Here is a 144,179-nt window from a genome sequence, read left to right as displayed (position 1 = left end):
GAGCCACCACACCCCACTTATTTTTGTATTTTTAGTAGAGATCAGGTTTCACCATGTTGGCCAGGCTGGTCTTGAACTCCTAACTTCAGGTGATCCGCCGGCCTTGGCCTCCCAAAGTGCTGGGATTACAGGTGTGAGCCACCCCGCCCAGCCGCTTTCCTTTTCTGAGCCTCCATTGTCTTCAGATGTAAACTCAGGAGAACTGAGTTGTGAGGATGAATCAAAATAAGGTGTATATTCAGCATCTGGCACACAGCGAGAGATAGTTGTCCATTCAGGACATAACCTGTGAGGTGCATATTGTAATTTCTTTACATTTAAACTTTACAAATAGGTTTCCCACTAACCCTTTCTTCCCGCCCCCCCCCCCCCCCCCCCCCCGCCTTTGTCAGAGTCTTGCTCTTTCGCCAGGGCTGGAATCCAGTGCCAGGGCTGGAGTCCAGTGATGCAATCTTAGCTCATTGCAATCTCTGCCTCCCATGTTTAAGTGACTCACCTGCCTCAACCTCTGGAGACTGCAGGTGTGCACCACCACACCCAGCTAATTTTTGGCTTGGCTAATTTTTGTATTTTTAGTAGAAATAAGGTTTTGCTATGTTGGTCAAGCTGGTCTTGACCTCCTGGGCTCAAGCAATCTGCCAGCCTTGGCCTCCCAAAATGCTGAGATTAGAGGTGTGAACCACTGCGCCCACCTGACCATCTCTTTAAATTCATGTACCATTTTATGCCAGAGGAACTGGGACTCCAAAATGTGAAGTTACTTCCCCAAAGTAATAGGCAGTGACAGAAACATACTTTCTCAAACATTTGTTATTGAATTATATGCAGAAAGCTGCACAAATCATCACTATGGAGATGGCTGAATCTTTACACAGTGAATATACTTGTGTAAGATCCATCAAGGTTAAGAAATGGTGCACCACAGAAACACCTCATGTCCTCACCCAGTCACCATCCTTTTCCTTTTTTTGGTTTCAGATGTCATCAGTGGCCAGATGCCAGTAATAATACCAGGACTTTGGGAGGCTGAGGAGGGCGCTTCAGCTATAGAGGTCAAGGCTGCAGTGAGCCCTGATCACACCACATCACTCCCCCGGGCAATGCAGCAAGACCCTTTCCCAAAAAAAAAAAAAAAAAAAAAAAAAGTCGTCAGTTAGGTTTATCCATTTCAATTAGGTTTTTTTTTTTTTTTTTTTGAGACGGAGTCTTGCTGTCGCACAAGCTGGAGTGCAGTGGCGCAATCTCGGCTCACTGCAACCTCCGCCTCCCAGGTTCATGCCATTCTCCTGCCTCAGCCTCCTGAGTAGCTGGTACTGTAGGCACCTGCCACCACGCCCGGCTAATTTTTTGTATTTTTTAGTAGAGACAGGTTTCACCATGATAGCCAGGATGGTCTCCATCTCCTGACCTCATGATCCGCCTGCCTTAGCCTCCCAAAGTGCTGGGATTACAGCCGTGAGCCACCGCACCTGGCCCTAATTTACTTCTTTCACTCAAGTTATGTCAGTGAGATACATGTTATTGTGAAACCGAGAACTAACCTGAATAAACTCACAAAACTTAACCTGCCTTGCTTGCTTTACATTGCTTGCTTCTGGTTGTTCTTAAAACGAGGTGGGCAGATCACTTGAGGTCAGGAGTTCAAGATCAGACTGGCCAACATGGTGAAACCCCGTCTCTACTAAAAATACAAAAATTAGTCGGCGTGGTAGTGGGCACCTGTAATCCAAGCTACTCGGAAGGCCAAGGTGGGAGAACTGCTTAAACCCAGGAGGCAGAAGTTGCAGTGAGCCAAGATCATGCCACTGCACTCCAGCCTGAGAGACAGAGCAAGACTCTGTCTCAAAAAAGAACAACAACCACCAAAAAAAAGAAAAACAAAAAAAAAACTAATGCTAGCTATGACCTGAGTCCATGGATGAGAAAGAAAGAAAAAAAAAATCCCACTATTAAGTCATGTAGCCAAACAATACATAACTAAACTCCTACAAGCTTCCTTATAGATAACATCTCTGGATGTTGGTCGCTATAGTAACAGGTGCTTAAAGGTTGTTTTTCAGGAACTGGAAGGTAGCTCTTGGTCATTTCCAGTAGGTTAAGACCACCAGCCCTTCAACTGGGCCTGCATGGATGCCCGAAGAATGACCTTTTGAAGTCAGAGGCCCAAAAACCTCACCCTCAGATCATGCCAATGCAGCCATTTTCTGCACACGTGTGAAGAATGATGTAGCTTGATTACACTCTCGCAGAAACCCCAATTACCTAACCTTTCCTCCCTACCAATCATCTTTCCCCACACTTTAAACCACCCTGCTTTCTATTCCTTAAATACCCTCAAGCCCTGTATTTGGGGAGGTGGATTTCAGGTTTGTTCTCCTGTCTTCTCACACAGTAGCCTTGCAAATGAAATCTTTTCTCCCTTGCAAAACCCATCATCACCTCAGTGATTGGCTTGCTGCCTGAGGGCAGAATGAACTTGGTTAGTTAACAACTGTAGAAGTTTGCATATCATTTGACTATGTCACCATTTTTTGTCCTTTCCACTTATTGATGGACATTTAGTTGTTTCCAGTTTGGTGCATTATTAGTGTGGCTAAGAAGAATCTCATACATACCTTTTGTGGAAACAGGTTATAGGCTATATATGTTAGTGTGGGGTTGCTTAGGGTGTTCATACATCCAGCTATAGGTGCTGCTGACAAAACAGGTATCCAAAATGGTTGTACCAATTTACACTCCTCCAGCCAAGTATGAGGGTTCCACTTGCTCCACTTGTTCACCCCCACTTGGCATTGTCGTCTTCATTTTAGCTATTCTCATGGATATGCGTATTAGGGTTTTCCAGAGAAGCAGAAGCAAAAGACTGTGTGTGAGAGAGAGAGAGAAACTACAAGGTACACCAGCAAACTAAGAGATCTAGGGAAGAATTGATGCTGCAGTTCCAGTCTAAAGGTCCTCTGCTGGCAGAATTCCCCCCTCTTCAAGTGAGCCCAGTCTGTTTCTTCCAGGCTGATATGGTTTGGCTGTGTCCCCACCCAGTCTCGTCTTGAATTGTTGTTCCCATGATCCCCACGTTGTGGGAGAGACCCAGTGGGAAGTAATTCAACTGTGGGGGAAGTTATCCCCATGTTGCTTTTCTCATGATAGTGAGTGAGTTCTCACAAGATTCTGATGGTTTTATCAGGTGCTCTTCCACCTTTTGCTCAGCATTTCTCTTTGCTGCTGTAATGTGAAGAAGGACATGTTTGCTTCTGCTTCCACCATGATTGTAAGTTTTCTGAGGCCTCTCCAACCGTGCCAAACGGTGAGTCAATTAAACCTCTTTCTTTTACAAATTACGCAGTCTTGGATATGTCTTTATGAGCAGTATGGGAATGGACTAATACACAGGCCTTCCAATGATTGGATGAGGCTCACACATATTATGGAGGGTAATCTGCTTTACTCCAAGTCTACTAGCTTAAATGTTAATCTCACTAAGAAAAAAGAAATACCTCACAGAAACACACATCACTGTCTCGTTAGGGTTGGTAACTGGCACTTTGCTTTGTCTGTTTGAGAAGGTCATGGTTCCCTGTTTGCTGTTGTTTGTTGTGGATGTGCATCCATGTCTTTGCATGAAAGGTTATATTTTCCAGTCTTCACATCCAGCTTGTTTTTGTCTTTCTAGGGTATGTTTGCTTAGAGATTCTTTGTAGTCCACCTGTTGAATCCCGTTTCCACTAGGACACTGCCTCCTTTTCCACACTAGATGGCCCCTTAAGCCCAGGTTTGCCTCACTTTCACAAGCATTAGTAGCGCTGCCAGACTGGGATGGAGGGTGATGGGTCCCAAATGAAACACCCCAGCCATGTGGGAAGGCTGGGAGGGGGTCGTGCCCAGGGACCTGTGGAGCATGCCTCTCACAGGGTGGTGCTGCTGGAGAGCCACTGAACTGCCATCCTCCCCTCTTAGTCTCAAGCTGCCCTCAAGGGTTTTTCTCCCTTCAGGCACTCATGACACTTCCTATGGGTTGACACAGGAACCCAGGATAATGTGAAAGCTGCCATCTACTTCACTGTCACCGGTGGAGCAAAAGTGCATGATGTGAGTGTCCACATGCTGTTCGGTTCATCTGAGTGGCAGCTGCAAATTAATCCTGCCTTCTATCTGCCATTTTCCCCCAGTAGGTGTTTTTCTATGTGTCCTATAATAATATTGACAATAACTCTGATCAACATATTCTACAAAATATTCTGAAGAAATTCTGAAAGAGAAAACAGCAAAATGATTCTCAGGGCAATTTTCTGTGTGGTGACTGGGAGCTTGGGGCACAGTCATCAAGGATAAAGAAGTCCATTTCTCTTACCCTCCAGTTGGAGGTTTTTTCACTTCTCTGTGGCCTTGGGGATCATTTCTGCTTCATATTTAAGTTCTAGGATATTGCTGGTGATAACCTTTGCACTGATATTGGTTTTAGTTTTCTGTGGGGGAGAGGGAAGCCAGATTGCTTCTACTCTGCCATTTTGGTGACTCGACTCTCAACTTTTCTTCCTTCCTATGTTTTATGTAAGCTCATATAGAGTTTTTGGTAATTTTATAGCATATTCTAAGCATCATGAGACATCAGTATTACTATTGTTGTATGCGGTCAGGCTTCATTTAGGTTTACTGATATATTTACTCTTTCCATTGCTTTTCATTCTTTTTTTCATTTCATTCATTTTAAACTGTATATGTGTGTGTGTGTGTGTGTATACATACATACACACACACACACATATATATATATATATTTCTGCTGGGTATTGAACTCGTGTTGCCAACTATTTTCTTTCAGCACTTTGAAGATATTCTATTGTCTTCTTGTTTCTAGTATTGCTTTTGAGAAGTCAGCTATTAGTCATATTACTGCCCTTTTCAAAGTAATGTGTCTTTTTTCCTCTGCATGTTTTTCAGATTTTCTTTTTTCATTGCTTTTCAACAGTTTCACCATGAAGTGACTAGGTGTGGAGTTTTTGTCTCTACTGTGTTTGGGCTTATTGGTGCTTCTTGAATATGCAACTTGATAGCACTTGTCAGCTTTGGTAAATTCTAGGCCATTTTTCTTCAGCTATTGCCTCTGTTCTATTCTTTGTCTTCTTTTCTGACACTCCACTACACATACGTTAAATATTTTTACTCTGCTTCATAGATGTCTTCTGCTCTTCTGTAGTTTCCACACTTCTTTCTCTTAATCTTCTGTCTGATTATTTTCTACTGACTTATATACCAGTTCACTAATCTTCTCTTCAGCACTATCTAATCTGCTATTAAACCCTCTATTAAGTTCTTTTGTTTTGTTATGTTTTTGAGACAGGGTCTCACTCTGTCGCCTAGGCTGGCACGATCATGGCTCACTGCAGCCTTGAACTCCTGGGCTCAAGTAACCCTCCAATCCTGCCTCCTGTATAGTGGGACCATGGGCACGTGCCACCATACCTGGCTTAATTTTTGATTTTTTGTAGAAACAGGGTTTCACGTTGTTGCCAGGTTTGAACTCCTAGGCTCAAGTGGTCTCCTGCCTTTGCCTCCCAAAGTGCTGGGATTACAGGTGTGAGCCACCACACCTAGCCTAAGTTCTTAATTTCAGTTATATGTCCCACTGCTGGAATTTCCATTTCCATTTTGCTAAGTTTCTTTTTTTTTTTTGAGACAGAGTCTCACTGTGTCGCCCAGGCTGGAGTGCAGTGGTGCGATCTCAGCTCACTGCAAGCTCCACCTCCCGGGTTCATGCCATTCTCCTGTCTCAGCCTCCCCAACAGCTGGGACTACAGGCACCCGCCACCACGCCCGGCTAATTTTTTTGTATTTTTAGTAGAGATGGGGTTTCACCGTGTTAGCCAGGATGGTCTCAATCTCCTGACCTTGTGATTTGCCTGCCTCAGCCTCCCAAAGTGCTGGGATTACAGGCATGAGCCACCGCGCCTGGCCCATTTTGCTGAGTTTCTTATTCATAATTCCTTCAGAATATTTTCTAGAATATATTGATCAGAGTTATTGTCAATACTATTATGGGACACACAGAAGAAGACCTACTGGGGAAAAAAGACAAGTAGGAGGCAGAACTAACTTGCAGCTCCCACTTAGATGAACAGAGCAGCATGTGGAGACTCACATCATGAACTTTTGCTCCAAGAACTACTGCAGGAACATACCAGGAAAACAGAATTCACAGATCCTTTGAAAGAAGCGCTAGCTGCTGCAAACTCTGTGAGACGGCTGAAAAGCTGTGAGTGCCCAACGTGTGAGAGGGGGAAAGTCCACTTCCAGACACACATCCTCACCGGGAAACCTGGAAATCCAGATCTCAGGAAAAGGATATAACCTTACCTAGAGCTGGAATGAGTTTAGGGAGCTGAGCAAAACTTAAAAGTAGAAGCAGCAGCAGAAAGAGCCCTCAAGGTACTCCTGGTTCCCCGGGAAGCCATTTCTGACTTTCTCTCATGGGGTCTTTGGGGAGGGCTGCCAGTGGAATTGGGGAAGGACCACAGGGAGAAGGAAACTTCCAGCTGAACTTTGTTATACTTTCGACCAAACATGAATCTTCCAGGGCAGAATCAAGCGGGGAGGAGGAGGGCGAATGGGAAGTGCAGATATGAGCACAGAAGCTGCAGCAAGCAGAGAGGGGTAAAGCCTCAAAGCCCTGCTTGTTTTCTTAGCAGAGAGGCTTGCAGTCTGGGGTAAGATCTCAGCCCTGCTCACTGGCCGCCTGGATATAAACTTTGTGTGTTGTTGGTGGGGCAGGCAGGGAGTGACACTGGCCTTGCTGACTGCATGGGAGCTGAGTGAGGCCTGTCATGGCCAGCTTCCCCTGACTTCCCTGGCAACCTGGATGATGCAGTGGAGGCAGCCATAATCCCCCTGGGAACATAACTCCATTGGCCTGAGACCTACACCCAATCCCCACAGCAGCCACAGCAAGCCCCTGCCCAAGAAGAGCTCAGACATGCAGGCCCTGCCCCCACCTGATCGTCTTTCTCTACTCACTCTGGTAGCTGAAGACAAAAGACCTTAACTTGTGGGATCTCTTTGACCCCGCCCATTGCCTGAGAAAGCCGAATACTTATCCAGGTGACTTGAGGGCAAGCTTGCATTCCCCTATGCCACCTCCTGGCTGGTAGTCAAGCAACTCATGCTGTTATGGCAACTCATAAAAACCCTTCCCCAAGAAGGGAGAAGACAACAGCTAATTCTACTGTCTGCAACATACTGGATAACCAGAGGTCTTGAGTCTGTCCATGTGACAACTTCACTGCTAATACAACCAGCATTCAAGAGGGCTAGCACACTAAACGAAACTACAGCTAAGGATCCTCACCAAGGACCCTCACCAGAGCAGGAGCTGGTATCCACAGCTGAGAGACCTGAAGATGGATCACATCACGGGACTCTTTGCAGACACTGAGCCTGGCAGCTCAGCTGAGTGGCTAGACCCAGAAGAGCAAAAACAATTACTGCAGTGTGGCTCTCGGAAAGCCCCATCCCTAGGGGAGAGAATACCACATTAAGGGCCCGTGGGACAAAAGAGTCTGAACAGCAGTCCTAGAACCCCATATCTTTCCTCTGACATAGTCTATCCAAGTAAGAAGGAACCAGAAAAACAATTCTGGTCATATGACAAAACAAGGTTTTTTAATGCCCCCCAAAGATCACACTAACTCACCTGCAATGGATCCAAACCAAGAAGAAATCTCTGAATTGCCAGAAAAAGAATTCAGAAGGTCAATTACTGAGCTACTCAAGGAGGCACCAAAGAAAGGTGAAAAATAACTTAAAATTTTTTTTTAATAAATAATACAGGACATGGATTTTAAAAACTCCAGAGAAATAAACAGCATAAATAAAAAACAATCACAACTTCTGGAAATGAAAGACACAGAGAAATGCAAAATCCACTGGAAAGTCTCAACATAGAATCAAACAAGTAGGAGAAAGAACTTCAGAACTTGAAGACAGGGCTTTCAAATTAACCCAATCTGACAAAGACAAAGAAAAAAGAATTTTTAAAAAATGGACAAAGCCTCCAAGAAGTTTGAGCTGATGTTAAATGACCAAATCTAAGAATAATTGGTGGTTCCAAGGAAGAAGAGTAATCTGAAAGTTTGGAAAACATGTTTGAGGGAATAATCAAGGAAAACTTCCCTGGCCTTGCCAGGGATCTAGACATCCAAATACAAGAAGCTTAAAGAACACTTGGGAAATTCATCACAAAAAGATCACATAGGCACATAATCATCAGGTTATCTAAAGTCATGATGAAGGAAACAATCTTAAGTGTTGTGAGGCAAAAAGCATCAGGTAGCCTACAAAGGGAAGCCTATCGGATTAACAGCAGATTTCTCAGCAGAAACCCTACAAGCTAGAAGGGATTGGGGTCCTTCCTATCTTTAGCCTCCTTAAACAAAACAAATATCAGCCAAGAATTTTGTATCCAGCAAAACTAAGCTTCATAAATGAAGGAAAAGTATTTCTCAGACAAACAAATGCAGGGAGAATTTGCTACTACCAAGCCAGCAGTACAAGAAATACAAAAAGGAGTTATAAATCTTGAAACAAAACCTCAAAATATGCCAAAATAGAACCTACTTAAAGCATAAATCTCACAGGGCCTATAAACAGTAACACAAAGAAAAACCAAGGTATTCAGGCAACAACTAGCATAATGAATAGAATAGTACCTCACACCCCCATATTAACATTGAATGTAAATGGCTTAAATGCTCCACTTAAAAGATACAAAATGGCAGAATGGGTAAGAATTCACCAACCAAGTATCTTCTGTCTTCAAGAGACTCACCTAATACATAAGGACTCATATAAACCTAAGGTAAAGGAGTGGAAAAAGATATTCCATGCAAATGGACACCAAAAGTCAGCAGGAGTAGCTATTCTTTTAGACAAAACAGACTTAAACAGTTAAAAAAGACAAAGAGGGAAATTATATACTAATAAAAGGACTAGTCCAAAAGGAAAATATCACAATTCTAGATATATATGCACCTAACACTGGAGCTCCCAAATTTATAAACAATTACTACTAGACCTAAGAAATGAGACAGATGGCAACACAACAATAGTGGGGGACTTGAATACTCCACTGATAGCACTAGACAGGTCATCAAGACAAAAAGTCACCAAAGAAACAACAGACTTAAACTATACCCTAGAACAAATGGACTTAACAGATATTTACAGAACATTCTTTCCAACAGCTGCAGAATATATATTATATTCATCAGCACATGGAACATTCTTCAGAATAGCCCATATGATTGCCCACAAAACGAGTCTCAATAAATTTAAGAAAGTCAAAATTATATCAAGTACTCTCTCAGACCACAGTGAAATAAAATTAGAAACTCCAAAGGGAACCCTCAAAACCATGCAAATACATGGAAATTAAATAATCTGCTCCTGAATGATCACTGAGTCAACAGTCAAATGAAGATAGAAATTAAACATTTTTTTGCACTGAATGATAATAGTGACACAACCTATGAAATTGTCTGGGACTACAGCAAAAGTGGTGCTAAGACGAAAGTTCTTAGCATTAAATGCCTACATCAAAAAGTCTGAAAGGGCACAAATAGACAATCTAAGGTCACCTCAAGGAACTATAGAAACAAGAACAAACTAAACCCAAACCCAGCAGAAGAAAAGAAATAACAAAAATCAGAGCACAACTACATGAAATTGAAACAAAAAAAATACAAAAGATAAATGAAACAAAAAGCTGGTTCTTTGAAAAGATAAACAGAATTGATAGACCATTAGTGACATTAACCAAGAAGAGAGAAGATCCAGATAAGTTCAATTACAAAAGAAGCAAATGATATTACAGCCTATACCACAGAAATACAAAAGATCATTCAAGGCTACTATGAACACCTTTACATGCACAAACTAGAAAACCTAGAGGAGATGGATAAATTCCTGGAATATACAACCCTACTGGATTAAACCAGGATTAAACCAGGAAATAAAAACTCTGAACAGGCCGGGCACACTGGCTCATGCCTGTAATCCCTGCACTTTGAGAGGCCAAGTCAGGCGGATCACTTGAGGTCAGGAGTTCAAGACCAGCCTGGCCAACATGGCTAAACCCTGTCTCTACTAAAAATACAAAAAATAGCCAGGCATGGTGGCAGGTGCATGTAATCCTAGCTACTTGGGAGGCTGAGGCAGGAGAATCACTTGAACCTGGGAGGCAGAGGTTGCAGTGAGCCAAGATGGCATCACTGCACTGCAGCCCGGGGGGCAGAGTGAGACTGTCTAAAACAAACAAACAAACAAACAAACAAAAAACTGAACAGACTAATAACAAGCAGAAAAATTGAAATGGTAATTTTAAAATGGCCAAGAACAACAACAAAAAGTCCAGGAGCAGATAGTTTCACAACTGAATTCTATCAGACATTCAAAGAAGAATTGGTACCAATGCTATTGACACTTCCAAAACATAGAGAAAGAGGGAATGCTCCCTAAATCATTCTATGAGGCCAGTATTAACCTAACACCAAGACCAGAAAAGGACATAGTAAAAAAAGAAAACTACAGACCAATATTCCTGATAAACATAGATGCAAAAATCCTCAACAAAATACTAGCTAACCAAATCCAACAACATATCAACACGATAATCCACCATGATCAAGTGGGTTTCATACCAGGGATGCAGGGATAGTTTAACATACACAAGTCAATAAATGTGATGCACCACATAAACAGAATTAAAAACAAAAATCACACCATCATCTCAATAGACACAGAAAAAGCATTTGACAAAATCCAGCATCACTTTATGATTAAAACCCTCAGCAAAACTGACATAGAAGGGACATACCTTAAGGTAATAAAAGCCATCTATGACAAACTTACAGCCAACATTATACTGAATGGGGGAAGTTGAAAGCATTCCCCCTAAGACCTGGAACAAGACAAGGATGCCCACTTTCACCACTTGTATTCAACATAGTACTAGAAGTCCTAGCCAGAGCAATCAGACAAGAGAAAGAAATAAAGGGCACACAAATTGGTAAAGAAGAAATCAAATTGTCACTGTTCGCCAATGATATGATCATATACCTAGAAAACCCTAAAGACTCATCCGACAAGAACCTAGATCTGATAAATGAATTCAGTAAAGTTTAAGGATATAAAACCAATGTACACAAATTAATAGCACCGCTATACACCAACAGCAACCAAGCTGAGAATCAGAACAAGAACTCAACCCCTTTTACAATTGCTGTAAAAAATAAGTAAAAAATACTTAGGAATACACCAAGGAGGCGAAAGACCTCTACGAGGAAAACTACAAAATGCTACTGAAAGAAATCATAGATGGCACAAACAAATGGAAACACATCACATGCTCATGGATGAGTAGAATCAATATTGTGAAAATGACCATACTGCCAAATTAAATGCAATTCCCATCAAAATACCATCATCATTCTTCACAGAACTAGAAAAAGCAATCCTAAAATTCATATGGGACCAAAAAAAAAAAAAAAATCTGGAGGCATCACATTACCCAACTTCAAGCTATACTATAAGCGTATAGTCACCAAAACAATATGGTACTGGTAAAAAAAAAAAAAGGTACATAGACCAACAGAACAGAATAGAGAACTCAGAAATAAAGTCGAATACAGCCCAGCTGATCTTTGACAAAGCAAACAAAAACATAAAGTGGGGAAAGGACACCCTATTCAACAAATGATGCTGGGATAATTGGCAAGCCACATGTAAAAGAAGGAAACTGGATGCTCATCTCTCACCTTATGCAAAAATCAACTCAAGATGGATCAAGGACTTAAATCTAAGACCTGAAACCATAAATATTCTAGAAGATAACATTGGGAAAAAACCTTGCTAGACATTAGCTTAAGCAAAGACTTCATGACCAAGAACCCTAAAACAAATGCATCAAAGATAAATAGATGGTACTTAAGTAAACTAAAAAGAAAGAAAGAATCAGCAGAGTACACAGACAACCCACAGAGTGGGAGAAAATCTTTACAATCTATACTTCAAACAAAGGACTAATATCCGGAATCTACAAGCAACTCAATTCAGCAAGAAAAAATAAACAAATAATCCCATCAAAAAGTGGACTAAGGACATGAAGAAACAGTTGTCAAAAGAAGATGCACAAATGGCCAACAAACATGAAAACATGCTCAACATCACTAGTGATCAGGGAACTGCAAATCAAAACCACAGTGCGATACCACTGTAGTCCTGCAAGAATGGCCATAATTTAAAAATAAATAATGTTGCTGTGGATGTGGTGAAAAGGAAACCGTTTTACATTGCTGATGGGAATGTGAACTAGTACAACCACTATGGAAAACAGTGTGGTGATTTCTTAAAGAACCAAAAGTAGATCTACCATTTGATCCAGCAATCCCACTACTGTATATTTTCCAAAAAGAAAAGAAGTCATTTTATTTAAAAAAAAAAAAAAGACACTTGCACATGCATGTTTATAGCCATACAATTTGCAATTGCAAAAATATGGAACCAGTCCAAATGTCCATTCAACAATGAGTGGATAAAGAAAATGTGGAATATATATATACCATGGAATGCTACTCAGCCATAAAAAGGAATAAAATAATGGCATTCACGGCAACCTGGATGGAGTTGGAGACCATTATGCTAAGTGAAGTAACTCAGGAATGGAAAACCAAACATTACATATTCTCATTTAGAAATTGGAGCTAAATTATGAGGACAGAGGCATAACGATGATACAGTGCACTTTGGTAACTCAGGGGAAAGGGTGGGAGTGAGGGTGAGGGATAAAATACTACACATTGGGTAGTCTACTACACTGCTCCAGGGGTAGCAGCAACAGTGTACACTGCTTGGGTGATGGATGCACCAAAATCTCAGAAATCACCACTAAAGCACTTATTCATGTAACCAAACACCACCTGTTCCCCCAAAAAACTATTGAAATTTAAAAAATACCCTTATGGTAACTGAAGCCGTTTGTTTCTCTTATTTTTTAGTCATTGGATTTTGAATTCTGGTGTGCTGGAAAATTCTTTAAAATCAAATACCAGATGGTGTGTAATAAAAATTGTAGAGATTATTTGAAGCTCCAGATAATGTTACCGTTCTCCAGAGAGAATTTACTTTTGTTTCTAGTGGGCAGTTGAGGTAGAGGAAGTTCATCTTAATTCCCTATCTGGGATCAAGCTGATTTACAGCTGGGTTCAGACTTTACGAAGGCTAATGTATGTCTTGTTTGGTCTGACTCTCTAGACTCTAGCTCTTAAATGCCCCAGTTTAAAGTCCAGGGTGTTTATCAGGGCCCTCTCTGGCCCTGGTCTTATTTTTGTCCCTCACACCCCATGAGGCCATGTCTTAGTCTCTAGGCTGCCACTCACAATCAGCCAATGTCTGGAGGAGAAGTCATGCTGAATATTGCATCACCCTGGTGCTTGTCTTCTGCCTAGACTTGTGCACCACCCGCCTCACGGTTTTACCACCTCAGTAGCTCTTCAGTCCTTTTGAGTATATATTTTTATAAATATAAAATATCTATTTTTTAATCTAGTGTTCTTTTTTATCTTGGTAGGAGAGACATCAAATCTGATATAACTCTTTCCCTTTAGAAGAATAGGGAAGGAGGAGATGTAGGGAACAGAGGAAACTGAGGCTACTGTGCCTTAAAACCCTGTTTTGGCCTGTCCATGTGGAACAATCACAGCTGTCTCACCGTCCCTGTCACCTGGGGCCTTCCCTGTTCTCCAGTCAGCACGCGGGGCTGCTAACATCCCAGCAGGATGACGCGAGAGCCTCATGAGCTTGGTGCACCCAGCTCACACCTTCTCACCATTCCGATCTCAGCCTAAAGGCCCCTCCTGGGAGCTGCCACCTTGGACCCGTCTCCAAAGCAGCTCTGTCCTGGCACCCTCCCTCACACATTGACTCTACCATGCTCTGAAATTCTCTCTTATTTACTGTTTACTTCTTTATTGTCACCTTCCCCCACCTCAGCCTCATATCAGCACCCACCCCCCGACCACCAGCCTCTTGGGACTCAAGTGTTCTGGTAAGAGGGGGAGAGGACCGTGGCTCATCTCAACACTTAGACATCATCTCCAGCATCTCCTTCACCTACAGCAAGGGGCCAACCCTCAGTGCCAGGTGCGCCACCTCCACTGTTTCCCCGAAGTCTGCCCACTCCCCAGGTGGGACAGCTCCTGCGGCACTGAATCCCATCCCAGAATATGCTTATTACAAATTCTAATCACCTGTGTTCAGGTCTCCCTCCCCAAGGAGACCACGGGGGCAGGCACCAGCCTTTTCTATTCTTCATTCAAGTGGTCATGCCTGTCTCCCTCACCTGAAGAGGCGAGGAGGAATGTTTCTGCTCACTAGTTCTTCCCCCCACTCCCGCCCGCGTGGGCCGCAGAGCACCTGACACCATCCAGAGGTTCCCGTGGCTCCAGGCTTCATGCTACCAGCCAACTTCTGAGCCCTGTCTCTGAGCCAGACCCGTGCTCGGTGTGTACGTGGAGTGCGTCATGCCACCCTTACGACCTAGGAGACAGGGACTGCCATTCTGTGAGCCAGGAGCCGTGAGCCTCATTTTACAGATAAGAAGGACCAGGCACAAGAGAGGTTAAGTCGCTCAGCCAAAGTCACTGCATGGAAGTCCCGGGGCAGGGACTCAAACCCAGGCTGTGTGTGGCTGCAGCATCCACACCCGGAGCCCCTGTTCGAGAGCGCGCCTATCACGGCATCCATGACGCTGTGTGTGGCTGTTTCTCTTTTTCCCTCCCCCGAGCCTCTCCTGAAATGCAGGACGGCTGATTGGAAGGAGGGAGCCTTTGTCTTGCTCAGCTGACATCGTCCAGCAGGTGGCAGTCACAGCTCCCGGATAAAGTCGTCCCCTTTCATTCCCCGCTTCCCCTTTAAGAAGCAAACCCTTTTTTTCCCCCGACGCCGCCTCCCTGAATTTTTATTATTACCAAGAAATGAAGTGAGTAGCCTCAATTCAAAACACGGCTCCCTGCCTGAGCTTTTTGAAAACAGCACTTGGAGAAGGTACGTCTCCAACCCCTTTGAGCCGCGGCGCAAGCGGAGCTTGCGGGTGCTTGGGGATGCGCAGCCCGGGAGCCCAGGATCCATGACGGGAGATGGAATTTCAGCCCACAAATGAGGTGACTGGCTCCTCCCTCGCGGCCCCTCATCAGACAGCTGCAGGAGCCCAGAGTTAACCAAACGGTGCATATTCCTAGTCATGAAATCCATTTGGCCAGCAGCAGGTCTGGGACATACGGTCGTCTGAGGACACCTCGGGGATGGCTGTCAGGAAAGGGCCTTCCCGCCTCATCTGCCTGAAATGCTGTTCCTTCACCCTCCGCTGGTTCTGCCACGGCTTCTGGCAGCTTCCAGTGTGTTCCCAAGAGTGGAAAGGGGACTGATTCCGGGGGGGTGGTGGGGAGCTGGAACACACCTTGCTCCTAAGTCCCCCAGCTTGCAAAATGCTAACCCCAGGACTGCTCTGTGAAGGAAGGAGCCCCAGGCCAATTCCATGGGTTGAGGGGAAGAGAGATTTCCTTTCTTATAATAAAGAAATTGAGGGCCGGGCGCGGTGGCTCACGCCTCTAAATCCCGGCACTCTGGGAGACCGAGGCAGGCGGATCACCTGAGGTCAAGAATTCGAGACCAGCCTGGCCAACATGGCGAAACTACGTCTCAACTAAAAATATAAAAATTAGCCAGGTGTGGTGGCACACGCCTGTAATCCCACCTGCTCAGGAGCCTGGGGCGGGAGAATCGCTTGAACCTGGGAGGCAGAGGTTGCAGTGACCCGAGATGGCGCCACTGCATTCCAACCTGGGCGACAGAACAAGGCTCCATCTCAAAACAAAAACAAAAACAAAAAAACCCAGAAATTGTGATATATTTTAAATGTGTATGTTAAACAAATAAATAAATGCTATTAAGCCTCAAAGTACAATGTAACATCATTGTGCTCTTCTTGAGGATTAGGGGAAGACCGGATTCTTGGTGGGTTACCGGAGAAGGTGTGATAATGGTACCGCGTTTAAAGGTGTTCAGGGCTCAATTCTATGACACTAGGCAGTGGAGCTCTATGGCTATTGTTTAATGCAGATAATGTCAGCTGTCTCCATTTTCAGTCCTTTGTAATGAAAAGACTCTGGGCCCAGGGGACCTGGCTCAACCCTGAAGCAATGGGAGGGCCCCACCCCTACGGGGAACTGAGATACAATTCTCTAGACCTGGTAGCCGGAAAACTGAGTGCTTCCTCCCTCCCCCTGCTGCCTCCACACCACTAAACCAACACAGACACACACCTTGGCTCCTGGGTTTTGCGCCCAGTCTCTAAATTAATTAAATTGCCTGCATCATCACTTCTATCTCATTTTCCTTCCAGAACCGCCCGCCGCCCCCGCCACATTAGAGCAATGCTTGATCAGAATTAGAGTCTGTTTCATGCAACTCAGTGTGAATACCACTCCTTACTTGTTGAAGCAGGATCTCGTACCCTTTCAGATAAGCAAAGAATTTCAATGAGACTTCAGAGGACAGGGAGGGAACTGGGGTAACAGTCTCCCTTTGTAATCGATACCTTCCTTTTGAAGGTTCTGTGTGTCTAGGCAGGATTAGAACTGGCCTTGTTTCCTTCCGACTTCATGAAGGTTTTGCCTTTGCTGAAGTGTTCCCAGGGAACGAGATGAGTAAGCGTTGTAAATCGTGTTTCCTCCCAAAATAGTAGGGCATGTGGGACTTTGCCAACTCTCAAGTCACGCGCACGTGTCTTCCTCACTGCCCACGTTCTCTCTGACAGGAAGAGCTAACTTGGCCCGGTTCTGCTGCCATCCCCCACTGACACCAGCGACACCAGCGCCACTGCTACCCCCTCCTAAGGGTTTCTCCTGCCCCACTCGGGCTCCTTTACAATCTATTCTTCCCACAGTTGTCCCAGTGATCGCAAATCAGTCCTATCCCTCCCCTTGCAGCTACTCTTCACTGACTCTCCCTCTATGTAATTAAAAATAAAATCTTAAGTCTCTACTGGGCAAACAAGGTCTTGTCTTGTGCAGCACCCCCCACCGCCACCCCCCACCCCGCCCCTGACCTCTCTGAGCTCAGCTCCTGGCGCCCCCCTGGCTCACTGTGCTGGGGCCACACTGCTCTTCCCTGCACATTTATCAAGCTCAGTCTTGCCCCCAGGACACTTGCACGTGCTACTTCCTCTGTCCAGAATACTTTCCCCTCACACTTCAGCACGGCTTGTGTTTTCTCATTATTCAGATCTGTTTAAATCTCACCTGTCAGGGAGGTCTCCTCTAATCCCCCAGTTAACATAGCCCCACTTCTTCCTAGTCTGCACTGTATTCGCTGTTTTAATTTCCTCAAGGCTTAGCACTAATATTTTCCTACTTATGTACATGTTTACTTGGTGACCATCTGATGGGTTCCCTTTCCCAGGACATAAATGCCAAGGGAACAGGGACTTTGCTGGATTTGTCCCCACAACGTCCCCAGAGCCTGGGACAGTGCAGATACTTGTTGGATGAATGACTGAATGAATAAAGAAACTCCCTGATGCAATGCTCTTTTGCAGATCAACAACTTTGGGTAACAGTTATAAAGTTGGACATTCAGATGGGTGGTTCTATGCAGAACAGTAATGCCTTATCTTTTCAAGGCATTATTTCCCGAGATCTTCCCAATAACACCCATCACATTTCACTAAGGCCCCATTGCTGAAGCTGAAGTGACTCATCAAAATCAGACACAGCAACACACACACACACACACACACATACACACACACACACATACACACACACAACACACACACATACACACACACATACACACACATACACACATACACACACACGCAACACACACACATACACACACGCAACACACACACATACACACACATACACACACATACACACACACATACACACACATACACACACACATACACACACACACACACACACACACACACACATATATATCCCAGGGCTCAAATCCAGGCCTTTGTTTCCAGGACACAAATGCCAAGAGGACAGAGCCTTTGCCTGTCTTGTCCCCACAGCATCCTCAGGGCCTAAGAATAACAAATATTGATTGAAGAAATAAATAGATGAATGAATGAGCAAACTCCTGGATGGAATTCTTTGCCTGGGACTAAGGCAAATTCTAGAAAACAGATTCCAGCCTCATCCGGCTGGTCTGCTCAGGCATAGAGAGGAGCCAGCCCTTCCTTTGCTTTTGTCTTCCCTGCCCCTAGGGCCTGGGTCAGGCAGGAGGCCACCCACAACCCACTCAGGCTCTGCTCTCCCGGCCCCTGCACTCATTCTGACCAACCATGCTACTCCAAGGTCTGAAAGTTCACGGCTTTCTCAAGAACTGACTTCTATGGAGAAGCAGTAGCATGGAGCCCACTGGACAGCTTGTCAGAGATGTAGTCTCAGGCCCCCAGCGCTACTGACTCAGAACCTGTGTTTTGACAAGATCCCCAGGTGAACTTTTTGCCTGTACTTCTCTGAGTGCTCCAAGCTACCTTTATCAGGTATTCTGATCTCCATTTTCCTTGTGAAACATCCAGCCTTGGGGCCCCATAAGCTGTGGGCCTCTACTCCTGAAGCACAAAATTGCCCTCCTCTTAATGGCAAATTTGAAAGCCGGCCTAAGAAAGAGAGCTCAGGTAGGGATCCTGTTAGTCACTCATTCAGCAAACATTTAGTAAGCGCTTACCAGGAGCAAGGCACATGATGGGCCCTGAGGACACAGGCAAGCTGGAGAATATGTGTCTCCTCCCCCAAGAAAGGCAAACAAATGATAGGCAGTGACAAGTACACGTAGTATTTAGTGCTGAGTCAGAAGGGGTGCTTCTGATAACAAATAAAAAGTGATGACCAGGAGGACTTCAGAGAGACCCAGGAAGTCCTCTCAGAGGGAGGAGGTGGTGGTAACGTGCCAGCTGACTGCAGAAGGAGAAGCGAGGAGCAAGGAAAGGGGAGGGCAGGAGCAGGCAGACACTTTCCTAGGAGGGAGGTGAGAAGACCCTGCACCAGGGAAGGGGACCTACGTTACCAGAACGGTGGCCCAGGCAGAGTGGCAACCACCCATCATCAAGAAGGCGCAATAGAAGGGCAGGTTTTGAGCCAGAGCCAGATATTGCAAAGCCTTGGGGCAGATTTTATTTCCAGGGCAATGAGACGCAGCTGGGGGTGTTTCGCAAGGCAAGGGCAGAGGCAGTCAGGTTTCTGTTCCACCCTAGCTGCAGGGGGTGGAGGCTGGAGGCCGCATCTCCATCTCTCGGAGAGGTGAGGGGACTTTCCTTAGGTGCAACAATGGTCAGGTCTGGAGCAATAATGTTTATGATACTGGGGGCCCCTAATGATTATGACTGAAGCACATTTTTCATGAATACCTTGTTGAATCCTAACTTCAAACCAGTGATGAAGATATTATTTGTCCCTTCTAATGCATGGGAAAGCCGATTCTTAGAGGTCACCTAATGTGGTCAAGGTCACTGGGTCAGTCAGCGGTAGTCCAAGGATAAAAACCCCATTGGTGTCACCCCAAAGCCAAGCCCCTAACCACAATGCTTCCTGTCTTTGGCATTTGAGCCCAGCTATGCCTAACTCCCAGACGCAAGTCAGGTCTCCTATCCCACATGGTGTCTGGGCTCCCTCCACCCACCTTTTGCAGTTTATAAGGACAAAGGGGAAATAATCGCAGAACTAAAAATTCTGTTTCCTCAAAGGCAGTATCACTGAGTTATCGCTGAAGGACACAGGGCCTAATTTCCAACTCCTCTTCCCATCTCCTGATTCTTTCCCTAAAGGGAAAGATTTGGGGCTTATCCAAAGTTTCCAGAAGACCAGTCCCAGGACACAGCCCCTCTGGAGTTTATGTCCAGTTTGGTAGCACACGTTCAACCCCCTCTGCTGCCACTCATGACTCCCGGACATGGGAAGAATCCACCAGTTCCTAAGATGGAAAGAGGGAGACAGCGAGAGCTGGGCACTGCGGTAGCAGCAGGGCCTGGAGTCACAGAGCCTTCTCGGTCACCATGGCAACTGTTGTAGGCTGGATGGGGTGGGAGCCGGAGAATCCACAGGAGGAAAGGAACGTGGGAGAGGGGCATCGGGGTTCCTACTCCCTGCACTGGGCAGTGACCCTGCCACCCACCTCTGCCCTCAACTCAGCACTGGGACTGGCACTTTGTAAGTGGATAGATAATAGTAGCAAACAACAATGATGATGAGTTAACACTTACTGAGTGCTTACTCTGTACTAAACACAGTGCTATGTGCTACCAGAATCAGATGATGGACCCTGACTTCCAACCATTATGGAGCTCCACTCTCCATGTAGAATTCAAAGGAAAGAATATGACAAAACGTGTATAAGGAAAGCCAAGAAAAAATTCCAGTTTTTCCCCATTATGGGTGATAACTGTGCTAATGTAAAATTGCCCCACCCTGGGGAGAGCGATGAGGGTGTGATCAGAAGTGTGAGGAAGGCCTTAGATCCCCAGTTATGGGCCATGTGTGTAGAGGGTGCTGTTGCCTTCTGGACACAAAATTGCATGCAGTAGTTAAATTCTGCTCCTCTCTCTTCTGGACCTCCTAATTCTCCCTACTCTCTCCCTTAAACTCCCCCTCCTCCCCCTCCGACACCCCTCACGGAGGGCTGCTGATCCTGACTTAAGTACCACACTTAGGAGACTAAATCTGATTTCCCAGGTGCATCTTCTCCAGCTTTAGAATTTCATGTTTGGTCTTTATAGGAGTTGAACTTTGGGAAGGGGCAAAGAAAAAGGAAGTTGCTGATGACTGTATTTGACCATGGTCTTAACGTCTCCTGAGAAGGGTGTTTGCTGCAAATCTAGGTTCAGAGATTCTAAGTTGATTCTTCCACGCTCTACAGCATCACATCTGCTCAAGAACAGCTGTTTAGGCTGCGGCAAGGATCAAAGCCATGCGTAATTCAAAGCTCCGGTGCGCTAAAAATGGCAGACACTGCCTCTCTTTACATATATATGCATACACACACACACACACACACACACACACACACACACACACACACATATATATAAAATTAGGAATATAAATTCTCCGTAGAAATCTATTTTGATGCTTCTGACATCCGAATCCAAAAGCAAAACGTTCAAGTGCTGTTTTGAAATTCACAAGGACACATCCCTAAGTCTCTCCCCCATTCCTTTGGATTTCAGGACTATTTTTGTGAGATTACATAGACTGTGCAGATATCAAAGGATCAGATGCATGAGAGGAGGCTTGATTTTCTATATAGAGCATGTTGGTCAATTATAGTTCTATAGAAAAAAGTAAAACCCTTTCTTCTTGGTGGGATTTTTCTTTGCATCTAAAAAATATATATCTGAGATGTATGTATATCTATATACACATAGATATGTAGATACACATATAGAGACCCTGTCTCTACAAGAAATAAAAAATTAGCTGGGTGTGGTGATGCTCGTCTGTGGTCCCAGCTACTCAGGAAGCTAAGGTGGGAGGATCACTTAAGCCCAGGAGGTCAAAGCTGCAGTGAGCCATGATGGTACCACTGCACTCCAGCCTGGGTGACAAAGTGAGACCCTGTCTCAAAAAAATATACATATATATATATATTTTAATATATATAAATATATATATTTAATATATATTTTTAAATATAAAAAATATATATATCCCTCCATCCACCTATCTATCTATCTGTTCATCCATTTAGCAAGCTGGATAGCCTTCCTCGGCACCCATGTGATTTTGGTTAGTTGGGCCACATCTTAGTCCTTTGATTATTTGGGGATGGTATAACTACAGCACAGATTAGCTGTCACATTTTTCCTTGGTGAGTTTTTAACCAATGCAGGGGGATAAATGAAATTTTAATAAAATTTCTCTTTAGGTTGGACATTTCTAAGGGCTGTGAAACAGGCAGGACCTGTGTGCCTGGATTTGAATCCTGGCTTTGCAGATGAGTTAACATTTTTGAACCTTGGTCACCTTAAAATGAGATACTGTATAATGACAGTATCTATGACATAGGATTGTGGGGAGGTAGAAAGGAGATCCCTATATCAAATGCCTCGCACTTGGAAAGCACTCCACCAGTGTTGTAGTTATTATTATTATTTTGAGATGGTGTCTTGCTCTGTCACCCAGGCTAGAGTGCAGTGGTGCGATCTCAGCTCACTGCAACCTCTGCCTCCTGGGTTCAAGAGATTCTCCTGCCTCAGCCTCCTGAGTAGCTGGGATTATAGGTGTACGCCACCACGCCCAGCTAATTTTTCATTTTTAGTAGACATGGGGTTTCACCATGTTGATCAGGCTGGTCTCGAACTCCTAACCTCGTGATCCACCCACCTTGGCCTCTCAAAGTGCTGGGATTACAGGTGTGAGCCATTGTCCCCAGCCTTATTATTATTATTATTATTATTCTCACTCCTAAAATCGTGTTTCTGGAATTCTTGGGTTTACAATACTAGAGAAAAGGGCCCTCCTTTTTCTTTGTTTCCTACCCCAAACTGATGCGTCTCTCTTGGTGGTTGGATCAAAGAGAAAGAATATGTACTAAGAAGCCTGTACTGTACTTCGTCAAAGTGAATAGAAATGTCATTTCAACTACTTTGTCCCTACTCCTAAAATGTCATACCCAGTTCTGGCCTCTGAGCCATACTCATGGGCTTAATGGAGGCCAGTAAGGCAGACAAGAACTGCAGAGGTAGGCCTGCCTGAGCCATCTGAGCTTGACAGAGCTCAAGGGCTTCCCTCTGGCCTCCTTATCCGCCTTCCTACTAACTAATTACACGACCTAGAGCAACTCTCTTAGCTGAGAGGAAATGGCCACATTTTAGGACTCCCAATCAAAACTCACATTTGTTCTTACAAAGTTTTTTATTTTTTAAATTAGAGACAGGGTCTTGCCATGCTGCCCAAACTCGTCTAGAACTCCTAGCCTCAAGGGATCCTCCCAGCTTCCAAAGTTCTGGGATTACAGGCATGAGTCATTGTTCTCAGCCATTGTACAACTTTTGAGGTTTCTTTTTTTTTTTTTTTTTTTTTTTGAGACGGAGTCTCGCTCTGTCACCCAGGCTGGAGTGCAGTGGCCAGATCTCAGCTCACTGCAAGCTCCGCCTCCCGGGTTTACGCCATTCTCCTGCCTCAGCCTCCCGAGTAGCTGAGGTTTTTTTTTTGTTTTCTTTTGTGGTGTTTTTGTTTTAGTTTTATCCCCCAAGACAGGGTCTCACTCTGTTGCTCAGGCTGGAGTGCCATGGTACGATTGTAGCTCACTGCAGCCTCAACCTGCAGCCTCAAGCGATCCTCCAGCAGCTGGAACTACAGGCACACACCACCATGCCCAGCTACGTTTTTTGTTTGTTCGTTTGTTTTTTTGTAGAGACGTGGTTTTGCCATGTTGCCCAGGTTGGTCTTGAACTCCTGGGCTCAACTGATCCTCGCACCTAGGCCTCCTGGAGTGTTGGGATGACAGGCGTGAGCCACCGTGCCCGGCCATCTTACAACTTTTGTTTTATCATCCTATCTCTATACTTTCAAATATGACACTTACATCCAGATTAGGTTTAGGAATGAAACTTCTGTTTTAAAAACAAAACCCAACTTAGATAAAAAGCCCTGATCCTGTTCATTGCTAATCCAGCGGCAAGAAGGTTTAAAGGAGAAGATTTGAGATTAGTAGATGAGAATTGGGACCTAGGCACATCCCAGCCTTGGTCAAATCACCCACCTTCTCCATGAGACAGCTCTATGATCTGTTCAATACCTCATGGAAGTGTTATCCTTGCTAATGTATGTAAGGCCTGATATGTAACAGGTGATCAGCATTTACTAGTTTCTTCTGAACCAAATCATTCCGTCATTGTAGTCAGGAGTGCTGAGAGTCACGTGATGGATGTGACTATTCCACATTCCCACCCCACCCCACCCCACCCTACCCTCACTCCACCCTACCCCACCCCACCCCACCCCACCCTACCCTCACCCCACCCTACCCTCACTCCACCCTACCCCACCCCACCCTACCCTCACCCCACCCTACCCTCACTCCACCCTACCCCACCCCACCCCACCCCACCCTCACCCCACCCCACGCAGCCTGCTGTTGGAACCAAACCTTCTATCACCAAACACGCAAGGGCCCACAGCACTTTTGCCCCAAACATGAAAGGGGAATTGTGCCTTTGAAGCGGCGTCGTTGTCTGGGGGAAATACCCGAGGTTCGTCATCTCACGCCAGGGAAATCAACAACGCGGACGTACAAGAAGTGAGTTTAACAGTGGAGGTTAAAGAGAATAGCTCGCTCTCTCACAAGCGAGAATGGCTCCCGAGTGAAATGCGTGGGTTTTATACATGAGCTTGAGGAGGCGTGTCTGATTCACGTAGGGCCAGAGAGATTGGTCGGACCAGGTGTGACACTTGCATCACGCACAAAGAAGCTGGCCATCCCACCCTAATCTTGTATTATGCAGATGGGGTCTCTGCCTGGCCAACGCCATGTTGCCTGCCTTTCTACTGCACACATAGCGACAAAGAAAAGGAAGAGGGAGCCTCCGCGTTGAACATGCCTGGTCCCCAGCTAGCCTTTTCCTGCTGGCACAGCTGCCGGCATTTACCTATGCCGGCTTCCAGCTTGCTTATTTATGTCTGCAGCTCGATTTTACAGGCTGCTCTTTGTTAGAAAAGAAACGATTTTGGGGCTGCGTTTTGTTAAAAGGGAAGCCTTACTGAGGACTCTCTTACCCTCACTCACCGCCTAAATAATTTCCTTTCAGCTCCTGTATCACCTTCATTCCTCCAAATAAGGAAGCGCCAGGTCTTTCCTGGATCCTACCTAAAACATTCTTTGCAGCCTCACATATTTATTTTACCACCACCCCTCCTGGTTCTTTTCCTGGGTAACTTATTTCACGAGTTTAAAATGCTCTATTGCCTTTGGTGGGTTCTGGGGAGTCACTCCTAGGTCTCACAGGGAGGTGAGAGAAGAGTTGAAAATAATCTCTTTAAAATGGTGACATTTGCTTGATCACATTGACATTTTTATGGTATCAAAGCCGGGCTTCCTGAAATAGAACTCCGATGAAAAGGATAAAGAAAGCTCCAGCTTAGCTGCTGGCATTTGCATGCACTGATTCACCACCTCCAGCCCAGCTACCCACAGGCAGTTTTTCCCTGACACTGAATCAAATTACACGCAATACTAAAGGCTGGAGGTTTGCTCACATTCTGATTTGGGATGCTGCTGTTCATTTTTAACTTCCCCGAGACAATGTGTACTTTTCCAACTCTGGTCACCACGCTGAATCACAATAAGACACTTTTTCCAGACAGCCAACAATGACACCCAACTTGACTAGAGAAAGATAACTCAAAATATCCGGAGAAGACTCAAGGCACGGCAAAATAAAATGAGAACGACTGAATTGGTATTGCTAGATAAGAGTTCCGAGTGAGGCGCAAATGTTCATTTTCTAAATTCTTAGAATTTATTCTAAGCCAGTGGCCCCTATTCTCAAGAGAATCGGTGGGTGAGGGGTGCTGAGGGAAGTTTGCAGAAGAAAAATTTGAAGGAGGATATAGGAATAATGAGAAAGGGAGACACAGCAGATCACAGAATGGCAGATTCAAAGCACGAGCTGCTTGTCTGAAGTGGCATTTGAGGCACTCATGAGAAACAAGGGCTGGTCTGAGCCAGGGAAAAGCATAATCAAAATAGCTTTATTGTGCAAAGTAGCTTTTATTTTTCTTTCTTCTGGGATGGGAGTAGAGGGAGGACAGAATTAGGAGGATGCACTGGAACTAGGACAGGGGTTAGAAGCTAGGCAAATACCTAGAACTCCGGTAAAGTATGTGTGGGCAATGAAAACAGCTCTGAATGTGGCTCGCAAGTGGCAGGGCCAAGCACCCTTCCAGAACACATGTATGGATGCCAAAAAACAAAATGGGGTTTCAAAGTTTCTTGAAACATACTAAAATGTTACAGTGGTATATCCCAAAGTATGTTCCAGGGGATCCTGTGTTACCCATAAACAGAATCTGTAGTCAGAGAAATTGGGGTAAGGGGGACACTTTCAACAAATAGGTTTCTGGTTGGGCACAGTGGCTCACGCCTGTAATCCCAACACTTTGGGAGGCCAAGGCAGGCGGATCACCTGAGGTCGGGAGTTTGAGACCCGCCTGACCAACATGGAGAAACCCCGTCTTTACTAAAAATACAATAATAATTAGCTGGGCATGGTGGTGTATGCCTGTAATTCCAGCCACTTGGGAGACTGAGGCAGGAGAATGGCTTGAACCCGGGAAGCAGAGGTTGCAGTGAGCCGAGATCGCACCATTGAACTCCAGCCTGGGCAACAAGAGCAAAGCTCCATCTCAAAAACAAAAACAAACAAACAAAAAAGGTTTCTTCATTGTAGAACTTCTCGAAGTCTTAATAAGCTAATGTGCAAATGTGCATTATTTTGACTTTGCAAGATACAAGGTGACCATTTTCTAAGTGTATGTAATGGTAAAACTTCTTATTTGTTGTCTTTTTCTTGTGGCAAGGACTATCCTAGTCCTCTGAAGATCACAGTATGAAATATTAGAGTTTCATCTTGTTTATTATTTGGTTATTACACATTTCAGAAAATAATTACTCCTTAAAAATTTCTAACTCACTTCATTGACACCTTCAATATTCTTCAATTTTTAAAATCAGAGATTACTTTCCCCATGACCTTTGATCAAACTGAGTATTTCCCAAACTTAAAAAAAAAAAAAAAAAAAAAAAAACCCTAGAAAAATTACTTTCTGACCTAGCTATGGACACAAACCCATTACCAAAAGGGGTTATGAAATAACTTGATTGTTAAGAATGTGGTAGAGAATTTCCATTGTTTATTCATCTGGTTAGATAGTAAAAACAAAAGGTAAAAATAAAAAGAATTTTTCTTGTTGGTAGGTTTAGGCAATCAGTGAATAAAGAAATATAGCCCAGGAAGCCTCTTACACCCTTTCCAGATGCACCATTCTGTGATTTAAAACACCCAACGCAATGCACCTATATAATTTCAAGATAGAGTTGTTATATCAAGCATCATTGATATCTCACTTACCTGAAATAAACATTTCCTAAAATAAATATGCTTGGGCTTTTTTTTTCTTAAAATAGTGAAACCATCCCAGAATGCCTAGGAATATTATAGACGTGGTAACCAAATGCCACCCATATCTCCAGTGTCCCATCCCTGGGGTTTCCTCAAGGCCCTTCATTGAATGCTCAACATAAGGTTTGGGAATTGCCGGATAAGAGAAAGAGGAAGTTGTCCAGCCTGCCCTTTCCCTCAGTAATCTCTACAGTTGGAAGAGCTGCATGTTGGGAAAGACAATTTAGAAGCAAAAGATCTCATAGTCCATTTCTCTCAGGACAAGAACCTATTCTAGTCTTGAGAATACTATACTCAAGAAAGAACAGATACCAAATTAGACAAAACAGGATATTCTCAGTGTTATATTTTGTTACAATAAATCCTTATGTTAAAAGTTTGAGAATGCAGTTTAAAATATAAACACTAACACATTACAGTACTTGGCAGTCCACATGATTAATGGGTCAAATCAAAGATAGTATTTTCAATTGACATGCCATAGAGATGATAATCCCGCACACCGTATCCTATGACACTAAGGTCTGGGGAGGAAATGGGAATTAGAAGTCAAAAGAGACGTGTTTTCAAGCCCTTTGGTAGTCTGGTCACAAATCAAGATTCATTGACAAAGACTCAAAACTGAACCTCCCGGATACGGACTTTCGTTATTAACTAAACATTGGGTTTTTCACTTTTGTTGGGCATTTGGCCTTCAACTGACGACTGAATGCTGAGATCCTGGGCTTACAGCCCGTATACATATTGAAGGCTACAAATAAAAAGAACTCTGCGGGGCAGGCAGCAGGTGCACTAACAGTACAGGCCAAAGACACAACCACCCACCGACACTTATAGGCTTACATAAGAATGCACAGTGGCCACAGTACTTATATGACTGAAGATTTTTTCATATTGGTTTGTGCTGCATTAGCTCAACAGTATAGTCCTAATATTTTAAAATGTTAATATTCCCAATCAAGAAAGCATAATCTACTTGTGTTAAAAAGAAATAAGTATATTAAAAGAAATCTGAGTTAAAAGTTTTATTCATTCAACATCTCACATTACAAATATTTAAAAATTATATGCATACTGGTATAAATAGTCATTTGCAAACTATTTAATAACATTAATTTTCCACTAGCACTTCAACAAATGAATTCTTTTAAAAAAGGAACTGTGTTATATAACTTAAGAGTAGAACATACAAAAATAGGAACTTAACGTGAAAATGACTTTAATAAAAAATGAATTACCCTTATTTAAAATGCTATAATAAATACTACAACCTCCCCATACACAGTAAAAACTATATGGAAATTCAGCCAAGTAGTACAATTAACTGACATACTTAAATAACTTTTCCTTCTGATAATATGAGCAATACACTGGAAAAAAAAATTAGGGATTAGTAAAAACTAGACAACCACTTGCTAAAAGTTTCACTTCCAAAAAATATAACAAAAATCTGATGAAAATTATAAAAACTAATTATACTTTAAATTTTAAAAATATAAAAAATAAAACAGTTGAATACAATATTGTCCCGATTCTTACAATGCTATCAATCACAGTAGCTTTAAAATAATAAAATAAAGCAAATGACCAAAACCTCTTTTATTCCATTTTTAAAAATAATCTCAAATTTACATTAGTAGAAAGATTGATTTCTGATTCTTTTCTTTAGAAACACCAGCAAGAAAGAGGATTACTCTTAACAGTAGAAAATGACATTTTTAAATGTCTGCAATTAAAAACAAAGAATTACACTGCAAAGATCTTTCAAAAGTTTGAAATAAGTATTGCACATAACTTGAAGTTAACTTGCCACAATTCATCACATTCAAGTTTTAAATCACCTTTTAACAGAAGATTCAACTCTTCAAAACAAAAGGGGTGAATTATCAAGTCTTTCCAACAGCACTCTCATAAAATGCTAAATTCATTCACTGCAAGTTTTATTTTGCATTCTGCAGAGGTCTGTGTATGGAGAAGTATATATATTATACCAAAGCGCGGGGACCAGAGGGGAAAGGAGAGGGTTCCTTTACATAGAAAATAATCAGAAACACTTTATTTTACATTGCAAAAATAACCATGTAATTACTCTGTAACTACATTGTAAGTACATGGCTGGTGCCATGCTAGTGCGCTAGAACTACATGCTTGGTGAATTGAAGTGATGCCCTAAAATCTGTAAACTAATTACATGTTAATTATGTTTGAGTTACATGGTAACTCCCAACTACAATCCCATGTAATCTGAAGAACATGTAATCAATAAAGTTCAGAGTAATAGATAATCATTGTTTATGCCCTGTAAATTGAAGTGTAACCAAATAATCTGTAAACACGCTTGTCACACAATCACAAGTAAATATTAGTAGAATAACAATTTCTTACATTAATCATGCATACTAACATTACAGACCTGTCCCAAGGCAGGCTATTTTTTTTCCTTATATATAATTTAAAAGAGCAGACATCTCTGAATCAAACACTTAACATCAATTTATTAATATTAAAAATGGCTAAACATTCACCAAAAATGTCTGCGTTTTATGAATAATTTTAAAAACTTAGTAAGAAGCTGTAGACAATTTTGTTATTTTAAATTTCTACCCTATGCTTATGCATTTAGTTTTTTTTTTTTTTTTAAGGAACTACAGTGTTATCTGTCATTTTCATGCGAATTTGTTTTCATTAATTTGTGACTTTACATAGACTATTTCTTAAATTATAGGTACACCAATAGCTGGTGCTGGGGAAGGATGTTTAAGCAACATGCTTTCTCTTCTCTGCAGACTCTAAAATAGCATTGCCAGTGCACGACATTCATAATTTAAAATGTATGCAGAGCACTGAAATGTATAAAAAGCAGAATATAAGAAAATAAAATTTATTAAAATTATTTATATTAAAAAATGAAGTCTATGAAGATCTCTCAGTAATAAAAGTACAAAAAGCTACTCTTTGCAATATGAAAAATTGAGGTATTGCATAAAGAGATATCCCGTCAGTGAAAAGTGTGCCTAAAAATGTTCACTGTTGGAAAAACAAGATATACAAAAGTAGTGCATAACAAATATACATTATGTGCATGACAAAATAAGTTAGCTACAAAAACACTGTACCGAAATTCAGCAGGTCATGTACAAAGGGAAAAATTATTATTCAAAGCTAGTTCTCAAACAGTGTTATTTCTTGTTAACTCATCACACCTGTTTACTGAGTAGGAACAGCACGATAGCACACCCCAAGCCACCTACAAGCATTTAAAAGAGTAAAAAGAGGCAAATGAACATTCCAATTAGAATCATGTAGTTCAGGAGAAAAGAAAAAAAAGTCCCTGACCAGCTACACAAGAGCACCCTCCATTCGCATGACTGCTTTCAATATTTGCAGGGAATTCTTTAAAAGCAGCTCCCTTTCTATGTTTGAATATTAGACAGCAAATGCCTCCATTTTGACCTTTGGAACTTAACAGGTATAGTTCATTAAAGCCTGTATTAAAAATAAAGGGCTGCTTTTCCTAAAGATCGTCCATAGGGGTCATAAGCCAGGTGGTTCCACAGCAGTGCTGGGGCAAGTCTTTGGTTTTGAAGGATCCAAGATGGTACTGTTAGGTAGCACAACTAGCAAGATTGCCATTCGATCATTTTATTTCATGTTTTGCCCACTGATAATAATCCTTTTAATGATGGATAGGGCATTTAATAAGAGAATGTCAATTAAAATAAAAGTTACTTCCATGACTAGGGCTTCAAGAGACTATTTTAAATTTACCCCTGAAGCATACTGTTCAACACATAACGCCTTTCAAAGCTAGAATTTTACTTATAATAAAGCATGCATTACTTGATGAAGTTGGCACTTCAAACACTGACTATGTCCCATGCTAAATTCTGAAACTGTATTGTTATTTTAGTTTATAGGAAGAGTAAGATAAACATACGTACCTTTGCACAGATTTACACAGTTACTTAGTTCAACAGTGCAAAACACTTTGCAACTACTTTTTTTAAACTTTTTTTTTTTTCATTTTCTATGTTACAACTAAATTACAGGATACCCAAAGTAACTTTAAATCTAAAAGTAAGCCAATCAGCAGCCAAATTATATATTGGTTTTGTCTTCCAGTTTTGGCTACAAGTGTACTGTAACACAAAATCAAAAATTATATCCTTGAGGTATCTCTAGATCTGTTGTTTTTTAACGTCAAAATGGAGAGCAAAGGCTGACACCTGATGAGTGTTAGTAAATTAGGATATAGAGTTTATATATAAACATCAAAAATAAAATTTATACATTTGTTCTTCAGGAGAGGAAATGCTAGGTTTCCCACCAGTTGTCATTAATTCTAGCTTTGGTAGGTTTCCTGGGGCTTTGACCAGATAAGTAAATTAAATAAATAAGTGCACTCCTCTCAGTAGTAAATTTACCCAATTTTTACATTCTGAATTTTAAAAATTGTTTAAGAGAAAATAAACCTAGCTCTGCCTACTTTACTTTTTTTTTTGTTGTTGTTGTTTATTTTTTCTGATGTGGTGGTAATTTTTTGAGGGATAATGAAATTATGTTCAGCCTCAAAACCCTGAAAATTAATTATAATGCTGCTCAATCTTGCTTATGCATTTGTTTGCTCTAACATGCTCTTTCCATTAAAAATTGTTAACTTCCTCTATTGCTGTTAAAAAAATTAAAAAGGGATGGAAAAAAGAGAGAGACAAAAAAGATGAAAAAAAAAAAAAAAAGAAAGAAAGAAAAAGGCAAAAGCACTTCCCTGGGGGAAAAACTGTCAGATAGACCGATAGTGTTATTGTTGCATGGTTATTTTAATAAAAGTATTCTTATATGTTATATTATTAACAATAATTTAATTAAAAACCCAAAATACTCTATTGTTTCATTTCTCTTTTAATATTTCTCTCTCTCCTCTAAGAAAATGTTGCAGGAAGTTTGGATCCTCTTGGTCTCCAGCAAAACAAGAGAATAAAACTTCCATGCAATCCGATGGCAATACGAAAAAGGAGTTCATATTGTTTGCAGTGACACAAGAATCTACAAAACACCTATATTATAGGTCATTCTTTTCATTATACTATAGTTAAGTTACAGACTGCTACAAAAGGACATGCCAGCGTGAAGAGGTTGAGGAAGGGGTCAGAATTAACAGAAGAGTGCACTTATTCTGAGGCCTGAAAATGAGCACTGTAGTTATCCTTTAGTTCCAGCGGAATGAAATATGCCGAGGGCGGTCACCTCCTTCCTTCACCAGGGGCTTGTGGAATTCCCTGCCAGCGCGAGAATGGATAGCAGCCCAGCAATATTCACAGTAATACTGCAGACAGGTAACATTAGCACAGAAAAATGGAGCAAATTTTCCCCCACAACGGGCCCCCTGACATTCATCACACAGCTGATCATCCAAGACATATGGCTTAACTTCCACCTGCAATCAAAAATAGGAGTTTACATTTTTCAGTGACGAGACCAGCAATGCTCACCACACATGTACATTTCCACCCACTATTTGAATGAGTCTGTTAGAAGGTGCCCAAAGAGGAAGGACCAATTATCCATTTACTGAAATATGGATAGTTCATCTTTTAAGAACCTAGTAAGGCTTTTATTATCTATCATTTTATATTTTTTTCTTATTAAATAAACATCCTTCAAAGGAAAAAGGATTTCAGCAGACATCATGAAGTGAAGCCAACTGTTGAGACTAGAACGTCATGAGATTAAACCCACAGGAGATTTTTCATAGATACAAACCCTCATTTTAATTAGTGGATCTGGATTTTTGTCATATGTGGAATCATAATTTAAACAAAATCAACCAAGAGGATCCAAGTTCCACACAATTGCACTTCAATATTCAAGTTGGTGGGAAGACGCCTGACTACTGCGTCACAAGATTCTGAGCTGTCGTAAAGCCTGGCTCGTGGTTTCTATTTATAGTGTACACATGTTGGGTTATAATCACAAACCTGGAACTCTGTTTAAAAAAAAGAAAAAAAGATGCAGCCATAGGATTCACAGTCTAAAACCCTGCTTTGTTCTTTCTCAGTAAGAATATGGTTCACCTGAGTCTAAAAGTCAGAGGTCAATTTCTAAAACTGGGCCTGTTCCAGCGTTCTGTCGGCCAACCTGTCATGTGAACCTTTCAAGCATTAACAGTCACCTGGTTATTAATTCATCAGCTAGAAAAGAGCTGGTTATTTTTAGTCTGGAGAGATTCATGGCTGAAACTCCCTTACAGCAGGCTGTCACCACCACTGGTGGCATCCAGCTCTGACAAGGAATCCCGACCAAGATTAGCCATGAACAAAAGGAGAAGAACATGCAGTGAGTCACGAGTGTGCCTCTGTGCTCCCGCCTGGGTGACAGAGTGAGACCCTGCCTCTAAAAAAATATTGTTAACTAAAAAAATAAAAGTACAAAAGAAGAAGAGTGCCATGAAGTCCAGGAAGAGCAGGCGTAAGGACAGCACTGGGCTTCTGGCCTCCAGGCTGCTCCATAATGTCTACAGAGTGACGAGAACCCTGGGCAAAGGGTTTCATTGCAGAGGAACACAAATTCAGTCTGAATTTCTAATGGCCACCCCCACAGCTCTGAAACTTATGTTGGAATGAGGCAGTGAGATGTAGGTATTTTTTAGTGTGCATAAAAAACCAAGTAGGCCGGGAGTGGTGGGTGGCTCATACCTGTAATCCCAGCACTTTGGGAAACCGAGGCAGGCAGATCCATTGAGGTCAGGAGTCCGAAACCAGCCTGACCAACATGGTGAAACCCTGTCTCTACTAAAAATACAAAAATTTGGTGGGCATGGTGGTGTGTGCCTGTAATCCCATCTACTCGGAAGGCTAAGACAGGAGAATCACTTGAACCTGGAAGGCAGAGGTTGGAGTGAGTCGAGATTGTACCACTCCACTCCAGCCTGGGTGACGGAGAGAGACTCCATCTCAAAAAACAAACAAACAAACAAAGTTGGTATGTTAACATACTAACCTTGTCCCTCCCCGATGCTTATAATAGAATAGCTACTTTTCTCTTTAATATATTCACAGTTTGTAGGATGACCACCACTATCTTAAATTTTTTTACTGCCAATGAAGTAGACTGTACATGACATGAAACGTAAAAAGCAGAAACCACTACTGACTTGATCATTTTTACATCTTGAATTGAGAACAACACGATCAAATCAATCTATTTTAGCACAATGCCTCAGAGTGTTGGATATCAAAGTCAGCGTGCATGAAAGTGCCAGTGTGCCATGAAATAAAAAGGAGACACCAAAATATAAAGCAATATATTGCTTCCCTCATCAATAAAGGCTTTCTATGAAAAAAAATTGCCAGCTGGACCAAACATAGTGCCCAGTAATGTAGCTGATTACACATTCTGGTCTAAATTCCTATCTCACTACAAACTAAGTTTGCAGACTGGCGTTCAGTCCACAGGCCACACTTCGAGTAGTAAGGGCAAGTGATAGTTCTATCTTCTAGGAAACAAACTCATGAGGACAGGAACTTCTTGCCCTAAGCACTAAAACATTTGTTGAATGCATGAAACACCAAGCTAAGAAATAAATCAGTGAGAGATGGCGGCTGTGGAAAAAGAAAAAAAAAAAAAAAGAGAGAAATCTGTGAGTGCAATTCATTGAGAAATAGGGGCTTGCTGAGGTCTTCGCTATGTCCCAGGATTAAAAAACAAACAAACAAAAAGGGCAGGAAACCTCAAGGGCATTCCTGTTTGTATACCTGATATAACACAGTACAAAGGATTCCCTAAATATTTATTGAATGAATGACAAACTAAGTGAATGAATGGATGCATGGATTGAGACTGAATGGAAGCTACAGTTTAGAGAAGATTAAATTAACTCAGGTAAATTATAGTGTTCTGATTAGGCTACTCAAAAAACTAAAAGATAAAAGAAATTCATAGGAAATTATTTCATGTATTATAGAGCATAACTAACTCTATAGGCAAAATTGTCAGCTGTCACTTTACTGTCATAAAATTCTCTCATTCTAATATTGGTAATCGCACATTTAGAGGACCATTTCTAGAATTTTCCAAAATGTAGTATAAGGCTTACCCGTTTATCTATCTCTCCATGCTGCAGCTGAACAAAGCGGGCACTGATAGCAGCTATGTAACTCTGTTGATTAGAGAACGCAACTCTCCCAGCTCCTTTTGGGTATTTTAGCTCAGGGTCAGTATCAATCCCAGCGTAGCACACACCTCCATATAGCCGATCCATTATCATCGCAAGCTCCACTAATTAAGAAAGGAGCAAAGAGGATATTTAAAATTAGGAAAATTCATCTGGCTCACCAACTGTTTCATCAAAAGCAATTCATCTGTACTCTCAGCTCACATCATTATAATAATTATTAAAATGAAACATTACTACAACCAGTCATCCATTGTGTTAAGCCTTAATCTTTTAATTGTGGGCAAGGGGTTGCTAGGTGTTTTCTAGTATGTTCTCTTTATTATTCTCACGACTCTATGAAGTAGGCAGTAATTTCCCAAGGAAATTGAGGCGCTGAGGGGCGATCCATCTGTCCAAGGTCACAGGTCATTAAGTGATAGTACTCCCATGTTTGCCTGCTCTATGCCATGTTGCTGCCATAGATTTACCAGTTAATAATGGATTGATTAATGTAATAATTACTTGAACACGAGAAAACTAACTGGTAGATTCTTTGGGGGCCCTCCTGGCTTATTTCCATCAAAACCCTTTCCCCCACAGTCGGTTCACCAATTTTTCATTTAAAAAAACCTTGAAGTAATGACTGCATGTTCTTCTTTATGAAGTGTTAAAATCATGCAGCTACATTCCTGTTCATGTTATGTTTCTTTTAATCTCATTTACGCTATTAAACCTCAAATTACTTGAAGTTAGGAATTTAATTTGTTCTGTAAGTACTACTCTAAAAATACGATGCATTGCTGAGAAGTCTATTATATCCCAGAGCTCAGTCAGTGGCTGCTGAGCAAATGAGGATGTGGGAAACAAATACTGACAATCTCAATACAGAGTCTATTCTTGAAGGGCTTGTTTTCTTTTCAGACAATGATGAGAGTAATAATTAGCATTATGCAGCACTAGACTAAGTACTTTGCACTGGTCATCTCATTCAACCCTCAAAATAACACTAGGAAAAGTGTTTCCCCTACTTGACAGATGGGGAAACTGGGAATTAGAAAAGTCATGGAATTTGTCCAAGGTCACTTAACTATTAGAGCACATGAATTCAAACCCAGATACTTTGATTCTAGAACTCTCACTTTTGGATGTTAACTCAAATTCTTAGGAAAAATTTCTCCCGAAGATCTTTATATTTCTGTGCTATGGGATAGAGAGTTTGTTGTCTGTTTCATCATACCAGCTCGTAATGGCCGAGGAACACCACCAACAAATATAGTTTTTCGTGGGTCAAGTGGCTGTGAACCATCCATCACAAAGTCACTGTCACTGAGATTCCAAGGCCGAATCTGGACCTAGGGAACGTGCAAACCAAAACGTCTCATTCTCAATACAGACAATTCATGGGCAAAAAAGTTAAAAATTATTACAAAGTATTTTATTTCTAAAAGCAATAATCCTATCATTACAAGTCAATAAAGCTGGGAAACTAGAAGATTTAAAAATCGTGTATCCCAACCCATCATTTTATTTTTAGGAATAAACTAAACCAAGGTGGAAAGTTCAATTTGATTCTCTATTATAAGCCAAATTACTTAACATGTCTGTAATTATTTGTAAGTTAAATCACTTATTTAGCTTATTTGGGCCTTTAGTCTGTCCAGTGCCCCAATATCTACATAATTTAAATGTTTAGCATGGTATCCAATGCCAATCAATATACAATGCTAAGTAAACTCGAATTGTGTGTCCAATCAGTGTTTTTAAGCTTATTTGGGCCTTTAGTCTGTCCAGTGCCCCAATATCTACATAATTTAAATGTTTAGCATGGTATCCAATGCCAATCAATATACAATGCTAAGTAAACTCGAATTGTGTGTCCAATCAGTGTATGTCCAGGAAATGCAAACTACTCCTGATACTATCAAATCTGATGCATTATTTCAAAATGGTTTTGAAAGTAAAAATACTGATGATATTTGCAATATTTTTTTTATATGACAAATACTTCAGTGTATCCATTAGATTGGTCAATCAAGAATCATGTACCTCATTTAAAACTGTTTACATTTTCTAACTATCACAAATGCCCACGCCAACGGCTATGGGTTGACAGCGGTGTATACCCAAATACACACACCAATAGAGTCCTAGGTCAAAGGTCCCAAATTCAAATACGGATGGGGATTGGCAGGGAACATAAACAAGTCAAGCAGCAAGAGTCCAGACCACAGGAACTCTTAGAAAGTTTCTGACCTAGACAACCACAAGACATCAAGAGAAGTTCCACAAATGTTATTTGCTTAAGCTGGGCCCACTGACAACTCCTTTCTGCACTATATCCCATCATTCATTGGGTGCTGGCTGAGTGATAATAATCTGCTGCTTTGCCAGATTCATCAAAACATGCCAGTTGCTCCCCTTCCTAAAGGCTAAATTTTATGATAAACTTTTCCAAAAAGAAAAAACAGTATGCTATGCAATGTATCTATACACGTATATACACGATTCACTCTACTTTGGAGAGTACCATACATAAAGTTAAGGACAATATTGGGTAAAATCTTTATCAAAGTGAGGAAAAAGCTAGAAAGACACGCATATAGTATTTGTGATTTGAGTTCTGTTATTCAGAGGCAATTCAGCTATTTTATTAAATGCATTATCAAGTAAAGTCTTTATTTTATTTTATTTTATTTTTTGAGAAAGAGTCTCACTCTTCACCCAGGCTGGAGTTGCAGCGGTGTGATCTCTGCTCACTGCAATCTCTGCCTCCTGGGTTCAGGTGATTGTCGTGCCTCAGCCTCCCAAGTAGCTGGGACTACAGGAAAAATTAGCCTGGCTAATTTTTGTATTTTCAGTAGAGACTGCATTTCACCATGTTGGCCAGGCTGGTCTCGAACTCCTGACCTCATGTGATCCACCTGCTTCGGCCTCCCAAAGTGCTGGGGTAACAGGTGTGAGCCACCACGCCCAGCCGTGAAGTCTTTTAAAAATAAAGATTTACCAATTATATTTCAACTAACCAAAAATTAAATGTCATATTGATATGTGCAAATATATAGAATGCCAATGTTAAGAATTTCACAAGACTTTACTTAGTCTGCTTACAAACGTGTCAATTAAGTACCCGAAACACATCAAGTTGTCTATGGGTTTTTCACACAGAATAGATGAATGGAGGCAAAAACAAGAAGCTATTTGATGCTAAACTACACTTACTGGCTTATCCTTGATGGTGGGACTCGATACACAAAGGTAGAGTTTTCCATCTTCTTCAATGCATGCATCAATGAGAGCCTGCACAGAGCTTTCATCTTGAAAAAGCAGAAATGCATAGCCTGAAAAAAAGGGGGAAAGAAGGCTTACATGTTTTCCTATCTTTTGGTAATTCTTCAGGGGAAAGGAATCATGCACTAAAACTAAAGAAAGGAAAAGGGAATAGGAAAAAAAATTAAAACAATATTTATACCAAAAGTCTGATAACATCAACATACAGTTCCTTTTGGTGGTATCTTGAAACATCTTTTAGAGTAAAATTAAATTTGAATTAAAAGAATATTAGGTTGAAATTTTAAAGAGCATTTGGGAAAATGCAAGTTTAACAATGAAACATTTCACAGTGAAGGTGAACATTTATGAAAAGGCTACACATTAAACAATGTAAGAATAAATTACATAAGTATAATGAATCTTGAGAATTACCTTTAGGAGGAAAATACGATTTGCTCTCGGCTTTATGAGGCCAATCCACAATCAAAGGGCCAAAGCGACGAAAACTAGCTGTGATCTCATCTAATAACAAAGCAAAACAGTAGATTTAAATGTTTTTATGATCATTTTTTGAAAGTTTTTTTTTTAAGTTTCATATCTACTATTTACAAGAACAGTAAAAAGAACTCCTTTATCCCCTTCATCTAGATTCTCCAACTGTTAATAATTTGCACATCTGCCTTCACACTCTTTCTTCTCTCTTCCTCTTTCTCCCTCTATCTGTACATATAAATCAATCTTGCCATCCAGCCAGCATCTTTTTCTGAAATGGTGCCCTGTAATCCCAAACATAACTACTGGTATCTGTTCAAAGCAAGGCCACTCCCTTATATAACGATTTTGATATCACACTATTAGTGATTCACAGAGTTCATTTAAATTTCAAAATCCTTTCTGATCCACACTGCTATCCAGAACATAGGTCGTACTTAATTATCATATCCTCAGAGCATCAGTCTTTTTCCGATTTGGAACAGCTCCATGTGCTTTCTTGTCTTTCATAGTCATTCTATAGAATGACTGCTATGGTCTAAACATTTATGTTCCCTCAAAATTCATAAGTTGAAACCTGTTCCCCAGTGTGAGGGTATTTGGAGCTGGGGTCTTTGGTAGGTGATTAGGTCATGGGGGTGGAATCTTTCAGTGGGGTTAGTGCCCTTATAAAAGAGGCTCCGGAGAGACCCTTCACTCCTTCTGCCATGTGAGGGTACAACGAGAAGATTATTCTTTATTGGGAAGCAGGCCCTCAGCAGACACTGAATTTGCTGGCGCCTTGATCTTGGAATTCCCAGCCTCCAGAATGGTGAGAAATAAAAATTTCAGTTGTTTATAAGCCACTAAGTCTATGGTATTTTTTTATAGCAACCTGAACAGATTTAAGATAGTGACCCTCAACCTGGGTCTGTGCTCTGCCTCCTATGACCAGAATCATGCTATGTATTCCAAACTGGAATATCACCCTAATGGTGCAATGCCATCCTGTCCTACCATGTGCATGTTAATCTTTTCTCCCCCCAAGATAAGGGCTCACTATGTTGCTCAGGCTGGTCTTGAACTTAAGTGATCCTGCCGCCTCAACTTCCCAAGTAGCTGGGACTACAGGTGCATACCATCACACCTGGAGGGCGTGTTAATCTTGATCGCCTGGTTTCTCTACCACAAGGAAACCTTTTCTCCTTTTGTACTCAATTAGTGTTTTACAAGAGTATATTGTGTTGCTCACCAATATCCTGTTCCTTCATGAGCCTTGGCATCCATTGAAGACTCCTGCCTATATTAACTACCACAATAATGGTTGCCAAATAATGATTATCTGTTTCCATCATTCCTTCTACATGTATTAGTATTGTGCAGTAGGGAAGAGTTTTCCATCTGTCCCATTGATTTATTCATTTATTGATATCAGTTTGGGTCTATTTTATTCAATGGGTTGTGATCCAATTCACTCATTTATTTTGATGCTCAATTTGTCCCAAAAATTGTCCCTGATTTGGCTCTAATTGTCAAACTGTCAGGGACAATTTGTCCCCGCTTGTCCCATAGGCGTGGGAGGCTCCTATGTCCTTCGTACTTCTTGCCACCATTCTTAAGCACTTTCATGCTTTCTGGCCTAAGAAGATACTCCAGGCTCATATTATTCTTTCCCTGTCCCAGCCCAAGAATCAGTCTTTTTTTTTCAAGATGTATTGATCATCTTAGTGGCAAAAGATATTTAGAAACTAAAATACAGGTGCTCTATATGCTCACTGCTAATGAGTATTCATTATTTCTAAGTCTTCACAGTGAATGAAGCTAGGAAATAAATAAATACACACACAAACACGCATTTATAACTATTTCCGTATCTGTGTATGTACTTACAAAAACTAATGAGTTCATACTGATATTTTCAATATGACTCCAACATCTCATGGCTTTTCTGAGCCTTCCGCCTTTCTATTTTTATATTCTCTTTTTGCAGGGAGAAACTTAGCTCCCAATACCTGTAAAGACATTTACTAATTTGCTCAATGCAACCAATCTTTCCCCTACCCTGCTAGCCTCCTCTACCTTCTACCTTTGTGCCTTGGGTCTTCTCGCCCTTATTTCTTGGATACTATACGTGCTGCTGCTCAGTCCTCTGAGCAAGCCTCCTCCACATACATATATACACATCCCTCCTCTGAGACCTCTTCCCTGTCACCAATCCACTTCCTTGACAGCAATATCTCAGCCTTAGAGGAAGGGAGAGGAAAAAGGGACGAATGGGAAAAAATGATAGACAAGGAAGGCCTGACCATATTTTGCTATTAATTTAAATGATACAAATTATGCTACATTATACATTTGGACACTAATGAGATTACGGAACGATACATTTCAAAGAGACTTCTAGAAAGAGTAGGTAAGCATGTGTAGATAAGACATGATAATAGGGCAGGGTAAAGGAACAGAAAAGAAAGATGAGGAGTATGTCTAAATTCCAGTCTGATAGAGCTGTTTTCATCTTCCCCAGACTGTGAAACAGTCTAATCTGCTCTGCTACGATATCTGTTTCTACGGTAAGTTTAGTTTCTGTGAGTCTAGTAAACAGGGAACAATGTCAGTATAACATGGAAGTTGTACTGGTTCATAAATGATTTTTCCTAGGCAAGGTGAGCTAGCATAGTTTGAGGAAAGAACTATAAACTTCACCAGGAAAGGAAAAAGCCCCCCCACTTGTCTGATGTACAGGTACAAACCCTCCCAGCTCTGTTATAAGAAAATTAAAAATAAGTGCAGCAACCAGAATTCTCTTGTCAGAGAGCTATGCCCCTAACCTTGCGGGGCTCTTATCTCCTGACAGTTTAGTTTGCGCTTCCTCAGGTGTTCAAAGGTCGGTTTCCATCTGCATTGTCTCCATGCTTGCAAGCCAACATTTCTGCTTTACTGGTTTTGTACATTTTCAATATTCCCTGAAGCAGCCCCAAGCATGTTGAGCTACCTGCCTGAATTGTCCAAGTTATCTCCAAGGTACTAATTCTCTTCTTGTTAGTGCTTTAGGTACAAAGTTCATTAGATTTTAAATGATTTGTCTTTAACCTTATTTTCCCCCATAAACCCTGTAATTTTTAGTGCACAATTCTGCAGAACACAATATTCTTCAAGCTATGCTGAGAGCAGGATGGAGACTGATTCAGACAACCCTGAAATTTCAGCATAGCTTCCACCAAGACATTTTATTGTAGACAAAAAGAAAAAGCAAAAACCTCAGTTTATTTCGATCTTTGGCTTTTTAGAACCACTTGTGTCTCAACCTTCCAAAGGATAAATCATCTTAAAGAAAATGAAGTGACTTGATAAGTTTGATCCCAATCTAAATGTGAAGATACTAAACCTTATTATTTATTAGATCTTATACATGTGTAAAGAAATCTATTCTATTCTCCATAACATGATTTAGTGGATTTCCATTTTCACTCAGGAAATGAAGACAAAAGAAATTAGGAAAGCAATCAAGAATATGTGATTGGTATAAGGTCTGCTACTCTGATTTTTATCAGGGTCACTCAGACCCATGGATGAATAGCATATTCCTGAACAAGTCCCTCTAAGTCTTTGCATGGCTGGCTCCTTATTCAGGTCTCAGCTTAAATATCAATTCCTCAAAGAGGCTTTTCTTATCCACCTAATTTTAAAAAAACCCCTGTGTCACTATTTTACATCATCCTGCTGTGTGCTTTTCAACATTTGCTCTCTAGTATTTTCTGGCATATTTATACATTGTTTATGGGCCTTCTTCCAATAAAATGTAACCTCTATGTAAGCAGGGACCTTCCATCTTGTATGCTACCTCAAATAAGATTATCTTTGTAGTACAACTGTAGCCTCTATTTTTCAAAAGTTCATGCTTAGTCTAAGATTTTAAACAATGAGCTACACATTTGTGGAGCACTCATAAAAGGTGGGGAAAACAAAGGAAAATACATCACTGAATTTGTCCAAAGTTAGCACACACAGACAAAAAGGGAGTTAGTACCCATGTATGCACCCAACAATCAAATCCCTTGGAAGCTTTCCCAGTGATGTTTACTCCTTTTCATATAGTCCAGTCCCTTGCTTTAGTTGGTTGGCACAGCTCTGCTCCCCTCCCTTCTATGAATTAATCTTATATGCTATGATAGGAGGATAGGACAAGAGAATAATGCAATCAGGGCTAACGACTGGAACCAGATAAGACTGTTATTGTAACACTATCTATGAGTTTCCTACTATGTGCCACCATCTGGGCATCCTGCTATAAACAGTTCTAAATATACCTTCATCAATGTCTGGAGGCAATCCGCCTACAAACACCTTGCGAGAATATCGTTCCACTCTTTCCCCATTCTGGTGACTGAAACAGTGAGGTGAACCCAGGCCACTATGAAGAGGTTGATCCCCACGGCCATCATCCAAGAATCCATCTTCCATTGGAAACAGTGAAGACTGACCTGGAATAGAAAGCAGGGAAAAAACGGTAACAGAAAACGTTCCTTGTCACTGATTATAATGCATAAGAAACAAGGAAACAGCAGATTCAATAAAACTGCTGCTTTTGTTTTCTCACTGAATAATAGAAACACTTAGCTATACTCTTGAATTCCCACCAACTTAAAGTCCCAACTGAGTCAGAGAGAAAGCACATGGTTAAATATTAATAGAGGGCGACTCAAGTATCCCACTGGGATCCAGAAACTTCAGTGAAGTGAACTGAAGTACAGGAGGAGAGAGCACGCTTTAGCAAGCAGTCGGCAGCAGACTGTACTCCCTTGGCAGGGCCCCATGGCTATTGGCAACCTAGACATGTACACTAAGTATTAAATTTGGCTATAAGACATTGAATCACTTACATTTCTTTAAAAAATCAAACAATATAGCCTGCACGATTTCCTCTACGAATGTGCTTAAAACGAACAGGTAGATTTTTTTTTTTTTTTCCTGAGACAGCGTCTCGCTGTTTTACCCAGACTGGAGTACAGTAGTATAATCATAGCTCACTGCAGCCTCAAACTCTTGTGCTCAAGTGATCCTCCCACCTCAACCTCCCAAGTAGCTGGGGCTAGAGGCACATGCCATGACATGTGGCTAACATAACAGGTAGATTTTTAAAGTGACCACTCATTTTTGTTTACCTTAACTAATGGGATATAATCAAAACCCACTTAATGTTACATTCCAACTTCATTGTGTAGTCTTATGGAATTTCAGATTATTAGGCATGCTAAAGATATATTTATTATTAGCTGGGTAAGGGTATTATCAGCTTGCTAAGGGTATTATCTATTTCTAAAAACTAGTCATTAAATTTGCTATTTGAGGCCGGGCGCGGTGGCTCAAGCCTGTAATCCCAGCACTTTGGGAGGCTGAGACGGGCGAATCACGAGGTCAGGAGATCGAGACCATCCTGGCTTACATGGTGAAACCCCGTCTCTACTAAAAAATACAAAAAACTAGCTGGGCGTGGTGGCAGGTGCCTGTAGTCCCAGCTACTCGGGAGGCTGAGGCAGGAGAATGGCGTGAACCCGGGAGGCGGAGCTTGCAGTGAGCTGAGATCCGGCCATTGCACTCCAGCCTGGGCGACAGAGCGAGACTCTGTCTCAAAAAAAAAAAAAAAAAAAATTTGCTATTTGAAAATCTTATCATCCAGAATATACATGCAGGAAACACCAGAGATGCCAATATGTGTAACAGCCCTTACATATTTACCTGAGAGCAAAATATAAACTTTTAAATCATAAGGAAAACACAGAGCTACAAACAGCTGCACAATCTCCCAAGCACTGTTTTATCACTTTTCTGGCTGCCAATTTACTTCTAGGTACTACTTGAGGAATTTGTTAATGGATCCTCTAGAAATGTATCTCAAGTGCTCTTACTTTAATAGAAACATTCCAGGTTTTGCCATACTTGTCTTCAATTTCTATTACTAAACACAAATAATAACAGTATATTTTTTATAAATTTATCCTATAATAGCATATGTCAAGTGAAGACACGAGCTGATTATAAAACTGGAGCTTATTTCGTGAACGATCTTAAAAAATCACTTATCCTTTAAATTTAAGCTCTTTAACTGTCTTACTTTCTTATAAAAAGACAAAATATAGGTGCCAAGAATAAGTTATTCAGGTACCTCTAGGAAATGATTCTTTAGAATTACCTAAAATTTCTAGAGCTTTTCCCCCAAATGTTTGAAATTTATAGGATTAGTCATTTATTTAGCTCATCTCATTTTAAACATGTATCGTTTACTTAGTAAAAAAGAAAAAAGAAGTCGACATAAGGCGTGTAAGTATAATTAAACCTCCAAGATAATGAGGTATTTTGGGACTAGTGTGACTGTATTTTTCTTTTTAAAGATTCTTAATTTTTTTCTAAGAAATTCCTTTTAGAAAGGAAAAAAAGCCAATCTTTAGATATAAGTTGAGTTTCTAATATAACACAGGGAAATCATTTTGATTCAAATCCAAATCCCACCATTCTGATAAATTTCTTTAGAGCTCCTTAACTCCTTCAAATTATGTCTAAAATGTTAACTGTAACACAAAAATTATGTTAGGATCAAAGCTATGCTTAATTTCCCCTCTCCCCTTCCCCACAAAGGTTAGAAATTAAACAAGCTTGGGTCGTCTCCAAATACAAGTGATACATTTAAAAGTTAAAAACAATGTTACCTCTCCTTCGCCCATATGTCCTTGCTGCATGTCAAATGAGAAAAAAACAAAAACAAAAAAAACAAAACAACCTTTCAAACATTGTCAAAAGAATCAACTGTGATTTCATCTACCAGCTTTTGAAAATGAAAAACTGTGACTACATTCTTCATTTCCTGGTAAATGTCTGAAAAAACAAGGAACTGGATGGTAAGAGGTCAATTTTGTGCATTTTTAAAATTTCTTCAGGGACACTGTAAAACTTTATTGAATCTTATTTGTTTTAGGGGAAGCTTTTTGCTGTAATTATTGCCCAAGGTTCAAACTATTACGAAACGAAGGCAGTATACAACATGATCAGAACCAACTATTACCATATTAATAACGTTTTCTCTCAGAATTCCCTGCTAACTAGCAACTTAGTAGATATACCCATATTTAATTCATGACTTTTTCACCACCAGAAGAGAAATAACAATTTTACAGTATTCCTCAGTTAATCCTTTATAAGAGAAAATCATAACAAATGAAATCTTTAAGCAATTCATCAACTTCCTTTTAGCCAACAGTTCCCTATGCCTAATTAAGTCTTTTACCAAGTCCTAAATGTTGAAAAGTAAAAGGTTTGGTATTTTTATTGCCAAGTAGGTTGTAGCCAAGTGGCAAAGTAAAGGTAATTAATAATCCACTGGAATACTCAGGAAACGACAGTATAAACTTTAAATCAGAAAACCTTTGAGAAAATGTCTTCCCTGAAACAAATTGGCACTTATAAGCCCAGCCTGTCCAAACACCTCAATTCTATCCAACAAACATTTCTTGAATGCCTGATCTTGTGGATAAATAGTAAATAGAGCATGTCCCTGACCTCCAGAACTAGCAGCTTTTAATGCCAGAAGGCCACATAAGCAAACAACAGTGTGGCATGCCTATTGTTATGCTAGTTACGTGGTAGGCATAACAGGAATAGAGGAGGAAGAACTGGCTCTGATGAAAAAGTTGGGGGTGGGGGTAGGGAATTTGAGGTGGTCCTTAAAGGAAAAACAGAGGAAGGGCTCCAGGCTCAGCAGGGTTACAGGCAGGGGTGCTGCTGTAGCATTCAGGGAAAGGTGGCCAGAACAGAAGCATGTAGAACAAGTGGGGACTTGGCTGGGGATGAGGTTTCAACAGGAAACTGGGATGGGTTTTTTCTTTTTGGAGACAGAATCTAGCTCTCTCACCCAGGCTGCAGTGGTGTGATCTCAGCTCAACTGCAGCCTCTGCCTCCCGGGTTCAAGCGATTCTCTTGCATCAGCCTTCCCAATACCTGGGACCACAGGGACGTGCCACCACGCCCAGCTAATTTTTGTATTTTTTCGGCAGAGATGGGGTTTCACCATGTTGGCAAGATTGGTCTCGAACTCCTGATCTTAAGTGATCTGCCCACCTCAGCCTCCCAAAGTCCCAGGGTTACTGCCTGGGATAGGTTTTTGAGTTAGAAGGTATAGCTCCTTTAAGAAATCACTACCCAGACTCACAAACTAGTCAAGGTTTTTATTCTTATTCTTCTAGATAAATGCTAAATAAGTATAACTCAGAAATATTATGTGATTATCTTCCAAAGTGAAATTATATCTCAAACCAAAATACATTTCTGCCACACTTAGATAGCCCCAGATTTCACCAAAGTATTTGAGCAAATGGATTCACACAACATACAATCTCCCACAAGCAGTAGTGCTTTCACTTTAATAGGTCTTAAGTTTAGGGGGTTGGGGAGAGGTAGGTATTTTCTGACTTAATCAGACAGAGGTTAGAAAGACAAACAGCATCACAAAAGCAGATGCTTGTTTAAGAACATTCTATTCGGCCGGGCGCAGTGGTTCATGCCTATAATCCCAGCACTTTGGGAGGCCAAGGCCGGTGGATCACGAGGTCAGGAGATTGAGACCATCCTGGCTAACACGGTGAGACCCCGTCTCTACTAAAAATACAAAAAATTAGCCGGGTGTGGTGGCAGGCGCCTGTAGTCCCAGCCACTTGGGAGGCTGAGGCAGGAGAATGGCGTGAACCCAGGAGGCGGAACTTGCAGTGAGCCGAGATCTCGCCACTGCACTCCAGCCTGGGAGACAGAGCGAGACTCCCGTCTCAAAAAAAAAAAAAAGAACATTCTATTCATACAACTGCTTCAAAGATAAGGGAGTCTGGGGAAACAAAGTAATGATTTGAAAATCTTAGTGCTGTCAATCTTAAAAAGTTGATTGATGCTGCTTGGATTTCTGAGAAAACAGATATTTGAAAAGAATAAGCTTTTATAATATAGCTACAAAATTAACATGAAAACTCTCATGGCTTCCATTATTTCAAAAATAAATAATTGCCAGAATAGTAAGGGCTGTGGATCAAAAGTTACAATGAAATACTCTTGAAATCTTCAAATGTATACTCTCAAACTTTGATTATATACTATAAAATTAAACTGGTCAATATAAAATAATTCATGGTTAAATTCCGAGATTAAATTCTGAAAGCTACGTAGACATTTTCTCATATTAAGGGAAAACAGGTTATAAGTGAACAATGTTTACAACTATAAAAGTTGCCCAATCAAATCAGGAAATTAATGTAAATTAATACTGAAGAAATAAAAACAATGACATTCTGGAACATTCAAAACGAGCATGTGTCCTTATACATTATTTTTCATGTAAATTTTGACACAAGATACATACACAAAAATAAACAAATCATAATAAGTTCAATGAATTTTCTACAAATTGAACAGATCTATGTAACCGGAACCCAGACATTAATATAATGCTAAATAATGTCACTTTATCTTACATAAAAAAGATGTACTAAGCACTTTTCCTCACTTATTTCAAAGTATATTGGCACACACTTTATGATGAAATTCTTGCAACATAGAACCTCTCTGCTTTCCTGAGGAAAATGTCAGACGGATTTCCAATTTCATGACCAGCAAGTGTTGCTCGTTATTTGATGTTTCTCAAATGTCTGAGGAAGTGTAAGTTAAGAAATGACTTTAATTATGTTCAAAGAAATCTACATTTTGGAAAAGTTCTAAGTCAGCAAAACTAACTCTGTTAGTTACCAAAAAGTAGACTCTTAAAAGATTTTTTAGATGCATGCCATTACCACTGAATAAAAATCTCCCGGTCCCACCAAAGTTTTAATGAATACTATTTATATGTTTATCCACTTTTATTATTTCTTAGTTTTGATTTATTTTATTTTTATTTTTGGAGATGGAGTCTTGCCCAGGCTGGAGTGCAGTGGTGCGATCTCGGCTCACTGCAACCTCTGCCTCCCAGATTCAAGCAATTCTTCTGCCTCAGTCTCCCTGGGACTACAGGTGTATGTCACCACACCCAGCTTTTTTTTTTTTTTTTTTTTGTATTTTAGTAGAGACGTGGTTTCACCCTGTTGAACAGGCTGGTCTCAAACTCCTGAGCTCAGGCAATCTGCCCACTTCAGCCTCCCAAAGTGCTAGGATTACAGGCGTGAGCCACCGTGCCCAGCCTAGTTTTGATTTATAAAGTCCTCAATAATTTAACGTTCAGAACTAACAGGATTCAAGAATGTTAAAAAAAAAAAAAGGCTCAAAATATTATGGCCATAAATTTTTATAACTTCTGGATACCTGCTATTAGATCTGTTGATATACTTTATTTCTAAAACATCTTTATAGGATTCCTTACAAATGCTTCCTTTCTTTGTTATTATCCTTATATACAGAATCAAATTCCCTCTAGCAAAATATTCCATTAATCTGTAATGCCAGACTTACGAAGAAGGTACAGAAAGACTTGTCGGGGCTCCCCCGACTTTCTTCCTCCCCACATACTTTATTATAAAAATAAATTATTATTTATCCCATAAAAAGTACTTTTTTCTCATTTGTTGCAACATTTGTAATAATCAAAAAGAAACAAAGTACCCACACATTCAAAAGAAGAAACATCTAGTATGTGGCATTTTTTATTTTATGTATGTACATATATATGTATGCATTTATTTCAAAGGAGCAACCCTATTAACTGAGCATGTGGCATTTTTAAATGTAGCTCATGTTCATGTACCTAAAGCTCTCTAAGATGTCGGCCTGCATGCAGTGTCTAAGTGTGTATTGTAGAATCCTTATTGTGTACATTTAAAAATAAAGAAAATATAAACAGATATGTAGGAATATGCATAAAATTTTTACTTTTTATTTTATTTTTATTTTTACAGAGATGGGGTTTTGCCATGTTGCCCAGGCTTGTCTCAACACCTGGGCTCAAGCAATCCACCCACCTGGGTCTCCCCAAGTGCTAGGATTGCAGGCATGAGCCATTGTGACTGGCCATGAAATATTTTTTCTAGAAATAACCACAAGAACCTTTGGAGACAGAAACTTCTAGAAAGAGGAAATAAGGCATTCACTTCTTGTTTTATCCCTTTCTGTACCATTTGAATTTATATTATTGCATATGCTATATTGCTATATTTGTTAATGAACCCTTTTTGGTTTTCTCCTTGGTACTAATATTAAAAATGAACAAATGACATTATTGCTTTCATACAAAAGCATACTTTGCTACATGAGAGCACCTAATCAATTCTGTCACGAATAGGACTTTAGGCCATGAAGGATCAGATATTACTATGTTTTAGTGGACAATGAAACAATGGATCCTATTCGGGTTACGCTGATCTACCTTAAGCTCTCCATATGTGCACCTCTCAACGCCCCACGGTGAGAAGACAAATAGCAATGCTATTTGGAAAAAAAGGGGAGGGGTGTAACTCAGATGATAAGATGTTATCAAATAACTGACTTCTGGCTAGGCATGGTGGCTCACACCTATAACCCCAGCACTTTGGGAGGTTGAGGTGGGCGGATCATTTGAGGTCAGGAGTTCAAGACCAGCCTGGTCAATATGATAAAACCTCATCTCTACTAAAAATATAAAAATTAGCTGGGTGTGGTGGTGCACGCCTGTAATTGCGGCTACTTGGTAGGCTAAGGCAGGAGAACTGCTTCAACCCGGGAGGTAAAGGTTGCAGTGAGCTGAGACTGACCACTGCACTCCAGCCTGGGCAACAGAGTGAGACTCAGTCTCCAAACACAAAACAAAACAACCTGACTTTTCCAGGAGGACTAAAAGAAAAATATGGGGAGAGGGGTGGGGAAATTAGCCAAATTAGTAAATCAGCTGAAAATAAATAAATCAAAGGTTTGAAGCTAAAAGGAATTAATCTGTGAACAAAAGTATAAAGATGGTAGAACCAAAAAGCAGACACAATCATTACAAAGATCAAAGTATACAATTCAACAAAGATGCAAAGAAACATTTTAAATGATTTTATAAATTAATACCTAACTTAATAGGCTCACTGCCACAAAATTAATTTACATTTGCTTTATGGTTAGAAATTCCTATCACTTTGGCTTATGTCTACATTAGTTTGTTGGCACAACAACATTCAAAGAATGCTCCTAAGATACGATAAAGACACTATTCTTTGTAAGGCCTACCTTAGAAAAGAGCAGAGAATGCAACTCTAGTTTCCTTATGTCCCTAACCCTCAGTTTCTTTATTTATAAAAATGGGGAGCAAATGAGAGAATAATGAAAAACACAATGTGTATATGTAGTGGTCAGTCACATACTCAATAAATAATCTCCTCCCTTTCCCAAAAGTAAAGTCATATGCATATATTCTTAGTATGATCTCTTCAACAATTAGCTTTTCATTAGCATTTTAAGGTTAACAATTGTAGAGCACTTTAGAGTTTACAATTTGTTTTCATATTATCTTTTCAACGAAGGGATCTTTCAACATGCTTATTATTGTAGCAACTAGAACCATATTACATACATTTTCGGTAAGTGATCATCATCTACATTTCTCTTGAGTAAATTATACCTTCCTTTTTGATAGATTTCTTCCCCCTCCCAAGCAAACAATCTTCTTCCTTTCATTCCAAAAAACTATAATTAAGAGATGTTGGGCCAGGTGTGGTGGCTCACGCCTGTAATCCCAGCACTTTGGGAGGCCGAGGCAGGCCGATCACTTGAGGTCAGGAGTTCAAGACCAGCCTGGCCAATATAGTGAAACCCCATCTCTGCTAAAAATACTAAAATTAGCTGGGCATGGTGGCAGGTGCCTGTAATCTCAGCTACTTGGGAAGGTGAGGCAGGAGAATCGCTTGAACCTGGGAGGTGGAGGCTACAGTGAGCCGAGATGGAGCCACTGCACTCCAGCCTGGATGACAGAGCAGACTTCATCTCAAAAGAAAAAAAAAAAAAAGAAAGAAAGAAAGAAGTGTTGTTCTGTGCTACCCTTAATAGATCCCTTATTAATCTCTTCCTCAAAGGAAAGAAAATACACGAGTTGTTAAAACTTAACAGGTTTTTTTGGCTCTATAACTTTCTCCTACTACAAGGTTCATTTTTGAAGTAGCTGATCCTGAGGGCTAGAGCAGTGGAATGAAAGGTTAGAGAAAAAAAAAGTATAACGCACAAGCATTTCTATACAGACGTGGTGGTGGTTTCTTGGGTAAAATAAAACTTCAAGCTGGGTTAGAGGAAAATTAATCTTTTAATCCAATGTCTATCTCAGAGCTAAGCCAAGATACTCCAGAGGAATTTGGGGTAACTGGCCTATGTTTAGCACTTCTTGTCACTTAACTGGGAAACTAAGTTTTAGGCTTGCTTCTCATAACCATAAAATGGGCATTTTAACTGTATCCCTACTACATGAAATTTACTAGTAAAAGGCATCTATTACGGGCGGAATTGTGTGGTCACCCTCTACCCCCACCCTCCTGTCCAAATTCATCTGTTGAAGTCCTAACCTCCAGTACCTCAGAATGTGACTATATCTGGAGACAGGGTCTTTACAAAGGTAATTAAGGTTAAATGAGGTCAGTGGGGTGGGCCCTAATCCAATATGACTGGTGTCTTTATAAGGAGAGCTTAGGACATGGACGTGCACAGAGGGAAAACCATGTGGTGACACAGCTATCTATAAGCCACAGAGAGATGCCTCAGAAGAAATGAACCCTGATGACACCCTGCTTTGTACTTTAGCCTCCAGAACTGTGATGAAATAAATTTCTGTTTAAGCCAGTAGTCAGCAGTACTTATTATAGCAGCCCTAGCAAACTAATGCAGCACCCAAAAAGTAGCTTTAGGGAGTTTGGTTTTAAAAATACACTGAAAATCCAAGAACTCTCCCCAAGATAGCCCCTCAAAAAAATCTCTACAACTATTAACACAGCAATAAATTGAGAAATTCCCTAGAGTGTGAACTGTAACATTCTTAACACAATTACCAATCACTGTTGAATTATATTGGCACTGCCTTTTAACATGAGTGGTACATGAAAGTCACTGTATGAAACTGTAGGAAATTGATGATCGAGCAGGGCAAAAAAATAATTTGATCCATGGATGAATACAACCTATTTATCTTTGTAAAGGCAAATTACAACCTTAGTCCAATATAAGCCACTGAAAACTGGTTGGTGACTCTGACTTTTTTTCTTTTAATTATTGTTATTATTTTTCCAATAAGAGGCTGGTTAGGGGATTTTCTTTTTATTTATTGAGGATTTAAACCTCTTTCTAAAAGCATTGAGGTTGCTCGAAAATTTCAAAATAAAGCATAAAATAAAAATCAGATAGTCAAAATTCAAACATTCATGTGAGAAAGAGAATAAACAGCTGCTCTACATTTTTATCGAAACAAAACAAGAAAGGGCTTTCAACAGATACTTGGAAGAAAAAGCTCTGAAAGTTACCATTGAAACAAAGCAGAGTGGCTATATAATCACCTTATTAAAGGTTTTTAGAAGCCTGAATAGATAATGGTGGACAAGGAAGAACTGCTCCTTACAGCACCTTTCAGTCTTAAAATTAAACAATGACTATAAAGTGACATAATAAATAAATTAGGCTTTTATTTTCAGTTTTAAGAAAAGGCTGTATGGACACAAGACATGAAGGGAATGCATTTGAAAGTGCATAGTTTTAGATTATCTACCTTAATGACAGACAACGAAAGCATGTTCAACTTTCAACAGTTTTTACAAACTCATATTAATCCTTTGTTCTATATTTTTTTCCTTATATATTTTCAGCTATTAAGAATCAACACACGAATGAGATTAATTCCTAACCAAAAATATTGCTTATTCTAATTCTCTTATTTTGACTTACTATGTGCCAGGTGCTATGCTAAGTGACTTCCACACATCTTCACCACAACAAAATGTGATGGGTAGTATTTGTAATTCTTTAATTAATCTTCACTAAGCACGATTCATTATGCCAGATTTGCAATACAGGTACCCCCAAAACCTGAGCTAAAGTGAGAGCAAAACTACTAAGAATGAATACATCAATGAGATTAATTTGTCTACAGATGTGATCCACTCTAGAAGATATTTTACAAACATGACTGACAGAATGGACAATGTGCATATCTTGATCAAGGTCACTAAAAAATTGTCTCAACACCTCTCCTCCCTACCTAGATCTAATTTCATGACTTTCAAGCAATCTTCTGCTCTAATCCGGACATTGCTACTGCAGAGAGAATACGTCAGTCGAGCAGTCATCCCCGGTATCTGGTCTACCTGGAAGTTTTATGCTTCATTATAAATGAATAAATTGGCATCTGGTCCTAACTGGTTGGTTACTAAAAAACTAATCCTTCATCAAATCTGACAAAATCAAGTTTTGGGGCCTCACGAAGCTCAATACCAGACCCGAGACCATGGCAATCGTAGCCCCACGCTCCTGGGTCTTGCTTAAGGAGCCAGCAAGAGATGTTTCTCAAAAGAAAGACATCTCTCTTTGTCCTTTATCTTCATGTCTTTCAGTTTGAGGCAATGTTAACCCAAGTCAGTATGTCTTTATAATAAACAAAATTTCCATGTATGCAACATTAAAAACTATTTAGTCTTCTCTTAGAGTTCATAGACCAGTAAAATTTGAAAACATAAATATTCTGGGAAAAAGTTACTTTTATTTTTTCATTGACAAGATCACTAAAAATAATCTATTTAAGAAAGAAAGGATAGTAATGAAGAAAAAAGGAAAGGCAATCTCATAATAGTATACTTTTTTTTCTTTTTTTGAGACAGGGTGTCACTCTGTCACTCTGGCTGGAGTGCAGTGGTGCAATCATGGCTCACTGCACCCTTGACCTCCCCATCCCAAGCAATCCTCCCACCTCAGCCTCCCAAGTAGTTGGGACTACAAGCATGTGCCAACACACCTCGTGAGTTTTTAAAAATCATTTGTAGAGACAAGGTTTCCCCATGTTGCCCAGGCTGCTCTTGAATTCCTGGGCTCAAGGAATCCTCCTGCTTCAACCTCCCAAAGTGCTGACTTTTTTTCCTAGTTAAGTGAATTTAGCTTTAAGGAAAACCCACTAGAGAGAGCTTATTTTTCTTGACAACCCTCAACAAAGATGGGCCCCAGAGGCAACTAATCCAACAGGAACACCTTCATAAGGAAACTCTGACAAAGAAGAGTTGATCACTTTGCCTAAGATGACACAGCAATATCCCAAATCTTGTTTCACTACAATTTCCAGTACCTGGAACTGACTCGAACTAGTTCCAAAGGAAAAGGTAAACTCTTCTACATGTATATATATCCCTTATGTTCTCCTTATCCTGATGCCACTGTCGCCACTGGGTTTGGTTTTTGGCCTAATACATTTATGCTAGAACACTATATTATGGTATTATTTCTGGCACTGTAGCATGAAAAGACCTACATCTGATGATCAAGTAAGATTTTATAAGCTATTTAGTCTCCAGAAGATCTGATGTACCCAGCAATTTCTAAGTTCTACAACATATTGATTTCAAACACTAGTCAAAAAGGAGATCCAGTGATAAAAATATTTTTTAACTCCTTATTCACAACATACTAAAATCAAGGAATGGAAGAATTTTTATTTTTATTTGTTTTGGGAATGATGAGAATATAGCTATTTAGTCCATAACACTTGTTAGGGGTTGTGGAACTTACAATGAGCTTTGACAAATGGAAGGCATTTTCTACACACAGAAATTTGAAATCCACATTCCAAAGTAAATTAGTAGAAAGTAAGTAAACAAGACCTCTGTATTTCATCCAATTGTTTTAGACCATGATACTAAAAAAACAGACACTAAAATTCTTGTGAGTGGATGTTCCCTCCTCCTGGTGAAACTTAGCTTGCTTCACTATGCACGTAAAAAGAGAACTCAACAGAACATTAGCACAGGAAAGGAGAATCTAATGAAGGCAATGGAAAGCCAACAAAACTTCATTTTTCTTGTTTTTGTTAGACAGCAAACAGCAAATGACCTTGTCCTATGCAATGTCAAGCACTGTGGTTTTAGACCGCCTTTTTCTGGTTTTAGATCTCTGCTTATCCTTTCCTCTTGGAACATTTTTCCAGCCACGTGGAAATGGCTTTTATGTTAACATTTCAAAGGACACTCTACAGAAGCTAACATTAGATAAAGCCAGTCTTTAGGTATCATTATGGGATTTTCATTTATTCTGATTGTCACCAAGTTCAGGACAGGGAATCAGTTGGCCCTCAAATTAAAAAGAAAAGTTTCTGCCACAATTTTGAGGTAAAAGAATTATTCTTAAAATAGCTGATAGTTTAATAGCAACTTACAGTTACCATTACGGAACAAACTAATGTCATTTCTCCACTGCTGAAGCACAACTACTGTATCAGCTTTGTGCACTTCACTAGGGTAAATCAATTATCACTTACCATTAATAAGCAGAGAGCTATCGGATCCTGGATATGAATAGTTTAGACGACCTGAAGGTAAAAGAAGGCCGTTACTAAATTTGCTGTTTTCATAGATGGTTTAAACTTATTCAATAACAGAGCTAATTGACTTGCTTTCAAATAGGCAAGGTATTTGAATCAGAGGATATATCAATCAGTATGTTCATCAATATTCAAAAAGGAAAAGTTTGAAAGTAGGAAAAGAAAATATTTCTCATATTTAACTAGGTGCTTCTAATTTGCAAATCCCCATCCAAGGTAATTTTCTTTATACCATTATGTAATAGCAACTCATTATGACAATCTTCACATTTCTGCCCCAATAAATGTGAAAATTTTTCTTCATTTGTGTAGTGTTTTGTTACTTTTGAAAGTATGTAATTGGCAGTAATATTTTCCTATGTGACTCATAAGAAAAGTGCCACGCTTATGCCTACATGTAGAGACAGGCTAATGGGTTTAATTTCAGGTTTGGCGAAATATTCTCAGAGGGAAGAAGAACATTTCACTGAACTTACATATGATGAAAAACATCAAAAGCCCAGGGCACAGTAGGCACTCACTAAATGCTGGGTTACTTTCCTCTGAATTTTGAAGTGTGTCAAAATCTACTTTTGAAACTAAAATGGGCACCCAAGATATCTCTCAAAAAAGAATTTGTGAAGGTACTAAAATTTTTGTCAGATGAACTGTCTTCCAAATTGGTAGCCACAAATAACACATGAGGGGGAATGGCACTGGGATTTCTCTATCTTGAAGGAATTACATTTCTGTTTTGGAAGAGTTTCAACATGTAAGTTGAGTTATCTACACTACAAATCCTTACTGAGTACACATATGGACCTAGTTCTAAACTATAAGTTATAAAATAAGAATCATCATGTAACACTTTTAAGTGTCCAAACCTCATATGCCATCTGCACCCACCTTGAGAAGAATGACTGAAGAACCCTCAACAGGTCTTCCTCATCTAAGGAATGGATAGGGGAACCTGGCTGGTAGTTCTCTATGACAGTCTCGCCCTCTATAAATCAGGATTTAGAACAGGAATTTTAAAGTGACTCAGAACTACAAACATTCCTTTAGGAAACAGCAGTCTGAATTTTGACCCCACAGAACCATGACTCTCAAAGGCTAAGGAAAAACGGATAAACATAGGTTCTCCGATGACTTGCGGCTGGGGCAGGCCTTCCAGGATGCCTGCAAGGACTCCACCTAGTTCCACTGAACACTCTCAGAACCAGAGCTAACAAGGGGTCCCATCAATCCAACAGCTACATATTAACAACTCTTTAGAAAGGAACTTAAGGTCTTCAATGTTTTAAAATGCTGCTTTTTTGAAATAGTCTCATAGTAATGAACTCATGTAATGAAAAGAGGAGACTATTCTCTATTGCCAACAGCTTTAATTAATCCATATCCAAAACTTGAAGTCTGGATAAACTCTAAATTTTATAATTTTCCTACAATTTTAAAACCAAATGAAAGGATTTAAAAGAAATTAAGTTGGTAATTGTTCCATTTAAATTTCAGCTTGTTCCTATATAGGGAGTGGAGGTAGGAATGGAGATGGAAGAAAAAAAGGTAAAAATTAATTTTGATATTTCAATTTATTCCTAAAAATTAGTTTCATTATTTAATGCTAATGTACATAGCCAAGCACCCAAATCTACTGAATTCTATCTTAGGCTGCTTTTTAACTAAAGCCTGGATCTATGGCCTGTCACAAATATATATTTTTAAAAGGATAAACTTGAGATGCTAGGAGCAAGAACATGACCCTGTTAAAAACTTGGGGGATGGAGGGCCAGGTGAAGTGGCTCATGCCTGTAATCCCAGCACTTTGAGAGGCCAAGGTGGGCAGATCACCTGAGGTCAGGAGCTCGAGACCAGCCTGGTCAAGGTGGTGAAACCCCGTCTCTACTAAAAATACAAAAATTAGCCAGGCATGGTGGTGCACGTTTGCAATCATTTCCAGCTACTGGGGAGGCTGAGGCAGGAGAATCGCTTGAACCCGGGAGGTGGGGGTTGCAGTGAGCTGAGATCTCGCTATTGCTCTCCAGCCTGGATGACAAAGACAAAACTCCGTCTCAAAACAAACAAACAAACAAACAAACAAACAAACTTGGGAGGTGGGAAGAGAGTACTGTTTCTGAATTACAACTAAAAGTAGAAGCTGATTTTCTGTAATGGAACATATATACAGATTTTATACTTCTAAAACTCTCTAGTAAATGAATAAGAGCTATCACACACTTTCATTTATCATAAAACATTTTCAGAAGAAAGACTAAATCAATATAGAGACAAAAATATATGATAACATTTGTTGAAATGTTAAGAGGAAATATCTTATTATCTTCAAGAAGATATTCTAATTATTTAATGCTAACATTGCAATAGAAACTAAGGCTGTTCTATATGAACGATAATGCCTCTTATTTGATGCCAAGAAAGGATTATTATTATTATTACTTTAATTTTTGAGACAGGGTCTTACTCTGTCTCCCAGGCTGGAGTGCAGGATGGTGCTATCTCAGTTCCAGCCTTGACCTCCCAGGCTCAAGTGATCCTACCATCTCGAGTCTCCCAAGTAACTGGGACGACAGACGCATGCCACCACGCCTGGCTAATTTTTTATTTTTTGTAGAGATGGGGGTCTCCCTATGTTACCCAGGCTGGTCTTGAACTTTTGGGCTCAAGCAATCCTCCCACCTCAGCCTCTTAAAGTGCTGGGTTTACAGGAATGAGCCACCTCACCCAGCCCTAAGGGAGGATAATGAACAATGAGAATCCAAAAGACAATTACTAAACAGGCTGGTTTCACAATGAAGTTTCACAAATGAAGTTCCACTTTATCACAAACTCATGTTTTGGGTACCTTTTAAAAAGAAAATTTGAACTTGACAGTAACAAAACGGTCCTTTAACTCAATTATGAGATTAACTCATCACATATCTCCTGGAGAGACCTCCCGCAACCAAAGTAGTGACCTTTAACACTTTCGCTGTCCCTTGGCCTTATAAGTTACAGTCATTCTACCCTCCAGCTAAGACACAATGCGACAATGAAGAATTACTGGCAAAGTTCATAGCTGAACTCTGAAAGTGATACTTGTTTTTAATTTTTTTGATCCGGCCTTGTGATATGATTCCTGTTGTCAGGTTAGAATCAATTGTGGGCTCTAGTAGCAAACACACCTGTGACATTCTGTTAAACAATCAGCTATTCTTTCTACTTAAATTTTAACATATAGGCAGTGACATTAAGAAACTGTTTTTTTTTTAACTTTCATAATGCTTGCCTAACCTGTGTGCCCTACTCTTCTGTAAATTCTCTCCATAACTAAAATATCTACAGAGCTGTCCATAATCTATTATGGATAACACATATCATTTCCTTTCTGGATATCTTCCAAAAGCTCCTATTAAAAGTGCCATGGGAATTTGATTATCTGCAACCTTTTTGCACTCTCCTTGTACTCTTTCCTTTATTTCTGTTCTAATATCCTTTCTGCTGCATTGGTGTAAATTTCTATAGATTTTCTATTCCATGGCTAGCTAGTTGATAATCCCCTCCCATGCCTGAGACAGTGGCCCTCACTCCATGTTCCCAATGAAGGGTGTGTATGTAGTTTATATATAAATATATATTTTTATGTTGATATATAAATGTGTGCTTACATATAAGCATATTTGCATACTTATAAATAAATATATACATGTTATTTTTTAGAGCATTTTAGGTTCACAGAAGAATGGAGAGGAAGATACAGAGATTTCTGATATCCCCCTGCCCCCACATATGCATAGCTTTACCCCATTATCAACATCCCCACCAGAGTGGTATAGGTTGATGGCAAAAACTGCAATTACTTTTGCACCAACCTATACATTTGTTACACCCAAAGTTCATAGTTTACATGAGGGTTCACTCTTGGTGTTCATTCTGTGGGTTTGGACAAATGTATAATGACATGTGTCCACCCATTATGGTATCACACAAAGTAGTTTCATCCCTCTTTGCCAGCCCCCAACCCCTAGCATTTTTATTGTCTCACAGACTTGCCTTTTCCAGACTATCATGCAGTTGGAATCATAAAGTATGCAGCCTTCCAGATTGCCATCTTTCACTTAGTCATATGCATTTAAGGTTCCTCCACATCTTTTCATGGTTTCATAGCTCATTTCTTTGTAGTGCTTGATAACAGTCCATTGTTTGGATGGATCACAGTTTACTAATCTATATGCACCTACTGAAGGGTATCTTGGTTTTTCCAAGTTTTCACAATTATGAATAAAGCTTCCATAAACATCTATGGGCATGCAGGCTTTTGCGTAGGCATAAATTTTCTCAAGGATTTTTTCAAATGTATTTTTTTTTCAGATTCACCTTTTTCCAAAACAGCTTTCCCAACGAGGAAACATCTTTTTTTTTTTTTTTTTTTTTGAGACAGAGTCTCACTCTGTTGCCCAGGCTGCAGCACAGTAGCGCGATCTTGGCTTACTGCAACCTCTGCCTCCTGGCGATTCTTCTGCCTCAGCCTCCTGGGTAGCTGGGACTACAGGCACGCGCCACCACACCCAGCTAATTTTTGTATTTTCAGTAGAGACAGGGTTTCACCATATTGGCCAGGCTGGTCTTGAACTCCTGACCTTGTGATCCTTCCGCCTCGGCCTCCCAAAGTGCTAGGATTACAGGTGTGAGCCACCATGCCTGGCCGGAAACATTTTTAACGAACTCACCAAATTTTATTTGTAGCTACAAAGCAACAACTAACTTGCTTACCTAATCATTTCAGCTTCTGGCTAACCTTCTTATCTCTTTTACATTAAAGCCCCCTTTGGAATTAGAGCTTTTAATACCTAGGCATCTTGAGTTTCCTGTTTGGGTACCAGGTGAGCATTTGATGAGTTAATTCCACTGAACTCAAAACATCAGTATTTCATAAATAAAGTATAATAAAATAAAAATTGAGATGTCTGAATATTAATATAACCCAGTACCTGCCTGCTGTTTTGTTTGGTTGGATTTTTGAGAACTCATCTTTATTTTATTTTTTCAGATGGAGTCTCGCTCTGTCTCCCAGGCTGCAATGCAATGGCGTGATCTTGGTTCACTGCAACCTCCGCCTCCCAGGTTCAAGTGATTCCCCCACCTCAGCCTCCTGAGTAGCTGGGATTACTGGCACCCGCCATCATGCCCGGGTAATTTTTTTTTGTATTTTTGTAGAGATGGGATTTCACCATGTTGGCCAGGCTGATCTTGAACTTCTGACCTCAGGTGATGCCCCTGCCTCGGCCTCCCAAAGTGCTGGGATTACAGGCATGAGCCATGGTGCCTGGCCAAGAACTCATCTATCTTTAATCATTAACCAGGTTTGGGCACATTCAGAATTAATTTCTCAAGGGTGAAGGAAAGGATTCGGATTTCAGCATGTGAACCTATTTGATAGGCAAAATTCAATCTTTGAAAGCTCTTGGTATTGACTGTGTTATAAATATAAAAAATACCGCCTGGTCAGCAGCCCTAATCTTAAGGAACATTATGACAGGAAAAGTAGTAGTCTCTGGAGGCCAGCTGCAGAATTTGGAACCAGAAGCCTGGCATACATCATGCCGAAGGCATAGGCTATATTTGGTGACATGACTCAACCTAGCCAAATATAGGCAACAGATACAGAGTGACTCTGGGGATCTACACTACCAAATCCTACAACCTAGAAAAGATCCATACGTCAACTAGGCAATTCTATGCTAAGCATTTGCCAGTTGGAAGAACCAATATTTACCAACAGACTGACTGAGAATAGGTTGGGGGAGGAGGTGCTAAAAAGAACAGTATGTAGTATCACATCCTTTTAAGACACTAACTAAAGTAACCAAGTCAAAAAATAAAAGGAGAAAAGACTAGAGGAAATCCTCCTTTACATTAGCAGTATATATAAGTATTACTTTAATTAATTAGGTAAAATAAGTTATTTTCTAAAGAATAATCCAGATATTACCACTACCGATAATTCAACAGGAAATAATAAAATAAATGCTGCCATTTCAAACACACAAACACCGAAAAGTACCAAATGTATCTGCAGCGCAATTAGATTTCACGCTATCTATAACCTTTTCTCTTCCAGTCATGACAACAGTGTTGACAACATAGTACAGGCCAAGGAAGGATAATAGGAAATAACTCTGCAAGGTTCTCCAAAACATACAGACAGTCCTATAAAATGACAAGTGGCATAAAAATTTTAAGGATCAACTTTTGATTGATTCACCCTATAAAAATGTGGATACTCCAAAGAAAAGCAGGGTGTTTGCAGAGCAGTCTTCAGTGAGCACCATTAAACATTTCTAATATACACACAAATATACACACACATACATGTGTTGTTGTTGACTACCTAACTAGAAGTGCTGCTCCCGCCTCTGCTCCTGCTACTTTTGTTTAGCTCACACCTAAGTGAATCAAAACTATACTGTCATAAGTAATATTTTAAAGGAGGTAGTCCTCCTAGCCCCGTACATCTTCTGTTTTTACAAACCCCACTTGAGGCCTGAAGCAAGATGGTGCTGTGGGGACCTGGACACTGGACAGCAAAGCTCAAGAAATGTGTAATAAATCCACTGGTTATGAATGCCAACTTTATACTTACACAAATGCAAAAGACATATCAATATGAACAAAACAGCATTCAATATGTTCTATAACTTAATGGTATAAATTTAATTTTTAATAATTTAGTCTATTGACACAAAAATAACTCCCCAAATCAAAATCAGTAAGCTTATTCTACCCCCTTATCTATCTGTGCTACAACCAACTCCAACAAAGACATTCCCATGCAAAATCACAAAGAAGGAACTGGCTGAAACTGTTATCAACTGAAGAGTCTTGTCCCCTCCCAAAGAGCCACTTAAAATTCACTAAACACACACAGAGTTTAGGCTAAACAAAACCCTTCTCTGCTACAGATTTGGCTTTCAGCTCAAAAGCCAGTGCTTACAAAAATCTTTGAATTAATGGCTTTCTTAACTCTCCACACTGCCATTTCGCTTCCCACATCAGGCACTCCAGCCATTCAGAACTGCTGGCCTGTAACTTCAACTTCTGGGTTACTCCCTCTACCTAGAATGCCCTCCTCTCTCTCTCTGCCCCTCAATGTCTTACCACTCAAGCCTCCACACTTTTGTCCAGGCAGTTCCCCTATTAGGCCTCACATCTTATGAGAAGCCTTCCCTGCCCTACATCATCCTTGCTGTGATTCAGATAACCCTCTGTACTCCTTTCAGTATTCTTCACACTTATTACACTGCATTTACATTACTTGTTTTAATCTCTTGCTGTAGGGCAATGAGATCTTTATGGATTTTGGGTCTGATATCCCAGAGCCTGGAGCAGAGAAAGGTGCTCAATAAACAGCTGTGGAAAACGAATGAAGCAAAGTCAGCAGCTGATGGTCTCTCTGCCATGGAAGATGCAGTGTAACGGGTAGAGTCAAGCTGTATCATCTTGTGACCTAGGTCAAATTATTTAGCTTTGTTGAACCTCAGGAAAACAGAGATAATTCCATCGACTTCACAAAGCTGTTGTGAGACAGTCTTGAGATAATGTTTTCAGAATGCCAAGAAAAGTTTCTCGATATGCAGTAGGTACTTAACCAAATTAATTCCTTTCCCTTCCCCAGTAATAAGCCGAAGATAACCAACAGTTTTCCACTTGTAAGAGAAAGGACAGGGAGGATTTCTTTTGGCCAAAAAGTTCCAAACTGGCACCTTGGAGAAGGGAGTGGCAAATCTATGGGATATTTCAGCTTCAGAGAAATGAGAATTTGCTAGTATCCTTGGTTAAAAACAGGGATATAAGTCTTCTCAGGAAGAGAGAAAAGAACAAAACCTAACCCCTTACTTTTATCAAAGCCAAACTGGCAAAGATACAAAAGAATTGTAATAAAAACTTCAAAAATTCAACCTAAATTTTTTCTTTTCAATAAAACCAGGAAAGATCTTCATTTTGAACCAAAACCCCAAATTTAATGTTTCAGTTGTGGTATGATGATTGTAATAGTGGCAAAATAAAATAACACTTATGTGTAAGATGGGTGAGGTCAATGGAGTATGTTTCTACAGATGGGAGGAAGGTTTCATATGAAGGAAGGACTGCTTTGACTACAACTCGGGGCAGGTGTGAAGCTGCAAGATCTAAAAGCATCTAAGAATTTCAGGCAGGAGGGGATGTCTAGAGAGAAACTAGTAAGAAGCTGACCCAATTAAGGAATTCAAAAGATTTCCTACTGCCAGTAAAGCTAACAACAAACCAGCAAGCAGGAAGGCTATTTTTATCCTTGCCAGAAGCCTTCTGACTCTAGATGCTACATTTAGAGGACAGAGCAACAAGATAACTTGCCTTAAGAGGATGTTATGATACCAGTGATTAATGGCAATTTTTTAAGCTCTAAAAAACTCAGCAAAACTAGGTGTAGTTTTTGTCCAAACTAAGCCAGCCAAAGTCAGTTGGAAAAAAAGGGTGAAAAAAATATAATGGAAAGAAAAGTGGAAAAACAGACCGAGTAGTAGAAAAAAATTAAAGCAATCCAGAAAAAAACCCAAGGCAGTAAATTAAAATTCTCCTACCTTGCAAAAAGTTTGATTAAAAGAAGCGCATGTTACAAGATACATATATTAAAAGAACCAATAAATAAACATAAAGAACTGGCCCCAAGGTGAAAATAAGTTTGACAAATGGCTCTCTGTACTGACATGAACATAAAAAAAACACCAAGATAAACTTATGAAGTCTCTAGGGACCACAAGCTAAGTCAGTGTAAATGACTGAGAACTTTAGAGATAAGAGAGAGAAGCCACAAGAAATCTAATTAGACTTTTCTCTGACTATAGAAACTAAAAAGAATTAAGACTGAGTTTCTTATTTATAACCATTATTTTATAAAATAGAATACTACTATACTGATAAAAAGCTGCCTTAAAACTGTTTACTGAAGTCCAAACCCCAAAAAGCAATCTGTAAAGTCACTAGTTCGCTTTCTGCATACAGAACTATCATTAACTCTAGTCACTTACTTAACAGGAATTCTGACAACTTTTCTGAACCTTAATGAAGAATGGACTTGCATTTTATATTTGATACAAGAATTTTACCTTTTGTTATTTTTCAGAAGGCCCACTACCTATTTTCTCCTATCAATACTCAGCGTTCTTACTTTTCCTCTTATTAATCTTCTAAATTAAATAATAAACAGGATATTCAAAGATGTCTGGTAATTATTTGGAAAACAAGCTGCATGTAGCCAGGAACCTTTGCTTTTAGTTAGTCCCTGATATATCCCAACAACCATAGTGCCTGGTGCACAGTAGATGCCTGATGTATATTTGTTATATGAATGACCTCAGACAGCTTTTGACTTTACGTATACATCCAAAGCGGTGCAAAAGTGGGGGTGGGAAGGGAAGAAGTGTCTCTGAATCACATGAAGAACACACATGCTTAAGTCCCATGGCAAATCTGGTGAATCAGAATCAGGGAAGAGAACAAGTCAACTTGGAAAAGTTTCCACTCCCAAAAAGGTGCGCTTCAGTATGAAACCAGCCAAATGTGAGGTCTGAATCTTTCATAGATTATGATAAAATACAGATTTTTAAATTTTGTACAATCTCCTAAATTGAAATTAAGAAATCTTGGCCAGGCATGATGGCTCATGTCTGTAATCCCAGCACTTTGGGAGGCCAAGGTGGGTGAATTGCTTGAGCCCAGGAGTTTGAGACCAGCCTAGGCAACATGGCAAAGCCCCATTTCTGCAAAAAATACAAAAATTATCCAGGTGCTGGCAGGCACCTGTAGTACCAGCTACTTGGGAGGCTGAAGTGGGAGAAGCATTTGAGCCAGGAGGCGGAGGCTGCAGTGAGCCAAGATTGTGCCACTGCACTCCAGGATGGACAACAGAGCTAGACCCTGTCTCAAAAAAGAAAGAAAGAAAGAAAAAGAGGAAAAAAAAAATTGAATGCCTACCCTCTGTCAAAGCATACTAGACAAAAATGTTTACGTTTTCTTATGTTTGTTTCCTTCTCAGAGGCTACACAATAAATACTCAGGCCATTGAACCAGGAGCCAGAAGCTGTGTGTTCCTCCTGTATTGACCCTTGGAGGTACCAGGAATCTGAGTGACTTTACAGAAGCTGTTGCATCTCTGGGATCTCCAATTTTTTTTCAACTATAAAATGAAGACCACAAAACTCACATAAAAGTTTACTATAAGGATCTGGGTAAGAAATCATTCTCAGAAGGGTCACTGAATAAAAGAGAAATGGTATCAGAAGTAAGCAGCCTTTCACTTGATACTGGTTGTTAACGCTGCTTCCCATACAGAAGGTCCAAGTCTACCTTGAAAAGGAAAAACGCAGCCCAGCATCAAAACTATCCTTCAACCCACCTGACACATCGAATATGTTCAAATATTTGTGCAGGTGGAGTATAAGCAGAAGCTAAAATGTAAGACTCTTCCAAACCACGTGGCTTAAAGAGGCTTTAGGAGCACCTGCTTTCCCTGCCTAACAAGAGCTGCCATGTTATACTACGTGAAGCGCACCCATCACGTCAGATGGCTCCCTCTACCCCCGGCATCATGGAGGATAGAGCCTCAGCAGCCCATATTCTTAACCCTGCCACAAAGGAATAAAGATGGCTTCAGATGTCAGGAAGCTTCAAAATGCTACCTGGTGGAGAGGACAATCTGGGAGAGGGTAAGTAGCCTCCTCACTCCTCCCTGTCCTCCTCCTCCTCACCAATTCCTCTGTTAAATTCCTTTTTTATGTTATGTTCTTTTTTGTAAAGAGGAGCATTCTAATGGCAGGAGTACAAAGCAGAAAAATTAGGGAAGTTCTCTAGAGCAGTATTTCATAATCTGTTATAACAACTATTAAAATCTACTTTGATCAAAATATTTCAGAGAGGCTTTCCTCCATAATAATAACTGAAGACTCCTACCCCTACCTCTACCCTAATGAATGCTACAAGTAAAACAGAACAACAACAAAAATCTTAATATCAGAAGGCTACTATGAATTCAGCAACACCTTTAAATGTATTTTAATTGCATTACATCAGCATCCACATGCTTTTGGAAGATAATCATGCATACATAAGTGACATCTATCATCTAACTGGAATGCCTGGTCACTAATGGGTTCACAGGCTCTATCAAATAATTCCCATGGCTGAAGAGGCACATGGTTCACAAATGGAGAACAAAAACATTTCATCAGGCCAAGTTTAAACAACTGTTTTCTAAACATAATATTTTTAGGTCTATCTCAAAAAGAAAAGATGTAGTTTAGACCCAAAGCCTTCACACAACCAACTAAATCTGATTTCTGATTATATCCCTTACACAAACTACTCCATATGAAATACTGCCACACCCAGACTCACATGATATTCATGGGCTACTTTCAGTCATTACACCATAAAAACCTTCAGTTTTAAAATGTAAAACTGTACCTTCAGTTTTGTAATGTAAGACTGAATTGCTGATGGTAATGTAAAGATCATTAAGTTCAACCCCTCCGTTTACAGGTGAGGAAATTGAGGTCTAGAGAGAAGTGAGCAACCTAAGGCACTACTAGTGGCCAAACCAGGTTTGAATACAACCCTAAACACTTCTCCTTTTATTTCGTAACATTTGGAAAAGTCTGTTATATGCTAACAACTTCGGATCCTTACAATAAATAAATCAGGCAGCTGGTTTAAATACCTCTATTTAGTCAACCATGCCAGACATTTATTATTTGGAATATTATAGCCGGCAGAAGTTAGGTTTTTAAAAAGTTATTTATATTTCAATTAATCACGGCTGCTCTTCAGAATTAAGACTTGCTCTTTATCGTTGGTTTCTCAGGGCACTAAAAGGGAACCCTAATTGGTTGATTCCTCCTTCTCTTTTCCAATATACAGCAACTGGCATCAGCCCAACTGGATTCCAAAGAGATTATGGAACTGCTTTCCCTTCAGAGTTCCACTAATGTTCTTAATTGACTGGTTACCAGGTAATACCCAGAATAAAACAAAGCCTTGCTTTTAGAACTGAGTGCACTGGTGTAGGACTGAATTTAGAATCAGTGAGTTAGACAAAATAATGAAGCCCAGAGGCAGTCTGACCATCTCAATGTCTGATTCAAAAAGTAGTAACTAGTTTAAACCTTCTTAAAAAGTATTCCTTTTACAAATTGTATGACTAATTGTACAGGGCTAGCAAGAACAATTTCAGAGTTTTCTCTCCCCCCCTTTTTAGTTTTGGTAGTGAGGATAATGGGAATGTGAGGGGGAAAACAAGAAATTCACAATTCAGGCACATACAGCTGATAAATGAATCAACTGCATACAATATTCAGGTAGAAAGTCCATGCAGGAGTTTTGGGAAGTAATAATTCTGTGGCACAATTGTGAACTGTTCCCTCCTTCCTGTTGCTAAACTAAATGCAGAGAATCTTGGATATTTTTATGACAACTATGAATCAGGCAGCATTTCTTCCCCTCCCCCAAAGTCAGCAAATAACATAGTCATGGATTATATAACAGGATCAAGGAAAGCCTTAAGACCTTCATAGAAAACGAAGGGCTTTTTTATTAAGCAGATATTTGGGCTGTTTTTGTAGCTGTCAGGAAATGAGACAGCAAGAGTCACCTCTACAGAATTTTACTATAGAAGGAAAACATAGAAAAACAAAGTGACATTATTAAAGGTGCACAATACACTCTATTAATTGAGATGTGGCACATGAATGGCATGGATCACCATAAATGTTGTGGGCCCCCTTCTCTTTTTTACAGTAGGAAGGTCCCTAATATTTATCATTGACAAACTGTGGACAAAGTCTGATAATCTTACTACTTAATTGTCATTCTGATTTCATTTCTGAGTGATTACTATTTTTGCCTGTCCAGATGGGCAAAACATAAGCTTAAATTGTACACAAAACTTAACATGACAAAGTAAAACATTAAAGAAAAGTACTTGTTAATTTGTTACCTGATTGTTGCTTGTTTTCTGATTTATCTCTAAGTTTTTAACTACCACACGTAGTTAAATCCCTGCCCTGAATGGATGTCAAACAATATTAAGTCATAATAACCATAGAATAAGAGAGCTTTACTACAACTGAAAAGAAAAAATAATGTTAATGGGTTAAAAAATCTTTTAAATGTGTGTTTAACCTTCTAATAACATAAAAAGTTTACTATAATACTTCCCCCACCCACCCACCGTTACCCTCACCTCTCACTCAGGTAACAAAGAATAAAACGATAACCAATTGTCATGGCCTCAAGATAGGATTCCTTATGTTCAATGTTCAGGATTAAGATAAAGGGGCTGCTTAAGTAATTACGGACCCACATCATGAATGACATAAGACAAACTCCCCCTTTGTGGCAACTGCTTATTTGATTTTCAGACCAAATAAAAACAAGGGTTAAATATTCAGTCACAAACGTGTAGCAGGTAGAGGGCAGAGGATCACTATTTTCGATGGACTAGTATGTGTTATGTAAGTAAACGGGGCAGATGAGGATCTGGCCCACACACAAGATGCATTTAGTTTGAACCGAGTTGATTTCCATTCAGAGGCTAGAGCGAGGAAGACTTCAGTCCGATCCTATGACCACGTCGGCATTCACATACATCACATGATTTTCTTTCCTAGGCATTTCCCCTTCCCCTCCCCCGCTTATAAAAACCCAAAAGACAAAAACAACAGCAACCCCAAATCCGAAAGGGGGTAATCACACTGCTCAAAATCCACATCTTTGTAAGCTCAACCTACACAGTACAGTGAGGAATCCAACAAATCCGGATCAAAAGTAAAACAGAAAGCAGGCAGTTGTTCAAAATTAAGAATAGACCCTTCACTTTTCATACAAAAAAATCATGCCACACAACTTCGCCCTCTTCTTCCTCACAATAGAAGTTACCTCAACACAGAAGCCCAGGTCCCATCCTATAGCACAGCTAAGCCAAGGCAAGAGAAAGACTGTTTAGGATGTTCCATTTCCACAGTCAAGAGAGGGAGAGTACAGGAGGAGAGGAAACACACTTCATTCCTATATAGCCACACACGCAATTAATTGTAGCCCAGTGTAAATTATACTCTTTGCTATTTAACGTCCTACATTACTATGAGGCTTTGAGAAGTAAGGCAACTTTTTAATTCTTAGGAGACTTAAGTCACTCCCCTGTTACGCTACTTTGAATTACTTGGTATCATCCAAACCGAGCGAGAAAGAGCCAGCCAGGTTCAGGAAAGCTTCAGCCAGACACGCAGGCAGCTGCCAGCCAACTCTGAATCCTAAAGACTTAATGATATTTAAAGATCCCTCGATTCGCCAGACACATTTGGTACCACATACTAATAATTTACTTGGAAGGAGAAATTTGATTATAAATCCAAGTAAAATTAACCGGTTTGCATTATCCATTTCTTCATTTCTTTGAGATGGAGTTTCATTCTTGTCGCCCAGGCTGGAGTGCAATGGCTTGATCTTGGCTCACTGCAACCTTCGCCTGCCAGGTTCAAGCGGTTCTCCTGCCTCAGCCTCCCAAGTAGCTGGGATTACAGGCGCCCGCCACTGCGCCCAGCTAATTTTTACATTTTTAGTAGAGACGGGCTTCACCACGTTGGCCAGGCTGGTCTTGAACTCCTGACCTCAGGTGATCCACCTGCTTTGGCCTCCCAAAGCCCTGGGATTACAGGTGTAAGCCACCATGCCTGGCCTATCCATTTCTTCCTTATGGTACTTTGAATCATGCCCCATTAAATGTCCCTTAAAGGAAAATGTCCATCTAATCCTTTAAAAAAGTTGGAGGTTAGGGTACCAGTAATCTGTTCTTATTTTGCCATAGGCAAACCAATTTAAATAGAAAAAGGTTAAATACTGTAAGAAATTATAGACCCTCCCCACCATTCCTACCTGAAATAAATCATTCTAATATTAAAGCAACAGAACCTATTTTAGTAGGACTTCCTTTTGTTTTGAAAAAATTGTACTTATTCCCAAATTACTTCAAATTTATAACCTATGAAATAAATAAGTGACAACATTTAGCAACTCTCATAGCAGGTTTCTAGAGCTATTTCAGCCTGCATCAAGTCAGTATCTGTATAAAATACTTGTTCTAATGTCTCTGTACCAGGGTACAACATGTGTTCTCTAAGTCAACTAAGTGACTGCAATTTGGAATATAGGAATATTAGTAAAATGGTGTATCAAAAGAAAAGTTAAGGTTTCCTATTATTTATTACATATTTTTAAGTAGCACTAAATTAATTCTACCCCAACTGTAAAGATACAGAATTTAAATAATCCCAACAGCCACTCTCTTACAATGATATAAAAAAAAAACTTTTATAAAACTGATGAAACAAGCTTTGTGTACTAAACTTTCAACTTGAGTTTCATGATCTTCTTCTAGAAAGGCTATTATAAATTCTTTTGCTTAGCAACAAAGAAAAGCACAGATGGAATCATCACTTGCCCACTCATTTAAGCATTTGTTTCAAACAAATTTACAGCAATGAAAAATAGTCAGCGAAGGGTCTCTAAATTTAACATGTAGATAAAGCAAGAAAAATATGAAAGTGTTTTAAAATGCAAGGTCACACCACCTTTGGCAGTCAGGAATTAAATACATAGCATTTCTGGAGCAGATCCACAGCTCTTAAAGCAATGCATGAAACACATGAGGCAGTGATGTATAACATGCTTCCACTACTTACTCTACATATGCAATAGGCTTCCTGGGCACCATGGGGATATGTAAAAGACTGGCACTTTAAACAACTTGCATTTCTGAATGCAATCATTATTGCTTACATTCAAATGAAGTACTTGAAATGTCTGAAACTCAGAGGAATTGCAGTGGATATGTTGAGCCTTCCCTTTCAAAAACGGAAAGCAAGATACATTCTACAACAATATGAAGAGAAAAAGACTCCATTTTCACACTATTCAAAGGAATAATATGATATCTGAGTCATAATTTAATATCTGAAGAACAACTATAATGTTTTGACAGTCTGTAGATTGCCTTTGTTCTCTCAATAATTTTGCTGTCTCATTTTGGCTTTCTAGTGAAATGAAGCAAATTGAATATTATGTTGTTTTCATATATTGGATATAAAATACTCAACCACTATCATGAAACTGTGGATTGTTATATTCTGTGTGACATCTGATAATTTTTAAGCACTATTTTTGTCTCTTTATTCCCTTCACACACAGAAAAGAAAAAAGGCTCCCTAATTTTCAGAGTTCTCTCTATACACTGAATGTAACACTGCCTCATGAATCTTTATTTCACTATATCCAACCTGTGCTTCAGAAGGCTGAAAACAGATGTACTCGCATGTGGTTTTAATCTGTTTCATGCTGCTCCATTTCTAAGTAACAAGTACCAATTTCACAAGCGAGAAAAAACATGAATAACAATAAGATACAATATTCCCCAAATAATCATCTAGGCATCTACAGTAGTAAAAAGTTTTGCTGTCCAGGTGAAGAAAAAACTTGATAAGCCTAATAATATTGTAGCAATGCACAAGCTGCCACCTGGGGGATCAAAATTCAAAATCAGCCTGTAGCTCAGGCTCTAGGCTTATGAGACTGGGTGTGCAGTAAAGAAAATGAATTCGGTCTCTAGGGAAGAGAATTGTCACTGGTGTTGGTTATGGAGAAGGCAATACACAATTTCGTGGATAAAAATAACATCCAGACTTGCCAGCTGACCAGAGAAAGGACAGGGAGATAAGGAATGAGGAGAACCGTTTCCCCCAGCACAAAGAGCTAAATCCCTGTACATAGAAAAAATCGTAGTAGCCTCAAAATTCTTAGAAAAGCAATTAAAAATAAATTATAAGAAAACCTAATTGAATTATGAAAGCTAGGTACTCCTTTGAACATTTGTTTAAAAAAACGTAAGTTTTCCAACAAAGCAGTTGGAATCAATAACACATTCATAAAGAAATTCAAAAGCTGTACTTGAAGGTTCCTAGGCCTGTTAAGCATTTTGTTGATAGTAAAAATAAAATTTTTTAACTCCATTACAGCAAGGGAGATTTTTTGTTCCCAAATGAAAAATACAAATTAAATTTTCTAGCTCTTTTGAAAATTTAAGTTAATAATAGCCACACCAATAGATTCAACTTGTAGTTCCCGTAGCAATTTTAGGCATTATTATTTAAACATACACACACAAACTGCATACCTACGAGGAACTAGAAATGAAAGAGAAAAACAAATGAGGTCATTCATAATTTATGAAATTATTTTTAAGATTATTAAAGTTGTCTTTGAATTGTGAAGTCTTTAAAACAATCAAATCTTTTTTTTTTTTTTTCTGAGAGGTATATTGTTCTTTACTAATCTCAGAATTAATACGAATTTTCTTTTCTTTTCTTTTGGGGGGGCGGTGACAGAGTCTCTCTTCTGTCACCCAGGTTGGAGTGCAGTGGCCCGATCTCGACTCATTGCAACCTCTGCCTGCCAGATTCAAGCAATTCTCCTGCCTCAGCCTCTGGAGTAGCTGGGACTACAAGTGCACACCACTACACCCGGATAATTTTTCTATTTTTAGTAGAGATGGGGTTTTGCCATATTGGCCAGGCTGGTCTCGAACTCCTAATCTCAGGTGATCCACCTACCTCAGCCTCCCAAAGTGCTAGGGTTACAGGTATACGCTACCACACCTGGCTAATGTCAATTTTCTATTTTCTGTTTCTAAGGAAGCAGACCACTGGAAAAGTATTTTATTTATTTTCAAAATGAATTGGTAGGTGTTAGACACCTATTTCAAAATGATAATTTTGTTATTCAAATTTTATTTTTATTACCTTTAAACAAAATTTCACAATAGAATGAACCACTGTTAAAATCAAGCATAGTATTCCTAAAATAGCTATCTAAATCAGAAGGTAGTTCGACAAGAAATGAAATGCTGCCCTGAGCAAAAACAATGTCTTGGCAGTGATAGGCTATGGTGATACAAAGGTCGTGATCTTGTTTGAAAAAGAAAACAAGCATAACTATAATCTGGCATTTTAGATCCATGCACTCATCTGTGAATTCTTCACTGCTCTTTGTAGGAAAAAACACACAAGGTTCCTGTAATATACTCAAGTCAGACTGGCACCTAAACTTAAACTGAAGCTGGCTTTTTTGATGAGCATGAAAGCGGACTTAGATGTTTAGTAATAATACATGTAATTTCTTTAGTGTCTTCTATGAACTAGGCAATATGCTGAAATCTGTAGCTGCATCATATCATGTCATCCTCACAGCCACCAGAGACTGTAGTGACAGAGTGGCAGTTTAACCAGATCTGATTCCAAAACCCACTGTCTTTCTATTCCATCATGCTGCAGTCTATAAATCACTATTTTACAAAATCTGTATGTTCCCAGATTAGATCAATCAGACTTAATTTATTCTGTCATCAGACCTAACTTTTGATTATCCCTATAATATCAGCTTAAAGAAACTTAACTTAGTAAAAATTGGTAAGGAGAACTTAAAAAGAGAATATAGAATAAAGGCAGAACTTTAAACAATTACCCGTTGAGCAAACTAGAAGAAAAAAATCTGATAGAGATGTCCTGGCTAAAACTGATGGCCAAGGAAATTCTATTGTCAATCGTATCAGAATACCGTGTGCTGGCCGGGCACAGTGGCTCACACCTGTAATCCCAGCACTTTGAGAGGCCAAGGCGGGTGGATCACCTGAAGTTAGGAGTTCAAGACCAGCCCAACCAACAAGGTGAAACTCTATCTCTACTAAAAATACAAAAATTAGCCAGGCGTGGTGGCAGGCGCCTGTAGTCCCAGCTACTCAGGAGGCTGAGACAGGAGAATTGCTTAAACCCAGGAGGCAGAGGTTGCAGTGAGCTGACATCGCGCCACTGCACAACAGACCAAGACTCTGTCTCAAAAAATAAAATAAAATAAAATAATAATAATAATAATGTGTGCCAACTCTTTTATCTAACCTAAGTATTAGTTAGAGGCTTGCTTCTTAAAATGTCACATAACAAGTTGTTTCTATCCACTGCTGTTTGTAGCCTATGTTTTCTGTGATAAAAAACATAGGCACTTAGAAAATGATTTCTAATTACTTATTATCTGTAGTACCTAGTGTATGGGAAGCTCTTTTAAAATTTGCTGAAAGAATTCAACACATTAAGAATATACAAATGTTCTTTAACCACTTTTTCCATATTTTTTTTTTTTTTTTTTGAGACAGGGTCTTGAAGAGCAGGAACACAGCTCACTGCAGCCTCAACCTTCCCGGCCCAAGTGATCCTCCTGCCTCAGCATCCCATGTAACTGGGAACATAGATGTGGGTTGCCACAACTGGCTAATTTTTTATTTTTATTTTTTTAATGTTTGTAGCGACCAGGTCTCACCATCTTGCCCAGGCTGGTCTTGAACTCCTGGGCTCCAGCCACCCTCCACCTTGGCCTCCCAAAGTGCTGGGATTACAAGTGTGAGCGACCACACCAGACCTTAACTTTAAAAAAAAAAAAAATTACTTTATTATATAAAGACAGGGTCTCACCATGTTTTCTCCTTTTTCAAATTACTTTATTATATAGAGACAGGGTCCTGTCATGTTGCCCAGGCTGGTCTCGAACTCCTGGGCTCAAGTGATTCTCCCTCCTTTCCCTCCCAAAGTGCTATAGATTCACAGCAAGTTGGAAAAGTAGTACAGAGAAAGCCTCATGTACCCTTTATCCAGTGTTCTCAAAAGGTAACATTTTACATAACTATAATACAAAACCAGGAAATTGACATTGGTACAACCCACAGACCTTATTCATATTTTTCCTTTAGCTATTTTTTAAGAGTGTACAATTTTTCTGGTGCTAGAAATAGCACCTTAGACTCTCCGTTTTTCTGAAGAGAAAACAAAGGGTCCAAGAGGCTGAAGACTAGCCAAAGTCAGAGTGCTAAAAAGTAGCAAAAATAAAGCCAATTCTGAGTGAGAGATCATCTCTCCACAGCTATTTAGCATGCATCTGCACTAGAGTCATCCACCAGAATTCCATGAGAAATTCAGTAAAGACCTTCCAAATAATTCTTATTTCAAAGGTATCACATCAGATGGATGCCTACTTTTTACACATTATTTTATTTTCCCTCTCTCCAGACACCTAAAAGCTTTCCTCATTAAAAAAAATTGTCACCATTGGTCTACTGAAAAATACATAAAATGTTTTTCTGCATCAGTAACATGATAAGCCAAACTCAAAGGGAAACTAGGCTAAGCGGGTCACCAGTTGAAACAACAGGCTGCCTTGTCACCTTTGACCTCAGTGCAAAGTTCTATGTCTGGCACAAAGCAGTGTCATAAACATTGAATCACTGAATGAATGAATCAGCCAACAACTTAAGTGGGATGACCAAATAAACCAAACATTCTCAGTTTCTAAAAAAAACAAAACAAAAAAAAAACACCTGCTTTCTAATAAACTGATATTTTTATCCAGAAAAATGTTTTGTGAGATACTTTTCCCAACGTCAGAGGAAAGGCCCTTAGGAAATATCTAGTCTTGTAATTTTCATTCCTGGCTAGACGTTAGCATCACCTAAGATATTAAAAAAATACCATGCTAAGCCCGCACCCCATGTATGGAATGGGGTCCAGACATCTACATTTTATTTTTAAAGTACCCGAGGTAACTCTATGTCTTTACAAAGATGAAGAAATTGAGGCCTAGTCAAACAGAATGTCTTATTCAAGGTAACACAACTTGTCAGTAACATGAGACCAGAATCCATGTAGAAATAGTACTTTTTTTTAACATAATACATAGAAAAAAATTCTGAGAACTACGAAACTTCATTTTAACTTTGAAACTATTGGTTATTTTTTAAAATATGAAACTAGGCAAAAATTCTACCAACATGTGAACTCTTCCTGGGATATAATCACTGTCATAAGTAGGTAGACATAAACAATTGAGGCACTGAGAAGTTATTGCCTGAGATATTAAAAAAATAATAATAATAAGGGATGTGGTTGGTATCTTTGAGCTAATTGCCCATTCTTGGCAATTAGTATGAACGTAGTACTCTTAACTGGTATCACGATGGCTCCACTGTAGAGGTTCATCAAATATGTTGGATATTTTAACAAAAAGAGGTATATGTGTAAAATTGATAGAACTTACTGCATACAAAGTGACTCCATAATATTTGCCATACTGTGTATCAGATTAAATAGTTAATACACATTTAAAGCTATTGTCTAAAATCAATTGGGTATATTTCTAAACTTACCTTTAATGGTATCATTTTCAGCTCTCATTATGTCAATGAGTGAACTCTCCAGTGAGTGCATGTCGAATGTCCTGGGGCGATCCTGTAGACACAAACAGCCACAAACCACTTTTTAAAATAGCATTTAAATATAAAACAGGACAGTAAGTTTCATTAGATGGGACACAGATCACAAAGTAGCAATTTTACTCTCTATATAAGGCACATTATTACTAAATGTTATTATTAACACCAAACATCAAAAACCACAAAAGTGCATGCACAGGGCTCAGCAAAGAGTGATTTGATTTCTAATAATAATTTCAACAAAAGCATCACGTCTATTCAGAAAGCCAAAACCATTAAAACTATTTTCTGTATTAGTTAAGAACACTACATAAATGTAAAAAGAAAAAAAAATCATTATTCTTTCCCATCACTTAAGATTGCAAAAACATGGCAAAGCTTTCCAAACTCGTCCCATTAGTTATCTGCTAGACTGGTACCTATATGTGCCGTTCAAAATAGCTATATTTTCTTATAAGGCAAGGTTTAAAAACAGTCATCAAATGATTGTAAGACTACTAAATGGTAAAGTATACAAACACAAATGAGAGAAATCTTTTTTTTTTTTTTTTTTTTTTTGAGACAGAGTTTCACGCTGTTCTGGGCTGGAGTATTGTGGTGTAATCTCAGCTCACTACAACCTCTGCCTCCCAGGTTCAAGTGATTCTTGTGCCTCAGCCTCCAGAGCAGCTGGGATTACCAGCACCCGCCATCATGCCCAGCTAATTTTTTGTATTTTTAGTAGAAATGGAGTTTCATCATGTTGTCCAGGCTGGTCTTGAACTCCTGACCTCAAGGGATCCACCTGCCTCAGCCTCCCAAAGTGCTAGGATTACAGGCATGAGCCACTGGATCCAGCCAAGATAAATTATATACTTATTTTATGAAAATAAAAATATTGATTTATCCATCTCTATGTATTATCAAAGTTGTTCTTGACTATTAATGATTTGCCTTCTCTGAAGATTTGTTTTTAAAACTAATAATGTATATAGAAAGTTGAAAAAAAACCTCCTTCCTTCCAAAAAACACGTAAAAAAAATTTTTGGTAGACTCTCCCTTCCCCCAACATAAAAATAAATCTGGAATAATGAAGCACAGAAGCTGCTCTCATTACTGTCACGAGGCTTTCTCTAAGGAGAAGGATGAGAATAGCAATAGAGAACTGCTGAAGCATGTTCTGTCCCTCCCTGCCCCCAATGCAACATGTTATTAGGTCCCCAAACAACCCAGTCATTACTTTTGGTAAATAAAGGATAAAAGGATCAGAGTTAGAATAAGAGTTAGAACCTAGATGAGAAAGCAAAACAAAACAAAACAAAATCTCAATTCTTATTTACTCTCAACTTGCAAAATTAGGCTTGATTTTGTTGCCATTAAAATTAAAAGGAAGGAAGAGTGTGGGGTACATTGCTGACCTAAACCCCTGGCTTAACCAAGTGCATTTCGAGAGTGGGAATGGAATCCTAAAATATACAACATCCCAAGTGCTCTGACATTCCTCAGGATGAAGAGTACTAGAGACAACTAAAATTAAGGTTTAGCTTGATAAATTAGAAGTAGGAGATGAAAACATTTTAAAATTAAACTGAGACGAAGCAATAATACATGTTCTGACCCACCTTAAGGATACTGTACATAAACACACAAAGGCCGCTGCAAGAATATTAAAGAAAAAGGGGATCCCAAAGGAATCTGCAAGGAGATTTCTAAAAGCTTCTATTCAATTATGTTTCCTTTTACATTACTATTTAAATTCAAAGCTTTGACTTTTCTTTAAAAAAAATCACCTCCTAATTGTATCCCCTTCATTTTTCTACTTTCCTAGCTAACTTCTAGAACCTCTAAGCTGACAGAGGATGTCCTCCACTTGAGAGCATTTTTATTCTTTTTGGATGGACCTAACATTTCTCCTCTGTGCTTTTATAACACATCTTACCCACAGGATTATTCTGCTTCCCTGAAATAGGGACCAATCCTCCTGATCCCATCTCATCATGCAGATATTCAGTAATGTGCACTGAGTGGTTTTATAATACAACTGCAACTTGAGGAGTCCAAGGACAGTATATTTAGGTAGAATCCAATATTACAGGTAAGAGACAGTATTTCAAGTTCTCCCCCAGGGGTTGGAAGGGTAGGGTGAGGATGAGGATGGGGAAGAGTGAACAGGTGCCTTACCATCCTATACTGCTCTAAACTGGTATGACTCCCTCCAGAACATCTTTGCCTCACCTCTTCCACCAGATTCTTTCCTCATTATCCTCATCTCCTGAAAAAGATCTATCTAATGAGAGGCAGGAGTACACATGGCCAGGATCAGACTAAGGGTTAGTATTCCCAAAAGAGAGAAGCTGTTCTGTGTTTACACTTCCTCATCTCAAGCACTAAATTAAATCAAAACCTGCATATTCTTTCGGAAGCCAAGTAGACTTGAGGCATAATTTGAGGTTTAGAAGTTAATATAAAATTACACTATCTCATTCTGTAGTTGCTGGATATGTTCTCTTTCAGCAATGAACCACACCTTTAAAAGGACCATCCATTTCCATCTCCAATACAAACCGGTCTTGGAGGCACTAATTCCTGGTGTCCGTTCACTGACTGTGAGCTTCCCAAGAACAGGAACTATGTCTCACATCAAATATTTCCAGTGTGCCTACCACAGCGGGGTGATGGTGTGCCAAGTCAGTCATGTCCTAAGCCCACGAGACTACCCAAAAGATCCTGAGGTGGCAGGAGCTTCCTGGCAGATGATCTCTGTTTAAAAATTATCATTTTCTATGTGTGTCATGCTGTAAAACAGGTTAAGAAGCACTGTCCTGTATTTCTGTATCACTCTGCCTCACATAGGTCTTGGCAGGTAGAAAGCACGCAAATGTTTGCTAAATCAATGAATGGATGTATTCCTTCATGTAATTTCTAAACATTTAAAATCTTTATTCTCTGCTACTTCCTTAAGATTTGTCTTTATATTTCCTCCTTTCCCTCTAAAGAGCTGTCTGTTTTCTTTTGGGGGAGGGGAGGAATTAAGTTTAGTGTTGTTTTTCATGCAACTAACAGAGTAAGCAACCTAATGAATTTCTGAAACATGCATTTTGTCAATCACTGAATGACAAGAGCACTGAAAAGAAGCAATTGATAAAAAATATAACACAGACTATTTTTGTTTGGTTTGCTTTATAAGAACTATTTCCAGTAAGTCAAGAAGCCTCCATTTTACCTGTAAGTTTTTGTTTTTGTTTTTTTACCTATAGGTTTTTTTTTTTTTTTTTTTTTTTTGAGACAGAATCTCGCTCTGTCGCCAGGCTGGAGTGCAGTGACATGATCTCGCTCACTGCAACCTCCGTCTCTCGGGTTCAAGCGATACTCCTGCCTCAGCCTCCTGAGTAGCTGGGACTAAAGGTGTGTGCCACCATGTTCAGGTAATTTCTATATTTTTTAGTAGAGATGGGGTTTCACTATGTTGGCCAGCATGGTCTTGATCTCTTCACCTCGTGATCTGCCTACCTTGGCCAAAGTGCTGGGATTGCAGGTGTAAGCCACTGCACCTGGCAACCTACAGGTTTTTTTTTTTTTTTTTTTTTTTTGTTGTTGAGACAGAGTCTCGCTCTGCCGCCCAGGCTGGAGTGCAGTGGCCGGATCTCAGCTCACTGCAAGCTCCGCCTCCTGGGTTCACGCCATTCTCCTGCCTCAGCCTCCCCAGTAGCTGGGACTATAGGCGCCCGCCACCTCGCCCGGCTAGTTTTTTGTATTTTTAAAGTAGAGACGGGGTTTCACCATGTCAGCCAGGATGGTCTCGATCTCCTGACCTCGTGATCCGCCCGTCTCGGCCTCCCAAAGTGCTGGGATTTTTAAACGTCGTATTATGAATGGAATTTAGTAAACGATTCCACACCTTCCTCCCACTAGCCTGCCCCACGGGCACCCCAAGCATATTGCGGGAAACAAAGATTTTTGCTGACCTCTAACTGGTAAAGTACATTAAAACTAAAATCCTAAATTAAATTTTAAATTTTCAGTAATGTTTTATGAAATGAAAAAAAAATTTATTCACCCTTTTTACACTAACTTTTAGTAATGATACTAATTTTTTCCTATAATTTGTTACAATACAGGGACGACAAGTAAATACAAATACATAAAGTTTGTTCAATTGGTACTGACTATTAGATGCAAGGTGTTTTGAGAAGGATTCTCAGACTCCACAGGGACTCAGAAGGAAACTGCCTCCACAGACTGCTACAAGGTAGAAGGTCCAACGGCACAAGTACTTCATTCTTGCCAAATCTAGTTTAATATGTATTCTTCCCCAGGACCCAAACTTATTAGCAAGTATAGCTACTATAAACATTTTGTTTATGACGCTTTGGTAATTCAAAGAGTGCAAAAGCCACATATTTTGTCAAGTAAGCATTCTGTTCTCAGAGCAGGTTTTAAGGTTGTCATTCTTGATTTACTCCCTCACTGATCTTTTCTGTCCATTTTTAACATCTAATTTAAAAAATCCTAAAATGTGTCTGTACCATTAGGAAATAGGTAAGGGGGACACAGATAAATAAACCCAAAGTATAAGAACAGTACAAACAATGCTGGTTTTCCTACGCAACAATTAAAGAGTCAAATCAAAAGTGTAAGAGCGCTTTGATTTCCATATTTCATTCTTCGATTTTGCCTTTTTAAACTGTTAATTGGATCAAATATAACCACTGACCTATTTTCTAGGCTCCATTTCCCAAAGATTCCAAAGATTAAACTAACTGTAAAATAGAAACCTTGTTAGGTGATGCTCTTCTTGATTGAACTTGAGCTAATGACCAAAACATGAACATTAGCATAAATGAGTGGAATGGGCATTAGACACTAGGAAGCTTCAACTCTGCCTGTCGTATTATATGAGCTTGGGCACTTTCGTCCTTTAGACCTCTTTCCTGGTCCATAAAAGGAGTGGTTTGATTGGATCTCTAATGTCCCTGTCCTAATTCCAAAATACATTTGTATTCTAGCTTTTTGATATCCTAACATATCTTGCTCTTTCAAGATTTACAGTTTAAATTATGACAATTATGGCAGGAACCAAAAATAAGGATGAGAATTTATTAATCAAAGTCCATCACTTTTGTCCACAAAAACGCAAGGGTCAGTGATCAATTAGCAAGAAAATGATCACTTAGAGTCTTAAAAGGACAATCATGGCCAGGTGCGGTGGCTCACACCTGTAATCCCAGCACTTTGGGAGGCCGAGGCGGGCAGATCATGAGGTCTGGAGTTCGAGACCAGCCTGCCTAACATGGTGAAAAAATACAAAAATTAGCTGGGCTTGGTGGCAGGCACCTGTAATCCCAGCTACTTGGGAAGCTGAGGCAGGAGAATCATTTGAACCTGGGAGGCGGAGGTTGTAGTGAGCTGAGATCACACCGTTGCACTCCAGCCTGGTGACAGAGCAAGACTCTGTCTCAAAAAAAAAAGAAAAAGAAAAAAAGGACAATCATGGCATTTTAATTACGCTACACAAAACATAAAATAAGCTTCTCTCAAAAAAAAAAAAAAATCTACTTAAAAAATTCGCTGGGGAAAGTTAAGTGTGGTTTCAGATAGATGATTAAAGAATCTCTTATAAAACAAAAGATACTGACAACTCAGTTTGCTTCAACCCCACTGCCAGTTTCTCCTGGCACCCTAAAGGGAGAAATTAGAAAAGCAGATCCACCTTTTATTGAGCATCTACTAAGCACTTTATTAATACTGTCTTAATTAATCCTCAAACCTCCTAAGTTACATTATTATTATTATTCCTTTTTTTTTTTGAGACAGGGTCTCACTCTGTTGCCCAAGCTGGAGTGCAGTGGCACAATCACAGCTCACCACGGCATCAAAACTCCTGGGCTCCAGTGATCCTCTGGCCTCAGCCTCCCAAGTAGCTGGCACGACAGGCATGAGCTACTGCACCCAGCCTATTATTCCTATTTTAATAATAAAAACTGAGACTAAAGAAAACTTACACAATTTACTACACAGATTCGTTACTGCATAGTTTAGTGGCATAGTTAGGATTCAAACCGAAGTCTTACTATAAACCAAGTGATCCTTCCTTGGGTAGGGTAATGATCATGGCAGTCAAAGAACCACACTAATTAAGACATACATTTGAATAAAGGAGGCACTCTAAGGGTTCTGAGGGTATGAACATGCTGGCTAGTGCCTGGCAAACAGTAGGCACTCAAATGTTACTTATATTTTACTTATACAAATGTTACCTTTTATATTTTACCTATACAAATGATATATATCAGAGGTACTAAAACCATAAGAAGAGAAAGAGAAACCTTATCTTCCTTCTCCCCACTGAGATGACAGAGTGGCACACAAATTAGAAATCTATCATAAATGCATCTCTGGGTTATCTATTAACCACAGTAGTACTGGTGGTAGTAACAGTAATAATAGGATTGCTATCAGCAGCTGACATTATGGGTTACATTCATAAGCTCATTTATTGCTCACAAAACCCTGATACAATTAGGTATGTTCAGTTATTATCCCACTTCACAGATGAAGAAACTGAAGCTTCGAGTAATTAAATAATTCCATCAATGTCAGGTAAGTGGAGGCAGAATGTGCACCCAGGCCTTCTGACTCTAGAACATGTGAGCTTAGTAATCATGAAGGAAAATATAAGATCACCAATGATTTTCAAAGCTAAGCAAAGCAAACTTTATCACAATGCTTAAACCTTATCTTATTTTGTAGTCTTAATTATTATATTTAATATACTGAGTTGAATGTCAGTAACTGGTTAGTTTCAGTTTCTGTCATCCCTACTTCACAGGACAATTTCTAAAGGAAAAGCCTTATGATACCACTATGAAAATCAAAGTTGATAAAAATAAACTTCTGACAAAACAAAATGAACGTTTCAGAGAGGACCCTTGTTTTTAGTATACACCTGAATGATACTGCCTGCCAGGGCAAAATGGGAAGACCTACATCAGTACATAGCTAATGACAACGCTTTTCATAACATTCCAGAAGCTGCCACAAGCAGCACGTGAACCTGCTGGTCTGTCCTATCAGGAAAAACAACTAAATTGTAATTATACCACAGACCAAAATAATCATTTGTGGCCTTTTTTTTTTTTTTTAACATCCAGATGGTTGATCTAAGCCAGCATTTCTCATACTTGAGAGTACGTCAGAATCACCTGGAGGTCTTGTTAAAATACAGATGACTGGGTCCATCCCCACAGTCTCATTCAGCATGGGTCGGGTTCAAGGTTTCGCATTTCTGACAAGTTTCCAAATGACACCAGGGATTACTCTTTGAGAACCACTGAGTTGAGCAAATCCATTCAACAGGTTAACTTCATTAGATCCTTAGGGGTGTGCTCTATAGCTTGTATCCTAGTTGGCCAGCTATGATGTAGTCCAGTTTAAATATTCTACAGGAACTATTTTAAGATTTCCTTATGAAGAGAAGGGCTTTGCTCTCAAAACCTGAAACAGCTCTGTCTTTCAAGTTCTGAGGTCCATACCTTTGGAAAGATTAAAATAAAGTTCAATTTCACCAAAACAAAATTCCTTGAGAAAAAGCATCAAGAGGTGAGTGGCTCACCATTAAGAACAAACAAAATACAAATTTGGTGCTTGAATTTTCACAATAATGGGGTAGCTGGCATTCATATACCCCATATCTTAAGAATATAGCCTTTTTATTTTTCATTCAGCGACATGGAATACCTGCCCTTCAGGTATTTACTACTGACAGGTCTTCTCTCTCTCACAACTGGTCAAATGCCCTATAAGCCAAGATAAACAGTCTAAACAAAGGACATGCTAATTACTCATTCCTTCAGATTCAAACTATTTATCAAGTCACATCATCAGAAAATACATAGTATATACTGGTCCCTTTTGACTTGCTTTTATAGAACTATGGCTTAACAGCGTGATCTCAGATTTTAATAAGCAGAAAATATTAGTAACTGCCATTTGTTAAACATCTATGAATTTTCTTGTAAAATTTGTCAGCAACAGAAAAATTCATTGTCTGTCAATGCCCCATGATTAGAAACCTGCGAGGCAAATTTCTCTCAAAACTATTTCACTCTTGTTTAAAAGTATGCTTATTTTCATTAGAGAATGAGATTTACATCACCCATCATGTTACATTTTTCTCTTGGATGCTGGGATGTTCACAGTTAGGTTATGTGCTCAGAGGCAATAACTGTACTGAGCTTAAATGTTCTCATCTAAATATAACCCATGCTACCCACCACCACCACCCTATTATTGCTTCTTTTTATACTTGAGCTAGTATGTTTTGGCATTACTAGACTGAGTCTAAAACACAAAATGTAATTAACTGAATGTAACCACATTATTAAGAACCGAAGCCAAAATTCAGCTATCCCTTGACTCATTCTATTTCTATAAAAACATCTATTACTGTGATCATCACTTCTCAGACTGCTATATATCTGTACCAGGCTATGGAAGTTTCTCTTTCTGGCTTAAACTTTCCTGGTAAAGAAGGGAGGGAAAATATTTTGGTTTGAAAGGAAAGTGTACGCCAGTGTGTCAGCTGCCAAAATAAATAGAAATTTTGAGATGCCAGTAGAGCCCATAATTAATCAAAGGTAACTATGGAAGTTTCAGTTCAAGGTTTGCCAAAATGTAAATATTCCTCTTGAATTAAATAATATGTAAATTCACAGATTATCAAAAGTGGACTATCCAGTCAGGTTTCAAGTTTCCACTTCCAAATGACCCTCACATCCCTACGCAGGCAGCAAATCCCTTTTCCCTTATGTCTCCCTAGCATTCTGACATCCCACAAGACAGTGATAAGCTCTGTACAGAGCTTATCGCTATCACCACGCACCATGAGCTTCACTCATTTTCATATCCACAGCTTGTAGCATGCCATAAAGCCATCATCACCGATATAGAAAGTGGCTAATATGTTCCTCCTAGCTCTGTGTTGTGCATCTTACATGAATTACATAACATTTACATATATTCGTTCCTCACAACCATCATGTGAAGTCAGTACTGTCATTTATTATCCCCATTGTAGGCAAATGAAGCTAGGAGAAGTTAACTAATTGCCCTACAAAGTCACACAGTAAGTGGTAGAGTCTGACTTCAGAGCAGATGCTCAGGAAAAGTGGTTTAAGTGAAGTTTTGTTTGGGCCTAGAATTTTTGCTCTATTGTTACCTGCAAGGTATGAAATCCTTCACTATATATACGTGGCCTGAATGAAGACAACGAGCATCAGAGATTAAAGTTAAAGCAGTAATTATCTGAAGCAGCAGGGACCACATTTAACAGCATCTCATATTTCTTAGCAAGTTCCCTCTTCAATCAGTACTTTTTCATTATGACTCCTGTAATGAAGGTAGAGTCTAACAGATCTTAGGTTACCACATGTTTCCTAATAGAATTATAACCTATAACTAAATGAACGAATGTCTTCAGTATATTACCTTGGATCAACAGCTCCATTTGGTTGCCATGTGAATTGACAAATAAGCTCTCTACAGAAAGCCTCTGAGAACATTTTTTATTGCACCTTCACTAAATAAATCACATTCATTTTGAGCATTATAAATCCTTAAAATGATAAACATTTCTTGTCATCACTTATTTGTATTAAAAAATCAAATGACCATTGTAGGCTTGATTAGTCAGTTCCTGAATCAACAGACCTTTTCTTCTTCTTGACAATTTGTTCATACTAATCTTGCCTAGCAGAGAGAAATAATTAAAATCTATCACAAGCTTTGATACTTGTGATACTAAGTATCAAACATACTAAGCAAGTGATCTTGATGCTGCAACATCATTGAACCTTAATTTCATCAGCAAAATGAGGATAACAGCACCTCCCTTATAAAACTGTGGTGAAAAGCCAATGAGATAAGGTATAAGGGCAGCAGGAGCACAAGGCATGGCAGCTGGTGAACTCATTCAATAAACATTTCTCTGCCCCTTCTCTCTATGGTGCAATGAAAAAAGCAGGAAACTCACATTTTAAATTAGATATCAGTTGTATCCGAATAAGTCAGCCATTCTGTGCTATTTTCTATAACCTTTTTTCATAGAGATAATCAAAATAAGTTCAAACCTATGACCCCAAAACTATCAGTATAAGACTTCTTCTCTCTAATAAGCTATTCAGGGCAAGAAGTCATTAGTTCAAGGAAAGCAGGCAAGCAGGTAAACAATATTAACACTCAGCCTTGAGGAATGAAGTCATTTGACCTCAGCTGGCTGTTAGAGTTCCTCTTCTCCATGTCTGCTAGGCCTGAGCAAGGTACAGAGTCAGCAGGCAGAAGAGTCCACCCTAATGCACAACCTTTTTTTTTTTTTTTTTTTTGAGACAGAGTTTTGCTGTTGCTGTCAAGGCTGGAGTGCAGTGGCGCAATCTCGGCTCACCGCAACCTCTGTCTCCTGGGTTCAAGTGATTCTTCTGCCTCAGTCTCCCGAGTAGCTGAAACTACAGGCGCCCGCCACCACACCAGGCTAATTTTGTATTTTTAGTAGAGACGGGGTTTCTCCATTTTGGTCAGGTTGGTCTCTTAACTCCCGACCTCAGGTGATCCGCCCACCTTGGCCTCTTGAAGTGCTGGGATGACAGGTGTGAGCCACGCCTGGCCAATGCACAATCTGTATTCCTAAACTGAAGCTTATGTCTTGTAACCCTCGGCATCTCTTCTCTTTTGTGAGCCTTGACAGTGATCTCAAAAAGCATCCTGTGCCCAGCCTCCACATTTCCAGACTCTCACAACCCACCCCCCTGACCCCCATCCATAGTTCTCCAGAATCTCCTGGGCAGAAGGCACTCCCCAACACTCAGGCACAAAGAGGAGGTCACCGGCCAGTACACTTCAGGAGCAGAAGGATCACGTTTGCCATAGTTAAGTATCCTCAGCCCATGGCCCTTCAAAAGCATCAAACATTTGTGCACTGAAAGCAAACAAGAAATTTAAAAAGTTGACTCAGTCTAAAAGTTTGCAAAGGACCCCAAACCTCTACATTCCTCTTAAAAAACAGAAAAACAAAAAAGACAACAACCATAAAAGCTCAGTCCTGTCCTGTTATCTCTCTCATCTTTCCTTTCAGAGGTCTTACCCACAAGTCCACAGAAGTGTGAACCTAGAGAAAGGGTAAGATGAAGGGAGGAAAATGGTATACTCTCCTCCCAAATTTCGAATCACCAGGTGGTATTTGGGTGCTTTACCTGGATCTCCTATTTTTCTATGTTACAGAAGGAGGAGATGAAGCCAATAGTGGTCCACCACTGTTGGCAGCAGGTTGAGCAGTGAAACAGGCTGAGCAGGTACAACAGAAACGTGGGCCTTGCTTCATTTTCTCACTACCCTTCTTTAAAAAAACAACTTGAAAAAATCGTTAATGTTTTCTTTTAAAGACTCCTCCTACAGACACATACTAAATCATTTACAGATGAAATAATGTATGAGGCAACTGCTTCAAAATAATACAAAAGGGGAGAGAGAAGGTTAAGGGTATAGATGAAACAGGACTGTCCAGGAGCTGGTAATTGTTGAAGCCAGGTGACATGTACATGGGAGTTCACCAGACTATTCTATCTACCATGGAATATGTTTAAATTTTTCCATAATAAAAATTTAAGAAGACATGGGTCAGGGGGTGCTTTACCAACAGAGAAAAAAAGATATCACCAGTTGGTCACTTTCAGCAGTGTTCAAGAAAATCAGTGTGTCATCTTGCCTCAGTCCCACTATTATTTAAGTATAGTGACTTTAGGAATTGTATTTTATTTTTTTAAAATTAAGTTCAGGCCAGGTGCAGTGGCTCACGCCTATAATCCCAGCACTTCCAGAGGCCAAAGCGACTGAATCACCTGAGGTCAAGAATTCGAGACCAGCCTGGCCAACATGGTGAACTAAAAAGTACAAAAATTAGATGGGCCTGGTGGCACATGCCTGTAGTTCCAGCTACTGGAGAGGCTGAGGAATGAGAATTGCTTGAACCTGGGAGGTGGTGGTTGCAGTGAACCAAGATCGCGCTACTGTACTCTAGTCTGAGTGACAGAATGAGACCTTGTCTCAAAAAATAAAATTAAGTTCAAATTATCACACACCAGTTATACATGGGTTTTCAGATTTTAAGAAATTGTGCTATACTTTGAATAAAACTGTGACTTAATATTTCTGTTTGACGACTTGCTTTCTTAAAACAATAGAATCTTCTAGAAGTCAAACATTAGACATATCTCATTTTATCCTCAAAAATACCAGACAAAAGAAATGAGAAAATAAAGGACCCGGAAGGTGGTGTAGCTTGCCTAGGTCACATAGCTAATGAGTGGCCGAGCCATACCTGGAACCCAGATCTGACTTCCATTAACTAAGATATTTTTCTAATAACATTTTTTCAGAGTATATGAACATTCTGAGTCACGTTCTTATATTGAGTTTTATTTTTTTAAGGTCTCATAGACAATAAAATGGCGGCAACTATTTTACTGACTAGTACCATGATCCTATTGACTAGATGCATTCCTCAAGAATACCTGGAAGAATTATTATTTAAATTGTTACACGGTATTTTTAAATAAATATAGACTTAAAATATATAATACTGAGAAACTAATTATAACTTAGTTTTGGTCTACTAAAAAATGATTGGAATATATCTGATAAATCTTCAGCAAATAGAAATTGCCCAACCAAAATACCTACAATATAAAATGTGCTTGTACAGCTTAGAGCTTTGAACTTGAATAATTCCATTTGTAAACATGAATAAGCACCTATAGATAGCCGATGGAGTTTTTCTTTGGCATGTAATGGGACCAGAATTCTGCTATCCAAGTTAAAGTTTGCCTTTTGTAGTACCATTTTGTCATAGAATGTAAATAAGCACGTTATATATAAATATACAGGTAACTTATACAAGTGTGTATTTGTAATTGATAATTACACTTTCCAAATATTTTTCCAAAAAAATCATAAATTTTCTAAAAATTTAAAATTTCCAAATATAAGCATACATTTATAAACACATTAATGACTACGTTAATAAAAGTGTTTGGAAATGCCATTTATACAATTTTTTGTTATAGCTAAAATTGAATCTGTTAGTTTGCCTTAAAGATTAAACAACTTATAGATTAAAATGAAATGAAACTATTGGGCTAGTTGATAATTTGTTTATAATGAGAAAAAAATGCATGTTCAGTCTTACTCAAAGATTAGCACAGGTCAAAAACACATTACAAACCATGTTACTAATTTATTTTTTATGACAGTCCTGTGCCTAGTCTGTAACATAGTAGGTGCTCCAATAAATGTGTGCTAAATACATTACAATATATTTTTTTAAACTCTTGATTCCAGGATAAAAGCCAAACTATTCTCGATTCAAAACTATGGCACCCTTTCATATCTCTTACTGAAAAATCATAAATTCTCCATTAAAATGTAGTCTCCTCTAATGTATGCAAAAGCAATCACATGTTCTAAAGTTCTTAATAAAACAACTGTAGCCAAAATCTTTCAAAATACTGAAAGAAACAGGCTGTCAATGCTAATCAAAGTTTAAGCTTATATTGAATTAGAAAACTTCTCTTCAAGAAAATCGACAATTCTGCTAAATATTTTATCTGTCTGGGGTTGTATCTATAGCTTATTCAATAAAGCATATATAGCAAGATAAGCATGACTAAAATATTTCACAGTAACACAGCTATATTTGTAACTAATTTCATAACTTTATTCAATATTAGAAAGCCATATTTTAAATTTAAAAAGTTAACCAACCTAACATGGCCACATACATAAGGGGCCTCACATTACCTTTCACTGTTAGGTATTATTATATTTTAGAAAAAGTATTTGTATTTTTTGTAGAGACGGGGTCTGACCATGTTGCCCAGGCCTGGTCTCAAATTCCTGGGCTCAAGTGATCTGCCCACCTCAGCCTCCCAAAGTGCTAGGATTACAGGTGTGAGCCACCATGCCTGGTCAGGTATTATTTTCTTGATATTGTATTTTCTTCTGGAATTTAAAAGATTTACTCAAGGTCACACTGCTCATTAGAGCTCAGAGACAAATTTTTAAAGCTTTATATATGCATTTTGTTTATTTTTACAACAGCTTCATACAGTAAATAATTATATTCAAATTCAGAGTCAAACTTAAGTCTGAGTCCACAGCCTATGCTTCACTCTACATTTTTGGGCTCACAAAATTGCCTTTCTCAATAATTATTCACTTTTCACCTTCAGAAATTGATCGAAAATAGTATCAACACCTTTATCTTTCTATCTACTAAGTATTTTTTAAAAACTTAAAGGTGGAACTCATTCTGTTTCAATAAGATAAAATGTGATGAGAAAAAAATGGATGGGAATCTACAATAAAATCGAATTTTAAAAAATATACTGCTCTAAATTTATCATGGTAAAATGTACTTTTAATTTCTGCAAGGCAGTTTTGAACAATTAAACATAAAATAAAATGAATTTTGTCACAAAAAGTTAAAATGCTCACATTATAGGTTCTCTGCCTTAAAGAGAAACACATTATTCACATTATCTTATGTGTGATGAAACCAAAAACTGAGGTACAATACAGCACTGAAGAAATACGACAGTGAATTATCAAGCTTATTTTCCTCCTAGCAAAACAGAGAAAAAGTCATAAGGAAAATAAACTGAGACTGTCAAATCCAAACCGAGGCATATATTAATTTAAAAACTACGTTCCCCATTTCTTTCTTATGAACACCAACAAGGATGACTTTCAAAAACTTAAACTCATGAAGTAAGTAGCATCTTTCTAGTTGCAATTAGCAACAACCACATTCATTAGGCTTGCAATAAACAGGTTTTTCCTGAAAGGTGTTGGAACAATGTGCTGATCATATGCCATGCTTCTCTGAACATAAAAAAAAAAATAAAAAAAACTCTACCCTGGAATTAGTTTTAATTTCATCAGAAAAGCTATCTAACCTAGTTAAACAACCTTCTACAAAGAGGAAGATTTTTCCAATATGTCAATTCTGCTAGATCTAGAACATCCGACCCATAATTTACTGTGAAAAAATTGGTTTCTGGCCGGGCGCGGTGGCTCAAGCCTGTAATCCCAGCACTTTGGGAGGCCGAGACGGGCGGATCACGAGGTCAGGAGATCGAGACCATCCTGGCTAACACGGTGAAACCCCGTCTCTACTAAAAAATACAAAAATCTAGCTGGGCGAGGTGGTGGGCGCCTGTAGTCCCAGCTACTCGGGAGGCTGAGGCAGGAGAATGGCGGGAACCCAGGAGGCGGAGCTTGCAGTGAGCTGAGATCCGGCCACTGCACTCCAGCCTGGGCGACAGAGCGAGACTCCGTCTCAAAAAAAAAAAAAAAGAAAAAGAAAAAATTGGTTTCTCCCTTTCTAAGTCAAAGAAAATGTTTCCTATGCAAAGATCCCTCTTGGAACGATACTGTATTAAGAAACAAGAAAATGTAATGAGGTTGCACATTAGACAATTTTAATAATCCACCATGACTTTCAGAACTGAAGCACTGCAGCGGTGTTCCGTTTGCAAATATAAGATGCAGTATATAAGTCTGAGGATCTATACACTTGTTTCCCTATCAAACAAATTTTAGGATAGTCTTTGTGACATACAGATTTTGTCTTTTTCCTTCCTACCTGACTCTTAGCTAATGAAAGTGGCAACATAATTGAACTGCAGTTAAGAGGATGTCGGCACATATACTAAGTAATTCTCCTTTACTTTTCTGTAAGGACAGAAGATCTAGGCACCCCTCCAAAGAAATGCTATATTCAAATATAATTACTGGCAGGTGCCCCAATATATTATCTGCTTTGGATGTCAGAATTCTAAGATATGTTTGGTAAGACAGGATTTTTTTTTTCTGCTTACGGTAAGGGTCAAATCATGCCTGTAGTCGCATGAATATAGACCTTCATTTTGAAATTGGAACAATAAAACCACATGTCACAGGGCTGAGAAATCCTACATAGGAAGTGAAATAACATATTTGAAAGCACCTAGCCCAGTGCCTGGTATATAACATGTGCTCAAAATGTAAAACAAAAGCATTGATCTAAATATTATCTAAGTTTAACATTTAAAGTTGATAAACAAGTATACTCAATTATTTTCCCCTTTCAATACCCTATCTACAATCAGCCTTTGATCATCATGTATCACTGTAAAATTTTTCCTCTCATCTTACATGCATCTGGGAGGCACTCTCCCTTCCGGTCCCACCTGCACCCACTATCCCCCTGCCATATTATCATTATGTGAAGAGGCACTGTAGTCTAATGATTAACAGCCAAATCTTGTCTGTGAATAAAAATAATAATTTCTGCTCCATAGGATTGTTGAACGAATTAAATGAATCAATACACGTAAAACATTTAGAACACAGGAGGCATGTTAGATTTTTTTTTTTTTTTTTTTTTTTTTTTGAGATGGAGTCTCACTCTGTCCCCTAGGCTAGGGAGCAGTGGCATGATCTCAGCTCACCGCAACCTCTGCCTCCAGGGATCAAGTGATTCTGTCTCAGCCTCTGGAGTAGCTGGGATTACAGGCAACCACCACGACGCCCGGCTAACTTTTGTATTTTCAGTAGAGACAGGGTTTCACCATGTTGGCCAAGCCGGTCTTGAACTCTTGACCTCAAGTGATCTGCCCACCTCAGCCTCCCAAAGTGCTGGGATTACAGGCGTGAGCTACCACACCCGGTCACATGTTAGCTATTATTATATACATATTACTTTAGCTGTGTCTAAAAACAGGATTTCGGCCAGGCACAGTGGCTCACACCTGTAATCTCAGCACGGCAAGTGGGTTGCTTGAGCTCAGGAGTTTGAAACCAGCCTGGACAACATGGTGAAACCCTGTCTCTAAATACAAAAAGTAGCCGGACATAGTAGTGTGTGCCTATAGTCCCAGCTACTGGGGAAGCTGAGGTGGGAGGATCTCTTGAGCCCAGGGAGGTCAAGGCTGCAGTGAGCTGTGATTATGTCACTGCACTCTAGCCTGAGTGACAAAGCGAGACCCTGTCTCAAAAAAACAAACAAAATCAGGATTTGAGGGATGCCCTCTGAATTCATGTAATGAAGCTTTAAGCTAAGCAAAAATAACTTAGAAACACATTTTAATATACAAAAATCCTCCAAATAAAATGTCTTCCCCTATCAGTTATTGGGAGGGGGGATTATGAATTTAAAAGGTTATTAATTTTAATTTATTATATATGCCCAAACTGCAGTAAACAAATGTAAAAATCATTCTGGTTCATCTCAAATTAAAATAAACATTGCCTACTATCGGTTACACTTCAGGTAAATTATTTCCTTTTAATATAACAATAACGTGCTGGCCTCTGATTGAATACCATTATTATAATGTACTCATGTGAGCACTATCCTTTAATGTCTGTGGTAAGTTTCAAGATTTCTCTATCACACCTAAGGAATTCTTTTTATTCTTTTTTTTCCCTATGAGAAATATTGCAGAAGAAAGGAATTCTTTTTAATAGTAATTAAATTGAAGTGGTAATATCTATAAAATTTCTTTCCTAAAATTAGTAGTGTTTAAGTTATAAATTATTTATTTTTTTGAGACAGGGGTCTCACTATGTTGCCCAGGTTGGTCCCAAACTCCTGGGCTCATGTAATCCTCCTGCCTCAGCCTCCCAAGCAGCTGGGATTACTTACAGGCATGTGCCTATAAGTTATAAATTTAAATAAGACAAATTTAACCAAGTTACTTATACCAACTTAAAATGATACTTTTTCTCAAAAATAACTAATTCAGAAGAATTATTGGTTTTTAAAAAGCAAAATGAACAGCATTCATTTAAGTAAGAATCACAGTAGTCAGTTTACTTACTTCTTTAGACTTTCAAAACCCTATTAGGAGTTTCTTGTCATATTTTTTTCAAACCACTTATTTCTCTTGTGACTTTCAAATCACCCCCACTGCTAGCTCTCTCTCCTCAAACGTGTGTGCGTGCACTCTGTCTCTCTCTCTCTCTCTCTCTCTCACACACACACACACACACACACACACACACACACACACACAGAGCTACAAATGGTGGGGATGGGGAGCAGAATTAACAATTTATTTTTGAATCTTACCATATTTGAAGTCAGGTACACTGACCCATCCTTTTCCCATAATCAATATAAAAGACAGCAATTCTAAGGGAAGAGTTAGTTTCTAACAATATATTTAGTATCAATCTTAGTCTAACTATTATTTCATAAATCAACGTAATCTCCAAAGAAACTGTTCAAAAAGATTTCACACATAACACACACTCTATTAGCCCAACAGAAAAAAATATTAATGTGCATACATGTATATTTTATTCATTGTCTGAACTTTTCATTTTTCCTAAAGCAATCTTTATCAAAAGTCAGTAAGCTGAGAATGGGAACCAAACCGTGAGGCCACATAAATTCACTGTGCCAGCATATGGCAGCAAAATAAGAAAAAAAGGTGTATTTTTTCTTATTTTGATTTTGAGTCAAATCTTAATCCAGTTAAAATGTATTGAATGTTAACTTACATTTTTTAAAATTAGCAGTATAAGAATAATTCATAAAACTTACCTTTGCATTAAATTTTCTTTAAATTTATGTTCAAAGGAATATCAAAGACAACTTTTTAAAAACGGACTTCTTAAACAGCCTTTTTACCTGACCACTAAAGCACAGTAATTGATCTTTGGTTTTAACAACTGAAACTCTTTAAAGCAAATGCCAATAGCTTTTTGATAGGAAAAAAAAAAATCATTTTTAAAAGTCAAAAACTAAATATACCCACATATTTTAAGATGCACTGCACCTGAATCCTCAGGGAAGGAATGATATAGGATTCTCTTAGCAAACTTCCCCTGCCTCTCAGCCAATTATTAATTAAAACAGATAATTCTGCTCAGGCTAACATCATATTTGGGAACAGTGCAATGATTCTGTAATCTGTTTTAGCCTTTGCAGAAATATTTCTAAAGCAACCCTCTAGCTATAGCATATGTGTATGTGCACACATGTATGTATACATATTTTCAATCCTTGTCTTTTTTTTTAACTTAGAATTTGTACTCTGACCAGCTGTGTACCCTTGGCTAAGTTATTATATATTTCTCATATTCAATTTCTGCATCTGTAAAATCGGGATAATAACAGAATTCACCCTGTGAGGTTGCTGGGAAAACTAGATTCAATGCTAGATTCTTACTCCTTATAAATTTCCTAAACACATACAATCATACCCTCAAAGTATACACATTTAGTGGAGCATCTGACATTCAACCACCTATGAAATTCCCTTTATCTTGTTCATATCAACCTAACTTGCTGCTCATTAATTCAAAAACATCAATGACTCTTGCCAGAATAAAGATATTCTGGTAGCAAGAAAGACAAATGATCTTTGCCTGGATCTATTTTTAGGAATGGTTTAATTATCTATACCACCAATGTTAACATTGGAAAATAAGCAAATGGGTGAAAGGCATAAAGAGTCACTCTGAGATGAACAGTTTCACAGTGTTCAAAAATAAATGGGGATGAAGAAAACATTTAGATAATTTCTCTCACTAGATAGTCCTTACTCATGCAAGGTAGGCCAAAATTTGAAGAGGTTTAAGAGGAATTGCCAAATCCATCAATTCAGGCTGTTCAGACCTACAAGGTTCAGAGAGTTTCCAGTTTTAAAATGCAACCAACCAGAGAGAAAACTGTAATTCAATAGCTGGTTGTCAGTGAGTCACTACCTTACAGTGTCAAAAGAAATTTGTTTAGTTATATAGTTACTTCAGAAAACATTCATTAGTTTCTGCAATAAAATATATTTATATCTACATATTATTTATTCTCATCTAAATAAGTAGGGAAAAAACTGACCCTGATTCTCATGTCAGGCAAGAAAGGTATTAGAGTTAATAATTATTACATCACCAGCTACTAGGTATTCATAATTATCTATGACAAGATTAAGGCTACAATTTAGAAAACTGCCAAAGAAACAGCTGAATATTTTGTTCCAATTACACTCCTGCTAAAATAAAGTCTGGTGATTGAATCCTTTTCGATCTAAGAAAAGCTCTGATGTGAATACGGGCACTTCAAACTCTAGTTACACAGATATCACACCATGCTATTTCCTTATTCATCCTAATCTATTAACGGAACATAATCTTACCGGAAAAGGAAAAATGTTGTCAGCCCTGTTCAAGCTATCTTCCATCCAGGATTTAGGTGCAAAGGCAGAGCTGGGGCGAGCATACTTCTGGAGCTGAATATGATTGCTTGCAAAATTTTTCTTCAAAGGCGAGATGGAGTTCAGGGGCGTTATTCCACCATTCAGCCCTCTGCGGTGATCTCGGCCTTGGGAACCTCCCCAGCCACCATATCCACCACCGCCCGGGCTCCAGGAAGAGGAGGGTGTTGGTGACGGACTCTGGTAACTGCTCCATGGAGACGGGGGTTTGTTAAGATTATTCGCCAAATGAGGCAGCTGGTTAAAAGCAGCATTTCTATGTGTGAAGGGTGGGGGATGGGGACTGGCAGGAGACCTCCTTTGCTGCTGATGCTGGCTGTGATGATGCTGGAAATGAGGGTGATGTGGGTGGTGCTGTGAGAGAGGCCCGATCTGAGGAGAGAAGCTGCCTCCAAAGCCAGGGCTGACATGATGGGGAAAATTTTGAAACAACAGAGCACCGTTATTAGCCGAAGCAGCAGGGACCCCTCCCTGGTGAAAGAAACTTGCATCTTCATTGATTATTGTAGAGGAGGAAGGCGCTATCGCTGCTGACCAGTTGCTGAAACCAGTAAGAGACGATGCACTAGATGTCAAGGGTTGGGTTGAAGTACCCAGCCCAGTGGCTTCTTGATAGTCAAACCCTGTCAACACTGGAGATTCGATTCTTATTTTCTCCTTCCCATTGCCATTTTCCGAAGAATTGTCCCCTTGATTTTCTTCTGATTTTGCCTTCTCGGTTTCAGGCAGTATTCCAGCTTCCTGACCTGGACTGGGGGAAAGCTGCTGCTTTTCTAAAGGGTCTTGCTGTTCCTGTTGCTGACTTTTTGCTTTTTCTGACCCCAAGATCTCATCCTGAATGTTATGGGTAGCTGGAGCAGGAAAAAGCCACGCTGACCCAGCACTGCTGCCATTGGCAGCTGTGTTATTATTTATAAAAGCAGCAGGGCTGGGGGTGGCATTTTGGTGATGGTGTGGAGGCTGCAGATGTGGATGGAATCTGACTGGAAAAGCAGATTTATTCCCAGTATTGCTTTGCACTAGCACTCCAAACCCGTAATCCCCCATTTATTATTTTTGGGAGCAGAATCTCACAATAAAAAATGACAACGTGATGCCTCACGCCTTTTTTTCCTCTACCCAAAATTTAAGTTGTTTGCTTGCCTGCTTGAAATGTCTTATTTATAGCTAGCTCAAAGATTGCAGCTTATCACCTTAAATTGTTCTGATTTGGAATTCTGGTCTCTGACAGAAAAAAACAACTCAAAAAAATCTCTTAAAACATTGACATGGATCCAATTGGGCTTATTTTTAGGAGGGAATAAAAATGAAGAGGGTAAAAATCAAGTCTTTGGTTAGTAAAATAGGCGCTTTCTTTTTCCAAAGGAAAATGTACATGAATGACAAAAACAGAGCTTCTCAAGCATCTATGGATGTAGAAGAATAAGCCTTGCGCGGAGTAAAAATATAGATATATATAATTTAACAATCACATATGGTTTTCCTCAGCAGTTTAGATTCACTCACATAAAAATTAGAATAGGGCTAAGAGGGGAATACGTTCTTTTCTTGGCAGCTTGGTTAAAAAAAATCAGGAATAATTTAAGAACATTATATATTATATATTTATATATATAGATTATATTAGGTTATCTGGGGTGGGAAGTGAATTCCTGGTTTCGGGAGAGGAAATCAGCATTGACTAATGGAAAGATGATCGCAGGGAGGTTTCTGCTGTTCCTGGTCCTGTTTTCTGCTCTTTCGCAGGGTGCAGTTTTGGCCTCTGGGGCTGTTCCTGAGGCTCCGGGTGCAGATCTTGCTGCGGTCGCTGTTCCTGGGCTCCCCGCGGCTTCCTCTCCCCCATGAAAGGGGTTGGAAACACCCGTTTCTCCCTCTTGTGGGGGTCGCGATCAGGAGGGGTTAGCGAGACTCGACGAGGGGGAGCGGGCGGCCCGGGGGTGCGGGGACCGAGGGGGCGACCTGGAAGGTCCTGCGGTTTCTGCCTCTTCCCCTCTCTGCGGCTCCGGGGTGTTTTTCCCTCATGGGACCCAGGGGCGGTTTGTTCAGTTCCCTCAGTTCGATTCTCCGCAGAGAGGGAAAAAAGAGGAAAAAAAGGAAAAACCCACTACCGTAGTTATTTTAAAGGAGAAGGGCCTCCCCCCTCGGCTTTCTCTCTCTTTCTCCCAGAATTTTTTTTAAACTATAATTTAGAAGGCTTTTGTTTCTCCTCACGGTTGCTGGGCCGTCGCCGCCGTCGTCGCTTTACCCTGGTCCCGCAGTCCCCGCTGTCGTTGTTGAGGACTCCTCCTGGTTCTTCTTTTTCTTTCCTTCTTCCTCCTCTTCCTCCTCTGCTGTCGCCGCTGCTGCTGCTGCTGCTGCCGCCGCCGCCGCCACCGCCTCCCGGTGCCCGGGTCCCGCAGCCGCGTCTGAGTCCTTCTCCTCAGGACCGAGCCGAGTGAAATGACAACCAGCTGGAAAGACCCAGAGACACTTCCGGTTCGAAGAGAGAGGGGTGGGGTAGCGCGCATACCCCACCTACCTGCCGGAAGACCAATCATCTGTTAGAACTCAGACTAGACCACGCCCCCTAGCTTCAGAGCTACTCCCAGGAAGGTCGAAGAGTTACCTCCAGAGACGCCTCTTCCGTCTGCGCCTCGCCTAGTGAGGCCGGGCGCCTGGAACCCGCTCTCCCCACCCAGAGTGAGCGCAGCAGGTCGCCATCTTTTGTGTGGGCAAGGGACTTCTTTGATATTTCTCTTCCCTAACTGGGCTTTGCAGGAGGAGTAATAGGGACGTGTCAAGGAGAACGGATTCCTCGCTCACGAAGGCATACGGTCAAGGTGTTGGAGATCGAAGTGGTGGCCCGTGAAACCGCGGATGAATGAGAAGAGTGCCCACAGTAAAGGTGGTGCTCCAAGCATCACGTGCTCTGGCCCGAGCTCCGCCCCAGAGGGATCTGGAAGGGGAGGCGGGTCTTCCCAGCAGCTGTGCGGTGCCTAGAACTGCGTTTGCCCTTGCCCAGAATGTAGACCTCAGGAGGGACTCTCCCTTAACCTTCCAAGCACTCACCCGCACCTCCCACTCTCCCATTCAGCTAGGCTCGCATGTGGTGCCGTCTCCCAGGCGCAGAGATGCAGCTGAGGCGTCTGTGGCTAAGCCCCGGTATCATCTCGTTCTAGTACACCTTACACGCAATACCAAAGGGAAAATTCCAAAACTAAAATTTTATCTTGGCCCTCATATGCTCCTATTTCTTCTATGGTTGCCCATTATTTCGAAGATAAAGGCCAAACTTGTTAGTCTGGTATTCAAGTCTTTCTACCTAATGGGTAATATATCTTAGTGCCTCATCCCCCTCCAAACACACTCTCAATGCCTTTTTACATGCCTTTTCCACTCTTCTCCTTCGGTAATTTCCTATTTATTTTTAGGAATCAGTTCAAAAGCCACCAACAGTATCTTCTGAATTCTCTCTTATAAGCCTCCACGGCCCTGTTTAGGTCTCGTGCTTATTTCTCACACTACATTGTGATGGTTTATGTCTTCCAGACCTGTGCTGGACTGTGGGCTCTTTGAGGAGCAGACACTGTAGATAGGAGACATCAGTGAATGAATCCTGAAAATGTGAATGAACAAACCAGCGACAATGAAGTCTTTCCTGGTGACAGTCCCCCACCCCACCACCACGCCTTCCACCCATCACCCATCCCCCACCCCTCACCCCTGTTTCCAAGTCTGAATTAATTATTTCCTTACTTTTGCCATTTGGTTTGGAGCTCACATATCAGACTTTTCATTATTTGTTTGCTACTCAAGGGCTTTAATGTCTTGTTTATCTTTGTACATTTCCAATGCTATGACCACCATCAGGGCTTAGGATAATACTTTGCTCTCAGCACAGCTTTAAAGATGTTAATAAGTATTTTCCTTTAGCAGGAAGGAAAATGAACAAAGAAATCAGGGTAGAGCCAGAAGTAACTGGCAAAACTAGAGGGAAAAGTAAGATACCAAGATTAATGAAGAATAGTGTGAACAAAGGTGGCTTCCATTTCATTTTCCATAGCCTTCCTCTAATGGTCTCAACTTCTGCCTCAGTCTGTCAATCCTCCATCACTTCCATGTAGAACACCTGAGGGCCTTCAATTGGTGATTTTATTCTCTTTCATTGTGTCATGAGCATGAGTCGTGTCTCTGTAACTCTTCTATGGATTCTTTGAGCATAGAGATTGGGTCTTACCTGCTGTTTATTCCCTACAACTGGACATGCCTGGAAACTTAGCTGGTTCCGTCAGGCGTCATTTCCTCCAGAATGGTTTCCTTGACTGGCCCTCTCTCTAGTATCTTGTAGATTCCTCTCTTTTAATTACTGCTGGTTGTCAGTGGGTTAGTTTCTTAAGGGCAGAGGTTGTGTCTGATTTAGCTTTATGTCCCCAGTGGCCAGAACAGGGTCTGGCACAGAGCAGACTCAAAATACATTTATCGAATGAACAAATGAATGTTCCATGCCCCGTAGATGGTTGAGGGTCCCTCAGAGCTACTAATTATCAGTGGCTAAAATGGCAGCCATGACTTGGAAAAAAGAGCACCTTTGGAACCAAACAGCCCTGAATTTGAATACCAGCTCTGCTGCTTCCTAGCTGTGTAGACCTGGGCATCACCTCTATAAGCCCTTGGTTCCTCCTAGATAAAATGTGAATGATATTTCCTCTCTTGCTAAGTTTGTAAATTACATGAGATACATGTGAAGTGCTAGACTCCTAAAAAGTTTTATTAGTCCATTTTCACACTGCTATAAAGAAATACTCAAGACTGGGTAATTTATTAACGAAAGAGGTTTAATTCACTCACAGTTCCACATGACTGGGGAAGCCTCAGGAAACTTACAATCATGCCGAAAGGTGAAGAGGAAGCAAGCACTTTCTTCACAAGGCGGCAGGAGAGACCAGAGTGAAAGAAGAACTGTCAAACACTTATAAAATCATCAGATCTCATAAGAACTCACTATCAAGAGAACAGCATGGGGAAACTGCCCCCTTGATCCAATCACTTCCCTCTCTCTACACGTAGGGATTACAATTTGCGATAAGATTTGGGTGGGGACACAGAGCCAAACCATATCAGAGGTGTTCAAAAATATCACTTCCTTTGTAACACATTAAATGCAGGGAATTCCTTCGCAAGTGTCTTTTGCCTAGAAGCAGCTGCCTGCACAAGGGAATCCAGGAACTTGTCTTGGTTGATAAAAGGTGGAGACACCCAGGGCCACAGTCAGGTGCTGCCAGGTCAGGCTAATCTTTTAAGGCTAAGTCAGGTGTGGGTAGTAGATTTGGGATGGTTTGGAGCTAGGATGACCACTGAGACATCAGACTTTTGCTTAGGGACTGGAAATATGGAAGAAGGAAGGGGAAACCTATTATTTTCTTTCTTTCTTTCTTTCTTTCTTTTTTTTTTTTTTTTTTTTTTGCATCAGTTGCCTACTCAGGAACCCAGGATACCCAGAGCCCAGGGCTGCGCTCCTTTTAAACATTCTGACCTCAGAAACTTCCCATGGTAACTATGACAACAATTCAGCAGCTCCATTTAGGATCTCCAAAAGGATCTACAGATGTAGGTGAGCGCTGGCTTGAGCACTCTGCTGGCAGAAGAGAACCCTTCTCATGAGGTGTGCTCACCAGAAAGTTTTTGGGTTGCAGGGAAAGCAAGTTCTGCCCAAACATTAAGGTGCTACTAGTTAAAAAATAATAATAATAAACAGCTTCATCCCTATCTAGTACAGTGAGGGCTAACACACCTTCAGAGAAGTTGTAGGCTGGGGAATGCCTGTAACCTGCTGGCTACTGCCCAGCCCCCTCTGGGGTTTAAGGTCAACCACACCCAGAACCTACAGCCTCCCAGGAAGCAGGGCATTAATATCTCCTTCATCAGCCTTTTTTAAAGCTTGGCAAGCAGTATAAATCCCACCCCATCATCACACAGGGTGAACTCTGCCCCAATCCAGCTCTAATGTCCCCCCTACTTTCCTTGAAGCATACATTGTCAGCCTTCTCCCAATAGCCCACACCCAAGCTCCCCAGAGGCCTGTCTAATGATCAACAATCAGGACCACTACCCAAGGCTGCCCGGGTTGTGCACTGTGCAACTCTGTAAGGCACCACAGACTAGTATGTGTATGCATCCAGTGGAGTTGTACAAGGCAGTGGCCTTGTTTCAGTTCCTTTACATCAGACACAGGGGCACATTATACAAATTTGACACACATATAAAAAAGGCTCATTACATGAGCCATGCTTATTGCATGAAGAAATATTTAAAGCACTCGATCCTCTTAGAGTTAGCGGCCCAGGAACTTTCTGTAATTGAATTGAAGGACACTGTGTCCTTGGTGTTGGTTTTGGTTAGTGAGCTGTACTGAGAAGACAAGTCTGGACAAGCATATGGTCCAGGCCTCCAAGAGATTAATACCCAGCAGTTACTTTGCCTGGTAACGTTAATAAGCATTCCGATGTAGTGGTGGAATATATGTTTAATGAAACTAAAAAAATAATAATAATATTCAAAGGCAGGGCCTCTGAAGGTAGGGGAAGAAATTACCTTTGGAATATCCTCTTCTCCAAGAGTACCTGGAAGCTCACTACCATAAGGCAAGCTTGATAGAAACAAAACCAAGTCGTGAAAGCAGGTTTTATTAAACCCCACTTCTGATCTTCACTCTCTTTCAGTATTGGAAAGTATGCATATTTACTTAGAAATAACCAATTTTTTTTTTTTTTACAACTAATGCTGGGTCGTGTGTTCTTCTTTTGTTTGTTGTTTTGCAACCTGTTTAAGCCCTTTGCATTTTAAACATGATTTTCTTCCTGCCTTCCCATTTGAGGTATTATCATTAACACAGAGTGAATAGTTAACAAACTATTTTGATAGTGAGTTGTGAAGCCAGTCCCTCCAATGCATTGTTATTGAATAAATGGTTTGGAAAGGTCCAGGACACAGATATGCTTCACTTGAAATTGTCGTATGCTGGCAAAGATTTAGGTGAGCTAGAGCAGGGAGTTGACCCTCCAAACTGTGACACGCATCACTTTGGGATGAGTTGGATTCTTTTGTGGCTCCAGCCACCTATGTGGCCAGGCTGCTGACCTAGATTACCCTTTGCTGTTTTGATTGGACATACTTCGCTTTCTCTATCAAAACTGTGGCCATGCTGCTGAACAGCTGCCCTGTAACACTTTGTGGCTAGGCTGGAGGATTTTCACCTGCAATGCTGGGAAAAAAGTAACTTTTCAGAGATTGCAGGGAAGCTGCAGGGTTCAGAGGTCAGATAGCTGGGAGTCAGGGATCAAAATTCTAGCCCTAACATAGCCATAAGCTCACAGGCACTGGTCCAGTTTGTCTGATGGTTTCCTTATGGCCAGAATTTGTACTATAAAGAGTTTCAATTCTGAACCCCTAAGCAAAAGAAGTGCAAAGAAAGTCATCAATATGTGCAAAAACAAAAACCAAAATAATCTTTTTAATATCCAAATTTCTTACTCCCTTGTCCTTGGAGTATATATATATTACTATAAAACAATAATATTAGTTAATTCCTAGGCACCCAACCTCAAACTTTAGAGTTCATCAGTTCCCAAGGGAGGTCATCAAATGCAGATTCCTAGGCCCTGCTCCCAAATATTCTGATTCAGCTTTCTCATAGTATTTTTTAATAAAAGTGTAAGGTACAAGGGATTTTCTAGTAATAATGTAAGAGCAGAGAAAGTCAAAAATAAAAATGGCTAGAATAAAATATTTCCTTTCTCACTTTAAAAAATTTTAGAAGAGTTAACATGGAGCCAGTGGGTGGTTTCAATGAGTCATCAGAAACCCAGCTTCCTTCTAACTCATTGCTCTTCTCTCCTCCAAGTATGATTTCTCCCTCATGATACAAGATGGCTGATCAAGCTCCAGCCATTATGTCTGCATTCCAGACCAGAGGACAGAGGAAAAGATGAAAAAGGACAGAACTGTTCTCTTTGAGGGAACGTTTCAGACGACACACACGTTACTTTCATTCTCTGCACATCGGTCATAACTTAGTCACATACCTAGTGGCAAAAGACATTGGAAAGTATGGTCTTTGTTCTGGACTCCCAAGTACTTAGTTAAAAATTGGGGTTCTATTACTAAAGAAGAAGGGGGAGATGGTAATTTAGGTGTAAAGTACTGAGACCCAGTGAGGTTTGGTGACTTCCTGGAGATCTTATAGCGCAGTCAATCCCTCATTTTGCAACTGAGGAAACTGAGGCCCAAGGAAAGGCTTTGTCTAAAATAATCGAGGTTTTTTTTTTTGTCCAGGTATCTTGACTCAGAATTCTGTCTCCTGCCCAGTGGTCCTTGAATTTTAATCATGCATCAGAATCACCTGAAGAGCTAGTGAAACCAGACTAGAATTTCTCATTCAATAAGTATGGGTGGCGCCAAAACTTTGCATTTCTAGCAAGTTTCCGGGCTATACTGATGGTTTGGTGAACACACTTTGAGAACCATTGGTCTACAGCACCATCTGGGTTTAATGAGAGGCCAATGAATTCAATGTGGCCCACTGCACCCATCACCCTCCCTCCAGCCCTAGTCCTCCTCCCATTTTCTCTAGCTCATTTAATGGTGCCATGATTCATTCTTTCGGTTACCTAAGCCAAACTGTGGAATCATCCCAAACTCCTCCCTCTCTCTCTCCATCCTTTTACTGTTGGTCCCTAAGTTTTCCTCCTTTTCCCGCCTTAGCATCTCCTTTTCTCCCTGTCTCGAGCTTTGCTTTAAGTCTGATCATTTCTCATCTGAAAAAATTTTTTTTTTCAAAAGTCATTTTCAGGCTTAATGTCTGGCCTTGTCCACTGAATCTTTGTAAATGGGGAGTCTAATTACATCACTCCATTGCTTAAACAGTTTTGAGTGGCTCCCTGATGTACTCAACTGTATTTTTCAAACTTCAGTGTTTTCCATTACAGCGTTGCCGTTTTTGCCATGTAGGTGTAGCTCCTGCACTATCACCTATTCAATATTTTTCAGTAAGTTGGCTCACTTTTTAAAAAATTTGAATAAGTATACATTCAAGGAAACTTGATTCACCAACCAAAATGAAAAACAGCTACCACTTGCTATAACCAAAAGGTAATTATCAAAATTATTTCTCTTTGTTGAAAAGGAAGATTAATAAGGTTGGAGAGAGTAAAGACTTCCTAAGTCAATTTCTTTTTCCTTTTCTTAACAGACAGGGTCTCTGTCACCCAGAGAGAGTACAACGGCTCTCTCACCTTGTCTCACTGCTGCCTCCCCTTCCCAGCCTCAAGCCATCCTCTCACCTCAACCTCCCGAGTAGCTGGAACCACAGGTGTGCATCACCATGCCCGGCTAATAATTTTTTAATTTTTTTGTAGAGGCAGAGTCTCACCATATTGCACAGGTTGGTCTTGAACTCCTGGGCTCAAGTGATCCTTCCACCTTGGCCTCCCAAACTGTTGGGATTAAGGCGTGAGCCACAGTGGCCAGACCCTAGGCCAATTTTGAAAGATCTTCTTTATGTAATTAGGACTGAAAGAAAATGGGGACAGAGCTAAATGTCTTGTATGATTCAAGATTATGCATTGCCTTATATGTGTGCTGCCTCCAGTCATCTCATGTATCCCACTGGGAAAGGACCCATTGCCTGGAAAGCACTGCTAAACTCCTTTAATGTGGCATCAGGGCCATCAACAGCCTGGCACCTGCTTGACGTCTCAGCATCATCTCTTGCAACCTTTTAAGAGTATTGCTCCAAGCACATTGAAAAACGTGTGTTCCCACAAACTTGCAATAAGTCATGAATGCTATTTGCAGCAAGTAACACAGTGCCTTAAACAATGGGAGGTTACTTCTCTCACACACCAAGAAGGCTGGAGGTGGGTGGTTGCTGGTGCTGGCAGGCCAGTGATGTCAGGGATCTAGGTTGGAATCTGTAGATGTTTTTGGTCTTCCCTCCAAGGTCTTAAGAAATCTGCCACAGTCCCTGTCATCATACAGGCATTCAGAAGCTAGAGGAAAAGGGCTGCAAAGAGCCTAGAGTTTCTCATCATGAACATTCCTCTGATGAGATAGGAAAGGCCTTTTCCACTTGCTCACTCCCTGTTACATCTTTTTGGTCAGAGCTGGGTCACATTCCTTGATCTAGATCAGACATGGACCCACCTTCCCTGAGACCAAAGGAGCTCCACCTAAAACATAAACCAAATCACGACTCAGCTAGCAAAGGAGGAGGGAAAGGCTCTGGAGGAATCAACAAGTGTATTGCATGCCCACCATAAAATTACCGTAGGTCTCACCTGCTTTGTTTGCCCAGGGAGCTCCTACTTAAGCATGCATGGCCTTCTCTGCCCTTTGAACAGAAGGTTCTCCTAGGTTGGCATGGACACTTAGCTGCTTAATTGGCAATTATGGAATTGACCATTTAGCTCCTACCTACTGGAGTTGCTCCTCCACCAGGTCAGGAACTCTTTTCTTTTCTCTTTGGTGTTCCCTGGGCCCAGCATTGTGTCCAGCACATAGTAAGTCTTTAATGAGTGTTTGTTGAATTAAGGCTGAATTAATTAATGTGTTTCTTCTTCTATGCAAGTCACAAAAAAAGTCCAAATACTAAATGTTAGGGTGAATTACAAGCATGCTTTGGAACATTTGATAAACAGTGCTCTCTATTTCATTGCTGTTTTGTGTTGTTTTGGAAGAAAATATAGCGATTTCCTAAGAGCATATGTGAAGTTACTGTTAAAATAAAACTTCTACCACACTGCTGATCTTACAGCAAATCAGTCACTGTAAATCCTGGAGAGTGATTTTATAAACTTAGTAAACCATTTCCATCTTGTGTAAAACACATTATACGGGTAATAGCTTCATTTGGCCGACTTATCTTAGGTACAGTTCCACGATTGCATTAAGCTAGTTTTTATTGATGTACCCTCAATGTTAAACAGCTTCTTAATGAAGTGGATTGCCTTGAAGCTTTTGTATAGTGCATGCACACACACACACACACACATAAAGTTATCACCACCCAAAACAACTGCTGAGGCAGTAATGATAGAATATTAATGAGCAATATCACGTGCAATTGGATGTGCTAGTTTCTAATGTTGTTGAGTTGATTCTTAGTAATGGGCTTCTTGAAATGACCTGGCCCCTGAAGAAGTACCTTCAGGTTCAGCAGTCCATGTAAAATATAATAAATGCATAAATAATTTAGCAAGGGAAATAGGTAGCATTATGGCCACAATTCTGTGCTGCTGTTATTTAAAAGGCTGGCAGCTTGGTAGTTAGAAACCACTATGACCAGGGGTGTTGTAATTCACCATTTGCTCAGAGTTCAAATGAGACAGAGGAGAGCTCCAGGCCCCTGGCTCATTTTTTATTTAGAGGCAATTTTTAAAAATCCATTCAGCCATTTAAGTTCCAGAAATAGAAACAGGAAAAAGAAATAAACACGCTGCAAAGTTAGAAGTTTAGAGACTGCTTGGAGTCTTCATTAGGCAGGGTCTGGAATATTTTTTTTAAGCAACATTCTGCAAACTTGGAAATGCAAGTTCCAAGTGAGAGTGGTGAGAGTTTAAATATTAGTTTCATTGTGTGTGTGTTTCTTTTAAACCCATATATGGTGGTTTCTGAGGCAGGATTTTTCAAATCCTAGTCCTTTGTATATACTTAGATACATAATTTGTATTGTATTATTGTACTACATATCATATTTATTATTCATTCAACATTGCTTATAAATGGACTCAATATTTTAGAACCTAAGTAAATGTTAAAAGGAAAATTCTGTATTACTAATGTAAATGAAAAATCAATATATGCCATAAGAAGTTACTGTTATTTATTTTTCCTAATATACACTGAAATAAATGCATATCGAGTGGAACAAATGTCTAGAAATCAAAATAAGAGACAGTTCCTCTGTGTACTATCCGAAAGAGCTCAAGGACGTTTAGGGAAGCGTTGACTTCCTGGTTAAGAACACAGACCTTTCAGAGCAGGCAGGATTGGCTCAAGTCCCACGTCTCCCATTTGCCAGCTGAGAGACTTGTGAGCAGGTCTTTTTGTCTTTCTGAACCTCAGATTCAGCATCTGGAAAATGAGGATAAAATTTTTTGAGCAGTTAGTTGAAAGGATTATATGAGGTAATATGTATAAAGCTCTTAGCATAGCACCTAGCCCACAGCAAATGTCCAAGAACTATCAGTTATAATTATTATTCATTTGTGATTGGGGAGATGTGGGTCATCGTGGAGAACAAAACACCAATGAATTCAGTTCCAGAACAAACAAAATGTACTAGGTGTCTACCACATGACGGGCTCTGTGGTAGGCCCTGGGGACATGGAGATAATTTTCAAAGTAACAGCCATGTAAGGAGATAATGGTATTTAAGCAGCCACGTAAAGAGATACGTGCAGTGCAGTGAGAGCTTTGTGTGCAGGTTAAGATGGAAGGTTAGAGAGGAGAGCATGATCAAAGTCAGCATCAGGGAAGACAGATGTGTGGATCCATACATCAGATCTCTTCTGATGGCTCACAGGGACATACATCAGTACTGGAAGGTGCCAGGTAAATTGGATTTCTGCTGGGGAACAAGATATGCATGAAATTCAAACCTATATACAGCCATGGAGCCATCATCATTTACTTATGGGCTCAAATGACATTAATGAGTTGGAGAATATCATTTTCAAAACTAAATGGTGGTCAAGCAACGTGTAAACAGAATTTTGGTTTGCTTTCCTTCCATAGAAGTCACAGACAGGTGGTTCACAGATATTTTTAGTTTGGCCTGCAGAGTAATTTACATTTTTATTCTTATTACCTGCTAACATATAAAAATTATGCAATTTCATAAGAAAACCCAGATTTGTGTCTTTTCTTCAAAAAGTATAAGATGTGGCCATCTGGATACATGTTCCTACGTATGATAATTTGGGGCTGGAGTTGAGCAGCTGCTGCTGTTGTAAGATGGGGCGTTTGCTCTCCAATTCTCCGTAGTCTCTATCCAGTCTTTGGTGTTGACCAAAGGCCCAGAGAAGTGGGGCCCCTGCCCTTGGCCTGCTTTAGAGGGTCCACCCTGGACCTTCTCCATGCTGCGAGAAGTCTGAGGAGCCAATAGAGGCCTGCACTGCCTCTTCTACACCATACTGCAGGTACCAAGAGACCCTGAATGCCCAGCCCACATAAGCCGAGCCTGCTTCTGGAGCCTGCAGAGACCTATTTTCTTGGTTAATTCACCCAGCACTGCCAGGGTGCACACCCTGGGACCCAAGGGGTGGCAATGAAAAGCTGTTTTATTATTATTATTATTATTATTATTACTATCTGGTGAGGAAGAGGATGATGCTTGGATGTGCAGGCCAGAGTGTCCACCCACCTGCGCAAAGCCCCCTGCTGTGTGAAATGGAGTCAAACATGAGAAGAGAAGAAGAGCAGATGGTGTGTTGAAGAGGGAGGACCCTAGACTGGGGACCAGTTTTTCCTAAGTCATCATCTTTAGGCAAGGGAGAATTCTAAATTTGAACTTGACCTTCCGGGTGGTTATAAAGGTATATTTGTCAAGATAAGAGATTACTTAAATTTGGCCAGGCACAATGGCTCACACCTGTAATCCCAGCACTTTTAGAGGCCGAGGTGGGCAGATCACCTGAGATCAGGAGTTCGAGACCAGCCTGACCCACATGGAGAAACCCTGACTCTACTAAAAATATAAAACTAGCTGGGCATGGTGGTGCATGCCTGTAATCCCAGCTACTTGGGAGGTTGAGGCAGGAGAATTGCTTGAACCCGGGAGGCGGAGGTTGCAGTGAGCCGAAATCGTGCCATTGTACTCCAGCCTGGGCAACAAGAGCGAAACTCCATCTCAAAAAAAAAAATTAATTAATTAAATTTGATAACTTGATTTAGAGCTTGTAAGTATTTAGACTATGTTGAGCGGGCTTCCATTTGTATTCTTTCCCTGGACCTGCAAATATTAGGAAATATTGAGAATGGGCCTGTTGGTGGATTTCACTGCTTTCCCCTTGCTGCCTGGCATCTGTTGATATTTGAGTTTGTGACTTTTACTAAATTATGAGCTTCCTGAGGGTGAGAAGAGCACTTGACTTGTTTAGCGCTATACCCTTTCCCCCAGTATAGTCCCTGGCACGTCACAGGGTACCCAGTAAATCCTGAATGAGTGACTATCTAATCTGAGAGTTGATATTTTTGACTAGTTCTCTTGGAATTATTTTATCCTGTCATATATGTATGCAAATCAGAGTATGTAAACTTTTCTCTTTAGAAGCTTGATTAATTGCTGAAAAAATTTTTGGTTATTTCTATTTATGGCTGGGCATGGTGGCTTGAGCCTATAAATCCTAGCACTTTGGGAGGCCGAGGCAGGTGAATCGCTTGAGCCCAGGAGTTCGAGACCAGCTTGAGCAACACAGCAAAACCCAGTCTCTACGAAAAATACAAAAATTAGCTGGGCATGGTGGTGTGCCTGTAGTTCCAGCTACTCAGGTGGCTGAAGTGGGAGGATCATTTGCACCCTGGAGGTTGAGGCTGCAGTGAGCCATGATTACACCCCTGCACTCCAGCCTGAGTGACACAGTGACACCTTGTCTCCAAAAAAATAGAAAATTAATACAAAATGAATTTATGTTCATGGTAAAATAATCACAAAAGTTTGAAAAAAGAAAAGAAAAGAAAAGAAATTTGCACAGCATCCCAGTCCCACTGGAGCAACCATTATTAACATTTTGTTATATTTATTTCCAGTCTTTTTTTCATACGTTTGTTTTCATAATTGAGATTCTACCCAGAGATTTATGACAATACAATCACCATATTCCAACTATTTGAGTGGCTTTCTTGCTGCTGTTTATCATTCCCTGTGATGCATTTTAAAAAATAAGTTGCATAAAAAGCTTCTAGATTTCATGAAGAAATATTGAAGCAAGAAGTGATATAAACACTTTCCAGAGAGGAGAATATGGTTCTCAATTTTTGTACGTGTGAGAGTTTGTGATTTACTTTACTCACCAACTGTTTATCATTTTTATTAAGATCATGGTCACCATGAAGGGTCCATTATTAGCCATCTAATGTTTTTGCAGACTTTTTTCTGTTAAGCTCTCTATGAAAAAAACTGCATGTGCTCGGTCCCTTCCCTTTGAAAACCGACAGACTGCCATTCGAGCACATTTGTCATTCAGTCAGTGGTCCACATTCATCAGTTGACACCCGAATGCTGCACCATTGAAAGCCCAAGACTGTCCATTTTAACAGAATAGAGGTGACTAAATTCCAAATCGCAATAAGCATGACAAGCCAATAAATAAGGGTGCCATGGGGACACTGAAGAGAGGTTGCTTTACATAGCCTGCACTCTAGGGAGGGCTTCCAAGAAGATGGGACATGTGAGCTCTATCTAGAAAGATGAGCAGGGTCTTGGCAGGTGCTGAAGGGAATCAGATGTCAGGTTGGGGCTCTGAAAGGGTGGGGCTGGGTGAAGGGGAACGTGCCTAACCCACATTCATTGACTGTGTACTCCAGGTAAGTGGCCACCCTGGGCCTGCAGCAGATGGAGATGGAGGGAATGAATGCAGACATGAAAAGACCTTTGGGTGACGTCCTACATAATAGAACACGGAACTACATCCTTGATAATTAGGCCCCAATCCACAGCATTCTAGAATATCCTAATAAAAGTAATTTAAAATGTCCTCTATGACGTGGCCTCTATGGTTTTTTTTTTTTTTTTTTGGATGGAATTTCGCTCTGTTGCCCAGGCTGGAGTGCAGTGGCTCACTGCAATCTCCTCCTCCTGGGTTCAAGCGATCTTCCTGCCTCAGCCTCCTGAGCAGCTGGGATTACAGGTGCGCACCACCATGCCTGGCTAATTTTTGCATTTTTAGTAGAGGCAGGGTTTCACCATGTTGGCCAGGCAGGTCTCGAACTCCTGACCTGAAGTGATCTGCTCGCCTCAGCCTCCCAAAGTGCTGGGATTACAGGTGTGAGCCACCATGCCCAGCCTAATTTGGCATCTATTAAAATTAAAAGTGTGCATATCCCATGACCCAGAAATTCTACCATTTGGTTTCAAGTAGAGAAAAATCTTATTCAAATCACTTGTGTAAAAGTGTAAATATTGCATCACTGTTTGTAAACGTGAAAAAATTGGGAGGATCCAAATATGTAGGCTATATGTAGTCCATGGAAACATATGGAAAGTTAGACAGCATGAGGTAGATTTATATGTACAAAGGAAGAACTCCAAGACAGAGAGCAGAAGGCAAAAAAACAAGTCACATAATACTTATACATTATGACACCATTTATGTAAAAAATTCACACAGAAAAATACTGTTTTCTACGGTTATAGAAGTATGCAAGTTTTTAATACTTTATAGATAATGCAATTTTATATAAGAACACAGATAACTAAATAAATGCATTGTTAGAGGACTTTAGTTCAGCTGAAAACTGTGGCTGGGATTAGAGGGGGTGGTTAAAAGAGACTTAGGCCTTACTTTCTTAAATTTTGTACAAGGAGAGTGTATTCCTGTGAATTGCTTGTGCAATTAGAGACTAATTAAAAAAGTGTAAATGTTCTAACTTTCAGGATAAATCAGTAGCACCTATTTGGAAACAAATCGAGCAACATGAAACAAGATACTCTTAGATGTTCCTACCCTGTGGTCCATTCGTTTTCCTTTTAGGACTCCATCCAAAGGAAATAACCCCAGAGGCTGCAAAGATTTTCACAGAAAGATGTTTAATGCAGTATTATTTATAATGGTGAAAAAATGGAGCCATTTGAAATGTTCAATAATGGGCGAAAGCTTAGGTAGTAAGTTTACATAGTAGAATGCTGAGTACCCACTAAAAGTTTGTTGTGGAAGAATTTTTATTAAAGTGTAAAAAGGTTAACAAAATAATACTAAGTCAGAATATAAAAATATGAAGGCAGTATGATCTCCAATGTGATGTAAGTACAAATGCCCATGGGGTTATGGGAAGGGATCCAGGAGAGCCATTTGACCAGGTCTCATGTTCACTAATTAAGACTTTGGATGTGACCTGTAAATGCAGTTATACAATCATCACAGGAATACTCTACACACTGTTTCACACAGTCACAGATATACTGTTGTAAGAGTCACATGATAAATGACAAGAGTATATCTGTGCACAGTATATCAAGAGTATACACATTTAAAATACAGCACAATGGTTTTCATTCTGTTTTAGTATTGCGTCACACCCAGAGATTCACAAATAGAGAAAGCCCAGGTCACTGTCCCTCTTGGAGAAGACCAAACACCCCAAATGTCAGTGTGCACGCAGGTAGTCTCTTGGTAATGGGATTGTAGATTTAATTTTAATGGATAGCTTTCTGCTTTTTCTAAATCTTCTACAATGAGCATGCGTATTTCTTTCAGAATGTAAAAAGAGCTTCTACAGTGAAAAAAAACAAACCAAACCAAATCAAAACAAAAACAGAAGAGGAAGTGTCCACCTTTAAAACACAAAAGCAGTGCCTGGCTCTAAAATGTGCCGCATCAGGATGTGTCTGGGTGGAGACCTCAGCAGGCTGGCACCAGGGCTGGACAGAAAACATGCAGCTGGACCCTGCTCCAGGGTGTCACAGAAAGGCCAGCGGTGACTCATGCCCCACATTGCCCTTCTAGGTGAGGCCAGAGCAATGCCATCGGCCAGGGGGGCAAGATGGTTCAGGTTCAAAGCTGGGTCGAATGTTTGCAGGGGTCTGGGAGATAACACAGGCTCCCGACAGGCTGGGGGAACCTGAGGCCGTGGCTCGGTAGCTCTAAACCAGCGTGTGTGACAGCTCAGAGGCAAGGAGGAACCACACATTTGCAGGAGCAAATGGGATAACCAGTTCAGGCTGGTAAATAAATCCCTTTATCAAGGGATTTCAGAACAGAGGACATATTTGCATGGTAGACAAGCTGTACGTGGATGATGGGCACAACAGAGTCAGAAGACACAAGAATCACTAGATTATGGTGGAATCTCTTATTAGTGGAGTTGGGCCTCCGGGAGCGTGTGTGTGTGTGTGTGTGTGTGTGTGTGTGTGTGTGTGTGTGTGATAACCCCTTCCAACCACCACTCTCCGCCCCGCCCCCATGCTTTTTCTTCCCACTAACAAAGCGGGTGTAACTGGTTCTATCAGCAGAACAAACACAAGGCCTTTGGTTTTTCTGCTTGTGAGGAAATCACTCCTGCCTCCTCACCAGAGAAGCGCAAACGCTGACGGGTCAGCGAGCAAACTGAGTTTCTAGTGCCGAGCAGCTGGGGCCAGGAGCCAGAACCCTCATTAGAGGAAGCTGCTACTATTTCCAGGCTGTGTCTATTCAGTGAAAGCAGGTCATTACAAACACAGCACGTTTTTGCATATTAACCAAATTAAAATAATAATATGTTCTCTCCTTTCATGTGCTATACTGATAAATCCCAATTTATGAATGAAACATGCTGATTAGTTAGTTAAAAAATAATTAGTCGCAGAATGTGCCTCTAAGTTGGAGACTTAATGAATGCACACAAATACGTTCTTCCAAGTCCTCAGCAGATTAGTCTTTTAAAGGAAAATATTCATAAGATGCATTCATGAGAGACAAATGATGAAGTAGCCTGATTTTATTTTTCTTTCTTTCTCCCTCTGTGGGATAATATTTGGATGTTATTTAGCGCCTTGTCAGGCTGAGTCACCTTAGAAATATGGGTCCAAGCAGCGGTCCTCATACTTGATTAGGTTCTGATGTTCAGATGTCAAGAGAAAGGTCTCATCTCAGCAGCTCCTTCTTGCCCAGAAGAGAACTTTCCAGCTCCGTTATGGAGCCTTCCTTTCTGGGAGCCAAAAATTAATTACAGAAAGACCACAGTGGTGGAAAGCCAAGGGACGGCATCCACAATACCAGAGTGTAGTCTATTTGGTCTTCATCATGTTCCCATAGCTGAGAAAACCACTCTTGGGTTTCAGATAAAATCTGGATGCTTTGGCCATTGAGAATCAGAAGACACTTGGCAATCCAAGCACAAAAGAGCACGAAGATGGCTGCCAAGGCAAGGGTCTTTAACCCACAGACTAGCTGGCCATTCCTAACCTGGAGGCTGCCCTGGGCATAATTGCACTGGGGTTAGTACATTCCAAAGACAACATGGACCGCATTGATATTGTAAAAATCACCTTCAAAAATTTCCTAACTTGTCCATCACTGTGCATGATATAGGAAGAGTGATTGTTTAACATCCATGGTTGGCTGAGATACATCACTGTTTCTTTGATTGAGCCCCAGTAAAGTAGTGGGCTTGCATTTAGGAACCTTGTTGTATGGAAATCATGTGGGCACCTACACACATTGGCCATGAGAAGCCCAAAGGAACAGAGAGGAATGAAGGCAACCTTTTTAGATTCAGACTCTGCCCCACATGCACTCCATGGCATAAATCATGATGAGAAGAATGGCCCATGTTCTTAAAATTTCCTTTCCCACCAACCCCCAAAATGTGTATAGTGAAATTCACATAAGTTAAATGGCCCTACTCTCCTCTAGGATTTGGGATAAGAGAATGAGATTTGGGGTCAGAAAGACCTGGCTGTACAAACTGTTACCTTATTTCTCTGAGTTTCAACTTGCATATCTGTAACTCTGGAGTAATACTAATACCTATATAATACTCTCTCTGTGCCTGGGACTGCTCTAGGTTCTTCACTCATCCAACATAAACAATTTAGCTAGCCCTGATTGGAAGGAGGGAATAATATAATTTGTGTAAAGTTCTGGCACATCTCAGACTGCAATAAATGGTAGCTATCTTATTGCCTCCCTGCTGCCCTTCAGCCTCACCCTCCATGCCTCCCAACCACACTTTCTCCACTTCATCCATTCACTCATTATTCTTTTATTAATTCAGCAGATATCTACTGACCACTCTGGGCCTCCGAGGGATCAGAAGTGGAGAGGTCCTGATAGATCCCCTAATGGACTTTCTCTCCTGCCTCTCTGCCTTTACTCTTCCCTTGGCCTGAAACTGCCACATCTCAAATATGTCTGCCTCACAAACATGTCCTTTGCAACTCAGCTCAGTCTTTACCTCCTCCATGAAGCTTTCTCTTATTCTACCATGAGCTGATAGTCACCAAATCCCATGTAAAGGCTGGAGTCCATTCCAATGGGTCAGGTAATCATTCTCTCTGGTCAGTTAGTACCAGTGGTAACATATTGTGAAAATCCCCTGTGATCCCACCTGCCCCCTCCCCACTCTATGTATATTTCCTTTGCTCTATTAGTGTCTTGTCTTTTTTTTTTTTTTCTCTTTTTTGAGACAGAGTCTTGCTCTGTCACCCAGGCTGGAGTGCAATGATGTGATCTCCACTCACTGCAACCTCTGCCTCCTGGGTTCGAGTGATTCTCCCATCTCAGCCTTCCAAGTAGCTGGGATTACAAGTGTCCGCCACCATGCCCAGCTAATTTTTATATTTTTAGTAGAGACGGGATTTCACCATGTTGGTCAGGCTGGTCTCGAACTCCTGATCACTCAGGTGATCCACCCGCCTCGGCCTCCCAAAGTGCTGGGATTACAGGCGTGAGCCATCACGCCCAGGCCTCTTCTGTATTTTCATTGTTCGCTTTTCTTGTCTGTCTCCCCTACCTGACTGTAGGGCCCTGAGGCAGACTTGAATAGCTCATCTCTGTGGTTACTGAAAGGTAGCTGGCCAGGGCTGGCCACTGAAAGGGATCAAAAACGAAAAGGGGAAAAGGAGAAGGAAGATGGGTGGAAAATGAGAAATATGGGGGAAACAGAGCCGGGGTATTTTCAGCCCATGAAGAAGTGGCCACAGGCTATAAATCTGTCTTTATGAACACCCCCCCAGCCATCTGCCCCCAAAACTTTGGCACAAGAAATCTCTGCCTTTTCTATAAAAAATTCAGCTCATATGAAAATTGTATATACATGTTGAGTATTATCTGGGCTTTGCATTTAGAAAAGAAAAAAAAAATCTTTAGCTATTGCCTGTGTCTGTTTCTTTGTCCGGCCCTTTGAGGCTCTGGTCTGTGAGTGTCTGTGCCAGTGTGCATGGCTGAGAATGGATGCTTTATGTGCAAAGGAAACACGGCTTTTCTTTGGCTGGTTCTCTGAACTCAGCTGCCTGTCACAGGGCTGGCTGCCTTGATCCGCTTCAAGGAAGTCTCACGTTTGTATTTTAGTTCTGTATTGAGGAGGCTGCTGCCTTTCCAGGGAGTCTTCTGGGACATCCCCTGAATCAGGAGGGCCTGGGGGCCATGGAAGCCTCAAGGCCCAAGTGCCAGGCCTCACAGAGCAATCTTTCCCCTGGGGAGGTTATCTGTGGCAGTGAAAAGTGAAAAGGAGTCAGGTAGACATGGGTGCAAATCTGACTCTCAGTTCCCAGACATGTGACCTTGAACAAGCTCCTTGACCTCTCTATGCCTCAGTTTCCTCATCTGAAAAATGGAGAGAGCAGAATTGCCACCTCAATAGAGCTGCAGTGCAGAATAGGTAAGATAATGCATACGACTACATTTTGGGCTCTGAAAGGATAAGTGCACATGTTGATTTTTTATTAATGTAACGGGAAGTTAAAATTGAAGTTTTAGCTGAGGAACCAAGGTATGACAGCTGCTGCAAGCCACAGGTGGGCTGAGGCCAGCCCAAGAGTGCAGGATTTACAAAAGTAAAATGCAAAAACCAGTTGCACACTTATTGAAGCTTGCCACCTCTTTGGAAGACAGAAAAGGGTTGGGCTGTGGAAATTTCAGAAAGATTTTGTGAAGACTTCTTTGGAAAAGGAGTTTGTGCCTTCACTCTTAGCCCTAGTTCCTAGTGACTCCCAGAGAGCTTGTTTTGTGTGCTTGTAACTTGGTGATTGTGGTGGGCTGGGGTCTGACTCAGGCTTAAGGAAGCTGTAGTTGGTGGCAGCAGAGGAGAGGAAGTAGGGACATGGCCTACGATGGTTGGGCAATGATAGATGAGGCGGAGGGCAGGGGAAGGGGGTGTTACACTCCTAGTAGGAATGTCAGCCTGGGGTCATTGTGAAAGGGATTCTGTTCAGAAGGAAGTACCTGGAGAGGCCAAGAAGGGGAATGGCGAGTTACTGGGCAAACAAAAAGCTCACCTGCATCGAGGGAGTTGTAATCATTGGTGGGGCAGCAGGGCTCTCCCCAAATAACCTATAGAGCATTCAGGAGGGAAACTGTCAACTTAAAACATCTATCAGACTCAGAGAGGACAAAGCCAGTCTTTGATAGTCCCATCCAATTAAGAACTTCCCCATCCCCTTTGCCTCCCTTCTCTATCCCCATGTGATTCTTGGAAGGACCAGAAAACAGGTTAGCAAGCTAGTGGAGAAGCAGAAAAGCCAGACCCACAGGTTTCTTTTGGCAGCAGGCCTTAGGGGAAAGAGGGAAGAAAATGTAAATAATGAATTGAAGCAACATCCCTGATTTAAAGCTACCACAGGATGTTTTATTACTTAACAATGATTAGAAAACTCAAGGATCTGTCCGTATTCTCATTCTAGGGCAAAGAATGGACTGAACAAAATGAAGAGTTTTAAAGAGAAATGGGAGACAAAAATAAAGTTGCTTTAATGAGTCCTGCTTATTCAATGTATTGGATACATGATTACTTATCTAGCACTAACCATGTGCTAAACACTGTACAAAGCACTTTATATTTTCAAAATAAGCCATGGAGATGGATGCTATTCTAATTTCATTTTGCAAAGGAAAAAATTCAGAAGGGTTAGATAACCTGAGTTGGGTTTCAGGGAGGATGGGCAGGAGCCAGGATTGGGGTCAGGCAGTGAGGCCCCAGAACTGGCCACCCTATCACTTTCCGTCTGAGGTGTCTCAGCTGGCAAATCAGACAAGGTATTTGAGGAAGGACTAAAGTTGGGCCTCATGCCTCCAAGTGCACTAAGCTAAAAATATTTCAAGAGTTCATGGGACTTTTCACCAATCCTTTTGGGAAAGGATTTCAGGGAGACATGCTGTTTGGGCTAGAATGACTTGGTTTTAAATGTGAAGACCCACTCCAGCTAACTTAAGGAAGAAGAACATTATCATAAGGATACTGGGATGTATTCGGGAAGCCTGTCACCACTCTCTCTGCCTCCATTCTTCTTGCTCATTCTCCTCCTTCTTTTCCCATTGCACACCCTGAAGTCCATTTTGCAGAGCAGGACTACCCCAGTTTCCCAGTTAAGGGAACTTCAGTTCCAGTTCGAGGGAGACCAGTTGGCTGAATCCTGACTTGAAGTGTAGAGCATGATTCAGTTAAATATATACTGAGCAACTACTAGGTTCTGGGTTTTATTTTAGGCATTTAAGATATAGCAGTGCACAAAATAGATAAAAAGGGCGGGGAAGAACAAACACCAAAACAAAAGGGCCTTCCCCTTGTGGTGTTGAGAGGCAGGTGTTCCCACTGGAAGAGTGGGTTTCTGATTGGTCTTTCTTGGTCAGCTGACCTCTTCTAGCTCAATCATCCGTGCCCAGGGCCGGGGCCACAGGGTACGGCGGAGGTGGCTGCATGCCGGTACCTGGGACTGAGCTGGGATTGGCGTCGTGGGCTGCTTGTCCCTGAAACTGTCGGTCCGAGCCAGAAGACTGCAGGCACAGTCCAGTTGGTCCTAGCAAAAGCCCTTGAACAGTGGTGGCGACCGGCTGCTAGATCCTATTGACGTTCTCTCTCGTGTGGGCCACCACTCATTAGCCTTGCCCCAGTATCTTTCATACTGGGTTTGACACACAATTGTCCTTTATTTCACCCCCTTTTGTGTTGCCTGAAGCTAAACCTTATTTTACCCGTTGCTTTTTGCTCTTCTTTCCTTCCTGAGTGAGCCTTTTAAAGGAGGAAATGGGGAAGTCTGGCCCTGGCCTGGGGCGGGCAGCAGCTGAGGCGGAGCCTGGGGGTGACAGAGCACACAGAGAGAGGACAGACTATCCCGGAACCGTTGTCCCCCAGATGGTCTCCTCTGAGGCAGTGACCCTGCTTTGTACAGCTGGGCCTGGCTGAGGGAGCTGGCTGAAAGGGCCTTGTCAGAGTGCCCTCAGCCTTCCTTGTCCGGCTGGCTGGGATTGGCGAGGACCTGGGCAGCCGGGGTCCTCGCCTGCTTCCTGTTTGATGGGCACTGCCATCAACGTTAGTAATGCCAGCTGCTGCTTTTCAATTGGCCAGGTTCTGGGCCTCCCCGCCTTCCAACCATTTCTACAGAGGTTTTTTTTCTTTTTTCTTTTTTTTTTCGTTCCTTTTTTCTTCTCTTTTTAAAACATGAGCTACTGCACATTCAGTAATGCAATAGATTACATCAGATGCTGCATTTGCCGGCCTCAGCACTGCGCTACACTCCTCACTGCTGCAGTAAGGATGCAAACCAGGTTTATGTTAGGATGGAGTTCACGGTGCAGAATCCCTAGACAGGTTTCTGTGGGATCCTTGGTTTGTCAGTTGAGCAGCATGCTACTCTGTCTTTTCTTGGTGGTTAAGAGCATGAAATTCTGAGTGGAGAGACCAAGATTCAATCCTGCCAGGGCCACTTTCTGTATGTGTGACCCTAGGCATGTAACTTAAACCTTGGTGCCCCAGTTTCTCGCGTAAAATGAAGGTGATAATGGTTTCCTCTCTGCATCATTGTGAGTTGAAATCGGGATGATATACACAAAATGCTTACCATGATTCCTGGCACAGAGTACCCACCCAACACACGGCAGCCATTGTTAATGTATTTGTTACAGACCTCCTTGAATTCTGTTCCCCAACATAATCTCCCACTAGCTGGGATTGTGGAGGGCCCAGACAGACAGGGTCCTTGCCTGCTTCCTGTTTCATGGGCACTGTGATCGGCTTTGGTAACGGCAGCTGCTTCTGGCCATAATGACAGTGTGCTGAAACCAGGCTTTGTAGTCAGACAGACCTGCAAATTTGTGACAATCACACATACCTCTAGGGTTATGAGAATTAAATGAAATAATGGGTATAATCATAATACATGTATATAAGCACTTTACACATCTTATTCACTTAATCCTCCCAGCGACTCTAAGATGTAGGTAATATTATTATGTGTATTTTACACATAGGGAAACTAAGACATTAACGAAGGTGTTAAGTAATGGGTTCAGGCTACAAGCTAGTAGGTGAATAAAGGAAGAAGTGGGTAGGGTAAGCCTGCCTACTCACTGTACCAATTGCCACCCTCTACCTTACTGCTTGAAGCGCCTGGCACCCACTAGGAGTTCCAAAACTGTGAATTACATTTCTATACGTTGCAGGTGTATAAATGAGAAGGCTGCAGAGCAGAGTGGATGTTTGGGATAATATCCATGGGAATCACTGGGGAGTAAAGTCAAGCCAATGATACGATCTAATGAAGTTAAGAGGACCTACTCTGTGCCAGACGTTGTCCTGGAAGATTGGCATTGTGTAATTCAAATTCATCCTGAGATCACGGTGTGTGGTAGATGAATTGGTTCCTTCAGTTAATGTGAATTTTGTCCACACGTATCTCTGAGCTTCCTGATTTCAGATTACTCCAGAAAAATCACTTTTCCTAAGGACTGGGAGGAAAAGTGACTCTTACAACCAGCCCAAACTGAAGAGCAAACAGGATGTGCAAAGATTTGGAAGGACAACCTTGTCACAGCCAAATTTGCAGCCTTATTTTCCACTGGTCCAGAAAAATATATGCACAGTGCAAAGCAGTCTCCAGGCTGAGAACCTGGAGGTGTCAGTCAGGGGCTGGGAGGAAACAGATGGCATGCTCAAATTAGGCAATTTGAGGAATGTTTAATAAAGGAGCTATTTACAAAGGTATGGGCAACCCACAAGATACGGTGCAGTTTCCTGGGGCTGGTAATAGCTGAGTGCTGTCAAGTCTCCTAGGCCTGAGAGGACAAGAGACAGAGTGCTGACCTGGACCCTGAGATAGAGAGCCCGGTGTGCAGGATCTGTAGCCTTTGGTGGAGGGACTCAGCCAACCGATAGTGGCCCAGCAAGTGGAGGCAGGGGAATAAATACTCCAACCTCACTTTCTATCTCCTGCCCCACCCCCTGTTGTTTGAGCCCAACCAAGAACCGGACAGCAAACGGGCACCATTGATTCTGGTCACTGAAATGAGCTCCCAGAATCACAGAGCAGTTCCCAAGAGGCTAGACTGTGGGTCTAGAGAGGCAAAGAGAAGATTTCTGAAACCCTGTTTCTCAACTGGAACCCTAGAGAGGCTGTTGTCCCCCAGGACTGGAGATTTAGAGGAAAAGTCAAGTTTGGAATCCCAGTGATAGTGACCTGTTTCTGGGATTGTGGAGACGGGTGGCAGGGCTAAGACTAGGTTTGTGCTGGCTGAGCTGGAAGGCTGACATGACCTCTAACCCTCTATACTAGGGATGTGGGCTCTTTACCTATTCAAACTGAAGTTAGTACTCAACCTAGGTTTTCTCTATGGCTATACTCTTAAATGCCACAGATAGCCAAAGGGAACCTTCCAAGATCAGGAGTGACTCTGATTGCAAATTCCTTCACGTCCTTCAAATCCTGCTTCATTTCTTCTGTGGTGTCTTCCCTGATGTTTCCATATGCCTGTTCCACATACACAAATAAAATGAAAATACAGATCTAACATGTAGACTCCCGACAATGGTATGTTTTACTCATTTCCACATGCCCGGAACCTGACACAAGGCTGACATATTGTAGAATACCAATAAATATTTGTTAAATCTTTATGTCTCTGTAGTCCTTAGCAGATTCCAATTTAGCCAGCATTTATTAAGCCCCCGCTACATTCCAAGTACTATATCAGGCCATTTTCATATCAATTTGCTCATTTAATATTCCTGACAACCCTGGTTATATTTTACTCATTTTTACAAATGAGGAAACTGAGGCTCAGAGAGATGAAAGAGGCAGACAAGAATTTGAAATAGAGTTCTGCTTCCCTGGTATAATGCTCTTTCCTTTTCTGCTCAGGAGCTGTCCCTTGATTGGCCGCTGAACAGTTACTTTATCCATATGCATGAACTGGCTGCATGAATGAGCCCAGCAGAGCCTCTGTATGTGTGTGTATGCTTTGTGAATCTCTGAACCTATCAATTGATGGTGCTGGCCTGCTCATAGGGCTCGTCCCACTTTGATGGTTGCTGCCAAGTACTCATGGATATTCTCCCTTCAAGTCTACGTTAAACCCATTGTTCAATATGAGATGGGGTCAGATGGATGCTGTGCTGAACTCACGTCTAAATTGGATGCAGGGATCTGGCTCCTGCTTGTCTCTATTAATTCAACACACATATTTCAAACAGTTTCCTCTGTTGAACAGTAAAAACATAAAATTGTCAAGGGCCTACCCTTTCGTTTTTCTACAATGGAGCTGCCAAAATTCTAATTGGCCAATAAAATGCACCTGCCATAGAAGAGCCCCAAACACACCCCACTTAGCAAAAAGAGAACAAGAGCTAAAAGTTGTTCCTTATTATATAGATTCCATATGCCCTGAGCTTGCATACGGTGCTTTCCATCAATCCTCCTAATGGCTCTGAAGATAGAAGCTATTGTGAGTTTTTGTTTGTTTGTTTGTTTATTTTTGAGACAGTCTCACTCTGTCACCCAGGCTGGAGTACAGTGGTGCAATCTCAGCTCACTGCAAGCTCTGCCTCCTGGGTTCAAGCGATTCTCATGCCTCAGCCTCCCATGTAGCTGGGATTACAGGCACCCACTACCACACCCGGAGTTTTGTATTTTAGTAGAGACAGGGTTTCACCATGTTGACCAGGCTGGTCTCGAACTCCTACCTTAGGTGATCCACCCGCTTCGGCCTCTCAAAGTGCTGGGATTCCAGGCCTGAGCCACCACACCCGGCCTTAGTTGTATTTTACAGGTGATGGGCCTGAGGCTTCGGGGTGTTGGGGGACATTTTTCCAAACGTAGCTTGGAAGTGGCAAAGCCAGGATGCGAGGCAGACCCAGATGTCTGGCTCTTGCCACGGATGGGACTAGCCAAGGGTTGCTTTCTACTGCTTCTAAGCCACTGGCCTCAATCACAGATCTTGTCATCTCCACTCTTTCTCATCACCTTGTGCCCTATTTTGCCGAGGATTCAGGGCAGATTCAGATCTGGCCTAGAAAAGCATCCTCCTGACCCCTCAGAGAGAGGGAGAGACAGGAATGTGTTTCTAGGTTGTTCTGTGGAACCTAAGGTACTCTCATGACAAGCATTTCTCCTTCCTGTTAGTCCTCAGGACTCTTTATCTGCCCCTTTGTATGACCTTGTCACGGGTTGCCTCACTCATTTCTGCCTCTCTCCCTTTGTAGGCAGGAATCTATTCAAGGGCAGGGCCTGTGTCTGACTCTTCTTCTCTTCCTTCCCGCCTGAATTCTCAATGTTCATCAAACATGTACTGAGCACCAATTATGCGCCAAGCTTCATGTCAGATACTTGCACAACTGTGGCTTTGTTTTCTGTTTGTGGCAACTCATGAGGAGTAGATTGTAGGATCTGCCCATTTTACAGATGAGGATGCTGAGGCTGGGAGGGGTGAAAGAACTTGCCCACGGCCACAGAGCTGGTATCTGATCATAGGCCTATTTTGCTCCACTGTGATGGTCTTTCTGCAACATTGTACTGCTAAGTAGGTGCTCAGCAAAAGTTGGTTGTCTGAAAAAGGAAGACAGCAAGGAAGAGAAGAAGGCAAACGGCTGAACAAATTTCAAAGACAAGAAAATAAAAGGAAGTAATTGAATATTTCAAAGCAGTAAATTGGTGGAAGATTAGAGAAACGGGTTTAGGGTGTAACTTCCTCTCTTCTAAGGTCACAGAAAGAAGAGCACCCACCCATGACCAGAAAATAAGCAAGGTGGCAGCAGCTGGAGTGTTAGCTACAGAGTGGATCTTTCACTGGGCTTTCTGTGAGGATGGAAATACTCAGATGGTCATCACAACATGAGGTTGGACCGTGTAGCATGTGTGCTCTATGTGGGAACATTAATGTTCTTTTCAGGGAATGTGCGTAATTTATATACACAGTATATGCATATACCTATATGTGGAGTAAAGTCAGAACTCACTGCTCTTGGTGTTAAATGACCAAGGTTCAAATTTCAGGTTAGTTATTTCCAAGCTGCCCAGTCTTTGGTGAAACCTCTCATCTCTCTTAACCTTAGTTTTCTCCTCTATAAAATAGGTATGAGCAGATTCCTCACTGTACAGAGGGTTAGTAAAGTGGTGAATATTTGCACTGAATAGGGGTTTAGTTCAATGTTGCCCACAGCATTCTAATATCTAACTTATTTATTTCAAATGCAGAAAGGTAAAATAGGCCTCTCTGCTACTAGCTCCCCCTCCCCACCTGGGTTATTACCTGGAAGCAGTTCAGAGAAGCAGAGGACACCACAGACTTTGGAGCCAGACTGCTGCACCATTTCCAAGCTGGGTGACCTAAGGAGGCAATTTATTTAACCTCCCTTTGCCTCAATTTTTCCATGTGTAACATGGGAATAATTATAGGACCTCCATCTTAGAGTTCTTAAGAAGAGTTCCAAGATTCCGGGGTTCCAAGCTTTCTTGGAACCCTGCCTGGCACACAGCAAGGGTTCAGAAAATGTAAGTTATTACAGCGTTGTTATTATTTTTGTGTGCTGAGTGTTTTCTTGTGGCTGCGTTTCAAGGGTTGCTTTGGCCCCTGCCCCCGTCATATTCCAGCTGCCAAGCCGAGGAACCCAGATGTGCAGGGCAGCGAGGAGAGAGGATTGTTGTCTTTCAGTGATGTCAGGAGAGTTCCTTATCAATAATTGAACAGTTTTTCCAGGAACCCAATCTAGAGCATGCAGTGCCCTGGCTGCAGCAAGGCCTGGCTGGCCGGCGTTCCCGGAAGGCTCTGGGCAGAGGGGATTGTTATCTCGGTGCTGGTCCTGCCTGCTCTGTGGGGGAAGGGATCTTGCTGCCGGTGGCAGGGCTTCTGCTGGAGGGTGGGACTCAAGACTCAAGCCTGGGACAGCGTTCTTAATCTTCACCCAGGCCCTCCCGCACAGTCCCGTTCCAGTAGTCCTTAGACTAGCCCTATTCTCCACCCAGTTTGCTCAAGCCAGGAGCCTGGAAGTCATTCTGAACACCTCCCTTCCCTTGCTACTCACTTTTAAGCTGTTGACAAGTCTGCATTATTTTGCTCTTAAACATGTCCCAAATTTGCCCCATTCTTCCTTTCTCATTGCCACTGCCCTCATTCAGCTGTGTCTGGCCTTCTACAGCACCCCACTGGCTTCCCAGGTCCCCATCCTGCAACCCTTCCCCACTCCCCTCTTTCTAAAACACATACAACACACACACACACACACACACACACACACACACACACACACACAGAGAGAATAATCTTTCTAAAATGCAAATCCGGTCATGTCACCTCCATACCTAAACCCTTCGATGCCTCTCTGTTGCCCTCAGGAAAATATATTCAACCCCTTTATGTGATCCTCAAGATCTGTTGCCAGCCTCTGTCCAACTTCATCTTGAGCCCTTCTGGTCTTCATTTGTGACCTTCTGGCCACATTGCCCTGTGTTATTCCCTGTCCTGGGCGAGCTACATCTCACCTCTAGGTCCTTGCCCTTCTTGTTCTCCCTACCATGACTGGCTCCTACACATCCTGCAGTTCTCAGATAATGTCACCTCCTCATAGAAGCTTTTCCTGATCCTCCTGTCTAAAGCAGTGACCACATACCCCACCCTTTTCCCCTGCTCCAGCCCTTGCATATTTCCACCGTGAGATAATCCCAACAAGAATAACCTTTTCAATCTACCAGCTTTCTTATTTATCATCTGTCTCTCGCACTAGAAGGTGAGCTCCTTGGGGACACACAGATCCTGCCTGACTTGCTCATAGCTACATCCTCAGGACATCCAATAGCCCCTGGTGTCTGGCAGGTGGCCAGCAAATATTTATTCGTCGGGCAAATGCAAGCGGGGAGGTTGTGTGGTGGAGTGGGGTGAGTGCTGGACTTGGTTCCCCAGCTCTGTCACCTGTTCCCTATGTGCAATGAGGCACGTCATCATCATTACTCTCTGAAGCTTGCAGCTGGAGTCAGGGGATCTTGGGTCTAGTCAGACTCTGCCACTTCCCTGCTGTGTGAGCTTGGGCAGCTCAACCTATCTCTCTGAGCCTCTTTTATTCCTCATCTGTCAAATGAGGATTGGACTGCCTGCCTCGCAGAAGAGCTGTCAAGATTCCATGAGATGAAGAAGGTGGAATCCATCCTCGTAGATGGAATCTGGCACATTTGGGGGTCTGCCAAATCCCACCAGCTTCTTGCGCTAAGTGGGACAGACAGATCCTATGTTCACCCCACAGAAGTCACAGCCAAAGAGGCTGAAAAGCAAACATCCAGCCAAGAGCCTGGCTAGACAGCACCCCATTTCAAAGGAACCAAGCCAAAGCAACAGCACCCAGAGTGTTTTCTTCCTCCTTTCGGGGAAGGAGGGCTCCCTCTAAATTTCACTGTATTTCCCTTCGGGAAGGGACTGCCAAGGAGCTCAGAAAGACCTTGGACACTCAACCACAAGCTTTTCTTCTGCAGTGGGAGTGCCCATCATGCCAATTGGATAACCTGATGGATTATTATGGGATACAATTGGCCTTACAGGGTCCCCCTGCTGAGAGAGCCACAAGGACAATAGGTCAAATGGCTTTGCCGTGGTAACATTCACTTTGTTTGCAAGACTTTATCATAACACTGGCTGGAAAAGATGATAAAAAGGATTAGAAAATGCGTAAGATGCTTTGCACCAATGTCAGAGCTGGTGGTGATAAGGAAGGTGCCACGTGATCCTACCCTGTAGGAGCTGGTGACTTTAGGTTTTGTGGTTATGAACTCCCAGCTATAAAAACACCTTTACTGTTGGAACTCCTACAGGAAAAATTATCTCTGTTATTGGGACTATAGAGTTCTCTAGTATAAACTTCCCCTTTTGTCGGTCCCATCGCAACAATTTATTTTACAACCGTGACCTAGAAGTCAGGGTTGCTCTGGCATTAAAGCCAGAAAGGGCCATTGATGCTTAGCAGATAGCCTTCTGCCTGCTTGCCAGGGTGCTGTATTTAAGAAAAATAATGTGAGGTAGGGGCACTTTGCACAGTACCTGCTATAGAGTAAGCCCTATAAACATTAGCTGCTCTTACTCCGACTCCTATTTTGTTAACAGTAATATGTGTAAGTGCACTCTGGAGCCGCAGATCCTTTTTTGGAATGAAGTCTCTGTTTAAGAAATTCTAGGAGTCTGGAATGTGTTCTAACAGCCCAGATGAAGTGAATTTGGTTCCAGTGCAGGTGACCCTTAAACTGTCATCCTATATCCATCCAGATACCTAGTTATCTCTCATTCCTAAGGCTGACCCAGATAAGAAACTCCCGATTGAGGGGAAGGAGGGAACTCACATAATGTAAACACCTGTCAGCTACCTCCAAACACCTTATTGCATTTAAGTCTCATGGCAAGCTGGAGGAGAACGGCGGTTTTCCTCAACTTACAGAGAGAGAAACTGAGTCTCAGCACAATTTAGTTACTCACAAGAGGACTATAGCTAGAAAGCAGCCAGGCTGACTTGAACTCATGTCTTGATGCCTCTAAAGGCTGAAATTCTCTACTGTCAGGAATGGATTCTCACACCTTGGCTACTTCTTTATAAGCCAGGAGCAAATTTGAGCTTGCAAAGTTTGTATTTGTTTAAAAAGTGGCATCCTTAGTCCTGGCCAACGTGGTGAAACCCCATCTCTACTAAAAATACAAAAATTAGCTGGGCGTGGTGACACGTGCCTGTAGTCTCAGCTACGCGTGAGGCTGAGGCAGTAGAATTACTTGAACCAGGGAGGCGGAGGTTGCAGTGAACTGAGATCGCGCCACTGCCCTCCAGCCTGGTGACAGAGCGACACTCCGTCTCAAAAAAAAAAAAAAAAAAAAAAAAGTGGCATCCTTAGCTGCAATTTATTTTCCAGTGTCCATTCCCCATTTTAAGGGCAGCCCTGCACCAGGCCTTTAACTTCTCTGCCTTAGCTGGTCAGGCTTCTCATCTGTAACCCAACCCACAGCCAAAGCAGAATCCAGTCAGAGTAAGTTATCTGCTGTCAGGGCTGCTTAAATATTTCATGGCGGCCTGGATCGCTCTGCTCTGGGGCAGGCAACGCAGCTAATGGATCAGCTGTAGGCACCAGATGTCCAGGGGATGGGGATAGATGGGCTGGAGGAGGAAGCCGGCAGACGATAGATGCTCAGGCCAAGCATCTTGTTAAGGATGAAGCTGTGTGTTTATAAGGGGTCAAATTTTAAAATGCTGGATTTAGATGGGCCCTCGAACCTGAACTTAGGGGAAAGGCTGCTTTAGTGTTTTTATGGCCTTTATATCAGCCCTTGCATTATCTTCTAAGAAACACACACACGCCCACACACACACACACACACACACCCTGTGAAGAAAATGGCTGAGTGCCTCAATCTGCAGATTAGTAAGTTGAGGCTCACAGAATTGAAACAGCCGACAGGTTTGACTCACATGAAGGGATGAGAGAAGCCACATGGGCTGGACGTGGTGACTCATGCCTGTAATCCCAACACTTTGGGAAGTAGAGGTGGGGGGATGGACTGAGCCCAGGAGTTCGAGACACGCCTGGGCAACATAGGCAGATGCTCTAGGTCACCTTGGACGTAACGACAACTTTCAGTTTACTGTGTCTCTATCTAAAAAGAAGTAACGGGTTACTGGAAAGATCCTGGAACCTGTAGAGAGAGGAAAGTTGTGTTCTCTTCCCATGTCTTCCAACTACTGCCTATGACCAGATCACTTCCCCTGTCTGAGCCTAAATTTCTAAGTTCTGAGGAATTCTTGGGATCCATGGTGCCATCACATCATAACTATTGCCCCCCACCCCCAATCCCGCAGCAGATTAGGTGGGGGCTACTGGCAGAGAAAGCGAGAAGGTGGAGTAGAGGGATGATAAGGCCATTCCAATTCCGTGCCCAGGATTCTGGTCTAGAGAAAACAGCCATCAATCCTGAGCTGAGAAATGGAGGGCAGGGCAGGCAGCTGCTTATGTGTTGGTTGTCTCTTTTCTAAGAGTTCAACTGCAAAGAGAGAATGCTGATGCTGATGGGGAAATGGCAGGGAGGTGAATTCACTGGAAGTTGTACCTGTGAGCTAAGGAGCAGGCCCTCGCTAGGGAAACAAGGAGCCTGAATCCTAAAACAGGGAGGTAAAGAGTTCTGAAAGGTGGTATCTAGCAAGATGTAAAATGTCTGGGTTTAAAATGCCAGCTGTCCACTTCTTGATCACTCAGAGATGATTTATTGAGCGCCTACTATATGGCAGGCACTAAGCTAAGTCCTAGAGTCCTGGAGTGAATAAGACAGACATGTCCCTGCTGTCTTGGGGCCTATGTTCTAGTGTGAGGGAGTCAAGTGCTGTCCCTAAACAAGATGAGTTTCATGAGTCCCACGAACTCTGCGGGAAACAGAACAGAATGAGATGGAGTGACTGGCGGGAGCACCTCCAACAGGGAGGTGACAGGAGTGACCTCTGAGTTGGGCCTGAAGAATGAGGTGGAGCCAGCCAGGGGGAGTGGGTCGAGCAGAAAAACAGTGAGAGGAAAGCCCTGAGGCTGCCTGTAAATAAGGAGACCTTCTGTAAATGAGGGAGGCCTTCAGCTGAAAGTCACAGAAAAGGCGGACTCAAGGTGGCTTCTACGATAAGCACATTTTTATCTCACTGAGCTGGGAGTTCTCAAGTAAAAGGGTGGAAAATGGGGAACACAGCACTGCTCCACCACGTCATCAGGGCCTGGGTTCCTTCTGTGTCTCTGCCCATCCCAAGACTGGGTCCCTTCATGGTGCCTGTAGTGCCAGGCACATCCAGACATAACAGTGCCTAGCGGAACAAAGAAAACTTCTGTATCTTTTCTCAAAGAGAAGAAGCTTTCCCCAGGAGTCCCCAGCACACTTTTCCTTAGACCGCAAGTGACTCACAAGCCCAGCCCGAACTACACAAGTGAGAGAAATGGTATTTTCCATGATTACATTGGGTATCTAATTGATACTGGGTAAGATAACCTATCTTGATCAGTGGACACTTCTATCAAATCAGAGTCCTGTTGGCCAGGAGGGAAAAAGGAAAGAGTGTTAACAAGGCAGCCCACAGGGCCCAGTACAAATAGGAACAAGACGGTGGTTCGAGGGAGGAAGAGAGGGCAAATGTAGAAAGAATCAGGTGTTGGCCAGGTGCAGTGGCTCACGCCTGTAATCCCGGCACTTTGGGAGGCCGAGGCAGGGGCATCACTTGAGGTCAGGAGTTCAAGACCAGCCTGGCCAATATGGCGAAACCCCGTCTCTGCAAAAATATAAAAATTAGCTGGGCATGATGGCAGGTGCGTGTAATCCCAGCTACTCAGGAGACTGAGGCAGGAGAATTGCTTGAATCCAGGAGATGGAAGCTACAGTGAGCCCAGAGCCTGGGCAACAGAGTGAAACTGAAAAAAAAAAAGAAAGAAAGGAAGACAGAAGGAAGGAAGGAAGGAAGGAAGGAAGGAAGGAAGGAAGGAAGGAAGGAAGGAAGGAAGGAAAGAAAATAAAGAATCAGGTGTCCTAGGAGGAGGTGAGGTCAGAGAGACGGGCAGGGAAGCACCGATTTGCTTGTGAACAGGCTGCGTTCCTCATCTGTAAAAAATGAAGCTGATAATAATATATTTCATAAATGTACCAACAATACATGATAAGGCTCACCATTGTGTAATGTGCCATCAAGAAAGAATAACAACTGTCAATTAAACTCTGATATGCCGTCAATTGTAAAATATACTCTGATCTTTGAGATGTTAAAATGTGAAAAAGAAAACAAAAAATGTGTGTGGTAGAACCATTGAAATCTGGTGGTAGCAAACTACGGGGCAGAGGCAGAACTGGAATTTCCCTGCAGGATCCCTCTTTCTGTTCTTCCCTTGTTGTTTGATATTTGTTTTTCTTCCAGTATGGTGAAATTGTTTCTGTAGTTTGTTAGGACCATATCTTGAGAGTGGAGCCAAGAGGTTTGACTCACATGATGAGATGGAAAGTCACATGGGCTGGGTGCGGTGGTTCACACCGGTGATCTCAGCACTTTGGGAGGCAGAGGTGGGAGGATCACTTGTGTCCAGGAATTTGAGATCAGCCTGGGCAAAATAAGGAGACCTGCTCTGTACAAAAGCAATTAAAAGTCACCCTGGCTTGGTGGTTTGTGCCTGTAGTCCCAGCTACTCATGATGCTGAGGCAGGAGGATTGTTTGAGCCCAGGAGGTTGAGGCTGCAGCAGTGAGCTATGATTGTACACTACCCTCTAGTCTGGATGATGGAGTGAAACCCTGTCTAAAAAAAGAAAAAAAGAAACAAAGAAAAAGAAAAGGAAAAGGAAAAAAAAATCACATGGTATCACGTGAAAACAACATAAGTTTGAATTCCTCTTGGGTCCCCCAGCTTTGCTGGGACTTTGGGCAAGGCTCCTGCCTTCCCTGAGCCTGTTGCCTCTTCTCGCTCTCCTGGTTGCTGTGAGGATTTGCCGAAGTGGTGTGCAGGAGCCTTCCATCTCATATTCAGCACACAGTAGGTGCTCTATCCATTCCCTTCCTTGAAAGTGGGGAGAGATTGGAAAACAGCTCCCCCGAGAAAAAAATAACCTTTGTCTCAACTCTCCTTCAAAACCCACCTGCCCTAATGAAGCTCCATCTTGCCTTTTGCCTTTTGCCTTTGAGTCAACAGTTCCTAGAAATGGACACAACTTCGCAGTACTCTACATGGTGGCTGCATCAGCCTTCACCAATCTATCACCTGCAGCCGGACGTACTTGCTATTTCAGTCACACTCGCTAAGTGCTTCCATCTAAACCTCTTGAGGCTACAAGGTACCAAATGTTTTGAATTAATTGGCTTCTATTTTCCTTTCTGTACATGTGCCTCAGTGTCTTTTTAGGGTGAGATTGACTTGCAGAGTCCTTCCTGAATTCTGGCAGCCCTGATTCAACTTGGAGTTAATTATCTCTAATATGCTGTACAATTCCCTCTGCACCTTTTATGACATGGAGTTGAGACATAATTTATCCAAGTCTATCACTGGAGAATTTTTTTTTTTTTTAAAGAATGATGTGTTTGCCTTGTAAGAAAACCCACTCAGCCCATTAATTGTTTATTCACTGGGTGTTTCTCCAGGACAATCCTCTTTGCCCAGCATTGCGCTAGGTCCCTTATAATTCATGACCAAGCGATAGGCATCTCACAAGCCTAGCAGTCAGTATTCTTACTCCCATTTGGCCAGGGAAATAGTTAGGAATGGAGAATGGCTTGCTGTAGTAGTTCTCCATTTGCTCTCTCTGCCCTCTCTTTGTGCTGGGCTCCTTGTCCTCTGGGCTTCCTGCTGAACCCAGGAAAGAAGCCCAGAGGACACTAGCAGGAGAAGAGAGGCACTAGCAGGAGAAGAGAGAAGGTGAAGTCTTTCTTCCAGTTCCCTACCTAGTTAGGTGCCACCTGTCTGCCAGTCATTGGGTCCTTCCATGAGTGTAATACCTGATAGATGCCAATCCCACTGTTTCTTCCCTCTGTCCCCTCTGCTCTGGAGCGGGTGACAACTCCCTGTTACTCTTCTTTGCATGCTTCATCATTCCTGGTTTGCTTCCTCATCCTCCCAGCACCTGTGTGGTCCCTTCCCTCTTTTTTTATTTTTATTTTTTTTAATTTTAGAGTAGAGATAGGGTTTCACTCTGTCACCCGGGCTGGAGTGCAGTGGTGCAATCATAGCTCACTGCAGCCTTGAACTCCTGGGCTCATGTGATCCTCCCACCTTGGCCTCCCAAGTAGCTGGGATGATAGGTGGGAGCCACAGCACACAGCACGTGGTCCCTTCCTTAAATTCTCTTCACCTGACCCATCTGCGGTGAGTGGCATTTCCTCCAGGACCCTGACTGACACACTCCATCAAGACCACACAGCTGATAGCCACATGGTGGGCCCGGGATTCCAATTCTGCACCAGTCCACCATCTCCTGAGATCTGCCCTCCCGTGTCTGTTATCCTGAGAACTTGGGGTTTTCTTGGATAAGGAAAAGGAAGGTGTGTTTTATCTTCAAACATCTTTATATTTTTGATAGGACACTTAGAGGAAATCAGGCTTTTTTAGAATTCAGTGAGAACACATGTGTTTCACTCTCAAAACTCAAATCAAATTCATCCCATTGAAATCAAACCCCTAGTTCCTTTTGAAAGACTGTTGTCCGGCTGTAGCTTCAAAGGCAACAGCGGAAAGCTATACCAACCTGTTAGGGCTGCCATAACAAAGTACCACAAACTGGGTGGCTGAAAACAATGGCAACGCATTCTCCCACAGCTCTGGAGGCCAGGGTTGGAAAATCATGGTGTCAGTAGGGCCCTGCTCCTCTGAAACTCTGGGCAGATGCTTCCTTGCCTCTCCTCGCTTCTGGTGGTTTGCTGGCGATCTTTGATGTTCCCTGGCCTGTAGCTGCATCACTCCAGCCCCTTCCTCTGGTGTCATATGGTGTGCTTCCCTTATGTGACTGCATGTATGTGTCTCTTCTCCTCTTCTGGGAAGGCACCAGTCATATTCGATTAAGGGCCCACCCTACTCCAGTATGACCTCATCTTAACTAAGGACATCTTCAACAGCCCTACTGTCAAAGAAGGTCACACTCCAAGGTATGGGGGTCAGGGCTTCAACATATCTTTTTGGGTGACACAGTTTTACCCATAACAGAGCCACCAATGAAGACGGTGTTGACTTGGCGCAAGGAGGGTCTGTCTGTCACTTGGAGCTAAACCAGTCTCCAAGTGGCCATCAGACCCTCCTTGACCTAAGTCAAAAAAGAAAAAGATTTAAGAAAAGAAAAAATCAGGAGCTATGATAAACATTTCAGGGTGGGCAGACCTTTTTTTCTTAATGGCCACAGGCAACATTGTTTTCTGAGCAAAGCCATCTTTATATGAATTTCTCATCTGGAGTGACAGGGATGGAGTGGTAGAGACTTAGAGAAGTGAATGATTGGATAGTTCATCATTTTCACAGAGCTGAGAGGACCTGTGGAGGCATTCAATGTGTGTGTGTGTGTATATTGGTGGCTGGGCAGTGGGGAGCTGGGGAATGAAGCAGATGTTTAAAACAAATTCCTTTTCTGTCTTTCAGAGCAACATTTCTCAGTCTGCACCAGCCTGTACAGTACGCAGGAGCGGGAGACTGCAAGGGTAGAGAGGACAAGAGAATCCCAGGGCAAGGGGAGAAAGGGGCGTGGAGGAAAAGAGACTTTGGAGAGGTTCTAGAAAATTGCAAGAATCAGCACCTCTTCCTTCCTCTTTCCTCTCTCCCTTCCTGCCCTCCTTTCATCTATTCCTCTTCCAGACTTCCCCTCCCATCCTTGACTGACTCCCAATGCATCCCATATCATAATCTTGCTAAATAAAGATTAGGAATTAGGCTGTCTGGAATCTGCAAATTAAATGATTGAGCCAAACAGAAGTGAAGGCCACCGAGGGGGCATGTGGCAAGGAGGCTGTGACAGTATATGGAACACGTCATGTCCAGCAATGACAGGACATTGCCTGAGCCATCTCCAGTCTGAGCAGGCATTTAATGAACAAATGCAGAAGCACCCCAAGGATCCGAGAGGAAACTGCCACGCGGGTGGAGAGATAAGCCTCAGAGCCCCTCTCCAGGTGCTCTTTTCAAGGCTCCTTGTTATAGGGAAAATGTGATTTACATCTTTTTTTTTTGTGGCTGTGAATTATATTAATGAACAGCTATGTGCTCACTGAAGTTACTGTGACCCAGAAGAAATGGTTTCAACAGTATTTGAATTTCTCATGTTTAAATTCTGTCTCTCTCTCTCTCTTTTTGGAGAGAGAGACATGTAAGAGAAATCTCTGTTTGGAGAGAGAGACATTTAAGAAAAATCTTCACAGAGTGCCAACAAGTACAGAGTAAAGCAGGCATTTCCCTTCCATCTCTGATTCCTGGTTCCCCAGAGGCCACCTCTATTACTCATTTTCTTCAATTAATTATCTCCAAAAAACAAAAAGTCTATGTCTTGTTTGTTTGTAGTGTTATAACTGTTTCAAATGAAAATGCTCTAAAGTAACACAAGAGAGTCCCCCACCCCCGCACCACTAAAATAAAACTTGTTTCTCTGGGGAGTAAGTTTTTCTTCTACTGGGTCATATCACCTCAAAGTGAACAAGTAGGGCTAGAACACATGACCAATTAAATCTGGAAATACCCTGTGAGGTGGGTGTTGTTACTCTCATCTGTAGGCATAGTTATCCCCATTTTACTGATGAGGAAACTGAGTTCCAAAGACTAAGCAACTTACCAAGACTAAGTCTGACCATAGGTCTGGGGGGACTCTTTTCAGTGCATTTAGCTGCCTTATAGTGTTTTCCAAGACTACTGGTCTATTTCATGGTCAATTATTCCCAAATAAGTGAATAAATAAATGATTAAATCAGGCTGGACGCGGTGGCTCATGCCTGTTATCCCAGCACTTTGGGAGGCTGAGGCGGGTGGATCACTTGAGGTCAGGGTTCCAGACCAACCTAGCCAACATGGCAAAACCCTGTCTCTACTAAAAATACAAAAAAAAGTTAGCTGGGCGTGGTGGCGGGTGCCTGTAGTTCTAGCTACTAGGGAGGCTGAGACAGGAGAATTGCTTGAACCCGGGAGGTGGAGGTCGCAATGAGCTGAGATTGCATCACTGCACTCCAGCCACCATCTCTAAATAAATAATTGAATAAATTGATCCCCAACAAATTTTTATTAAGCACCTATTATGTATCCTACTAGGTGATTTAGGAGCATATACAAGTAAGGGATGGTTCATATAAAGATGGCTGCACATTTTGAGTCTATTTTGAATCTGAACTGGCCCTCTTGCTTTGCTTTGACAAAAAGAATGCAATAGAAGTGCTTCTGTGTAACTCCCAAAGCTGGGCCATAGGAGATCTGCAGCTTTCATTTTCACACCCTTTGAATATTCCTTTTTAGAATCCAGCTGCACATGCCACGTAGAAAGACCACAGGGAGAACTGAGAAGCTCAGTTGACAGCTTCAGCTGAGTTCCCACCTGACAGCTAGGACCAACCACCAGTCATGAGAATGAGCTGTCTCAGCTGAGTTGAGCCTCCAGGAGACTATAGCTCCTGCCAAAACCGTGAGGACCAGTAGAACTGCCCAGCAGAGCCCAGTCAGCCCTGAGTCATGGTATACAATTGGTGTTTTTTTAAGACACTAAATTTTGAGATGGTTTATGACACAACAGATGACTGAAACATAAGGCACATCATTTGCCAAACAAAAGGAGCTTACAAACGAAATTCTGATGATTTGCCGTGCTGCTGTATATCCTTTTTATGCATCTATTTTCTGTTTAAATAGTTAGGGTTCTAATTGCAGTAGGAATCTTGACTGACACAGGAGACACTGAAGGGCTTTAAAAAACTTTTTTTTCTGCTAAGAAATGCCAAGATTAAGTCTGTACTTTAGGAAGACCATGGCTGTGATGTAGAGAATAGCTAGAAGAGGAAGAAGCTGGAGGCAGGGGAACATTACGAGGCCATTGGATATTATGATGGCGGGGAAGTTGGAGGATGAGCATGTTGGAGAGATACTGAGAATGCAGACTCTGTAAGTCTTGGTGATATTGAGGGTAAGAGAGAGGCAGGTGTTAAGGAGGATGTCCCTGACTTGATCAACTGGGTAGATGGCAGTGTCATTTCCAGAGATTGTAAACCCTGGAGAAGGAGGGCAAATATGAGTTTCCTTCTTTCCTTAGTGGGCAATAGCACAGAGTAGTCGCTGGGCTCCTATCCACCCTCCAATCATCTGGTCATGTCACATCTCTCCTTAAGGCCCTTCACGGTGTCTCCATTCTTTCAGGATGAAGCCCACCATCCTCACTGACTTGCTTCTTACTCCCACAGCCTCATCCACAGCCTTCCTCTTTGGTTCCAGGGACATGTCAGTCCACACATACACCACGTTCTTGCCTACTTCCAGGTCTTTGCTCCTGCTGTTCCTTTTGCCTGGATTGCCCTTCTTTTCTTTGTTTGGCTGATTCTTATTTCAAGATTCAGTCATCACCTCCTCCAGAAACTTCCCCATCTCAGGATAGGTGCCAGTCCTCCGAGACCCAAAAACACCCTATGTTTAACTACGGAGCTGCCCTGATCAGATTCCATGGTCATAACCTGTTTCTCTCATGGCTCCCCTGCCAGACTGAGAGTCCCCTGAGTTTAGATCTTCAGAGCTGGCACAGAGCTGGGATAGGGCTTTTCCTATGCATGACCTGACTTCTCAGCTATACTATTATCAGCACTGTTCTTCTTGTTGTTGCTTCTACTTTGCAGTGACGTGCTTCTGGGGCAATACTGTCCACATGAATTAATACATGGACTTAAAGAGCGGAAGAGGGGATGATATGGTCTGGATGTTTATTCCCTCCTAATTGCATGCTGAAATGTAATCCCCAGTATTGGAGGTGGGGCCTAGGGGAAGGTGTTTGGGTCATGGTCAGATGCCTCATGAATAGCTTGGTGCCCTCCCCATGGTAATGAGTTCACATGATTGCTGATAGTCTTTTGTTTTCGTTTTTGTTTTTCTGAGGCAAGGTCTCACTCTATTACCCAGGCTGGAGTGCAGTGGCATGATCTCAGCTTACTGCAGCCTTGACCTCCTAGGCTCGGGCCTCCCATCTCAGCCTCCCAAGTATCTGGGCCCACAGGCGTGTGCCATACCTGGCTAATTTTATTTTTTTGTAGAGATGGGGTCTCACTTTGTTGCCCTGGCTGGTCTCAAACTCCTGGGTTCAAGTGATCCTCCTACCTTGGCCTCCCACAGTGTTGGGATTACAGGCATGAGAGAACTGGTTGTTTAAAACTGTGTAGCATCTCTTTCTCCCTCTTTTGCCCCCTTTCTTGACACATGATATGCCTACTCCCCCTTCATCTTCCACCAGGATTGTAAGTTTCCTGAGGCCTCATCAGAAGCAGATGCCAGCACCATGCTACTCGTTCAGACTGCAGAACTGTGAGCCAAATAAACCTCTTTTCTTTATAAATTACCCAGCCTCAGGTATTTCCTTATAGCATTGCAAATGAACGAACATAGGGGACCAGCATTTCAGAGTTGAAAAGTAAGATAAAGAAACAGGTGCAAAGTTTATACACGACTTCTTCTGGTAGTGACTTAAGCTGGAGGACAATTAGTCCCCAGGTGGCATTTTACAACTACAAGTCTCAGAGGGCATACGGAGACTGAAGAATATAAAATTGCAAAGGAAAATTGGGGATCTTCAGGAGAAGCTAGCTTCTGGGAAGTAAAGCAGCCTGGCTTGTCCCTACCTCCTTAATTCCAGACCTTATCCCAAACTGCTCGCTGGTTCAGGACCCTCAAATGACACCCAGAGTTGTATATCCCAGTCCTGCCTTCTGGAGTCATGTCACAAACTGCAGAGCAGTGACTATAGAATAGTCATAGGCAGTTACAGCACTGTAGGCCCGGCAGGAAAATTCAAATTCATTCTGAAAACTCCTACTATCTTTTCTCTTTCTGTGGAACACTTGGCTGCAGGTTTTGGGGGCTAGAGAAGGGAATAGATGCTATTGGACCTTACCGTTGGCATTGCCGTATTAGACACATGGGCACAAGATTCAGGTTGGGGGACAACATGCCAGCTAGGACAAGGCAAGTGATACAAATAGGTGAACTGGGCCAGGTGTAAGGCCATAGAGAATGATGGGAAATGAGTAAAATTAGGATGTCTCGCTCCATCCAAAGGGAGCAGGCATCACTCAGCTCCCACAGATTCTTGCCATGAAGGCGTATCTGCATTAGGAGTCAGAATTTGTAGGTGGAGACTTCCAATATCAAACATGGGACATGAATTAAAAAAAAAAAAATTTAGGCCGGGCGCGGTGGCTCAAGCCTGTAATCCCAGCACTTTGGGAGGCCGAGACGGGTGGATCACAAGGTCAGGAGATCGAGACCATCCTGGCTAACCCGGTGAAACCCCGCCTCTACTAAAAAATACAAAAAACTAGCCGGGCGAGGTGGCGGGCGCCTGTAGTCCCAGCTACTCAGGAGGCTGAGGCAGGAGAATGGCGTGAACCCAGGAGGCGGAGCTTGCAGTGAGCTGAGATCCGGCCACTGCACTCCAGCCTGGGTGACAGAGCGAGACCCCGTCTCGAAAAAAAAAAAAAAAAAAAAAAAAGAAAAAATTTAAACTTTTTACCAAATGAAGCACACAGCCCACAGGTGTCCAGATGGTGACCTCTCTTCTACTGACATCCTGTGCTCCAACTTGTGGTCCATATCTCAATGTTCGCTACTGCATAAAGTCACAGAATCTACCTCTCACACTTTCCAGCGTTTGGGTCACTGGTACATTTGCGGGTGAAGTAAGGTAGCAGAAAGATTTTGGGAGCCAGAAAAAAAGTGAGCTTGAATCTCAGCTGCCCTATTTCCTAGCTATGTGGTCTTCACTGAGCCTTACTTTCCACATCTGTAAACCGGGGACAATAATTGTAGTAGACACCGTTAGTTGCATGCAAACAACCATTCCCTATCCCCATGCCCTGATCCTTCATAGTAAAAGGAAATCATTTTGTTCAGGCATTGGAGGAGCAGCAGTGAGCTCAAAGGGATGAATTGTGCGCTGTTTAAGTCTTTGTGGGGACCAGTGATTTGCCTAGGGACAGCCATGAGACCGACCTTGGAGAATGAGTTGGGAAAGGAAGTCTGCTGACAAGGTTCCTGAGATATATTTTCCTCTCAATAAAAGAGAAAGTCTAAATGAAGAAGAGTCCCCTTTCTGCCATCACCCTGACCTTCCTGTTTGAGATGCTGCAAGGTGAGAATGTGATGCTTAAAAGCGGTGGCAGCCATTTTGTGACCATGAGGGAAAGCTCAAAAGAATCCCAGAGATGCTGAGCCGGAGTGCTGGCCGTGTGGAGCTGCTTCTGAGCATTTTGTCGAGAAATGTTAGCGTCTCTATTGTTGAAACCGCTTTTCTCAAACCTGCACATGCACCAGAATCATCTGGAGGACTTGTTCGAACACAGATTGCTGCCCTCACTCCCCAAGTTTCTTATTCAGTAGGTCTAGGGTGGAGCCCAAGAATGTGTATTTCTGACAAGTTCCTGGGTGATGCCGATGATGCCAGTGAACAATTTATTTTGTTTTTATGAGACAGTATCACTCTGTCACCCAGGTTGAGTGTAGTGGTATGATCATAGCTTACTGCAGCCTTGATCTCCTAGGCGCAAGTGATCCTTCTGCCTCAGCCTCCTGAGTAGTTGGGACTATAGGCACGCACCACCACACTCGGCTAATTTTTGTTTTTAAATTTCTTTTGTAGAGACAAGGTCTTGCTATATTGCCCAGGCTGGTCTCCAACTCCTGGATGCAAGCTATCCTCCTGTCTCGGCCTCCCAAAGTGCTGTGATTATAGGTGTGAGCTACCACGCCTGGCCTGAACCATGTTTTGAGAGACATTTTTTAAGCCACTGTTAGCCGAGATGTCCTATTGGTTGCTGCTGAACACCTCCTGACTGATGTAATGACACTTACCTGAGAGAGGCATGGTGGACATGAATGGAGATATCATATGTATCAAGCAAAAGCATAGTGTTTATTTGCATATACTTTAGCTTTTTTCTGCCTCTCCTTTTCATCTGAAGGTGCTGTTGTCCATTCAATCTCGCCTAGCTGGAGCCAACAGTGAAATGAACCTAGAGAGCTGCTCTCTCTCTC

At 41.1% G+C, this 144,179-nt stretch overlaps 1 protein-coding gene across 4 annotated transcripts; it reads right to left on the bottom strand.

The window, feature by feature from the left end:
- Positions 1-28,254: 28,254 nt before the first annotated feature.
- CPEB4 (cytoplasmic polyadenylation element binding protein 4) lies at positions 28,255-100,766 on the bottom strand. 4 transcript variants are annotated; one of them, XM_005558550.4, is made up of 10 exons: positions 98,245-100,766; positions 77,969-78,050; positions 56,602-56,652; positions 45,842-45,865; positions 43,445-43,618; positions 39,099-39,188; positions 38,616-38,734; positions 36,634-36,748; positions 35,337-35,518; positions 28,255-32,678 (listed from the first exon to the last, which is right to left on the bottom strand). In XM_005558550.4, the coding sequence occupies exons 1-10, from the start codon at positions 99,367-99,369 to the stop codon at positions 32,451-32,453; spliced, it is 2,190 nt and encodes a 729-aa protein (XP_005558607.1). In that variant the 5' UTR covers positions 99,370-100,766; the 3' UTR covers positions 28,255-32,450. The 4 variants fall into 4 exon arrangements, with proteins under 4 accessions (XP_005558607.1, XP_005558609.1, XP_005558608.1 ...); XM_005558552.4 differs by lacking the exon at positions 56,602-56,652; XM_005558551.5 differs by lacking the exon at positions 45,842-45,865 and having other exon boundaries at positions 98,245-99,805.
- Positions 100,767-144,179: the final 43,413 nt, after the last annotated feature.

This window comes from Macaca fascicularis, chromosome 6 (genome assembly GCF_037993035.2).
Source record: "Macaca fascicularis isolate 582-1 chromosome 6, T2T-MFA8v1.1".
Classification (NCBI taxonomy): domain Eukaryota; kingdom Metazoa; phylum Chordata; class Mammalia; order Primates; family Cercopithecidae; genus Macaca; species Macaca fascicularis.
Note: the sequence above shows the minus strand (reverse complement) of the source record. Positions and strands in the feature narration are given on the sequence as shown.

Excerpts from the sequence above, each read along its gene's own strand:
- CPEB4 (XM_005558550.4), bottom strand. The coding sequence starts at position 99,369 with ATGGGGGATTACGGGTTTGGAGTGCTAGTGCAAAGCAATACTGGGAAT. Across the intron at positions 78,051-98,244 it reads ACAACATTTTTCCTTTTCCG|GATCGCCCCAGGACATTCGA; the intron begins GTAAGATTATGT and ends TTGTGTCTACAG. Across the intron at positions 39,189-43,444 it reads GCCTCCAGACATTGATGAAG|ATGAGATCACAGCTAGTTTT; the intron begins GTATATTTAGAA and ends CTTTGTTATTAG.